The sequence below is a fragment of the Xenopus laevis genome, chromosome 3S (genome assembly GCF_017654675.1).
Source record: "Xenopus laevis strain J_2021 chromosome 3S, Xenopus_laevis_v10.1, whole genome shotgun sequence".
Taxonomy (NCBI): Eukaryota; Metazoa; Chordata; class Amphibia; order Anura; family Pipidae; genus Xenopus; species Xenopus laevis.
Window position 1 is genome coordinate 45,450,312 of NC_054376.1, and position 144,179 is coordinate 45,594,490.

At 39.6% G+C, this 144,179-nt stretch overlaps 4 protein-coding genes across 9 annotated transcripts; 2 read left to right on the forward strand and 2 right to left on the reverse strand.

The window, feature by feature from the left end:
• Positions 1–12,806: 12,806 nt before the first annotated feature.
• Positions 12,807–15,132, reverse strand: mespa.S (mesoderm posterior homolog A S homeolog). Its single transcript, NM_001085581.1, is given in 2 exon segments — positions 12,807–13,608; positions 14,262–15,132. Coding segments are annotated over 2 exon segments (927 nt in total). The 5' UTR covers positions 15,096–15,132; the 3' UTR covers positions 12,807–13,515.
• Positions 15,133–29,262: 14,130 nt separating this feature from the next.
• mesp2.S (mesoderm posterior bHLH transcription factor 2 S homeolog) lies at positions 29,263–31,836 on the reverse strand. The gene is made up of 2 exons (XM_018255329.2): positions 30,720–31,836; positions 29,263–30,204 (listed from the first exon to the last, which is right to left on the reverse strand). The coding sequence occupies exons 1-2, from the start codon at positions 31,428–31,430 to the stop codon at positions 30,094–30,096; spliced, it is 822 nt and encodes a 273-aa protein (XP_018110818.1). The 5' UTR covers positions 31,431–31,836; the 3' UTR covers positions 29,263–30,093.
• Positions 31,837–50,140: 18,304 nt separating this feature from the next.
• Positions 50,141–52,180, forward strand: mespb.S (mesoderm posterior homolog B S homeolog). The gene is given in 2 exon segments (NM_001097962.1): positions 50,141–50,933; positions 51,804–52,180. Coding segments are annotated over 2 exon segments (852 nt in total). The 5' UTR covers positions 50,141–50,162; the 3' UTR covers positions 51,885–52,180.
• A 6,851-nt stretch (positions 52,181–59,031) lies between these two features.
• On the forward strand, positions 59,032–99,653 carry LOC108712854 (aryl hydrocarbon receptor nuclear translocator 2). Of its 6 annotated transcripts, XM_041588240.1 has the most exons (21): positions 59,087–59,134; positions 59,212–59,270; positions 60,047–60,107; positions 63,506–63,617; positions 66,942–66,989; positions 72,342–72,555; positions 74,737–74,950; positions 79,116–79,218; positions 81,411–81,476; positions 81,578–81,663; positions 90,395–90,471; positions 90,927–91,061; positions 91,437–91,511; positions 92,523–92,674; positions 93,667–93,739; positions 93,830–93,956; positions 95,462–95,558; positions 95,632–95,767; positions 95,892–96,057; positions 96,632–96,771; positions 98,759–99,653. In XM_041588240.1, the coding sequence occupies exons 3-21, from the start codon at positions 60,077–60,079 to the stop codon at positions 98,855–98,857; spliced, it is 2,151 nt and encodes a 716-aa protein (XP_041444174.1). In that variant the 5' UTR covers positions 59,087–59,134; positions 59,212–59,270; positions 60,047–60,076; the 3' UTR covers positions 98,858–99,653. The 6 variants fall into 6 exon arrangements, with proteins under 6 accessions (XP_018110819.1, XP_041444177.1, XP_041444174.1 ...); XM_018255330.2 differs by lacking the exon at positions 59,212–59,270 and having other exon boundaries at positions 59,032–59,134; XM_041588243.1 differs by lacking the exons at positions 59,212–59,270; positions 60,047–60,107 and having other exon boundaries at positions 59,070–59,134.
• Positions 99,654–144,179: the final 44,526 nt, after the last annotated feature.

A 144,179-nucleotide genomic window follows, 5' to 3' on the forward strand; every position in this document is an offset into this window, starting at 1 on the left:
CACGGGCAGAAACAGGCGCTTTAACCATTACACCACAGCAAAGTAGACCTTCTGCTATTGGTTCTGGATGACTGTAATAACCCATTGTCCCCTTGTGCTTCTGCATTGACCGGCAGGGCTGGAAGTCAATCTTCTGCCTAATAAAGTCAATACCAACCTGAGGTCCATTCCTAAAAGAGCCTGCTTGAATAGCTCAGTTGGTAGAGCGCGCGGCTATGGTTGATAACCTGGTCCAAAAGGTTGTGGGTTCAATTCCCACCTCTGCCAGAAACACAGCTCCAGTCTGCTGTGCCTAAACCATCTCACGAGAGTGATGGAAGGGCAAGTGCCAGTAGTCCATCATCTGCCTTCCATTTGGCTGCCCCTTTTTCCAACTGGGGCTGTCCTTCTAAGCTACGCCGCTATGTACTTCTACTTCAGGCCAGGGCTTCCCCATCTAGCAGCTTGCCCTTTGCATCAACTTGGGTATTTTTTTCCCATACAGAACTCTTTTTGGGGTTTGCCTAGCATCAGCCTGAAGTTGACCTTGGCAAATTGATTAATGAGGACAGTGTTCTGTGCTAAGCTTAAAAAAAACAAGCATTTGAGAAGCTGACTAGCGAGTGCAGCTTTGGTGCGATTCTGCCGAAAAGAAAGTAGAGTACGCTCTTGATTGCAGATCTGCATAGAATAAAGGGTTCTGTACAGGCATAAAGAAACCTGAAAAGTCACCCACCCGGGATTTGAACTCAAGACCCCACGGGCAGAAACAGGCACTTTAACCATTACACCACAGCAAAGTAGACCTTCTGCTATTGGTTCTGGATGACTGTAATAACCCATTGTCCCCTTGTGCTTCTGCATTGACCGGCAGGGCTGGAAGTCAATCTTCTGCCTAATAAAGTCAATACCAACCTGAGGTCCATTCCTAAAAGAGCCTGCTTGAATAGCTCAGTTGGTAGAGCGCACGGCTATGGTTGATAACCTGGTCCAAAAGGTTGTGGGTTCAATTCCCACCTCTGCCAGAAACACAGCTCCAGTCTGCTGTGCCTAAACCATCTCACGAGAGTGATGGAAGGGCAAGTGCCAGTAGTCCATCATTTGGCTGCCCCTTTTTCCAACTGGGGCTGTCCTTCTAAGCTACGCCGCTATGTACTTCTACTTCAGGCCAGGGCTTCCCCATCTAGCAGCTTGCCCTTTGCATCAACTTGGGTATTTTTTTCCCATACAGAACTCTTTTTGGGGTTTGCCTAGCATCAGCCTGAAGTTGACCTTGGCAAATTGATTAATGAGGACAGTGTTCTGTGCTAAGCTTAAAAAAAACAAGCATTTGAGAAGCTGACTAGCGAGTGCAGCTTTGGTGCGATTCTGCCGAAAAGAAAGAAGAGTACGCTCTTGATTGCAGATCTGCATAGAATAAAGGGTTCTGTACAGGCATAAAGAAACCTGAAAAGTCACCCACCCGGGATTTGAACTCAAGACCCCACGGGCAGAAACAGGCGCTTTAACCATTACACCACAGCAAAGTAGACCTTCTGCTATTGGTTCTGGATGACTGTAATAACCCATTGTCCCCTTGTGCTTCTGCATTGACCGGCAGGGCTGGAAGTCAATCTTCTGCCTAATAAAGTCAATACCAACCTGAGGTCCATTCCTAAAAGAGCCTGCTTGAATAGCTCAGTTGGTAGAGCGCGCGGCTATGGTTGATAACCTGGTCCAAAAGGTTGTGGGTTCAATTCCCACCTCTGCCAGAAACACAGCTCCAGTCTGCTGTGCCTAAACCATCTCACGAGAGTGATGGAAGGGCAAGTGCCAGTAGTCCATCATCCACCTTCCATTTGGCTGCCCCTTTTTCCAACTGGGGCTGTCCTTCTAAGCTACGCCGCTATGTACTTCTACTTCAGGCCAGGGCTTCCCCATCTAGCAGCTTGCCCTTTGCATCAACTTGGGTATTTTTTTCCCATACAGAACTCTTTTTGGGGTTTGCCTAGCATCAGCCTGAAGTTGACCTTGGCAAATTGATTAATGAGGACAGTGTTCTGTGCCAAGCTTAAAAAAACAAGCATTTGAGAAGCTGACTAGCGAGTGCAGCTTTGGTGCGATTCTGCCGAAAAGAAAGTAGAGTACGCTCTTGATTGCAGATCTGCATAGAATAAAGGGTTCTGTACAGGCATAAAGAAACCTGAAAAGTCACCCACCCGGGATTTGAACTCAAGACCCCACGGGCAGAAACAGGCGCTTTAACCATTACACCACAGCAAAGTAGACCTTCTGCTATTGGTTCTGGATGACTGTAATAACCCATTGTCCCCTTGTGCTTCTGCATTGACCGGCAGGACTGGAAGTCAATCTTCTGCCTAATAAAGTCAATACCAACCTGAGGTCCATTCCTAAAAGAGCCTGCTTGAATAGCTCAGTTGGTAGAGTGCGCGGCTATGGTTGATAACCTGGTCCAAAAGGTTGTGGGTTCAATTCCCACCTCTGCCAGAAACACAGCTCCAGTCTGCTGTGCCTAAACCATCTCACAAGAGTGATGGAAGGGCAAGTGCCAGTAGTCCATCATCCACCTTCCATTTGGCTGCCCCTTTTCCAACTGGGGCTGTCCTAAGCTACGCCGCTATGTACTTCTACTTCAGGCCAGGGCTTCCCCATCTAGCAGCTTGCCCTTTGCATCAACTTGGGTATTTTTTTCCCATACAGAACTCTTTTTGGGGTTTGCCTAGCATCAGCCTGAAGTTGACCTTGGCAAATTGATTAATGAGGACAGTGTTCTGTGCCAAGGTTAAAAAAAACAAGCATTTGAGAAGCTGACTAGCGAGTGCAGCTTTGGTGCGATTCTGCCGAAAAGAAAGTAGAGTACGCTCTTGATTGCAGATTGCAGATCTGCATAGAATAAAGGGTTCTGTACAGGCATAAAGAAACCTGAAAAGTCACCCACCTGGGATTTGAACTCAAGACCCCACAGGCAGAAACAGGCACTTTAACCATTACACCACAGCAAAGTAAACCTTCTGCTATCGGTTCTGGATGACTGTAATAACCCATTGTCCCCTTGTGCCTCTTCATGCTTTCACGCAGACATAAAAAGCTGTATTATAAAAGTTCTTTTCAAATTAAATATGAAACCAAAAATTTTTTTTCATTACAACATCCATACTTGTTATAAATGCATTTAAAGATTTCAGCTGCCTTAGGCATAGAGTCGGGGCAGGCAATTACTTTCATTACTTTCCATTTTCCATTTCCTACATGTCACTGCTCTCCTCACATTTCCCCTCCCTGCTCACAGTCTATAATTGAGTAGCTAGGATGCATGAGCATCGAGTCTCCCATTCTGGCACATAAACAAGATTTTAAAGGTGTCACAAATCTAATTCAATGGTGTCCACAAATGGCTGCTGCCTGCTTGCTGTGGTTGTTAATTCCAATGCATGTGGCAACAAAGATTTAAATAATTTATATAATGTAAGATAAGTTTATTTTGCTTTACAAACAAGATAAGAATTTGGAATTATTTCTTAGTGTTTCTTAGGTCCCCTTTAAGGTTGTAGAACGTGAGATATTGGTTGGTTTACCAAGCAGGGTGAGAATTAGTTTAGTTTTGACTGAGCAGAACAGAAAACACAAAAATAAGTCACAGATTATGCTTAAAGGGCAAAATATATTATCCTCAACCAAAGGTGTGGGCTAATAGAGCCAACAGTTATCTCCAAATGCAGGAAGCCTGGAGCCTATATATACTGGAATATAACAATTCCTCCACTACTCCTAACACGCATGCAGACATTGAAACAGAAATACACTGGGAAAAGGAAATATTCTTTAACTTTTTTAAAAACTTTTATAAAAGCTTATTGAAGAAACGGATGTCGGGTAGAGGTTGACTGGAAGTGGAGCACTCAGGTTAATAAAAGAGATGCAAGATTTAGGGAGATAGGTCTGTTTTAGAGAGCCACCAGAACATTACATTACTTCATCTTGAGGGATGCTTGGGGTTGTAGCTCTAAACAACTTGGGTGACACAGGTTTCATTTACTTTTAGTTGAAAAAAAAAGTCATACATACTAGTCAATACTGACAACATACTGGCATTGTGGTATATGGTGGTTCAGTGAATGCATCACTGTTTGATGTTGCAAAGATTCTTTAAGGTGCCTTCCGTATGATATGATCAAATTGCATGGCCAAATCATTTTGTGAAGTTCTAAAGTATGCTGGGGCAATTCAAAAAAGAAAAACCTTGGAGTTTCTCAGTAGATATCTGGGCCTCCAATTGTTCACTTGTGTCTATGGAAAGCATATTAATTTCCATAAAGTCAAGGTGCCCATTAAACTCTTGTCAGACCCTAGATGGCAATAGTACCTGCAGAACCCCAGCAGCATAACTATAAATGATTTTAGCAATGGTCGCTAATGGCTGCTGATGGTATAATTCACAATGGCAATTAAACCGCACCTATTGTTTTGGTCAATTTGTACTTTTGGGTGCACGTCCTGTAGTCTGTTCACAAAGCCTCAACTGTAAGACATGAATTTCCTCCAACAGACAGCACTCCAACCGTCTTTATTATTTGCAGGACAGCAACATAATGCTGATGGTATAATTGCCATCGAATAGATTCCTATCCTGCTGAGATCTAAAGGTTTCCTCCTGGATTTGCAGCAGAAAGACTCCAGGATACTAATTATTTCATTCTTTAGAAAAATGTATTCACTTAAACTGAAACCTCTTCATTCCATTCAATTTGGCCTTAATTTACACTGAAATTATAGTTGTTCTTGTTCATACCACTCATAGACATTTATCTTCAATTTGCCATAATTGGGCAGAAACATGGAGGGCATGTGCCCAGAAAGGGTACTGAGATGCTGCTAGCAATGAGCGGCAATTAATTTAATTAATTTCTTTAACACCAAAAGTGTATGGTATGCAGTTTTTTTGTCTCTGTAGCCAGATGGGACCTGGTATTAACTTGAAACGATTACAAAAAAATAATGTGTTGGCATATGCTTACTCTGAGCTCTATTCAGTAAGAAAATCCATTAAATGACCATTGAAGACCTGTTGTGTTGTTCACAAAGATCTAACGTCACAGTCCTGAGATTGACAATTGCTTTATTATTTATTATATAATACATTTTGTGCAGGCGTAGCATACTTGATTTAAAATATGCTCAATTGGAGTTCCTTATCAGGTTCTAACTCATCAATAACAATCTGAACACATCTATTTACCAGTGACATAAGCTCCAATTGAAGGCTATAGGACAAATACTGAGTCATTTATCACAAGAGAAAATAGCAAATCTGTAAGCAAAATTAAATCATTTTAGTAAAAATTGTGTTCTTTCTACCCAGAGATAGATCTGTGTAGCTTGATGTGCACAAAGTTGACAACACTGTAAAGGGGAGCCATAAAGAGTCATCTTAAGGTCCCTAGTTCCTTTAAGACAAATAGCATTTGTCAAGCTTATGGTTTGTGCTGAGCCAATAATTATGGAGAGACATGGAGGCAACCATTAGGACACTCCAAAAATGTAACTGGGGCCCCTCCAGTTGTGCCGTGTTAACAAATCTGACTGAGGTTAACAAACTATCTATATGACTGTAGGAATTGATGTTGTTTGCATGCAGATTTGGGAGTAAAATCTCACTGATAAGAGCTAAGGACTGCACTTCATCAAAGGCAAGAACTGTGGGGGGTTGGCCTGAGCTTTTACATCGCATAATCAGATATATTGTCTCATTCCACCTTTCCTTATAAAGAGCTTATCAATGACTATCCACCCTGGCCAGACAACAAGTAAACACTGAGGAGCAAAAGTCCATTAGCAGCATACATTAGGCCCTAATGATTAGGTCACAGCTGCCCTTCCCATAGCCTGGTTCATGGAAATTGGAAAAGGTCTTAGCATGTTCCCACATTCCTTCTCTCTGCCACTATAATAAATTACATGAGCCCCAGGATGTTATTGTTATATTTCTCTCGTATTCAGTCAGTTTGCAGAATAGACCATACCCCCCAACATTTTGAAAATAGAAAGAGAAACCAATTTTTTTTACCACAGACCTTTTTATTGCCACACCCCCTAATTACTATGTTCATTTTACGAAATGTTGCAGGTTATGAAAGTTTGAGCACATTTCTGTGGTTTTTATGTGTCATTACAGTTTTGCTAATGAAAATGAATTGTCCTTTAAGGGTAAAGGCACACGCTAAGATTCGGGGAGATTTAGTCGCCCAGAGACAAATCGCATCTTCTTTGGGCGACTAATCTCCCTGAAAAGCCTTCCCGGCGGCTCGAATCTAAATCGCCGGCGGGATGGCAGTCAGAGTGCTTTGTTTTCCCGAAGTCGGCTAAATCTCCCAAATCTTAGCGTGTGCCCTTACCCTGAGCTGCAAGTCACAGTTTCCCCAAGAGACCTGCTTATCTTAAATTGTTACAATGGTTTCTTATCTTAAATTGTTTCAAGTGCACCTGCCACATATTCTGGGCTCTCTGCCAAAAACCAATTAAGTTTTAGAAACTTTGTTTCTTTTTCTGGCTGTTCAGTGCAGGAGATCAAAGAGAAATTTGGGACATATCAGTAACAATCCGGGATTGTTGAGCTGTCAAAATCGGGGATTGTCCAGAGGAAAATGGATACAGTTGGGAGGTATGGAGTAGACTGAAAGAGAAAGATTACTGAGTCAGGGAGGAACCATTCCTAGTAGCCTTAGAATAAGGCATAGGTTTATTCTGGCTGGGGAATGTACCTGGAACTCTACCCCAACCTGTGCCACCCAACACAACAGAGGGATATGCACCAAGCATACGGCATGCCCACTGCTTTCTCTTGCCTCATAGGAATGGCCATGCCAAAGGAAATCTTACAAATGGAGTATTTATATATGAGACTTCTTGATGATGTTGGGCTTATTATGACATAAACACTGCTGACACAGCATATACAGTGGTCAGCTACTAAGAGCAAACTTCATGCAATATAATATATTATAGTACAGGTATGGGACCTGTTATCCAGAATGCTCGGGGCCTGGGGTTTTCCGGATAACAGATCTTTCCGTAATTTGGGTCTTCATGCTTTAAGTCTACTAGAAATTCATTTAAACATTAAATAAACCCAATAGGCTGGTTTTGCTTCCAATAAGGATTAATTATATCTGAGTTGGGATCAAGTACAAGCTACTGTTTTATTATTACAGAGAAAAAGGAAATCATTTTTAAAAATTTGGATTATTTGGATAAAATGTCTGTAATTCAGAACTTTTTGGATAACAGATCCCATACCCTATGTTTAGGAGTATACAACATTAAAATTAAATAAAAAAAAACCCTATAAAGAGTAATTACAACCCCTCCTTTACCTGTGAATTAAGTTTAGAGGTAATTTAATAAAAATGAACAGGAGGTGAGCTGGGAGAATATTCTTGGCAGAACACCCCCTAAAGAAAACCACTGTGATGGGAGAATGAAAGTGACACAATCCCCAACTCCCCCAGAGTGATATCCACGCACAGATATTTTTCTTCCAACATAGTAATATAATGTTCTTGGGGTGGACAAGTTCTCCAAAATTTGAGCTATTAAAATATGACAGCAGAGCACAATTTATTTTCTTTTTAATATAAAACATGCAAAGTTTTCTGCAATTTTAGCAACCTGCTGACATCCAGTAGAAGCCATAAGTACTAATGGAGAGACAATTCAGCTCATAGCACTCAGAGAGGCGGCTGGATTTCAGTATGTGGCAGGATTCCTCTTTGTGCAGCAGCTGAAATTGCAGTTACTTTACATGTACCTTGGATATGGTTACTAAGGTCACAGTGCCTTCTAGTTTAGTCATTTCTTCTCTATCTATACAAAATCAAATTGGTCCTGTAGCATGCTTTTCAGTGGCTTTAAAATAAACGAGCGTGCTCTCTATCTTCAGCGGTTATACCTGACCCTGCAGAATGTATGTCTATAGTACAGAATACAAAGCTCTCTGTATGCCATGCTGTTTAGGGCACAAGTGCTAAAAGGCATACAAATGCACCCCCATTATATATATATATATATATATATATATATATATATATATATATATATATATATATATATATATATATATACTAAAGACTATAAACGCAGCTCTCTTCCCACTGCAAATTCAAACTATGCTCTACTCCTTAGGCCAAACAGCAGGTAAACGAAAACGAAATATACCTTTTCAACAATGTAAATGGCTTTAAAGTTCATATCTAAAATGTTTAAAAAGATAGTCACAAGGAGTTTCATGATCATATAAAGGAAGCGGGCCTTATAGTTCATCAAATTCTATATCTATATCAAAAACTATATCTAAAATCTTTTCTATAGTTCATCAAATTCCAATGTTACTTCTAACATTTTTGTAGTTTAACAGTAAAGCTGGCCATAGATGCAAAGATCCGATCGTACGAATCATCGTACAATCGGACTTTCCCATCTCCCGACCCGCCACTAACCATTCAGATCAAAGTCTTACCAGTCAGATTAGTTAAAGAACAGATCAGCAATGTTCTGCCCCTGACAGCAATCGTACGATATCTATGTCCAACCAAAGCTAGTGACAGTCTCCCACTGAAAATCGTACGATCGGCAATACACGAAGAGATATTATCGGCAGCCGACAGAAAATTTCTAACCTGTCCGATCGACCAAACAACCGATCTCCGCCGGACGAAAAATGTCAGGACTCTCCACACACGGTCCGAATATCGTACGAATCCTCGATTCGTACGATCAGATCTTTGCGTCTATGGCCAGCTTAAGTGATACAAACAAGGCCACCCTTAGTTGAGGAAGAAAGGAGGCTCCTTTCAGTAGGCCCATGGCATGGTTGGACTCCAAGAAAAACTAATTTACTACTTGCAGTCTGTATAGGGGTGCAGGCTTGAAGGGTAGTTAGTGGGTTTTAAACATATCTTGGGTGCAATATGCTAGGTTGCTTTCTGTCTTCAGCGTTTGTACCTGACCCTGCAGACGTACATCTATAGTTTGGGAGTTCAAAATATTGCACCTCTCTCTGCATGCCATATGTCCCTCCAGCACTTGTGCTTTTATGGCACAAGCAGGGGTGAATTAATGCACAGGGTAGCGCAGGCTATAGTCTAGAGGCGCAGTGTGATCAGGGGCTCATTTCTGTTTTCTTTTAATATTTATTTTTATTTGTGCTGCTAGGTCCAGTAGGGTTTACCTGCTAGCAGAAGAAGTCAGGCAAGGTGCATATGTGTGTGCTTCTGGATGCATGCAGATCCAGTGACATCACAAGTGCACACTAAATCCGACACAGAGTATAGAACTTGGGTGCATAAATGCCTGGTTCTGCGTGCATCGGGACCCAGCAGTAGCCTAGAAGAGAGCCCTGTGTGACTGTGGTTTAGGGGCCCCACATGTCATTAATCGACCACTGGACACAAGTGCTGGAAGTGCCTAAAATGCTGGCTGGTTTGTAGAGCAGTTGGGGGAGTTATATTATAACATGGGTGTAATGGAGTGTGAAAGTGTGGATTTTTTCACAGATTTCAATGAGTCATGTGACAGAAATGACATCAGAACTCACCGTTTATAACTGATGACATCAGAACTCACCGTTTGTAAGGATATAATTTACAAGATATTGATAGCTTTTGTGTATTATAAGGATATAACTTAAAGCATATTAATGTATTTTAAATACATTGGTGTATGTTTTTTCTAAGGTTCATTCAGTCTGCTTGTCATTGGTTTGGTATTTTTTCTAAAAATAAATGTTGCTACATATTTCTACTTATCATGTATGTGTTTGCTTCTTCACCTTCTCAATTTTGTAGTTTCGTCATGTCATTTTATTATTCCAGCACCTTAATTAGCTGTCTCCCTGTCTCCGATACCTATTTGCAGCCATCTTGTAGATTACTTTTTATTTCAACTTCCTTTCTGGCTTGACAGTTACATTTTTACAGAGTGTTGAGGTCACCACGGTGTGAATGTGCACCTTTATCAGTGATGTCTGCTTTCCTTAGTAATTATATTTTTAGCTGGAGGCATTTACATCAGATTTAACTCGACATTCAACTAATATATGTAAATGGATTTTGTCCTTGTTATTTGGGAATTGATGATAGAGGTGATTTGATCAGAAATGATGCTATGGTGTTGAATGCCTAATTAAAGGGTCTCATGCAAATTACTCTCTATCAGGTATTGCCATGCAAATACATATAATCTCAAATGGTGACTCACCAGAATATATTAGATAAATATAATACGAGGTAAAAAGTACTTGTAACCATATCAACCAATCAGCAGCTAAAATTAATCATCTTCTCTTTGGAATTAAGCATCTGGTTGCTATGGTTTCTAGGCCTTGGTCTGTAATTACATTAGCCTAATAGTTTATTAGTATCTGTTGGGTTCCCAGCCCATAAATATCCATGTTGTCTATGATGAATGGGAGTGGAAGTAATTAAAGATAGGGAGGGGCAACAGCATCCTGTTAGCTGCATTAGGCAGGGGCATATCTGCCAGTGTCGGACTGGCCCACCAGGATACCAGGAAAAATCCCAATGGGCCCTTGCACTGCAAAATATTTTTCCTATTTCATGGCCATTTCCTATTTCTTTTAGAACAAAGAGGCTAAATAGACGGAATAATAGATTATAGTATGTAAAAAATAGAGACTAGGAGAATAGAGGTTGAGTGAGGAGAGAAATAATAGTACTGAGAGTGGGTGCCTGGTCTATGGTTCTTTGGTGGGCCTCTGGTCTAAGGTTTTTGGGTGGGCCCTTGGTGTCCCAGTCCGACACTGATATCTGCCATAAGGGAAGTATGTATCACATGGCACAATTCTATGTGTAGGTCATTGTCTACCAGCAAAGGGAAAATTGTGATACCAGCCCTGGAGTTGTTGGCTTCCTGAGGGGCTCATGTGCAGCAATGAGCTCTTAGTAGGGCTTTAAGGGAATATGACAACCTCCAAATTTTGCCTAAGGTGGCGGAATTATTGGTTTGCATGCAGTTCAGATCTCTAGCAAAAAAAGATTTGTTTCTGGCTGGCTGCAGGTAGAATCTCATTCATTCAAGCAATGTTCAATAGATGCAGTGGGAGAGGAAGTAAGTCCAGGTGTGGATTCCTTACAGATGTTAAAGGGGTGGTTCACCTTTAAGTTAAATTTTATATATTATAGACTGGCCAATTCCAAGTAACTTTTCAATTGATCTTCATTATTTATTTTTTATAGTTTTTAAATTATTTGCCTTCTTTTAAATCTTTCCACCTTTCAAATGGGGGTCACTGACCCCATCTAACAAATGCTCTGTGAGGCTACAAATGTATTGTTATTGCTACTTTTTATTACTCACCATTCTATTCGGACCCTCACCTATTCATATTCCAGTCTCTCATTTATAGCAGTGCATGGTTGCTAGGGTAATTTGCACTCTAGCAACCAGATTGCTGAAATTGCAAACTGGAGAGCTTCTGAATAAAAAGTTAAACTAAAACTAAAAACTACAAATAATAAAAAAAGAAAACCAATTGCAAATTGTTTCAGACTAACACTATCTATGTTACTTTAATAAAGTCCGAACTCCGTGGCACTATCTACATCATAATAAAAGTTAACTCAAAGGTGAACAACCCCTTTAAGCTGTGTTCCTTGCTTTCAAGTTCATCACCAGCAGTGATCCACAACCAGAGACTCATGAGCAAAATGTTGTTCACCAACCTCTTGGATGTTGCTCCCAGTGGCCTCAAAGCAGTGGCTTGTATTTGAATTCCAGGCTTGGAGGCAAGTTTTGGTTGTATAAAAACCAGGTATACTGCCAAACAGAGCCTCCTGTAGGCTGCCAGTCCACAAAGGGGCTACCAAATGGCCAATCATAGCACTTATTTTGGCAAGTGTGAGCACTTGTAATTAAATATAGGGAGGGGCAACAGCATCCTGCATTAGATGCATTAGGCAGGGGCACACTTGCACCCAGATAGATAGATAGATAGATAGATAGATAGATAGATAGATAGATAGATGATAGATAGATAGATAGATAGATAGATAGATAGATAGATAGATAGATAGATAAAGATAGATGTCTATTATACATATTGGCACTATGCAGGCATATTATAGGATTTGGTGTGTGAGTATATTATGCAACCCAGTATATGGACATATTACAGACTTTGGCAGTATTTGACAAGTAGATAGATAGACAGATGATAGGTAGAAATATAGATAACTGATAGTTAGTTAGTCTTGATGGAGTTGGTTAGTTTAGATAGATAGATAGATAGATAGATAGATAGATAGATAGATAGATAGAAATACATGATTTAATTATTTAATTTTGGAGTTTAATATGTGGATTTCTAAATTTTTCCTGAAAATTCTAATTGAGCAGTACTGGTGATACAGTATACAAATCCCCTGGGCATGAAACACACAGGTTTCCTTATCCAAAACTTGATCCCCTGATATATCCAAACTATGAGTGATGACACTACCATCACACAAAGCAGCTATCTTTCCTCAATCACAGTTCTTGTTTCCCAGGTGTCTCATCAGCAGAGTGCATTTTATTTCACATAATGGAACACATTTTCCTAAAGTCTTTCGATTCTTAAAAGTCATTTTCTTTTTTTCTGCCTTTGTTTGCCTGTAACAGTGGCATGAATGAGAGCAATGACAATTTTCAGAATTAATCCCTTTTTTTCCATCACTTTGCTGAATATAACTTGCTGTTTGTTTTCAGATGAAAATACAAACTGGTACATAGCTGAGTATCATTGAAACCCAAATATCTTTTCAAAGTTGCCACAATTTGGGAGCTTTAATTTTGCAGCCATTACCTATTGTTTCACACAAAGTACTAGGAAGCCAAGGTTCTTTTAAATGACAGAATATTTAATGCCATAGACTTTCACAGATATACAGTATATTGTAACAATACATAGATAAGAGGATAGAAATAGATATATGAAAATATGTAAGCATTTGAATAGATTCAGAACAGAAAGAAACACTATGTAATAATGCAATTTAAACTGCTTTACAACGATAATGATGCTACTAATAGTGTTTATGAATCCAAGATGGCAGAAGGCTGCTCATATAAAGAGCAAGGGTAAATACTCCATTATACATGAGACAAACGTGGAGATTTGTAGTTGGTACTTGTTGTTTGAAAATGTAAAGCATAGGAGCATAATTCCACCATAAAAATCAATGAAACCTACTTCTGTAGAGGTATGGAATGCCGTTTTATATATCCAAGCATACACATACGGCAATGGCATAAATATGATATGAATCGATATAGCTCAACATACATTAATAGAACATTTTAAATAAATATGTTTGAACTTTTAAGTTCATATTTATATGTAATATTTTACAGATGCATAAATGTCTCTGTACAGTTAAATACTATAAACTTTATATATGTATATATTAATAAATAGATATTTTGCACAAGAAAAGATACAATATAATTAAATAAGTATATAAGTACAATATAAGTTGGACATGATTAATAAGCAAGATGCTGAAGTGTTTCAGGTGGTTGGAACGATGTCCACAGATCTTTCTCTTGCAGTTCATCCCACATGTCATCTATGAAGTTCTGGAAGAAAAAAATATATATATTCATTAAAATCAAGTTTACATTTAAAATTCACATTTTAACTTTAGTACCTATTTCACTGCCTGAGAGATCTGGTGCACATCAGGCCTTAAGGCTACAATATCAAAGATATATCAATAAGAAAAGCATTTAAAACTATACATATGCCCTGCCAAGAAGGATAAAACAGTAGTTAGGGAAAGTTTTTAAGGTTTAAGTACTAATTATGCTAATTTGCTTAACTACATGCTACTAGGGTTTTGATAAATCAAAATACATATTCAAGAGAAATATAACTAGCCAAGTAACTTCATTCTCCACTAAAACAGGTTTTTATAACTATATATAACTTCCATAAACTTTTGCCAACGTTTGCTGTCTGATGATTGATTCTGTTCTATATAAAGTTACCACGAGCTGTGAAATTTCTAACCTACCAGCTGTGGCTGGCTAAGGATGCTGGGAAACATAGTGGACAATAGGTGGACGATACTTGTTTATTGCATGCTGCCATAAAGACAAATTTTAGTGTACTTTCTAAAACTGACCCCATTAGTTTCATTTTCATAATATCACTATTATTTCAGGCTATTAGCAAAAAAATATATACGGTAGTTGATATTTAAGGAAAATGATAAAGAAATCTAACATACCTGACAAAATCCCTGGTCTGGAGAAATTGGCGAGATTATGGTCAAGTCATCTTTTGTCTCTATGCTGTGGATGGGTTGAGATGCCAGTGCACAAGAGGAGAAAGTTTTCATGTGATCACCCAGATCTGAAGCTTTGCCTTCAGTGGCCCATCTGGCTGGCTGTTGAAATTCTTGCTGTTGTGTTTCAGAGATGTTCTGCTCAGGAAACAATCTTGGAGAACTGGAGAAATAGGGTGAGTTTACAGTCTCTGAAGCGTGTGGCTTGGCTTCTGAGCAGTGCTGTCTGTCGTGGCAGTAGCACAGACCAATATGGCACATGTTGGACCTTCTCATTTCTTCCTCTCTTCTCTTGATCAAGGTCTCCTCATCAAGGCCAAGAACCTCAGACAGGTGGGATATATAACGGATGGTGAGACGCAGAATCTCAATTTTTGTTAAGGTTTTGCCAACTGGGGCTACGGCTGGAGGCAAGTATCTTCTCAGGTTCTGGAGAGCAGAGGACAAATTTCTCATTCTCATCTTCTCCCTCTCACTGGCACTGTGTCTCTCTCGATCATAAACTTTCCGATTCCTGTGGTCCTTCTTTGTAGAAATTTCTTGTGGCTTGCTTTTCAGCTTTTCCATCTGAGTGAAAGCTGTATGAATGCTGCTGTAAGCCTCATTAGCAAAGGCACAGGATTGATAGGGAGGAGAAAATCCAGAAGAATCAATGGAAGAGGCTGGAGACAAGCTACAGTAGCCTTCAGAATCAGGGTATCCCCATTGCTGTAGCGGGTTACACTCTTGAGGTGAAAGACTCTGGTTTAAGTGTAGTTTTGTTGGAGAGAAATCCATGTTGTCTGCAGGACTTTGTGCTCCTGTTGACTGTGACTGTTGAAATGCTGGAAGGAGCAGAGCAGCCCTGGTATTTATCTGGAATCTGGAGGTGTGAATTGACACCTTTGCTGGCACCATCAACACATCAAAGCCTCCTGCAGCTAAGCGGGGGGTCCTGGGAAAGAAGACTTCTAGGAGTATGAAGTGTGTATTTTCACCCTCAAGAAAATTAAGTAAAAAAGGAATGCTGAGGGCATTTCTAGATGTGGGAAATATACAGTAAAAACATTTCATTAGCTAACTAAACAGAGAAAGGGAGCACATCATTATCAGAATCACTGGTGATAAACTCATTTATCCCCTAATCAACAAATATGTATAGGTACATTAGACAATCTATGAGGACATGCCATTTAAGCCAAAATATAACTTTGTTATTTTTATTTCCCTTTCATGTAGGTCAGTTGTCTATAAAGTGATTGTTGTGGAGGATAACCCTATTGGGCAAATAGCTCAACTACTTGTACATATTAATGTGACAAGGTTATAAGGATGTGTGATATTTTGATTGATGAAATAGTAGTTCATATATTTTAATGGAAGGTGAATGTTCAGTTAAAAGTATACAGCATTTTGTCTTGCTACATCTAAACCAAACAGTCTATAACTGGTCTAGTGTCCATTTATAGTGGGAAATTAGGTTTATAGTGGGAAATTAGGTTTAACCCATGGTATTTGTCTTTATAATCAAATGTACAGATTAAGGGGCCGATTCACTAAGCTCGAGTGAAGGATTCGAATGAAAAAAATTCGAATTTCGAAGTATTTTTTGGGTACTTCGACCATCGAATTGGTTAAATTCGTTCGAATTCGAACGAAATCGAACGAATCGAACGAAAAATCGTTCGACTATTCGACCATTCGATAGTCGAAGTACTTTCCCTTTAAAAAAAACTTCGACCCCCTACTTCGGCAGGTAAAACCTACCGAAGTCAATGTTAGCCTATGGGGAAGGTCCCCATAGGTTTGCTAACCTTTTTTTGATCGAAGGATTTTCCTTCGATCGTTGGATTAAAATCGTTCGAATCGTTCGATTCGAAGGATTTAATCGTTCGATCGAACGAAAAATCCTTCGATCGATCGATCGCAGGATTAGCGCTAAATCCTTCGACTTCGATATTCGAAGTCGAAGGATTTCAATTCGAGGGTCGAATTTCGAAGTATTTTTAACTTCGAAATTCAAATACGTGTTGTGGTCACTACCACTATAAGAATTCCATTCCTCTGATGAAGCGCCCAATTGTGCGAAACGCATCAGGAGGGAATGGCTGACATGAGTTATGCAGACAGGGGGAGACACTGCCTTGTGGTGTGATATGGAGGAATGTTTTTATGTGAATTTATTAATGCCTCAATGCTATTCATATTGCTATTGGTGATTTTGCACAAATAAATGTTTGAAGGGAGATATTATGCATGTCTTTTAATTTTAAAAATATGTAACCTGGTATTGACCAAAACCAATTGGGACCGCTCCGAACTCACCATCCTTTGGCTGCTCCTCTAGGTATCCTGGGTGCTCAGTCGCAAGCGTCCCCACTGCCAACATATGCTAAACGAACAGGAGGACGGCACTCCGGGTTTTGCAAGGTTCTGCAGAGATACATGGCCTTACGCATTTCGGGAATACACTCCCTTAGTCATATGACTAAGGGAGTGTATTCCCGAAACGCGTAAGGCCATGCATCTCTGCAGAACCTTGCAATAAAAACCTGCTTTTACCCGGAGTGCCGTGACCAGTCCTCCTGTTCGTTTAACCTGGTATTGGACCCATATGCAGTGCTCACTGGTAGATAGCATATACCGTAATGGTTAATAGGAATATAGAGAGGGATGCAAGCTATAATTGAGATGCTAGGAGTTATAATTCAGTATATAATTAATATTACACAATGTAAAAATATATCGTTTTTACTTTTACTTAAGCAAGGACCACTCCTTTGCCTCCTCTGAAATGCCCTTAATCTGATCCTGCAGCTGTCCTCATTTTCCCATCTCATCTTGACCCGAGCACAAGCCAATTCCCTGAAGCTTGTAACATTTGGGTGCGAAGTGTGCCAAAAGGTGACAAACTTTGTCACCTAATGAGTAGGGGCTCTGTGAGACACGTGCTCTTTTCACTTTATTTGGTTTGTATGAGTTTTAGCTTAATGAGTTTCCCATGCTGAATCCTGTCCCTAACTAAATATAACTTTCACTCATAGTTTTTTTTTAGATATTTTAATAATTCTGATATGCTTTTTGAATTCCGTCTCAAGCAGAGAAATAATATAGGTGACTTATTAGTAGACAAAGCGGCATTTACCCCGTACAGTAGATGTATTTGTTAGATTGTCGGCGAATGCTTGGAGCAATTTAGAGTTCCCTAGTTGAAGTGGGTGACAATTTATAGGAATTGTTTAATAGCTCTATTTAATAGTTCAGGGCTGGCCAGTTTAATGGATGCGCCCCACAGAGGATTTTTATGGCCACCAGCTTATGGGATCCATAGACGTCTATGAAATCACAGTTTTTATATCTTATGCTTCTCCTCCAGATAAATGGATCACTGTATGCAAACTGAATGCTTTTGTAACTCTGTCTTTTAGTCCCCTCCTGCTATAGTATTTCTATGGTGCATAAAGTCACATTTATTTTGCTGTTTATCTCTATGGATTGGATCACACTGACCTCTTTGCACCTGGGACTTGTATATATGCAGTTTTCATATAATTATTTTAACATTTCACCGAATTAAAAGGATAGTTACATTTTCTTACATGTGGCAAAAACAGATATTGTCCCGCCCAGCCATCAAAAGGCATATTTATTTTACTAATGAGGATACGGCCATGTTTAAAAAACACACATGTTAAATTAACTCTGATCTTTTCCCTGTGTTATAGAGCAATTCCAGATTAACTGCCCCTTGTATGGAAAGTGTGACCACTTCACACCTTGCTGCAGAGTCAGTGTTTATGCAAGTGGCGAGGGCTATTCATAACATCTGCACCTTCTTAACTCAGGGCAAAGGTGTTAGCTTGGGAAACAGAATTTAGCCCCTATGTTGTAACCCCAATGCCCAGACCAATGTTTCTTCCAAGAAATGTCTTTAACTTATCAAGTATGCTAAGTAAAACACCAAGCTAAAAAACAAAAAATGTAAAACAATTGGGACTTTAATAAACATATAACCATTGAATTTTATTAAAAATAATTACATTTGATTTATCAGAGATCATGTTATAAATTACCTTTACCAATATATCTATAATTCTAAGAGTATGAAATTCTAAGAAGGTTTACAGCTCTTGTTGGCAAAATCACTGGAAGTCAAATTGGCTGAATTCATAATTTGTTCACTGCTAAACAATGTATACTAATGATTACCCTGGGTGTAATTTCCAGGGGTACTATGGCTAAATGAAGTGTGCCAGACTACATAATTAGTGTATTTAGAAAGGGTGAGAAAATCCCACCTGTCTCACTCTCTGCCGGAGGAGTTGGAATCAACACCTTCTCTGGGTTAAACAGGCTATGAACTCCCAGTCCCAGCCAGTCTGCCCTTTGTCTGTCCGTTTGAAAATATCAGGTCACTTTTATCCCTGGAAATTTAGTACCATGTGCAATAGTTATTGGGGTAGGTTAATATCTTTACAACAGACCTGAAGCAAACACCAATACCCTCTCAAATCTTCCTCCTAGTTCTTGGCTTTTTTGGAGTATCTTACATCTTAAAGTATGGCTCTTGCAAAGACCTCAGCCACCAAAAAATGTGCTAAATGTCTCTCAAAGTGTTACTCATTGCTTGTAGTATATGCTTTATTTTGCTTATCTTGTCGAAATAACACATAATAGCTCTAATTATTAAAAATTAAAATTCCCTTTGGGGGAGGGGGGATCAGTGTTCAAGGTGAGTTTGTCAGGCACCAATGTTTAAGAGTAAATATGAGCTACACATAAACATGCATAAACTACAACAGGGAAGGTTTTTCAGCTGGTAACCCATGGGCATTTGGGCAGGTATTTTCCTTGGTGCAGAAACACACTGTATATTAGTACTGTGTTGTGCACACATGACTGCCTGAAAAATGAATCAACATAGGCAAATTTGTTAGCCCATTGCAACTGATTCATCTGGTGTTTGGATTACTTTGGATAATACTTTGGATAATCATGTTATTTTTCATTCCTATAAATAAAATTATCATAAAGCCTTATATTTAAAAGAGGAGCCATCAACATACCAGACAGGTAGTAGCCCTTGAGATGAAAGGCAGTATAAGTCCTAAATATTTAATACTAGTACTGGACCTGTTATCAAGAAACACATTATCCCAAATTATGGGAAGGCCATCTCCCACATTTCAGCAAATAATTGGCTTTATTTAATGTTTAAATGATATGTAATAGACTTAAGGTGGCCATACATGCACAGATATTATTGTACAAAAAAAATTTCATAAAATATTCAGTGCGTGTATAGTGCCGACCGATATCGGCTTGTCGATCGGTCCAGAAATTTTTTTTTGACTGGGCACCTTTGAAGGCTCCTGAAAATTGGCCACTGTTTAATGCTGAATTTTCAGATAGAGGTAGAATTCTATTGTTTCTTCTTGTATATCTGTCGATTCAGCTCTACACGTGTTGAAATGAACGATCTTTCTTGGAAAGATCTTTTCCAGGAAAGATTGTAATTGTTACGTCTATGGCCACCTTTAGAATCCAAATTACAGAAAATTACCCAGAAAACCCCAAGTCCTAAGCATCCTTGATAACTGGTGCCATTCCTATATTGGGCATGAACCCAGAACAGGCTGGTAGAGTTATTAAATGAAACATATCTAGTAGACGTGATGTTGTTAATAAATGGACACAGGAGTACAGAATTCTAGTGTCCATTGCATGCAAAAGAGGGATATTAGAAGCTTTTGGAAGAGCTACAAAACTATGGTGGTCACACTTTGGGTTTAGTGTGAACTTTACACTTCACTGTTCTCTGGTGCTCTCTAGTGGGTCATTTGAACATTAATTATAACTATCTTGAAGTAATGTACATGGTGCAGAAACAGAGCAGATACATGTGGTTAGGTAGGTAGGTTAACTGTTAGTATAACCTAGAGAGTGATATTCTGAGACAATTTGCAGTTGGGTTTAATTTTTTATTATTTGTGTTTTTTGAGTTATTTAGCTTTTTATTCAGCAGCTTTTCAGTTTGCAATTTCAGCAATCTGGTTGCTAGGGTGCAAATTACCATTGATTTGAATAAGAGACTGGAAGCCTGAGTAGAAAGACGAATAATAAAAAGTAGCAATAACAATACATTTTTAGACTTACAGAGCATTTGTTTTTAGATAGAATTGGTGACCCCCATTTGAAAACGTATTTTCTGCTTGATGACTGCCTCCCAAGAAGTGTGACCATTTCACACCATATTCGTGACTGTGTTTGCACAAGTGCCGCAATCTCCCTCCCTCTGTGCTTCTCCTGGAACAAAGTGTCACCTTGGGAAGCTCTGCTTCTATCTGTGTAGATAACCCATCAGTGCCCTGCTTGTGAAATGATGGGGCTATGGATGGGTGTCTTGGGTGACTGCAAGCTGTGATGGACTTGTGCCAGCATTAGAGTAAATAAATAGTGGGGACAACTGCAACCTCACTGCAAAGAAACAAGTGTGTTATAAGAGATGCTAACCATATCTATAATGTTTGCTTTCACTGATTCTGTTGTACCATGGGATGCAAGTGAGTAGAATGATATAATGTAACAGTGGTCAGTGTGTTTATTGGGAACCATGCACATCAGAACAGATAACCAGACTGTCATCAAAAGATGGTTCATGCATTTTTAGACAATATACATTTATACATGCCAAAATTGTAATAAGGGAAAGGCCAACAAAAATGCAGGGCCCTCATACAGTATACTGTATTGATTTCAGATATATGTTTTATATAAATCTGTCACAAATACTTCAGTGGTATTTCGTCTTATCTGTTGTATCCCTGTGGACATGCATTGAGTTATGGTGGTGAAACCAACTGATTCATTAAAAGGGCAGCACACTCTGTGTGTCATTGGACTGACCATCTGGAATTATTTTTGAAACCCTGATCCGACCCAGACCAACCTGGACCCACAACCTGTATTTTTACCCACTTGGACCCGCTACCCAACCTGCAACCAGATTTGTTCGCCATTAAACTGGAAGTACATTTGCTGCAAACCGGAAATGATATCATCAGAAGTGGGCGGGCAGAAAAAGTTTTAAAAAATGTTTAAAGGAGTAAAATGTAGATAATATAAATAAAACAAGAAATATACTGTAGATAAGACCTGTAACCTGCAGCATAGCACATATGCCTGAAAACCCACAAACCTGCACCTATACCCACTCCTACTCGCAACCTGCAGGGTACTCGCTTTTTTTGAGAGTAATCCCCGTCTACCAGACTTTTTGAAGAACTCTGCACTAGAGTGATAAAAGGCAGGAGAGGCATTCAGTTCTCCCTTTTCCTGAGGCTGCAGACCAGATGTACCCTAATCTATGCTTACATCTCTAGCATTTGAGGTGAGGATATTCCTAGCATATGGACTGCAATTTCACTGTCTACACTAAAAGATCAAAAATAAAAATTCAGTGGAGCCACTAGGGGAGGCTAATGTTCTCTCCTTGGGATATTTTGCTGGGTAATGGTACAAATATTTTATAAATGGTTTATGGCCAAAGGAAGCCTTTTTTAAGAACACTATGCAAATTACCAGAATGCAGGATTTTCCCCAGAGTTCCAGAGTAATTGTGAGTGCGCATTAAATTGCATTCAATGCCACTTTTGTGTGATGCCCCCATACGGATGTCAAAAAGGATCTGTTTGCAAACAGCATCACCAGATTTTATGCTGGCATTACGTTCTTTCTGGTATGCAGCTTTAATAACTGTATTAGCATTAAATTTACTTGGCACAAGTCAATAAAGTACTGGAAGCATGAAATTAAGGCTAATTTCAGTTCCAATACTCCCTTGCGTCAAGTTTAAAAGAGCATATATATAAATGGGTACAAATACCTTTGTGAATAGTGTCAGTGCATCAGTTCAGCATCAGACTGTGCCCTTTGCACATTGCACTTGCAATTTTAAATGAGCCAGTAAGTAATGGTGAGAGATATGGAAAGAAAGAAAAGGGAAAATTGTACTTATTCTGCCCAGCTTTCATTTCACCTACAGGTATTGTGATTGGTTGGTACCAATGGCACTTTTTTTAGGTGTCTTACATCAAATTTATGATCCTTCTGGTCATCGCAAAGTTTTGAGTTTTTATGGAAAAGATGCATCTATTTTCTGTTTAAAGGCAGTTTCATAGTGCTAAAATGTATGTAAAGTATTGTGTCTTGCTTTGGATGCAGAGATTATTTATTATCTAATTTTAACATTCCCTAAATTCAATTTCCCTGCAGAACCCAAAAGGATCAGCATCAGCATTCAGGCCCCATTCTGTCCCCACAATAATCTATAGACACATCTGGATAACAGTAGGAGAACATCACTGCTCTACTGCCAGGCCCATCTCTGTTGACTTTCCTGGAATAATATATGGGACTGTCTCCTGCTATTCACAATAGGTGTTGTTGCTAATTGCTGAGCTTCCTCTGTCAGGCCCGAATTTGCGGCAAGGCCGCATAGGCCCGGGCCTAGGGCGGCAAAGAAATAGGGGCGGCATGCCGCCCAGCCGCCATTCAAATGCACCAGCTGCGCCGGCGTTTTTTCGCCGGCGCGCTGGAAAGGCAGGCGCTAGGACCGCGCGGCCTAGGGGCGCCCAAAAGTGGAATCCGGCGCTGTCCTCTGTGCTGGATGTTCTTAGCTGCAATACACATCACTATGCATGATTCCATGGGCCCCTGCAAATCCACCTTTTATACGGAAAGCCAGTCATCATTCTGACAGGGATATTAAAGATTTCATCAATAAACTCTGATAAAACAGTACCCACCTTTGGCTAAATGGTCTTGCTCAATGATAGAATCCTTGGGGTTTTCTAAATCACCTCTAAAACTGACTGCACACACGTTGACATTAGTTGTGAATTTGGCCACTGTAGACCAGAATTGGTAGCTTATTGGCCAATGTAGGATGCCAAAACAATGGCCTGCCTTATAAAAAAAAATTGCAAATTTGCAAAACGTAAAAAAAAAAAATTCATGTAAGAATTTTTTGCTCACTCCAAACGCATAAAACTGAACTCAATGGGTGGTTTTTCTTGTGGTGACTTTTTTGTCTTTGCGACTTTTTGTCCAAATGCATTAAAGTCAATGGGGAGGTTTTTTCACTCCAAATGCATTAAAGGGGTGGTTCAACTTCAAAAAATTAGTTGTTTTCAGATAGATCACCAGAAATAACGACTTTTTCCAATGACTTTCTATTGTCTATTTGTGACCTTTTTCTAATATTGAAGTGTAAATTGGCATCTGTCACCTTCTGAACCAGCTCTGGTAGGGGGGTCGCCGACCCTGTAAACTGTTTTCATTTGTTTTCAATATAATGACCCTTTAACCACAAAACTGTCATACATTTCCATTTTATGTATTTTGGACCCAGAAATCTAGTCCAAACCATGAGAGCTTTTTGGAGATGTTAAAAGTCCCTGCACAGTACAAAAACATCTGGCACGCATTGATATAATTGGTTTATTTTCTAGCACAAGTGGCATTTAAATATATTTAGGACTGTCTTGATCACGCAGTGATAGTTGAGAAATAGCTGATCTAATGGAAATGGATCTGTAAACAAGTCGGCTACCAGGGAGGATATATTGTAGTCCGGCAGCTGGGATGTTTATAGGGGGCAGAGACTGGATGTCTGGTCTGATAGATACAAAGGCACTAATACACACATGCACACTGAGTTTTAAATGATCCAGCAGTGAGCTTAAGATTTCCCTGCTAATGTTTTGTGATTGCATGTTAATTAAACCTTTAAAATGCAAATCCAGGAGTTCAGAGCCGACTGTCTGCCTTCCAGAGCCTTTGAAAGCAAACATACTCTTTCTTCTGTCTGCTGTTCAGACCAGAGTGTGGATTTTAGAAAGCTATGCACATGTCTGCAGCCACTAGGTGTTCCTGAGGGGGCGTGAGTTATTGGCCATATATTATTATTATGATTATTAAAGAGGTTAACAGTGGTTGATGTATCAGCCCCTTTAAATCATATTGCCAGCTAATTCTCCTGTTTCAAGGGTTCCTGACTGACATCTGATTGGGGATACATTTTTGATTCAACCTGGGCGGTTTAATTGGACAAAGATCAACAGTTCTGCACTTCTGACTTCCCCAAAAGAGCAGATCTTTCAGAGTATGGGAATCTTCAGGGGTCAGACTTAATTAACTGTAGTGAAAATGGCATACACAACATTGTGATTACTGCAATCACCTCACACTGTTTGCTTCTCATTACCTTGTAGGATTCTCATTGCCTACAACATATCAATTCCAGGGCTGACTTACTAAATGGGCATAATTATCTTTTAATAATAGTGTTGCAATACAGTATGCCTTTGCTAAAGTGTGTGTGTCAAAGTGAGGGGCATGGATGCCATATGAAATCTTGGGACACCATACAAATAAATTATCAGGACCAGGACCTACCCTGAAGTAGGAGGGTCTCAGGGTCCCCTGTTAAAATAAAAAAAACACTGCTGCCCTAGGCCCCCGGGCTGCCCAAGTGCCCTGGTTAGTCTGACATTTGAGATCTTCATCTATCCATTTCTTGATCTGTCCCTTTTTTGCCAGAGTCAGTGCACTTATTTAATCAGATCTGTATTTAGGAGGGTGCATGTTTGGGAATCTACCCTGGCTCTGTACTCGCTAAGCAGTGCAGAAGACCAGTTTGGCCCTGAAGAACAGGGGGATGGAGAGAACCTCAATTTTCTTTTATTCCTTTTAGGAAAGGGGCTGCAGCCTCCAGCTGTTTTACAACTTGACATCCAAAAGCTGTCAGGGAGTGTTGGAAGTTGATTGCCGCATGCAATATTTTGCCCCAAACTTTGATTGGGGACAGCACTATTTATCATGGGAAGAAGCTAACAGTAGTTCATGGTGTTTGAGTTGCTGTGGTATTTTTCTAATAAGATTTTGGGGATCAAAGTGCCCAGTGTGCTACTGCCCTGGTATGGAAATATATGCCAGTGTTATTTGGCATGAGAAAAAAAATGAATTTACAGCCAGTGTCAGAAAAATTATATTACAATGAGCGTCCATTAGGGTTGCCACATTTTCTGGAAAAAAATACCAGGTTTCCTATATTCTTATGGGTTTTCCCTATAAATAACATTGGCATCAAGCAAAATTTTTACCCACCAGGCCGGTAAAATACCAGCCAGATGGCAACCCTTGCATCCATATAAACACAGAAAGTGCTGCACAGCAAACCTTTATGTTTATTACTTGTTACAATGTCAGGTGGGATAACTATGATATAACATCCAATATAAAGATTCTAGTCCAGCAACACACTGAGGTAGTGAAAAAACTGTTTTTATTGAGACAAAAAAAAGCAACATTTAAGGCTTTACATCAGCCCTTTATCAAGGCATGATACATGGCTGATGTAAAGTGCAAAACATTGCCTTTTTGTGGCACAATAAAACACTGTTTTTCACTAACTAACTGTTTTTCACTAAGGCTGCTACTGGACTGGATATTACATCTGTATACCTAAAACAATGGCTGTTTGACAGGTCCGGACTGAGAATTAAAATAGGCCCTGGAATTTCAGGTAGAAAGAGGCCCAATCAGCCCACACAGAGGCCCAAAAAGCCACCACCAGCCCACTAAATACTGACTTTCTATGGGACTTTATAGCAGCCCCTCTGGCATTTGCCAAAACCCACAGATTGCCAGTCCGGGCCTACTGGTTGAGATTTAGCTCAGGACAAACAGGGACTGTGCATTGGATAAACAGGTATGGGGCCTGTTATCCAGAATGCTAGGAACCTGGGGTTTTCTGAATAAGAGATTGTACTGTAATTTGGAGCTTCATACCTTAAGCCTACTAGAAAATCATTTACATATTAAATAAACCCAATAGACTGATTTTGCTTCCAATAAGGATTAAAGGAGAACTAATCCCTTAAAATGAATATGGATAAAAATTCCATATTTTGTATTCTGAATTTATTGCACCAGCCTAAAGTCTCAGCCTCTCAATAGCAGCAATGATCCAGGACTTCAAACTTGTCACAGGGGGTCACCATCTTGGAAAGTGTCTGTGACAGTCACATGCTCAGTGGGCTCTGAGCAGCTGTTGAGAAGCTAAGCTTAGGGGTCGTCACAAATTAAAAAAGAAGAAAATGAGGTTTGTCTGTAATATAAGCTGATGCGAAAGGGATGGTTATTCAATTTTGATGCTAATTGCACTGGTTTCTGTGCTGCCATGTAGTAATTATCTGTATTAATTACTAATCAGTCTTATATTGTGACGTTTTTTTATTTTACGTGTACTGAGTATTTTGAGTTGGTCCCTAAGCTCAGTAAGTGACAGCATCAAAGAGCTTGTGCAGTGAATCAGCAGAAAAGAAGATGGGGAGCTACTGGGGCATCTTTGGAGACACAGATCTTTACTGCTAAAGGGCTATGGTTGCCTTGGGTTGGTACAGAAGCCCAAAACAAACTATACAACATTTCTAGCTACTTTAGTTAAGCTTTAGTTCTCCTTTAATTATATCTTATTTTGGATCAAGTACAAGGTACTGTTATATTATTACAGAGAAAAACTAAATTATTTTTAAAAATTTTAACTATTTGGATAAAATGGAGTCTATGGGAGATGGCCTTTCCACAAATTTGAGCTTTCTGGATAACGGGTTTCTGGAATGATGGATACCATACCTATTTCTATTTCATAATTAAATGTTATAACTACTCAGTTCCGTCCATTAATATGAATAGAATACAAAAATGTGTTTGGCAGGCCCAGAGGCACAAATACTGGGCCATCAGCATAGGGATTACAAAATACTGATGGGCTATGATCTTATAAACAATATATCATTCATATATACACAGTATATATAGATATAGATAAATTGCCCTTTTATGTTTTTGAGATATTTCCCTGTAGGATCACTATACAGGACTTCATTAGTATTATGATCTGTAGGGAAACATGGTCCTAAAATACAGAATACAGATCTTATTGAGTTTGTATCATCTCTCCTTCACTGTTATTAATATTGATATTGGGATTATTTTTCATTTATTTTTTTTATTTATATATTTATTTTTCTCCTCCCTCTTCATAAATTATCAATGAACCGATCAGCCACGTATAGTTTTCCTTATATTAGTTTCAATCATTTTTACAATTTGCAGAGTTAAATGTGGGTTTTCTTGTACTCTGGGCTGATGTGTGCCAATAACAACCAATCAGGTTTAGCTTTCATTTTTCAACTTGGAGCAGACTGCTATTAGCAACTGCACTTGTGCAATTCATCGTCTATGTTTATAATTCAGCCCCTGCATTCTTAGCCCTATTGAAAACAATTGCTTTAACTCAAAGATGTGAAATTGCATAAAGTGAGATGTATTTTTTATGAGAGTGACCTTTCAAGGTTCGATTGCTGCCATTTAGTAAAAAGTAGTAATCACTTAATTTCAATTGGCTGGAAATAGGAATCCCTCTGTGACAGGAGCTTGTCGATAGTAGATATATGTAGCACTCATATATCTACTAAGCCTGTGCTTAATTGGGATTTGTCTGCAGCTCTAAAGTGACAATATTATTAGTGCTATTTCTCTTCCCTCTTTAAAGATAGATATAGATGATCGTCAGATATTCTTGAAAAGTCCCTTATTTTTAGCAAATATTGTGAGGTTTATTACATTTCCAGTAGTGATGTGCTTTTACAATTTTAATTGACCTGCACCCGAGTCCAACCCTACACTGTAGAACCCACACCCGACCCTAACCTGGTGTGCTCTCCTATTTATATACCCATGCCCCGGCCCTGCCCACTGTGATGTCACAGAAGAGAGGGGTGGGGCAAGCGAGTGTAAGTATTTAAAAAAGCAAAGGTGGGGCACTAAACGGGGTGAACTCAGGTTAAGACCCCACTCAGAAGTCAGCGTGAACCCACCTGACCTATGGGTCCTGCAGGCTTTAGGTCGGTATGTACATCACTTATTTCCAGTGACACCAGACAGATCAAACTTTTAAATGGCAACTTAGATAGTAAAGCACAACCTCATGCCACACAGGGCTGACACAAAGAATCAGTCAATCCACAAAGTTGTGTGTGTGCGCCCAGAGCCAGGGTCGTATTTATAAAGCTGCTGCCCTAGGTACAGGCCCTTGGGTGCCTATATAATTAAAATTTATTTTCAAAATAAAATGTAAAAATCCCGCCATGGGAGTTGACACTTACATTCAGCGGCGGCCTTGAGTGGCACTGGACCTAAATGCAGCCCTGCCCATTGTGCCATTTTGGGTGCAGACAAATGTTGCAGATTTTGGCGCCAAAATGCATAATTGCAAGTTTTGGCACAGAAATCGACTTTGTCTGCCTGGGTCCAAAGAAGTGGCTCTCGGTGCAGACACAGAATGTAGAAGATATGAGCAGAGGGGCCCTGTGTAGCATTGACCTTAGGGCTAGTGCTTGGGTAGGCAAAATAGCTTTTGCCCTGGGCCCCCAGATTTATAAGTCCCTTTAGGGGAAAGGGAACATTAAAGAAATAAGCATTTTATATTAATCAGCAATTCCTATATAATTGTATTACTGGTGTTAATCTTGTATCATACCCCACAGTGGTTATAATTTAGAATTTTATAATGAACCCAAGAAGCACGGGGCTTAGCAGGAAGATACTCATGTCTGCAACCTAGAAGGAATGGGTGCATTTGGCTTGACCTGTATTATCCTGACATGATTGTCAAGGTAAGTTTAATGTCCTCTGTTAGTAAAGCTGAGATTCCAAACTCCCTACCTTCACCTCGAGCTGTTTATTGCATAACCCTGTTTCCTGCATTGCCAGTAGCCCACACATTCCCTAACTCCATAGATGCAATAAACATTGTAATAAAAAACAGAATTTCTTTACAGAATGTGTTTAAAAAGAAGCACACTGATTACAGTTGAGTTGATGAAATCAAGTCAGTACCTTGCATTTATTTGTACAAATAAATATATTACACTCTTATGACACAAGCATTTACATATTTATATATATAGAGAGAGAGAGACTTTCCCTTTTCATATATACTTTTCAAACTACAATATCACAGCCATCTCCGTTTTTAATAAAGCCATTCGCAAACACTGCATATTGCGGCATATAAAGCACCACAAGCAGATATTGGCAAAGTGTATGTACTTATAGGCAGCTGCAAAGCAGGAGCACTGTGTGACACTACAACAAAGTCTCACCACAACAACCAAACCAAATCTGACTTTTATATATGTGCAGATTCATGGCACAAGCATGCTACCTATACCTCTTAAAGTGACTTAATGTGCATTATAATATCAATATATGTACCTAAACCCAAAGTGGAAAAGAAGTTTTTTAAATACATCTTTACTTGGCTCATGTAAAAGGTGTAGTCATTTTTTTGTTCCTCCAGGGGGGGATAGTGTTCCCTAGTTCTCGTTTCTGTTCCTTGGTCTGACAAACAGACAGGCTATATGTAGGCAAGGTGTATATTCAGCATTTTTGCAGCCCAAACTACCATAAAGCTATTGAAGTTTGTGCAAACAATGAAATGATATTCTAATAAATTATGTGATGACAGCATCCCTTAAAGCTTGCCTCTGAGGGTAGGAAATAGAAATAGTCATTGAGCAAATGATTATTCAGTGATTAAAGCCAAATGATTAATTATCAGGGCACTAGTGAATTGGTGGTGCCTTCTTCAAATCCGTGTTTGATAAATGTTCTTTCCAAGTCTTTCCCCTCGGGGACTGATAACCGATCATCTATGCAAAGTCTGTTAGTTTATAACCCACTGATCAACGTCATTAAGCGCATCTGAGAATAACAGGCTGGAGTCGCTCTCTCTGGGTGTCTGAGCAGCAACTGAATTCAAATCTGCGGCTTCAAGCTGTAGAATAAATACATATGTCCATTAATATTTACAATTTAAAGAGAAACAAAGATGCTTTTTAAAATGATTTAATATTATTAGGCAGCCCCAGCTTTTTAGAGCCTTGTATTTGGATGGGGATGTTTTATTAGCAAAATTTCTAATTTTCATATTCCCCATTAGTAGTTTACTCAAGCCTTCCTTTTCATTACACTTTGCGAGAAGCCATTTTTACTTATAATAAGATGCTCTGACCTGCCCACTAAATCCCACTGCATATAGAAATGCACAATGAAGGAAATCATAGTACTAAATATCCTACACAATTTGCTAATGCTAATGCTTAAAAGGAAAGTTGGCCTCAATTTCATTTATTGCATTTCTATTTCTCTACATTAATTAGCCTTAACCTCACCATTCTAGGTCATTATAAAATACACAGATGCATTGTTGCCCAAATAGGTAAATGCGACACAATTTATGCTATTTGCTAAGTCTTAACCAATAGAAAACTGAAGGAAAAGGAGTATTACCTGATACAAATGTGTCAGTCTCGAGCAGTAGTGAGAGGAAAGGCTGAATTCGCTTAATGAGTTGGATTTTCTGTGATATTCATAAGATGGTACCCAAGCTTCTAGCTCTGGGTGTTTGTTTGCAGGTTGCATGGAAGGAAATGTGGCTTTGGAGCACTGATATGATGCATCATGGTAAAGAGTAGTCTGAGGCTGTTGTTGATAGACCCTGCATGTCATATCTTGGCAACTGTCTGTCATTTGTGGATATGAGTTTGGCTGCATATCAAGCTCTGGTTTTCTTCTGTTGGTCATTACCTCTTCATTTAGACCAAGTAGATTTGATAGGTGAGATATGTAGCGTATGGTAAGTCTTAGGGTTTCAATTTTCGTCAGTGTCCTGCCAGCCGGCACTACTGAGGGTGGCAAATATCTTCTGAGGTTTTGAAGTGCTTTAGAGAGGCTTCTCATCCGCATTTTCTCCCGCTCACTCGCACTTTGTCTCTGAGGACCTACCATTCTGCATCTTGTTCTTCTTGAGCCCTGTGGTGACTCCTGTGTTTGGTGAGGAGTCATGTTATATACCTGGGATTGGTAGTTGCAAAAAGTCTCCTTTGGTGCAGCTAAATGTGCATAGCCAGGAGACAGATTGTAAGAATCTGATGACACAGGAGATTCTGAGCATGAAGATGCATAGGTCCACTCACAGGTCTGAGAGCAGTCTTGTGGCATCCTATGGCTTGGTAGAACAAGTTCTGTCTGACTCTAGAGCAATGTACTTCTCTGTCACTGACTGTGTAGGCAATACAGGGAGATGGCCGTCCACTGGTTTTTATACCAAGTGTGGAGGTGTGAAGAGATTTCTTCCCAGGCCTACAGAAGTGTCAAAATCTTCAGCCCATTGAAAAGGTCAGATGCAGGGGGTCTCTGGGAAAGTGAGCCCCATTTGCAAATGTGTGAAATTTGTCTCCTTATGTCCCTAATTGATGCTGCAGTACACTCCTTATGTGTGCTGGGAACAATTATATGTGAGACAACTGCTAACTTTCTTACTCCAAGTGTCTTTCTCAGACTACTGTGAAATGCTCATACCCTTCCAATGGGTTCTCTTCTGCCTGATATCTCAGGGATATTTCACACAGCTATGGATGAATATGAGAATCATTATATAATGAAATATACTACACTTATACCACAATAAAAAATGTGTGAATAAATGCTCTGTCTAATTCAATGGGTTTCTAATAGAGCTGTGTGTACAATTAAAAATAGAAAACCCCAAAATGAGTCATATTAATTAATTAGAAAATACAAATATTTTTTATTTTTTTACACTTTGTTACCCAAACATTTAGTTTTGATTCACAGAAATCTGTAAGTAGAAATGGTTAGTTTGAATCATTATATGTTTGTAAGGGGTTGTAGTATTTACAGGTATAGAATTTATTATCATTAGTGATGAGCGAATCTGTTCCATTTTGCTTCGCCGACAAAATTTGCGAAACTCCGAAACTTGCGAAACACATTGAAGTTAATGGGCGTCAAAATTATTTTGACGCACAACAATTTTTACACAAGCGACAATTTTTACATGTGCGACTTGTTATTATTATTGTTATTATTGTGATGCGCACATACACAAGTGACTTTTTTATGGAGCGAATTTTTTCTGCCTGTGAATTTTCAATTCACAGGTGGCGAAATGTGGAAATTCACCACAAATCCATGCCTGGTGAATAAATTTGTCCATCAATCAGGAATACTCAAGACATGGGTTTTTCTGGATAATGCATCCTTCTGTAATTTGGATCACCAAGTCTGTTAAAACAAACATTTAAACTCCAGCCATTTTCATTCTAGCACTCTGGCACTCGGAGCACTTCCTTTTCCGAAGTCGCCCGAAGTTTCCATGGAGGAGTTCGAGGAGATTAGTCACCCCGAAGAAGAAGAGATTTGTCACCGGGCAACTAATCTCCCCGAATCGCAGCGTGTGTCTCTGCCCTAAGATCTCTTATCCGGAAAGCTGATATTGAGAAAGCTCTGAATTATCTCCACCATCCATAGAATCTATTTAAAGCAAATAATTAAATTTTATTATAGCCTTTGTCTTTGTAATAATAAAACAATAACTACGTTGGCATGAATCCATATTAAAGAAAAACAATCCTACTGTGTTTATTGTTTAATAGGTTTAATATTTAAATATTTTTGGTAGGCTTAATCTATGTTGATCGAAATCCTTGTCTGGAAATAGATTCCATACCTGTGTTCTGTCTGTATATTATATGCATATTTTAAGGCAGTATATAATAATTAATAATTGTTAATAATGATCAACTCTATGCTCATAAATCAGCCTTAATATGTTTATTGTTTATTGTACGTTGCTTTGTTTTTAATGAATAAACAGAACTGATACTTGTGCAACTATTGTAACTAATACAGCATTGGTACAGGTACTGCATGGGTTGTGGTGCCTACAATTATGAATATCCTATTGAGTTTTTAATGTTTTATTGCAGCCATAAAGTATGAAGATCCATATTACAGAAAGACCCCTGTCTGAAAAAACATGGGAGCCAAGCATTCTAAATAATAGAACTCATCTTTATTACATTGGAGTCCTGAGAACAATTACCGTATATACTTGAGTATAAGCCGAGTTTTTCAGCCCCCAAAATATGCTGAAAAACTCTACCTCGGCTTATACTCGGGTCAAGCGCAAAAACCAAGAATAGTCCAAGAATAGTCTCCAAGAATATTCGCCGGCGTCCAAGAATGGTCACCAGCATCCAAAACGAGACGCTGGCACCTCCAATGGGAGCAGAACCCCTCAATTTTTTGATTGAAACTTACCAGAAGCTGCTGCATTTCTCACCCTAGGCTTATACTCGAGTCAATAAGCTTTCCCAGTTTTTGGAGGTAAAATTAGGTACCTCGGCTTATACTCGGGACGGTTTATACTCGAGTATATACGGTATGTATTGTTTGTGAAAAAAGAACTATGTTTTTTTGTATGTGGTTTAGCACCTACCGCTCTGCACTTGCATTAGTAAACAATGTATGATGTATCTCCTAATTAAAGCTAGAACTTAACAGTAGCCATGCAGTAAAATTATCAAACTGCCTCCTTTGCATAATAACCCTAGTGGGCTACTCTGAAATACTAGAAGTTCGCCATGAAAGTCTTTATACAAGCATCTAATTGGGTCTGTATTTATTAGTATGGTGCACAATATGGAGCAGGTCAGGACGTTCTGCTATACATTGATCCCTTCTTGTTCCAGCATAATACTTTTTCATTCTTCAAGTCTGACTTATGAATCTGCAAATCAGATACGGTGAATGTGTAGATTAAAGAATATCATAGTGATTATGTTAAAGGGGCGGTTCACCTTTTTAAGTTGACCAATTCTAAGTAACTTCTCAACTGGTCTTCATTATTTATTTTTTATAGTTTTTTTAATTATTTGCCTTCTTCTTCTGAGTCTTTCTGGATTTCAAATGGGGGTCACTGACCCCATCTAAAGCAAATGCTCTATAACGCTACACATTTATTGTTATTGCTACTCTTTCCATTCAGGTCTCTCCTACTCATATTCCAGTAAATTATTCAAATCAATGCCTGGTTGCTTAGGAAATTTGGACTCTAGCAACCAGACTGCTTAACATTGCAAACTTGAGAGCTGCTGAATAAAAAGCCAAATAACTCAAAAAACACAAATAATAAAAATGAAAACCAATTGCAAATTGTCTCAGAATATCACTCTCTATGTCATACTAAAAGTTAACACAAAGGCGAATGTCCCCTTTAATGCTAAAAACATTCTCAATATTGTGTGTCATGGAAAGGAAGGACCTGGGGAGGAAGGGGGCATTTCCTTCCGTTAAGATATATGTACATCATATATTTAATGATAGAAAGATGAAAAGTTTGTCTCAGAAGTTTGTATAACATGCATAGGCCGGGCACATGTCCTTGCACACTGCACCTGTGCTTTCTAGATGAATAAAGTGCTAGGCTGTATGTGGGGCTGGCTGGGGGGCATAGACTTCCCTTATCCTGTTAGGGAGCAATGGGGGAGTGGGGTGCTGGGTGCACAGAAGCTGTATTGTTATTGTTTGCCCTGTGGCAGCTGGTAAAGTTTCTATCTTGCCTGAAACTGCAGATTTTAAATCCAGTGCAAAGTGCAGCTATACCGGCAAGTGCTTAGTAACTTAGCACTAATGGCAAATACTTTGTACCCCTTTATGCTCTTGCATCTGGCGCATTAGTAGCCCGACTTCCTGGATGGGGGGAGGGATCTGAAGTCATAGGGGGAAGGATGTGATGTCACACTGCAGGGTGATGATGTTGCAGGAAGGATGACATAGCGATTGGCTAATCACCGTATCAGTCTACGAGAACACTGCCAGGTTTTCCTAATTTGGAAAAGCAGGCAGGCAGTTTTGACCTGGGCAGCCCTTCTGAAAACCAGACTGTGTGTGTGTGTGTGTGTATGTATGTATATCAGCATTATTGAGGTGTAACAGAAAACAGTGCCATAGCACAGACTTGCATCTGCAATAGGACTTGTAACCAGTGCACCAGAACTTTTAACCCAAAATGACCCAAATGAATTCCTTGTGAAATAAGTTGGATAAAAAAATAGCATATTAGTTCTTTTTGCAATCCCAATGCTGCCAATTAGCTTTAATATTATTGAGTTCCCAAACGCTTACGTAGACCTATGACTGGATCTGTCTAGATTGTTCTTGTGTCAGTATAAGTCTTGTGTTCCTGTGTGGGTCTGCCTTAGCCCATAGGTTCCCAGGTTATCATTCAAAGAACTAACAAAGAACAAGAAATGTGCCAGATAGAATCATAAAGTGTGTGGAATCCTGCACTTGTCCAAACACACAGCCAGCAAAAGTGAGAATTCTTCACACCTCAGGCCTGGCCTGGAGAGGACAGAGGCTGATGGAGTACATGGGAAACTACAAAAAGAGAGGGACTATGTGAGACCTCAGTTCAGGCAGAGATCACTGAGTTCCCAAGGGCTAAAGTATTAATCTCTGACTTTTTGTATAGTGAAAGCTTCTGGCAGTCCTGATAAAATAAAACAATATTCATTCTTCTTTAATGTTTCTGCAAAGTCTGAATGCATTAAAAAAAAAAAAAAAAAATATATATATATATATATATATATATATATATTCCAATAAGTTCTTCAAACCTCTTCAGAACATAATAGATTTTGATCAATAAAAAAAGTTGTAATTTTTAATAAATAAGAAAAAATTAATAAATCCGTAACTGTAAACATTTTCAGCAACATTTAATTTGATCTATTTGAAGTGTGAAGAATCAAAACAATCTAACCAAATTATACCAATTGTCTAGCTTGGACTGTGGAGAAATAGCTTTCCTATATTAACTTGTACCTAGAACAAGGGGTCAGTTAAAACCTGCCCCAGTGTCCTGCCCAGCATGGTTACTGCATGAAATGTGGGCTCTGAAGTATCACACTTATACACAGTAGAGAGCAAGTACCTAGTCCCACCGTAACCCCCCACAAACAGCCAGGTCCGAGTTTGTGGAAAAGTCACACTAGGGCAGCACAGTTTTAGGGGAGGCATGCCACCCAGCCTCATCTACTCCCAACTGAGGACTGGAGACTTTGGCAGTAGTTTAAATCTCCCGCATTCAAAGTCCCAGTATCAGTGGGTAAAGTGTGCATGGATTTGCACTTGAGAGGGGGTGGGAGCGGAAAGACACTGGCTGGCCTAGGGGTGCCTGGAAATAAAAAGCCAGCCCTGCAAACGGCTTCACAAATATACAGCGAATCTGTAATTTTAGTTTCCCCTATTTTACACCATTTTGTTGTGGCCCCACCAATTTATAATGCATTTCAAAGAGTGCTTTGATTTTACATAATTTTCTTTCTGGATTTAACACCAAAAATGTTGTCCTGATGTTCCTAAGAATGGCTGTTAGTCCTCTGTACATATTATTAGTGAAATTAAGAGGTTTATAATACTAAAAGTTACATATTGTGCCATGGTTCTGTCTGTACATAGTCAGTTTAATTTAGTCTGCACTTCACACAGCAACCTACAACACAATGTCCTGGGAATGACAATTTGTTTTTGATGAAACTATATTTTTAGAGCTATAGCAGCCCAAAAACCTGGCCTCTTCATGCAATACATGTTGCTCCCCATGACTTAACACTTCCTAAGTACAGAAACATGCAGCAGTCTGAAAACATGCAATTAGTGAGTAAGTTGCTGCACCCCCTGCTGCTAGTAATGCAGAACAACATTTGAAACAGATCAAAATGCTCACTTTTCAAGACTGTGACTAAAAGACCACATTCAACAAAGCAGATAGAATCTATACTGTTAGCTCTAAATTTGCAGGTTGCCAAGTGACATTTATTCTCCATTTACAGGTAATATGGTCACTGGTCAGTAGGCAGCTATTCATTCAAGGGGGAGGGAGGAGACACAGGGAATTTCAGCCATCCAGCATAGTGCAGGGCAGGCAGTGCCGGGCCAGGCCAGCCGGGCGCTGTAGGCAACCGCAGCAGTGCGCAACCGTGCGTAATCGTGCGTAACCGGGGACGCGCGTGCGCAACTGTGCGCAACCGGGGGCGCACGTGCGCAAATGTGCGTAACCGGGGACGCGCGTGCGCGACCGTGCGCAACCGCGGTTGTGCGCAAAGCACTTTGACTTCAGAGAGCGCACCCACTTTTCACTGAGGTAAAACTTGATATAGAGTAAGTGTGGGAGAGAGGAGAAAGACAGAGAGAGAGTAAGTGTGAGAAAGAGCAAGAGAGAGATGGAGAGGAGAAAGACAGACAGAGTGAGAAGGGGAGACAGAGAGTCAGTGTGAGAGAGAGACCTAGCTAATATTGTGAGTGCTGAGGTATAAGACTGGGATGGTAAGACAAGCCTACTTTCATGCATGCCAGGCTGTAATCAGTCATTGTATGCCAGGCCTGCCAGTGGCCATTGTGTTGTGTCAGCTTGCAAAGCTTTTGCAAGCCTGGTGGGATCTTGATCCAGGCGAGAAACTGAAGGTGTGTGTGTGTGACACTGCCTGCGTTTGAGCAAATAGGGTCTCTGCGCATTGCACTTGTATTGTGTATAATGAGCTGCAGGGTGGATATGTCAGGAAACTGCAGCACCTCTTCTATCATTTCTATAGTCGATCGGTTGTCTATTAACTTGCCATTTATTTATAATAATTGCACATTTCTTTTCCACTTACCTTCTCTGTCCGCTCATATAATCATCGACATCTGTAAAATGTAATATCTACTGATATGGAGTTAAATCTATTTTAAAATATCTACATCTATCTGTAATTTGTATTATATATATATATATATATATATATATATATATATATGTACATCATATGACTTTTGTATTTGAAATTCTGTGGATTTCCAATGTATGCATCTCTCGTCTGTATGGAATTAAATGTATGGAATTAAATTCAAAGTGACATGATAAATAGGCTAACTAAATGTCAGTTTAAATGAAATTACTTAAGTACAAAGGTAAAAAATTACCAGAAAATCCATTTGGGAATGGTAAGTTGAGTTGCCTTTTAAGTCTCTCAAGGACTGCAGTAAGACAACCAGGATATAGAGCAAAAGTTGATGTTTTTAAAGAAAATAAGATATTTTTTACAAGAAGAATTATGAAGTTCATAAATGAATTAACAGGGACTCTGAATAATACAATAGAGAGGAGTTCCACTGAGTTACTAGTGACAAGGTGAAACAAGAAGTGTTATCCTGCAAAGGGTAAAGGTTACTGATTGTTTGGCTGGCAAAGTTAATGGGCACAGGAAATAGCAAACAATGGAAGCTGCTCAGAAGCAGTGCCGGACCAGGCCAGCCTGGACCAGGCCAGCCCAGGCTGCTACAAACTTTGATCTAACCCGCTCGGGTTTTTAACACTTATTTATTATTCCCGAAAATTACCTTTGCTGGAAAAGCTCAGATTTTCATTTTTTTAGTGAGTTTTCCCAGAAAACTCAGAATTTTTCGGAGTTTTCACCCGAAAGCTCCGAAAACATCGTGAAATTGCCCAAAACCCCCGACAACCAAAAAACAATTGGACTGTTCCCATTGACTTTTATGCAACCAAAACAGGTTTGAGATGCCGTGTTTTTATATTCGGGCTTTTTAGCCCTCAGGGTTTAATAAATTCAGAAAAATTCGTGATTTTTTTAAAGCCTATTATAACAAAAAAAATCAGAGCTTAGTAAATAACCTCCTTAAAGTACCCACATAAAGTTGATAGGATTCATATTGGATATGGTAACTGGTGTTAGTGCTGAAGAACAGAATACTCATAATACTATACTGCTCTGTTCCTATATTTAATTTGTTTAGTGTAGAATTAACAAATATGTACGTCTATTATAATATTCTGGTGCACAGGATCGGGGTCGGACTGGGCAGAGGGACACTGGGAAAAAAACGGTGGCCCTGGCCTTCATGGGCCCCGCTGACCCAGGCCCACTCCCCATGACACTGCAGATGCACACTGCTCCACTGACAAGCAAGATAAGGTAAGATAAGATAAGGTATGGAGAGCGGGTGTATGTCAGGAGGGGGTCCTTCATGTCACAAGGGGGGCCCTTGAGGTTTGGAGACCAGGTGGGCCACAGAACCCCAGTCAGATGTTGCATGGAGTACAGAGAATGTTTGTAAAATGAAGAATCTGATAGCTAAGTTTTTTTAGGGCAGAACTGGCAATTGCCCTGGGCCCCCAGCAATAGAGTCTTAGAGTGAACAATATTTTCAGTAAATACATTATAGATGTTTATATTTTTCCCCTTCAGCTGATGACCAGTAACTGACAGTATCCCATAGACAGCTGTAGACAGTTGGGGGTAATTGAGAGTTGTAGTTCTACAATAGCTGGAAAGCTACAAATTGTACATTCTTATGTAAAGCAGCTACTCCTGCATTGAAGAAACCATTCTTAGCTAACAGTGGTCTTGAGTGTATAGTGAGATGCATATACAGCAATGACAAGGAGTGCACTACATTTTCACAAATAGATTTTCCAACTGTTTTAGGGCAGTGGAACATGAGGGGATTTGTTGCCCGCTGCAAATTTTCTCTTCTGCGGCTACTAATCTCCTTCAAATGTTTTCCCAGCGGCGAGATGTAAGTTGCAGGTGGTAAAATATATGCGTTTTACTTCATTTTGCTGAAGTTGCAATGTTATTCCGAGACACTTTGCTATTGATCTTTATAGGAACTGCAGTTCAATTAGCGAAGTCCCAATCATAACTCTAAACCAACACTGAAGGTGAACTACAACTCCCCTCTTGGAAGTCGCATCATATAAATTGACTATGTACACCAAATCATAAGATGTAATACAGATTTTAATAATGCACTTCTCATTGTTCTCATTGAGAATTTGGACGCCATATTTAAAATACTCTGCGTATTTACGCGAAGTGTGGTTTCAAACGTGCAGATCCCATAGAGTCTATTGATCTGGTGGTTTCCTGACGTATTGGCGTTTCTGCTAAAAAACGCCAATACTGGCGTCCTGTGGCGGATTTCAGCTTGCAAACACCCTGTGTGAATTGCCATAGTGCGTTTTCCATTAGTTTCAGTGGTAGTGCAATTTACGCATATTTACGCCTGGCTGTTCTTATTTAAAAACACAATGTAAAAACGCAATGTAAAAACGCCGCAAAAAACGCCACGTCTGGCGTAACTATACAAATGCCTATAACAAAAAATACCTTACCGATTCAGAACACTATAAAGTGAAATTTTATTCCTGCAAAGAATACGGAGTAAGGTTTCCTTCTCCTTTAAGGGGCAGATTTATCAAAGGTCGAGGTGAATTTTCGAATTGAAAAAATTTGAATTTCGAGCTATTTTTGTGTACTTCGACTAGGGAATAGTCCAAATTTGATTTGAATTTGCAAAAATTTACAATATCGAAATTTATCATGTACTGTCTCTTTGACTTTGACCATTCGACATCGACCATTCGCCATCTAAAAATTCCTAGAACCTATTTGGAATCAAAGGGGTTTTTTTGGACAAACTTCAAATCAAATTCGATCGAATGCGCTATTCCTTTGATTATTCGGTTATTTTTTGTTATTGAGGCCAAAGGTGGCCATACATGGGCCGATCCATACAATACCGGCCCCTCACTGTCCAGCATGATATAGAAGAGCAGTGGCTCCATGTAGGACAGATAATACTTGATCCTCTAGCATTAAAATGGTCTCCCAACTTGTCATACATGCCAGGTAGCTGCTTAGTATGGTATACATTGGGCAGATGAAATGTGGGCCAGTATGGCTGGTTGAACTACTACTTCTGCACTGCCATTATTATGATTTTTCCATGCCCCGAGGTCAGAGAGTGCTTGAGAATGATGTGTTGTGGGTCATGTTGATACGGTGCTATTCTGTTTGAGTCTAGAGGTTCCCAAGTTAACACCTCAGTCTGGCAGGGGACAGGCTTTCAGGCACTTGTGCAAACATGAGGAATAGGTGTGAAATGGTCACACTTCTTGTCATTCAGTTACATCTAGCTAGGGAGATGTCTTTGGGAACACAGTGGGTCCCATTTATTATGGTGACCCTGCACTCTCTAAGACCTATGTCTCTGGGAGACAATATAACTCTGAACCCAGGTCAGCAGGGCAGAGCACTGGGCTGAATCTAAGGGAACTAAGATAGAGCATTGTTGATTATAACTAAAATATTCTATGGCACTGTACAACAGAAAGATGTTTCTAAAAACTCCCATAAACTTGAAATTCGAAAAAAAAACGACCAATCGAAATTCATTTAAAGAAAAAAAATCGAATTTTTTAACACCAGGTGACAATGATCGAGCTGCGAATTCAAATAAAATTCGATCAAATTCAATTCCAGTTTTTTAACCAAAAATGCGAGAAATGATTAAAATTGATTGTAGGAGGTCCCCCATAGCCTAAAACACCAATTTCACAGGTTTTAGATGGTGAATAGGCAAATTTGATTTCTTAAAGGGACAGTACATGATAAATTGCAAAATTCGAATTTGGACTATTCCCTAGTCCAATCACACTAAAATAAACTCGAAATTCTAATTTAAACTGAATTTTAGGGGCATATTTATCAAAGGTCAAATTCAGAGTTTATGGAAGTTTAGAAAAACTCCAATAAACTCGAAATTCTAAAAAAAAAGCCAACCAATCGAAATGTATTGAAAAAAAAAAATCGAATTTTTTAAATTTGGGTGAATAGGATCGACCCGCAAACTTGAATCTAAGTTGATTAATTCGATTTGAGTTTAGAAAAAAAAAAATTTTTTCAAAAGTTTTTCTAAAGTCCACCAAACAACTCCAAATTGATTCTAGGAGGTCCCCCATAGGCTAAAACACCAATTTGACAGGTTTTAGATGGCAAATAGCCGCATTCAAATACTTAAAGGGGCAGTACATGATAAATTTCAAAATTCGAATTTCACATTTTTTTCAACTCAAATTGAATTTGGACTATTCCCCAGTCTAATTACACTAAAATAAATTTGAATTTTCAATTCGACCCTTGATAAATCTGCTCCTTAATGTAATTTTGCAATGCCAATTAGCACCGTTTAAATTCTTGCCAATACCTTGCCACAAGGTGTTCTGCTTTTTGTGGCCTGGCCTAGCAACTAGAAAGGGTGACTACAAAATTCAAATCTTAATGTAAATATTTATATTTGCTCCAATTAACTAAATGGCACCATTCCTGAACAAAAATGCATGGGCTATGTTTGTGTAATGTTTTACATTCATATGGCATCAATGTCGGATTCCGCCGAATAGTAGAAATACAGCCATATCTGAATATTGAAGGTCAGTGATTTAGTAACAAGAAATTGCAGTATGTTGCAATATGTTCTCTCGCACCAGTCTACCCTTTGCAGAATAATGCATTTGCAAAATAATGTGATGCTACAGATATAGCTACAGTTTTCAGGTTAGTGGACAGAAAGTATACCTTTAGTGAAGTTTCTGCATGGGCACACTAGCTGTCAGGCCAAGCCTATTTATCCACATTACTGTGTAACGATGCCCCCTTGTGTTCTTAATCTGCTCCCTGCACTGCTTCTCAATGTCGAGTGTCAGCTCAACCAGCTTTCAGAAAAGACTCCACTTCGCACAGTTCCTTGCATACTCACAACGATTAACTGTGAAGACACGTACAACAACATAACATTTTAAAAATAGCTTTTAAACCATTTAAAATGATTCACCAGTGTATATTGCGTGGAATTACATATTCTTTGAAATGTTATTCTTAATCACTTGGGTGGAGTTCCTCTTTATTTTAATTACTTGTGCAATTTATTTGTACTACAAAACGAAAAAAATAGAGCAAGCTGTAGCGGGACATTTTGTAGAGATGGGTCATGGGGTACAACAACTACGGTTCCAGGTGATAGAAATGATACCCCGTCCTAGACGAGGAGGTGATAGGGTAAAAAAACTTTTAAAGAGAAAAGCATACTGGATCCGGCGTTTAGAAACTTTAGCCCCTAATGGCCTTAATAAAGAATACGATCTACAGGCAATTTTCTAAAATGTTGGTTTTAATCATGTTTTTAATATTTATCTTTTACAGAATAAATTATACACAATTATGCGAACAGTGTTGAAGACAGGACCAGATAAGTGCCAGTGGCAATATGTAATAATGTCCATATCTAGATTGTTACACTGTTCAAATTTGCTAAATTGTTTGCTATTTGTTTTAAATGTATTGTAACCATATCAGTTAATGAACACTAGAGGGTGCTTTATTGAGTGCCTTAAAAAGGAAGTTGTAAAAATGTATCGGCTAGTTTGATAAAGAGCCAGGATGTGGCTTGAAACGTAACTGTGTCTTTTGGTCGTAGCCAAGTTACAATAAAGGCTTTTTTATTCACAAAACGGTGCTGTCCATTTCCGAAATTCGATTGTATTTGGTGGATTGTGGCCACTACTGGAGCGTGCACCGGACAACTTGAAGGAGTGTGTGCTGACCCAAGTATTTCACTGCAATTTATTGTACTAGGCAACTATATTATTCCGCTAATGCAGCTCTGTATCCACAGAATAAACTATTGTGAACCACAGTTGCCACAATCCAAAATCAGCCTGCTTTTATCTTTTGCTTCAGTTGCAAGATATGTACAGTAAATGAAGATGGTTGATTTCTGAGAACTCCAGTTGGATGGATGACTAAAATGTGCTAATCAAAACTGCTGGGCCCTGAGACTGATCAGTTGTACAACTTTTTAAGGGACACTTCATTCTTCCACAGGCAGGGTACAGGTATGGGACCTGTTATCCAGAATGCTTGGGACCTGTGGTTTTCCGGATAACGGATATTTCCGTAATTTGGGTCTTCATGCCTTAAGTCTACTAGAAATTTATTTAAACATTAAATAAACCCAATAGGCTGGTTTTGCTTCCAATAAGGATTAATTATATCTTAGTTGGGATCAAGTACAAGCTACTGTTTTATTATTACAGAGAAAAAGGAAAACATTTTAAAAAATTTGGATTATTTGGATAAAATGGAGTCTATGGGAGACAGCCATTCTGTAATTCGGAGCTTTCTGGATATCGGGTTTCCGGATAAGGGATCCTATACCTGTATAACTAATGGGGGTCATCAGTCAAGCAGGTTTTCCATTTTTTGGCAGTCTATGGTAGAGACCATTCAAAAATGGTCTCACAAGGACCAATGCAAATTACCTAAATGTGTGCCAGTTTTGCTTACATTTCAGTTACATTTACTTTTGGGACCTGTTATCCAGAATAGCATTTAAACATAAATTAAATCAAATTGTTTTGCCTCCAGTAAGGATTATTCATATCTTCATTAGGATTAAGTATAAGGTAATGTTTTATTAGTCCAGAGAAAAAGGAAATCATTTAACAAACCCAAATTTGAATCGAATTTGGTCTATCCCCTAGTCACAGTACACTAGGGGGCATATTTATCATGGTTCGAATTTCAAATTCAAAAGGACCAACCGAAATTAAGTCAAAGGCTTTTTTTTGGTCGAATAGGTCAGTTTTCGATCGAATAGGCCTGTATTTGGCCAAATTCAAATCATTCCAATCGAAGGATTAGCGCATTCGATTGAATTTGATTCAAAGTTTTTCCCAAAAAAACCTTCGATTTTTCAAAGTCCACCAATTGACTCCAAATGGATTCTAGGAGGTCCCCCATAGGCAAAAAAAGCAATTTGGCAGGCTTTAGATGGCAAAATGGTCGAAGTCTAATTTTTAATGAGACAGTACATGATCAATTTCGATATTCGAATTTTTGGGTTTTTTTCAAATTCGAATCTAATTTGGACTATTCCCTAGTTGAAGTACACAAAAAAGAGCTCAAAATTCGAATTTTTTTCATTCGAAAATTCACCTCGACCTTTGATAAATCTGCCCCTAGAATTAGTGCGAAATTCGAATTTAAAAATTTGATTTTTCAATTTGACCCTTGATTAATCAGCCCCATCGTGTTTGGTACTATCCGTATAAGTACAGGTATGGGATCCGTTATCCAGAAAGCTTTGAATTATGAAAAGGCCATTGCCCATAGACTCCATTTTATCCAAATAATCAAGATGTTTTTTTAAAAAAAAAATATTTTTCTCTGTAATAATAAAACAGTAGCTTGTACTTGATCCCAACTAACATATAATTAATACTTATCTAAGCAAAACCAGTCTATTGGGTTTATGTAATGTTTACACGATTTTCTAGAAGGCTTAAGGTATGAAGATCCAAATTATGGAAAGATTCATTATCTGGAAAACCCCAGGTCCAGAGCATTCTGGATAACAGGTCCCATACATGTACTTTATGTGACACCACTGTGCTGTACAATAATTAAAACCAGTTGTTTTATTTTTTTATATATATATATATATATATATATATATATATATATATATATATATATATATATATACCCCCACCTAATGGTTTTTAAAAAATAGTGGTGAGCACAACTTTCCCTTGTTTTCATATATATATATCTATATATATATATCTATATATATATATATATATATATATATATATATATATATATATAGATATAGATATAGATATATATATATAGGTATGAAATTCATTATCTGGCAATCTGTTATCCAGAAAGCTCCAAATTATGTAAAGGCCTTCTCCCATAGACTCAATTTTATCCAAATAATCCAAATTGTGCAAAATGATTTCCTTTTTCTCTGTAATAATAAAACAGTACCTTGTACTTGATCCAAACTAAGATATAATTAATCCTTATTCGAAGTAAAACCAGCCTATTGGATTTATATTTACATGATTTTTTAGTAGACTTAAGTTATAAAGATCGAAATTGGTATATATGAATATATAAAATAAAAGGTAAGATCTATTGTCCAGAAAACCCCAGGAACCGAGCATTCTGAATAACAGGTCCCATACCTGTATATATACGTATATACCCACTGTATCCGTATCTGTTTGAATAATTGCGGGTTCAGGGTCAACAAACTTATATAAAATATAAACAAGGACCTGCACTCTGATGCCGTGAAAAAAAATGTATTTATTTATTTTTGGTAAGGTTTTCATTATCACTAACTAGACTGCAAGCTCCTGGGAGACAGAATTTGAAATTGAATATCCAAGTGCCTTTATCAGTGCCCTGTGGTGTGCAGTGTTTGCTCAAACCTGCAGCTCTGATCTACATTATGCATATGCACAGAACTGTATAAATAATGATAACATGAATAGACAGGAGCACAGTCTACTTGTGTGTATTGGCACATCCATACAAATGCAGCTGAATGCCACAAACTCAGTTTGCACAACACAAGCCATTAAGGCCACAGAAATAAACACAACCCCGAATAAAAAAAACCTTAGCTGACTCCAATGAATTAACCAGTCACAAAAGACCTATTGCTTGGGATATCCTTGAACTAAATTTTGGGGACTGGCACTACAAGGCTGTGTGTATTGGAGACTAGTCATAAGTGGCTGGGGCTCACCCTCTAAGACTTGGCATAAAAGATAAGGTGTCAATGGGAATTTGCACTAGGATGCCAATACACAATTAACTAGGTACTGTGTACTGTACAGGGGCCAAGGGAGGATATGGAAATAAACTAAGGGAAGCTAATGAGCAGCAGTTATCTGTGAAATAAGCTGCTAATAACTTTAATTCCTGTCACTTGGTGCCTTCCAATGTTTGAAATGCAAGCATCTCTGTGTGATCTTGTGTAACCTTGTATTTGATGTTCCAGCAGCCCTCTCTGATCTCCCTGGCCCCTGCTCATTTACAGACACCCAGATAAGTGGTTCCTGTCTAGCTAAAATCCTGTTATTGGGGTGGGCTGCTAGTGCTAGCTACATTAACCCCTTCTCCACTAAACCAGCAGAATGGAAGCCCCGTTATCAGTAACTTTGCTGAGTTCAACATTTTTTTCCCCAAGAAGCAAAAAGTGGCAAATGAAAATATAGAAGTCAGTTCTGACCTTGAGAAAATCGGTATTAGTGCTTGAGGTTTTACAGCTTTCCAAGGCATCTGTCACCAAAGGTGGCAAACTCTGTCACCTTTTGGTGCCTTGTGTGTGGGAATGTTCCAGTTCCCTTGAAAGCCAGATTACAGCAGCTGTAAATAAAAGAGATAGCCCTGAGAATAATTTCCCAGCCTGACATGGTCAGCACATATTGGGGAGACATTTACTGGGGATCCCAACATTTACCCTCTTTTTTAAATATGCAAATATAACCCACCACGGTTTTTTTTTAATGAAGCAATCTGATAAAGAAAGAGGAGGGTCAAACTTTTTGTTTGGTAAAGCTATCAATAAATGGACTATTTTTTATTTATTAAAGAACATTATAATAAATACAATAAATAATTATACATGCACAGAGATTAAGTGCCGTTTGGTATGAGACAGAGTAGGAAGGAAGTCCCTGTCCCATAGAGCTTATTATCTATGTGGGTGGACTATAGAGCAGTTAGTCACTTTTCGTGGATTTTTTCCTGCAATGTCTTGACGGTATCCTTTTTGATTCCAGTTCCCTATCCTCTTTCATGTAAAGCTTGGCATACACTGTAAGATGCTTGTTTGGCAAGGTCTCCAGATGAGAGAATCTTTACCACATTTGTCCACAATGCACTGGGTACAATTGGGGTGATCTGATTATTTGACCCATGCCAAAAGGCCTAAGCAGTGTTCATCCAATGGCATTTGTCTAACCTGCCTATTAGCTATGTGGCCAATATACATCCAGAAATCAGTTGGAAAAGTGGTAGGGAAGGCTCCATACAAAGGGCCAATAAGCTGCCATTCTGGTCTGGAGGAGCTAAATTAGCAGTATATATCAGCCTGTCTATATCCATCTTTAGCTATAAGGAGCACGGCCAGCTTTTGAAAAAACTTCGAAATTCGAATTCAAAGACCAGCCGAAATTAAGTGAAGGTTTTTTTCATTTTCGTTCGAATAGGTACCCGTATTCGGCCAAATTCTAATCATACGAATCGAAGGAATAGCGCTTTCGATTGAATTCGATTCAAAGTTTCCAAAAAAAACTTTGATTTTTCAAAGTCCACAAATTTACTCCAAATAGGTTCTAGGAGGCTAAAAGAACAATTCGGCAGGTTTTAGAAGGCAAATGGTCAAAGTCTAATACATAGTTTAGTACATAATAAATTTCAATATTCTAATTTTTGCATTTTTTTCAAATTCAAATCGAATTTGGACTATTCCCTAGTCGAAGTACACAAAAAATAGCTTGAAATTCAATTTTTTTTTTCATTTGAAAATTCACCTCGACCTTTGATAAATCAGTCCCTTAGTGTTGTTCAAAAGAATGAGTGGCATTTTCTAACAGAACACTCCAACAATTAATTGTATTTGTGCAGAAGAAAATGGCAATACAATATAGGCATAGGGAAGCATCTAAACACATCAGCTAATTGATTCCATTATATTTTGTATGATTGAACTCATGATTGGACTGTGTTATGTTTTATGGCATTTTGCATTTCAGTTGTTTCAGATGCAACGTCCAAAGGATAATATAGAGGGTTGCATCTGAAACTCACAAAAACACTCTTGGGTAATTTTTTTTGGTTAAAAAAAATACAAATAAAATATAGCAGTTGTTATGCTGTATGTGTATGTAACTGAAGGGAAAACAATGCCCATGTGTCAGAACCCATAACACAGCTCTGCACAAAGGTGAATCTGAAAACTCTGTATTATAAAGGGACTCTTTTAACATTCCATGGCCATGTGCCATACTTATGGGCTATTGATAGGCCATCCAGCAAAGGGGAAGACTTTGCATTTCTCTCAAGACTTGCCCACACAAAATGCACATACTATACAGTATACAATATAGATACACATACAAACAACTAAGATTGATTATAGTTTATCTGAAATGTTAAAACATTCTGTATTGGGGCATCCAGTGAACAGCTTCCAAATGAGAGCTGTCCTGGGTCCCATTATCCAGAAAGCTCCGAATTATGGGAAGACCATCTATCATAAACTCCTTTTATCCAATAATGCGATTTTGTATTTCTTTTTTCTCTGTAATAATAAAATAGAACCTTATATTTGGTCCAAACTAAGATATAATCAATCCTTTTTGGAAGCAGAACCAGCATATTGGGGTTTTTTAATGTTTACATAATTTTCTTGTAGACTTAATTCAGAAGATCCAAATTACAGAAAGATCCATTATCCAGAAAAGCCCAGGCCCTAAGCATTGTGGATAACAGGTCCCATACCTGTACTTTTGACCCAATAAGAATGCTGGAAGCTGCAGTTCTGAAATATGTAAGTAGCACAAATTCATAATGCCCCAACAACTAATACATCATTTGTATAATGTGTTGGGAATAAATAGATACGTGTGTGTATATATATATATATATTTATTTGTGGAAAAATATAAGCAGTGTAATTTCTTTACCAATATCATGCAAGAGAAAGGAAAAGTTTACTGAAGGCTTATCTATTCTCCAAATATTGTTGGTTCATCAGTAAAATGTACACCAGAAGGGTTGCTTCTCACAAGTTGTGGGCTGGGCACAGATGAAATAAAAACACAAAGGTGCATTTCCCATCACGTTCCTAAATTTTAGCTGGGAGGGAACGTTTCTGACTTTTCTCAGCAAAGTCCCCTGGCCTTTGGAAACATATTTCAAAATACTTGTGCAGGCTGAAATTCATTCCTGGAGGGGTGAATATGCTCACTTCTGTTCCTTTCCTGAACCTTCTTCCCAGAGACCCCCTGCTTTGTTTTGCTCTACCCCATGAAGCTTTGAAGTGTTGATGATGCTGGTGAAGGTGACAATTCACACCTCCAGAATCTGGATAAAGTCTGAGGCTTGTCAGCAGCTCTCAGCAGTCCCCAAGCAAACTAGGAATAAACAAGACATGGATGGTTTCTCAGTGGCTCATCACCATCAGGACTGTGCCACTCTGTACCCATGTGGCTACCCAAGTTCTGAAGGATACAGTAGCCTTTCTCCAGCTTCTTCATCTGACTCCAGTGGACAGTCTCCTCCATACATGCCATATATTGCTACTCAAGAAATATTTGGGAATATTCCTGCAGCTTATGCACAGACAACTTGCCAAAGAAGCGGTTTAAGACATGTTCAAGAAAAAAGGGGCAAGAAGAACACAGGCAAGCTGCCATATAGTCAGCGGCAAAGTGCAAGCGAGAGAGAGAAACTTAGAATGAGAAACCTCTCCAAAGCTCTCCAGAACCTCAGAAGATACCTGCCTCCTTCAGTGGCCCCTATAGACAAGACTTTAACAAAAATTGAAACTCTTCAGCTGACTATAAGCTACATTTCTCATTTGTCTGCACAGCTGGGGCTTACTGAGGAAATATTGACACAAAGAAGACTAGCTGAAATCCAGAGGACTAACATATGCCCCAGTGGCCTTAGCAACTGCATGGATTCAACTCATAGACTTTGCACAAGACCTGAGGAAGATCACTTCAACCCTAGTTCTGCTACAACTACAGTGTCATTCTCGGAAACAAGATGTTTTCCAGAACCTGGGTACCAGGGTAGAGAAGCAGTGTGCCATCAGTCCAGTGAGACACCCCAGCTATTAATGCAGGGAATGACCAACCCACATTATGCAGATCCCAGCACAATCAGTCAGCAGTATGTCACCGGACTCGAACACATGGTGAGTGATTAGCTTTCTTAAGAAGGAAAAATAATTTTCTTTTGACTTTTCTGTTTTTTACCTAGCGCTAATCCTTTCATGCAGGGCCTTTTATTACACTTGCTATGCAGCAGCAACACTAAAATGCAATAATCATTTTCAGCACTTGGGGGCAGCATTTTCTTCTGCTCACCTCACATCCCGCAGTATTTTATTCTAAGGGAAGGCTGCAAAAGATAGCACACCACTTCTAACATCCTTATTTCATTTGAAGCACAGTAATTGTTGCATGTATGTATATTTCAATTTATGAACTGCTGGCGCATGCAGTCATGTACAGCAGAACAATATTTTTATACAACAGACAGGGTCATTACAATTAAATATTGATAAACACAACATACATTTACATCCAAGATTAAGTGCTAAGTGTTAAAGAGACAAGAGAAAGGAGGCTCCTGCCTTTTAGACCTTACAGTCTAAGTTAATTGTACGAATATACAGTTGTGAAAACCACAGCTTTTAAATATTTTCATTGAAACATTTAATTTCCCACATTGATGTATGCCCATTGTTCTCTGGTTAATGTGGTCAATTTATGTGAGTGCTTAAGAACTTTCAGGCATAGACTTGCTATCCAGATATACATAGCAGGGCCCCAGCCTTATTGCACCACTGGAACCCCCATTAATAAGCCCTGCATATTATTAAAATAATTAAAAAAAATAATAATATCCTGAAGATGACTGATTGCCATACCAGATTTGCAGTATGCATGGAGATAATCACTTGCTGTTTTTTTATATGTCCTTGCTGCATGTTATTAAACATTTCCAAGTATCTTAATCCACTTATATTAATGTGTTTTTTTTTTTTGGTTCTCTTTGACAGATTCGCTGTGACAACTACTATAACCTGGCAGATATATGGAGAAGGGAACAGCTTCAGTCTCAGATGGACCAAACATTTTAATAACCCAGTAAATTTTATTCAGTACGTGCTCTATTGCCCCCAAGCCATACATTATTCACAGGACAGTTCTGGACTCTCATGGACTTAAAGGGGCAAAGTCTCTAAGAAAAGGGTGTGTTCTGGGCAGAATTGGAAAAAGTATGCATGTACTTATAATAGCAATTATGAATGCTTATTTATTTCTAAATATCTATTTTCCTGTCTCGTTGGTGCTCCATATTGTATGTTTCCAATTGTAAATATTGTATTATACTACTACTATATTTATTTATTAAAGATATGTATGTTTTTGTAAAGCCCAGTCTAATAGCGTATATTTATTTCCATTGACCCTTTTATCTGCAACCCCAAATATTTGTGTTCCAGTCTTGGTAACTTATTGGGAACAGGGCCAGAGGAAATAGGAGCCCTCTGTAATTCAGAAAAATGTGGGGCACCATACTAAAGGTTTTATAATTTCCAACTACAGCTCCCAGCATCCTTATCCAACTTCTGGGCTAAAAAGCATGATGGTTGGTGGTGACACACAGCAAAAGCTGAAGTGACAATAAGCAGTATGCAGAGATGATTTTGTTCCTGTGACAACAGTCCAGTTTTACCCAAAGAAATGCCATTTGGTACAGACTATCCATATAGCAATATCAGGAATCATCCTATCTGTCTATTTTCATTTCAGACATAGCAGATCTTGCAAGCAATTGCAGAGCCCACAGAGAGGTTTATATGCACCCATTGATATAAAAGAAAGATTGCCACATCAGACATAAAGTTAATACAGTGAGCACGGGTGGGTGGTTTGCCTTGTAGTCACAGCGCATAATTCAGTAATGCTTAGGTCCACCCAATGCGTAGTTCACTTGATGAATAGTTTTATATTTAAGATCTACATATGGGGATTACATTTTACTTTGACATGCGTATGGTGGCTTTGCAACTTTATATCATAAACAGGTGAAAATGTATGAATTTGTAAATAATAAATTATAAAAACAAAAGGGCAGGGAATGTGCATTGATCAGTCCCATATTTTGTATGCAGTTTCAGTTGCATACAATGCTGGTGAAAATACACTTTTCCAAATAAATACAACTATGAAGGGGGTTGCCAGCCAGTAGAAAATGGACCAATATATTTGTTTTATTATTTCCTCCTCTACCCTTTGAAGACATGAGCACAGTGTCAACTCTCCAATCTAAGGTCATTTTACAGATATATCACATACTACTTTCCCTTGAATACCCTCTTCCCCTTAAGTTATGTTGTCACACGGGAGTGAGATTTCTGGTGATCTTTGAATAGGTGAAAAAAGGCTTTCTTTCTAACCCACAATATGTCACTATACACCAAATCACACGAAACAAACCATATAATTAATTTTAGACGCCTGCCACTATCACCTGCAAAAACTGTTGGTAATGTTGCAGCAAACCAATTACTATGTTTCATTCATGGTGATGCTTTTCTGCTGCCCTACTGGCAGCCAGCTCTCACAGGGGTCATTTATCAACACCGGGCACATTTTGCCATGGGCAGTAACCCATGGCAACCAATCATATTGCTGCATTCATTGTTCTACTTGCAGCTGGCTTTAAAAAGCTATTCACTGATTGATTGTTATGGGTAACTGCCCATGGGCAAATTTGCCCAGTGTTGATAAATGAGCCCCACTGTTGGCAATTAAATAGCTCACTGGACTGCTGATTCCAAGTAACCTGAGCATCATAAAAAATCAATTTTCCATATCCACAGCCATTACTGCTGCATAACATATGAAATCATGCTAATGCAGTTACTGATGTTAATTGGTTGTTTGTGGCAAAATTTAATTGAATTAGCCTTAATCTGTTATGAAAATTCAATGTATATGCTACACTACCCTTCCCAACCCCTACTCCCCTGTCTTCCCAACCTATGTTTTACTAAGGGTATGTATGTCTGTATTTATTTATATAGCACCATAATTGTATGCATTGCTTTACATGGTACATACACAGATGGAGAATAGTTATATTAAGTTATACTGTAACAAAAGCTACATCTAGGCTTAAGAGTTTAGAGCTTTCAATACACAGTTTGGATGATACAGCACAGTTAAGACTTTTGCTCACACATGCACTTTTATACTAACACAGTTTAGGAAAGCAATGTCTTGCATTTGATATTCAGTGATTTTGTTTACTCGGCCTCAGTCAAACACCTTATCTGTTCTAATCTCCTTATTAAATCTTTAACAGACATCTAAAGCCAATAGTGCTGCAAATGGAAATTAGTATTTCAGATAAGCCGCAATTGATCCTGCTACAGAAATTTCCATATGCTTTAGTCAATTTTATTTTAAGTGCATATGTAAACTCCATGCTACCCAGTTTGGCCTTTCCTTCCCCTCCCCTTGCATCATCCCCATCCTCAAGCTGGCCATTGACGCAAAGATTCGTACGATCAGACTTTCCCATCTCTTGACCTGCCATTAACCATTCAGATCAAATAAAGTACAAAAGAACAGATCAGCCGATGTTCTGCCCCTGACAGCAATCCTATGAAAGTTATGTTCGACCAAAGCTAGTCTCCCACTGAAAATCGTACGGCAATACATGCAGAGATATTATCAGCAGCCGACAGAAACCTTTTAACCTGTCCAAACAACTGATCTCCGCCGGACGAAAAATTTCGGGACTCTCCACACACGTTCTGAAAAAATCGTATGAATCCTCGATTCGTACAATCAGATCTTTGCGTCTATGGTCAGCTTTATTACCTCCTTAACATTGCTTTTCTATATTACTACAAGCCAGAAAACCAAATGGAGGCTGGCCCTATTATATTCACACCCATGGCCCCACCACCACCACTAATTTAAGTGGACACTCCACAAAATATATTGCACAAATATACTGTATTGCATGTGACTAGGAGAAAGCTGCTACAATAAATTTTGCATCTGACTATAAATCATGCACTTGTAATTATGTTATGTATGGGTGTTCCCTTACCTACTGTATGTTTGTGTAAAAAAATACATTTATATTTGGCAGGCCGGATAGTATTTATGTACCTTTTTTACATGATCCCAACTGAATAAGCTCATGTCAGAAAGTGGCATGTATTTGTCCTTTAACCAGAGATCAAAGGTTAATACTGTATGTACAGGGCATCTTAGCACCCGGTGTTACACTTATCACCCTACTCACAATAGTTAACACTATGGCTTTAGGAGGCTATACAAGGGCCTCATAAAATGTGCTACTCAGCCCCTCCAGACTGAGTCATCAGCTTATTGTCAATGTATGGGGCCCTCTGCCTTGGTTTTGGTCTGTCCTATCAAATCTATATCAGCTAGCTATCTATTGGGCAGGTTTGAAAACTCAGTCCTTGCCTGAATAGTCTCCATAGAGTCAACAACCAGATCCAATTTGCTCCTGATAAAATTGACTCTACTGTATGTTCATGTGATAGGGACCTTAATGCTCTAATGGAGAACAAGGTCAGACTGGGTCGGCAGGACACCTGGAAAATTCCCGGTTGGAACAGGCCGTCATGGGTCCCCGCCCACCCAAACCCACTCCCCTGATAAGCCACCCCTGGAAAGAAAAATATGATGTGCGGCGGGCCAGCGTTTGTGCATGCCTATGGCGCGTTGAGGTTCATGCATGCGCATGGGTGGAGCGCAGAGGTTTGGAAGTCGATAGGGGGACTGCTTGGAGGGCCCTTAGTGTTGCAGCCCCAGTGGGCACCCAATGCTCCAGTCCGAACCTGATGGGAAAGGACTAATGTAGTGCCATAAAGGAAGCAGACCCTGCTGCTGTACGGGGGGAGTGGCTTCATTTCTACGGTTTGATTTCCCTATTGGGCCATCTGTTCTGTCATTTTGGTGCCTTTTGTGATATTGCAAGATCCTAATTTCAATATAATGTTGTTTGACTTATTGCAACCCTGCCACTGTAAAGTGTTGCCTCTGACTCTGTAATTGAAAATGTCATGACACCGGAGCCCATCAGGTCTAAATAACAAATTCTAGTTATGATCCAGCAAGTTTGGGTGTAGCATTGACACCATTGATAACCAGCCATTGCCAGTTAGACTACCTGTTTTAGGATGATGCGGTTTATGTCTATGTGAGCAGTTGTGTACCCAATTTGTCATGAGAGTGGTCCGTGCATTGAGTGACCTGTCATAGTAGCTGAACTAACCCCTAAATTACACTAGGTGACCGCGTTGGACTAACCATGGTTTACAGTGAGCATGAGACGGCTAGACAGGCCAGCCAAGGACCCTCCACCATGTTGTGAGTTATAGTTCAGCAAAAACCCTCCACAATAGACCTTTTATATGTGCTCTGCTACTCTGTGCGCACCATGTTGTGAGTTATGGTTCAGCAACTATTGTTGGGCACTGAAACAAATTAGGAGACAAGATTTTTTCTATGTATTTCGTTTATTGTGTCTAATGACCCGTATACATTGATATAATTCCTGTGAACCGCTTCTGGCCCAGAAGACAGAGCCCACTATATACAAAAGGGGTACCATGTAGAACAATAATAAGCTAATTCTGGGATGCTGGGCAACTGTGAGGCATATATAAATTTGGTCAATTTAAACCTTAATAACCTAATGCGCTCGACTGTCACTTGTTTTTAAGGTTGAAGAACACGAGGGAACTAACGGCACTTTGATCCTGATTTGATACATAGTTTATAAACAATGTTGCAAACAGTAGAAGCTTTCAGACACTTACTTTTGCTACTTTATTTGCAACTTTATTAAAGTTTTCAAGTTTTTTTCTGTTACACTGCTATCTTAACAATGTTCCACATGTTTGTATACAGTGGATGCCATGAAAACCAGTGTTTTTTTGGCGCCGTTCACTTCTTGGGGATGGTACAGAATTTAGCGGTTCGTGTTGGTCACAGTCTGGTTTGTTGTCCTTGAGAAAGAGCACAGTTGGTGTTCGAAACTTTGGATTTTTTTCAATAAATCTTCCATTTGAGTGTGGTACTATGTTACTGTATATATATATATATATATATATATATATATATATATATATATATAAATATATACAAGAGTCCTCTGCACTCAACCCATTATGAATATATTTAAGACAGAGACATTTTGTGCATACTGCTACTGAAAAATGCCTTACCCTTTAAACAAAAGCACAACTTTCCCTTGTTGGTTATATATATATATTATATATATATATATATATATATATATATATATATATATATATATATATACAGTATGCTATAGATAAAAAGTATATAAAGACACTTCCACTATGACCCTTAAGAATGAGCAACCTTATTCCCACTACAGCTCCCAACATCAGAAAATCTGAAATCATTGCATGCAGGATAATGTGCAGATGCGCAGAATGAATTGCCTGCGGGCGTTCAAAGAGTTCTGCACCAAATTATACCTAACAATAAATAAATTTTAAAATATAAAGTTTATATTTCACTTTGATTTTTTTTATTAAATTATTTTCCAAATTACAAGATGAGATATTAAAAACAACAGAGAACAAAAAGAAAACCAGATTGTGCAAAATTATGTTTAACATATGTAAGAGAGCAGCAATGGCTTAAAGAATGTGCCTTCCACAAGATATTTGGTTATATTTCCATACACCCCCATGGAAGCCAATGCTTTCTGATACTATAAAAAGCCCAGAGTGTTCAATGGGTGACAATACAAGTGAAAAGGTCAATGCTTGTGTGTATTACATCAGAGAGCTCCTCCAGATGTTACAACCATGCCAATGGGGGAATGGAACAAAAGTTGTTAAAGAGAAAAATATGTTATAATAACTCCTTTGCACTATGTATGCAGAGGATGAAAAATTGTTAGATGCACAATCGTTTGGAGCCCACTAACCTCATGATAATTTGATGGATTTGTCAGATGGCACTAAAATTGGTCATTAGAGAGAGAAAAATCTTACAGTCTATGGCCACCTTTAACATAGCTTTTGTGCCCACAAAAGTGTTCAGCAGCCTATCCACAAGTGGATAAAAATCATTTGTTTAATTGGGCTTCTAGTGCAGTAAGCTCATGTTTATGTTTATACAAAATACAGCATTATTCTGTTTAGACTTTAGTTCCCCTTTAAAGGAGTTGTTCACCTGCCAACACTTTTTTCGGTTCAGTTGATTGATTGTTCACCAGAAATAAGCACAATTGTCAATTACTCTTTATTTAATATCTGTGGCTGTTTCTGGAAGTTACGATTTTTCATCTTTCTGAAGCTGCTTGGGGGGGGGGGGTCATTGTAGAGTCCTGTGCGGGTCCATTTTTTTTTATATCTGTACCCGATCCATACCCGTTACCCACAACCTGCAACCCACAACTTCCCCCCCTGATCCGATACCCAGCCCACAGCAAAACCGTAAGTGACGTCTTTTTGGACTGGAATCACCATAGAAGATTGGGAATCACACACTAGGCAGATATTAACTGCTATTAAGCTTTTATTTTTGTCCACACAACGTGTTGTGGGCGTCAAAGCCCCTTGCCCAAAGATAGAAAAACAACTGCCACAACTACAGGGGAGGTTGGGAGGGCTCAAGTCTGCAGCCAGGGAGCTGTGACTTTTTGCCCGAAACCCGACCACTTTGTGGATATTCCGTGGGTATGGACCTGATGCAGGACATTATTTGATACATTTTGTTATCTTTGTCCCTGCTGAGCAGAATCCCCGAGTTTCATTAAAAGCAGCTGTTATAATGATACAATAGTTGCTAATATTCCAGATACTGCTGAGAAATGTATCAACAAATGGAGCAAATAACAGTTCAGAAAATGCACCTGGATCACTGAGCTGCCCATTAAAACACAAAAGACAGGAACATTCAACTTTAAACTTCAATTTTGGAAAACTATAAAAAAGTGTATGGAAGGTAAACAGCCCCTTTAATAGAGCCATACATCTTTCTAGGGTGGCATAGCATCAATCAGAATGCAGTCTCTCTGTGCAGGGCAGGTACATAATACATTGTGTCAGTGTTTATAAACGTTCTGTTCTGTCCTTCACTCACTTTACCAGAGTTACCATAGCAGCGCCCCTTCCTTTGTCAGCCTCTCACTTGTTGCTATGGTAACACTGCAGTTTCTTTCCCCCATTTAAACCCCCTCCTAAAGAGATTAGCAGCTCTCGCGGTATCTCCCCCTGTGAGTTCTGAACACCGGCTGCACAAAGAGACCGGACAGTGGGGAGGACAACAGCTCCAGTGAAAACAAGGTGGTAAGGTTAGTAGAATTGCCTCTCTTATACTGTACAGTACCCAGAACTACTTCCCACTCGCTCATTCATGCTCTTACTACAGTACAGGTACCTGTCAAACCAAGGTGCCCACATCATGCCAAGCCATTTTTAAAACTGCAGGTACCTGTCACCCCACATTAACATCTAATATATCATTGCATCCCCCTTACAAACCCACCTTTAGCATGCAACCCTGCTGCTGTAGCCTTGATCCTTTAACTCTTTCCATGCTAACAATGTAGAATGTACATATTTGGGTTAAGGTTATGCTATGGAAAAATCGCTTTGCCTAGCAAAGTGACCGTACACTGCGGAAATGCTGCCAATGAAAGGGTTAATGATTACCTTCTGACCAGCTTTACCCTCTGCCTGTCCACTTTTCTCATTTCTGATCAGTGATTTCCAGCCTTTGTGCCCCCACTTCTTGCTGCTGTTTCTTCCATCGTACTGTTAGGGTGATGGAACGTGGGGTGCTTTGCCACCTGGGGAAATCATGCTCCCCACAGGTAGTGCCCAAAGATACCTTTTGGTTGGAGCGGTTGAGAATGGCAGCAGGTAAAACAATTGAATTGGGCAATCACAGTAAGATTCTGTTTTGCGCAATTGCACAATTCACACAATAACCCTTAAGTGATAATATTACATAGAATTCATTGGTCAGTTTTACTGGTGAGCAAAGCAAGAGTGTTAAGCAGCACTTTACCATCACCCTCCCACCCCAACTTATATCATCCCATGTCTAGTACACCTTCCTCAGCAGACCCCTTAACTTTCACATCCACTTATAAATCATAGATCTAATTAGTTCCCAGGCGCCCATGGAGAACCACTTTACTGCTCTGTTGCTTTCCCTTTCCTTTTGATTACTAGTGTTTACATTTGTTAATTATTTCCAGGTCTAATCTCCATGCTGCTAATTTTAAATAATGGCAACTCCCACAGCAGTAAATCCCAGCGGTGAGTATGTAATTTCCTTCTCTTTGCCAAGGTGAAATGGTACAATCAGCAGGTTACCCATTCTGTGGGGCACTGCAATTTCCAGCCTATGTTAGTGGCCTATTATGGGTGATGTTACAGAACATTCATTTTTCTTTTTAGCCTTTCAGATAAACAACAAAACTCATTTTCTCTTCACGAAAGAGATATTCATTATAGAATTGCAAATTGTGCATTAATTCAAGATAAATTAAATACTCCTTTGCTGACTTTTCCTATGATCAGAAGGGGCATTTTCTCCATTACACTTTATTTTATCATGTAGCATTCTACCTGCCCCTGAATATATTTTGTGACATAACTATAGAAGAAGCAGGTAAACAACTCCCCCCCTCCCCCCGAGGGGGAACACAACGAGCGGAAGATGCCGATATTGGACTTGCCAGAAAATTACATGCACAATTTCTGGACAAAATACACCATGTGTTTAGTGATTAGTACTTGCCATTGAAGTCAATGACTACCTACACTCACTATATAGAAGGCTATTGGCATTTTCTCTGCCAGTGCAAAAAGTGTGCCAATTGACATTTGCTCAACTTAAAGGACTGTCATCAGTATGGCAGAAACAGAATTTAAGGGCAATGCAACGGTTCTCATTTCCCTCAATGGATGACAAATCATCATTCCTGTTATTATTTGTCTTAAGGGAAAATGAAATAGATTTCACTCTTTTAAGCATCATTGGACCTGTGTGGCACCCTAGGGATATTTGTTTCTGGATTGTGTGGGGGATATTATCAGTGGTGGTTAATGTAAAATAAATTGCTAGTTTAAATGGTTACTGAACCAGACCTGCCTTTTCCTTTTGGTGTGGTAGGTGGGAAACAAATGAAGTGCTAAGGAGCTCTGACAGGTAATTGATGGTGGCTGCATGATACAATATAGAAATGAAACATGACTTTCAATTTTGACTTATTCTTTGTTGAACTTTTGCAATGTACAGATTTCAGGCTGGAATTGATGGTAATTCAGAAAAGCTGGAGAGCAGCAGATTCCCTGCTGTATGTGTAGTTGTATGAACAGATGTAGTATAGATATTCATGGTATAGATATTATTTTATTTACACTTTCTTGGCACAGTGTTGCGGTGAGGGCTGAAGTGAGTACAGAATTGCGCCAATGCCTGTGCACCTACTGTATTACACCCATTTCTGTTAATATAAGTACAAGGTACATTTGTGTACTGCATATATAGGCACACATTGTGGTGTTGCCTGAACTGCCGGAAGCTGAAGGGCATGTAAATCTACACCCAAGTTTCTCAAACATGCTGCCTCTTTCCTTACTTGAGCCCATTTCTATGCAATTTACTATCCAGTGCAGAATCTGTGCAGCTGATCTAGGAAGGCAAAATTAAACAAGACTTCTGGGAAAGAATGTTGTATTTGGATAAAAACCTGTACATAATTTGCACGCTTTTAGTACACAGACCTATAGTTACATGTATGCACAAAAATGGGCCTTCGACTGTGCGGCTTGTTATCTAATAGGCTTTATAATGCAAAGTACCAAAATCTGGCATGTTTAACATACAGTATATTTTTCAGAATTCCAATGTTTGTATAAATACCCAGTGGCAGAACTACTAAGGGTGTGGTGGTGCCATTGCACAAGGACATACATCCCCTTAGAGCCTCGTTCTTGCAAATCCAGTGCAAACTTTGTGTTGGGGGGCAGGGGGCCCAGCCTCATATCCTGCACCCAAGCCTTGTCAGTGATATTACTGCAAAAAAAAAAGTTGAAAATGTTACACTTTGAAATATGGCAGTAAAAATTTTAACTTGTTAGTTACCAACAAAATGGCCAAGGTGATGTTGAGACCCTTCAAATGCATGTAGTTTTTGCAAAGTGCAAAGGCACTGGGCACATGGAACATTGGCTCTGCTGCTCTCAGAATGCATATTCTTTGTAGGCTGAGAAGCAGATCTGCTCCCTCATGCATCTCCCTGTAGCCGTACTGACAATGACATGTACATAAAAGGTAAAAGGTGCATAGCAATTGCAATATATATATATATATTTAATATCATTTACTGAGTGCCAATAACAGGTTTCCAGAATTAAACAGTACTGGAATTTCGGACCAGGGAAAATTTCCAAATGAAGGATGATTTCACCCCCCTCCTTGATGGACAAATAGTCGAGAGCCACAAGCATTTTGTTTTCTTCCTTCTTGTGCAACAATAATCAAAAAGGGGGTTTTGTGCAGAGTTGAACTTGGTCTCATTTCTTTTATGAGCCTAAATAACTATGTGACTATAGAGTAGTTTGGTGCTGGAAGTGCCCCCTTTACTGATACAATGAGCTGTTGGCACTTGGTGTACAGTTGTGTTATTTAATTAATTGAATTCATAAAATAAAACGATTCCTTTTTTTGATTTAATCTGATGTCCAAAGATGTCTGTGCAACCTGTTTGATTTGGAACAGTCCTTAATAGCTCATTTAGAAAGGAGGATCCTTTGCTGTGATTGTTCCCCATACAAGAGGCTGAATCACGCAGCCTCCTCAATAGAGGCATGTTGCCTTGTTCTGAGCTGAATACAAATGCTTGTCCCCTCCTCCATCTCAGCCATTCTGGCAGGTCTCTCGCATACTCATTATGCTTCTGCTTCAATAGATGCTTTTCTCTTAGAGAGGAACTCTAACATCCGTTTTGGATTCTTTTACCATTGGTAAAAGTGAAGATTTTTCATGTTGCTGGGGGCCCACATGAAGGATGTTCTTTAAATGTAGCTTTTATGCAAGTCTGTGTTTGGGGGCTGGGGGATTTTTATGATCATAATCTTTGTGTATGGGTGACTAAATGGATGAGTACGAGATCAGTCACAGAGAGATCTGCTTGGCATCATCAGATGGTCAGCGTATTTTATTTTAACAATTCTACATTAATTGCTACCAGATGCCAATTGCAACAACAACAAAAGGCCCATATCTTGAAAGCCATCTTCCTACTCTCGACACGCTTTTGGGCTTTCATCTTGAGGCAATTAGGAGCAGATTCACCAGTCAGCATGCCATGTACATGCTCGTGATAGATATTTCTTTGAGAGCCAAATGTGGGCAGTAAAGAAATGATCATACCTTGTTGGTTCCCCTCATCAGTTCTTCATGCAGATAGATGGAATTTTCACTGCTCCAGCCCTTTGAAAGAGGCCGTAGATGGGTTATTTTAGGGTACTCCGCTTCCTTTAATTAATCTCTGCTAGTTGTACGATACCCTGTGGTATAAGATTCCAGAGTTGGAAAATGCCCTTGTAGAAGAAACAGTTTATTGATCACATAGCTACTTATCATATGTATCTCTGATACACCCTATTCCAACTTTAATTTGTCACCTTTTTTCTCTTGCCCACAGAAATGGCAACAGATATCCCAGGATCAGTGAGTTTACCCGGGGCTGCAATGGCCGCAGGGCAGGTGAGAATGGCAGGACCTATGCCGGCACGTGGAGGAAAACGGCGGTCAGGGTAAGTAGAATATTCTCAGTACACATGAGTTTATCAATTGGTTTTCTATTATTTGTGTTTTTTTTAGTTATTTTGCTTTTTATTCAGCAGCTCTCAAGTTTTTCAATCTGGTTGCTATGGTCTAAATTACCCTAGCAAGGATGCATCGATTTGAATAAATGACTGGAATATGAATAGGAGAGGGTCTGAATAGAAAGATGAGTAATAAAAAGTAGCAATAAAAATACAGCTGTAGCCTTATAGAGCATTTGTTTTTTGCTGGGGCCCAAAATGGGCCCCCATTGGAAGTTAGAAGAAGGAGGCAAATAATTAAAATAATAAAAACATAAATAAAGATAATAAATAATAAAAATCTGGTAAAATAGATTAAGGCAGTGCCTGCTTCAGTTAAAGGACATGTAAACCCCCCCCCCCCACAAAAATGTAATCCCTTAAGAGCCTCTTTGAAATCTCTAAATACCTGCCACTCTGGTTGTTCAAAGGTCAACAGGCTGCAGCATCCCCTTAATCACCCAAGATTCCTTCTACTCCTCTAACCCACTTATCCCCCTCCCTCAGGAATTTCTTTTGGCTGTTGGCTCATGAGCATGCTCAGTTCTTCTCAACTCAGATTAATAAACACACCCTCCAGTCTAGCAGCCAATGAAGAGATGGCATTGCTGTTCCCATAGAAACTCTGCTCTAGTTGTCTGCTCCTATTTTTAAATCCTGACCCCCTCTCTTGAACTTGGCTTAACCATTGCAGTGCTCAATCCAAGCAGGACCTGTCATCATAGTAAATGATGTCTGTGTTAGACTGTCTTCTTCAATTGCATGCACTTTACATCACATATGTGCTGTTGGCAGATATAAATGCACTGATGATGTGTTAGAGGGAAAATGGCCCCCAGGTGAAAACTGCTATTTGTTTTAGAAAAATGTGTTGGCCATGGCAAATGGAGGGGATGTATGCAGTAAAAATAATGCCATTTTGGTAGGGGAGATGTGCCCAACTTATATACATGGTAGGAAAATGTAGGCTTTATGTGTCCTTTAAGCAAACTGGGGATTGCAAAAATGCAAAATGTTGTGGGAGCAAAGAGTGGTTCCTTGCCCCATCTTTGATAAATGAGCCCTTTTGTCTTTTTTAATTAAAAACAATTTGTAGGCAAATTAACCATTATCCCAGTTTTACCACTAGAGGATGCCAATGCACCATGCATAAATATTTCCCTGCTTAGCGTTGCTTCTCGTTAGTTTTAGATTTAGATTTGACTGAAGTATCTCTGTGTATATTAAATCATTAGCCATACGTTTGTAGAGCAGTACATTCCAATGATCTAATAAATTGCCTGTTACACTGCACCTTTGTGTCTGCTGTGTATATCTTATGGAATGCTCTACAATGCTCCTAACATGGAACATAATGTGTGGCTGTATATAGCTCTCAAGAGCTATATACAGTACAGCAGTGCTCCCCAACCTTTTGAAGCCATGAGCAACATTCAGGTAAAGGGAGTTGGGGAGCAAAACTAGCATGAAAAAGGGTCTTGGGGTGCCAAATAAGTGCTGTGATTGGCTATTTGGTAGCCCCTATGAGACTCTATTTGGGAGTACATCCGGTTTTTATACAGCCTGGAATTCAAAAAAAGCACCTGCATTGAGGCCACTGGGAGCCACATCCAAGGGGTTGGAGAGCAACATGTTGCTCACGAGCTACTGGTTGGGGATCACAAAAGTATATATATATATATATATATATATATATATATATATATATATATATATATATATAGATATAGATATATATAGATATAGATATATATATATATATATACACACACACACACACAAAGGCAATTTTGTTACTGCTGATTATTACATAAATGAAAATTTCCCACAAGTATTCTATAATATTGATATGTATATCCTATAGTTTACCAATTTTTTTAAAAGGGTAAGTATAACTGATAAGGTATGCAATCTTTTTACTCTTGCTGATTAAAATGACACTAGTGCTATTTTTGGGAGAGAATTCTAAACAACATGGGGCCTTGCCCTAAAGAGAGAGAGTGGCAGAGACAAAGCTATCAATAAAATATCTAATTAGCAGTGGTTAGAAATTCCGTATCTCACAGAGATTAAAGCCAGTGTCAAGAGATGCACAAAATCAGTGTTTTCAGGCAAAATATTTTCTAGGTGGGGTGGGTGTCAGGGAATTGGGGGGAAGACAGTTAATGAAAATTTATCCAACCTGGGACTGTAGCATTTGTTAAACTATAACTTACAGCATTTAGCCTAGGGGCGTAACTACAGAGGAAGCAGTCCCTGCAGTTGCAGAGGAGCCCAGGAGTGTAGCAGAGCCAGTAAAGCCCTAATTAATTGGAATTTTTAATATATCTTGGTAGAATAAGCCAATTTACAAATGTTTTGGGGCCCTAAATTGCATTTGCTGTGGGGCCCAGTAACATCTAGTTACTCCACCAATTCAGGCCCCAGTGAGTGCAAGGCAATGACTGCTGGGAGTTATATTTCAAAACTTCTGAGATGCTGTTTATTGACATTCACTGATCAATTATACATTCTGAAGGGCATTTCCATGCTATGGAGTCCACTCTGAGTTTAAGATCCAAGGAAAATGCCCTCTCTGACCTGCTTGCATGTCTTAGTGTGAGATAATAAAGGAGGGAAGCAGGTCCCCTCTGGAGTGTTCTGCAGATGAACAATGGAGTTTCTTTTCTGGTGGCGTTGAGTAGGATGTGAGCTGTCAAACACTTTCTACCTTGGAATGATACACAAGGGAAGGCAGAGGTTTCCACCCTTCCGTGTGAGTGGAGAATCGGCTGGTTATCAGCAATAATAGAGGCGTGCGTGTTTGTTTTAAGTGGGACCATGCTTCGCATCTCCTCTTTATTTCATGTTTCCTGAATCAGGATGGTGAAAAAACATAGGACTGTGGCACCTGAATTGGCCTTGTGTGTCCAATCAGAGGTGTGCAAGCCCCACGAGTGTCGCGCTGCAAGAAATATTTTCCCACATTAGACAGAAGAGCAAAGCCCCTTATACCAACATTGTGTTAGATTCAATTAACAGTGTTTTAGCGACTAGGGAAATATAAATATGAGAATACCAAAACCTGAATATTTCTTGATGTTCCAGTTTTGGAAACCCGGTGATGATCCACAAGCCGTACTCCATAGTTTAGTGAGAATCAGTAAAATATCAGTGATTGGCGGTCTGGGTGGACCCTTGAGTTTTGCTAAAAGTCATAAAGATTGGTAGTGGTAGAAGTAATGTTTTTTCATGATCAGGATATACTTCTTACTGTGCACTTGTTTCTCATAGAATTGATTTTGATGATGAAGATGCTGAGGGGCCAAGCAAATTTTCAAGGTCAGTGCTAGTAATTGTGTACACCTTGACTGCCCTTTTTGTGGCCTCTGTAGATGCAGCAGATCATAACCATCTTTTCTTCTCCTCCTCTGTAGGTATGGTGACATGTTCCAGACTACCAAATGTAAGGTAGGAACTAGTGCACACATCTCACCCAAACAGTAGCTTTTTGGGCCCCGCTAACAGTTCTAGCTGCCTGATACAAGTTTGGAATGTACCTGTGCCTGTTGGGGGCAAACCATCTGAACAGGTAGGACAAAATATTTTCTTCTTGGTTGGACAAATGAGGTCAGTCCACCAAACACAATAGAGCAGTATACCCCCTTTGTGTACAAACATTGGCTTTTTATCGTTTATAGCAGCTGATCAACTCCAGATTGTGGGTTAGACCAAGCACTGGTGATTTCTTTCTGTGTTCAGTACACCCCCTTGGTCAACATTTCTTGAATGAATAGGGCTTATGCTGATCATATATTTGCCTATTGAATTAATCATAAAAAAGTCTAAACAGTGCAAACAGAGAAAGTTACTCCATTTCTAAGTTCCTGGTTCTAGAGGCAGATCATCAAATTACTTGTACACAGATATATGCATGATGTACTGTACTTCTGCTTATCTATAAGTAGGGTTGTCACCTATATCGGTAAAACTTACCAGCAAGAGATGGAGAAAGGTGATTGGTGACATGACTGGGGTTGGGCAGACAGGCAGGGAATGGGCATATTGGGAGTGTAGGGAGAGCTGCAGCACAGTGGAACACTTCACGGAAGTAGTGGGGAATAAAACATTTACAGACTAAGAAATTGCTAGTAAAATTGTAATAATCGGGAGATTTGCTGCCAAAGCTGATAAAATACTGTCCGGCTGACAACCCTAACTGTAAGTTAAGACAACAATCGGATCAATGGCCGGTTTATTTATAAAGAGCTCAATATCACTGGTTACACTAACTCCACTAAATACAGGCAAAATCAAAAGCCTGAAATCAAAACAATGCACCTTTTCTGCTTCATAATAAAAAAAAAATAGGTTTCTTTTTTCATTAAAATAATTGGCAGAATATATTTTCAGTTCTATTTAATTTGTTCATGATGAAAGAATTTGTATACAGGTGTTTACTGCCCCTTTAAGACTCCCAAAGGTATGATTTGGAAACGTGAGATATTTAGAGTAGTAGTAGGAGGTATAGGTTCAATATGCTTTTATTTATGTCAGGGAATCGGCATGTGGAGGCATCACAGTAACTGTACTTATTTTGGTTCACAAACAACACAATGGGGAAGTACAGGACACATTTGTACATAATGTAAACCATCTGTCCATAAAATGCTTGGGGCTTATCTCAATCCCTTAGCCTTGGGCATGCCTGTCCTGTAGGATGTATTTTTTAAGTGTCCCTGATTAAAGAGGTGATGTGGTCAGTGTAGTCTTTCATCTGGTCATCATTCACTGCTCTGTAGATCTTTTAACCAGTTAACTGTTCATTTAGTGTGGTCCTGCATTCCACTGTCAGAACTTAACAGATTAATGTTCACAGGTCTACTCTGGTCTTCTCAGAATGGACATCCGAGAAAGGAATGCGCTGCAGAAAATTGGATGCATTAAGGCTAAATAAGATGTCAGCCTCCATTTAATAGCTCCATTTAATAAAGGCCTGGTAATGCTGAATGCTGTGCCCAAATGCTAGTTTGCAAATCTCCCTGAAATGCACTACACCTTCAGCACCTTAAAGGGGAAGGAAACCTAGTCGACGCAAACCCCCCACCCCCCCTCCCGTTTGTTTCCCACCCTCCCTCCTCCCCCCTGGCCTACCCGTCCCGCTGGGCAAATGCCCCTAACTTGTTACTTACCCTTCTGCGCCGGTCCAGTCCAGGGAGTTCACAGACGACATCTTCCACGCAATCTTCTTCCTGCTGTGAACGGCGTTTTGGCGCATGCGCAGTAGGATCATTTCGCCGGTACGATCTAGTGCGCATGCGCGTGACTTTTGGCGCATGCGCAGTAGATCCGTACCGGCGAAATGATCCTACTGCGCATGCGCCAAAACGCCATTCACAGCAGGAAGAAGATTGCGTGGAAGATGTCGTCTGTGAACTCCCTGGACTGGACCTGCGCAGAAGGGTAAGTAACAAGTTAGGGGCATTTGGCAGCGGGACGGGTAGGCCAGGGGGGAGGAGGGAGGGTGGGCAGCAAACAGGAGGGGGGTGGGGGGTTTGCGCCAACAAGGTTTCCTTCCCCTTTAACTCTGCAGAATGGTGGATTATTGTGTACTCAGCGTAGGACCTGGCTGGCAGGGCTGGAACTATGGGTAGGCAGAAGACAGAGGCACGTGCCTAGGGCGCAAAACGTGGGGGGGGGCTAGGCAAGTACCTCACATGCAGCCTACCCCTGGTCCGGCAATTCTTACCTCAGGAAAAAGTGGGTGCGCTCTCTGAAGTCAAAGGGGCTCATTTATCAACACTGGGCAAATTTGCCCATGGGCAGTAACCTATAGCAACCAATCAGTGATTAGCTTTTTAAAGCAAGCTGCAAGTAGAAAAATGAATGCAGCAATTTCATTGGTTGCCATGGGTTACTGCCCATGGGCAAATTTGCCCAGTGTTGATAAATGACCCCCACTGTGCTTTGCGCACGTGCGTCCTCGGTTGCGCGCGGTTGCGCACGCGCGTCACCAGTTACGCATGGTTACGCACGCGCGCCCCTGGTTGCACGCGGTTACGCACGCGCGTACTTGGCTGCGCACTGCTGCGTCGGGGGCCGAAGTTGCCTGGCCTGGACCGGCACTAGGATCTCCCATCCTGTCATGTAAGGATATATAGCGTTGCTGTAGAATGGACATCTGCCATTGCAGATTCACTCAATAACTTTCCTTTTTGGGTGAGGTTGGATCTGTCCATTTTAATTTAATGCTGTAGACTGGAATTTGCTGTGATCAATCAATCTACAAAGCACTAATTTGAATAAATGTTAGTAGAAGGTGATGGGGTTGCCCCTTTTGTTTTTTCATGGCAACTTTGATCCTCTTGCAACCAGATGGCCAGATTTCAGAGTATAGGTCCCTTGTATGAAATTTAAATCCTATCCTTTATAGTGGAAATGTAGGAGTATAACTAATTATGTACACATGGCGTCCATTCCCTATATATACACATATGCATATATATCTGTTTGCTTTAGAAAAGATTTCCCAAAATACTTCAAATAAATACACCCCCATGGTTACCAAATCACTTTTTTTCAGAACACTATGCTGGGTTGCATTGATTTCAAAATAAGTGTGTTTAAATGAAATGCGATCAGTGGAGCCCTTCTAGCTGGATTTCCTAGGAGTGACTTCAGTTTTTCACATGATCTGGTATCTCTATCATTCATAGGTGGTTCGATTAAAGTTACAGGACAACAATTTCATGCAGCATGGCACTACTATATACAAATGTAGTGAAGAGATAGGATATAAGTGTTATCCAAGCCAGTTCAGACACTTTACTCCTTACATGAGTGCAGCTTTTCCCCGGTGCACTCTGGTGCCTCTTAGCACTTGTGTCCCGGGGAACACATTTACGCTAAAGGAGTTGTTCACCTTTAAATAAACTTTTAGTGAGAGGTAGAGAGTGATATTCTGAGACACTTTGCAATTGGTTTTCATTTTTTTATTATTTGTGTTTTTTGAGTTATTTAGTGTTTTATTCAGCAGCTCTCCAGATTGCACTTTCAACAATATGGTATCTAAGGTCCAAATTACCCAAGCAACCATGCATTGATTTGAACAAGAGACTGGAATATGAATAGGAGAGGGCCTGCAGAGATAAATGACTAACGAAAAGTAACAATACATTTGTAGCCTTATAGAGCATTTGTTTTTAAGATGGGGTCAGTAACCCCCCGTTTGAAAGCTAGAAAGATAACTCAAAAACTATTAAAAAAGACAAAATGATGGTTAATTGAAAAGTTGCTCAGAATTAGCCATTCTATAACATACTAAAAGTTAACATAGCGGAGAACCACCCCTTTAAAGGGAAAATATAAACAGTTTTTTGTATATGTTCTCATTCAGTTGGGTATGTGTAGAAGGTACATAAACACTATCTGAACTTAGCAGATATGAACAGATATACCAGATTCCCCAGACAGGAACCCTTGATAGAGACACTTCAATTCCTTCTGCTTTACAGAAAAACGATGCACCTCCCAGTCTCCCACAATGGAATGCAGAGGGAATGTAAGTCCCAGAATCCATTACTTCAACACGGATCATGGTGAAGGAGGTGGCTAAATGGCAACCTAAGGAAGAGTGGGGAATTGGTGCCTTTAAGTCAGATTATTATGGTTTACTTTCAGTCTGTGGAATCAGGTATATCTGGGTGTAAAACACACATTTATTTCTGGAAGTTCAAATAGTATTTATACACCTTCTCTACACAAGTCCAACTAAATGAGCTCACATTAAATAGGGGTATATCTTCCCTTGTATTTTCAAAAACTCTTTGGGGGTTATTTATCAGAGTTTTCATTTTTTTTTAATTAAAAAAGTCCTAGAATCCACAATTTGACATTAATTATTATTAAAAAATCATGATTTAATTGAATTGGGGACAAACTCGATACAACTGAGCGAAAACCCAAATTGTGTGATTTTTTTTCTGAGTCTTTTCCTGAATCTTATGATTTTTTCTTGCTTTTTCCTGAAAAGCCTGAATTTTTCAGATTTTTGCCCGAAAATTCTGAAATTCCAGCACAGACCACAGGAACTTCTAAGTAGGATAGGGACCTCTCCCATTGACTTATATACAACATTGGTAGGTCAGATTTTCAGATTCAGACTTTTTCCATCCTCGGGGTATAATAAAGCTTGAAAAGGTTTTTTTTTCACTAAAATTTTTGGCATTCGGACTTTAATAAATTACCCCCTTTGCGTCATGTTTTTGTTTTTACTGACCCTCTGAGAGATTGATTATTTCATTGGTGTTTGCATTGCAGCTGGCTGTTGAGCGTTTGTGATGCAAAGCAGAGCAGTGTTGCCCGTCACTGAACCATTTCTACATGGTGACGGCACTGACTCTCCAGTGAAACAATCAATGAACCACTTTCTATAAATAAAATTAAAACCCTTTTGTGCCTTTTGACAAGAAAACTGAAAAGAAGTCCCGCTCAGACACTGGAGAGTAGTATGAGCAAGGAAAAGCAAATCATTAGACCTGAGATGAAGTAGAAATCACAGAGTATGGAAGCTACCTTCCTTGAGCCTCACACGTGTGTGCGTTGGGTAGCGGGGACCGTGTCTCTGGACGGCTCTGCTTGGTGCTGATCCTTATACTCTTCCGTTTTTTTCTCCTGCTCTGATTCTGCTTTCAGAGAGAATCACAGTGAAATTGAAAGACGTCGGAGGAATAAGATGACACAGTACATCACAGAGCTGTCCGACATGGTTCCCACCTGCAGTGCCCTCGCACGCAAACCTGACAAGCTCACCATCCTGCGCATGGCTGTGTCCCACATGAAGTCCATGAGGGGGACAGGAAATAAATCCACGGACGGAGCTTATAAGCCTTCCTTCTTAACAGAACAGGTGCTGCCACAATCTGAGCAATCAAACCCACACACACTTGCCAGTGAAAGGAAGGGGGATGTAAGAATGGAGACAGATATGATAAGGGAAAAATAGTCCACTGAATGTTAGTTGCATTGTGTACATATATTTGTATTAATTACATTACTTGTGTATGCAGCTCTGGACAGCTGAACAATTCATTTATACAGTAATACAAACAAGTGGGTAAGTTATAAACTGTTCTAGTAGATAACTGTAAATCTAGTAAATAAACAATAGGCATTCATATAAATGTAAGTGTCAAAGGAGTGGAGTTTTCTTAAAAAGGAACTGCAAAAATGAAAATTTAATATAAGCTTCCTCATACTGAAACTTTCTAAATACAATCAATTAAATATTCTGCACTGTTTCTGAAATAATCAAGTTCATATTCACTATCCCTCTCTCAGCATCTGTTTCTCTTCATTCTGTCTTCATGCAGCAGTTGGGTGTCAGATAGTCATTGACAGTTAGATCTTATGAATTAGAGCTCACTCAAATAACTGATTACAGTACAAACAAAATGTAACAAAATAACTGCCTTTGCACAAAATCTGCATGTAGAGAGACTCCCAATGTCTGGGGATTTTAATAGAGTGAGCTCTAATACATCTCTAGGCCAGTGATGGGCAAAGTGCGGCTCTCCAGCTGTTGCAGAACTACAAGTCCCTGCATGCAAAGACTGCCTACAGCGATCAGCCTACAGCAGGGCATGGTGGGAGTTGTAGTCTTGCAACAGCTGGAGAGCCACACTTTGCCCATCACTGTTTTAGGCAAAAGGAGCCCCCCAATAAGATATATTAGATCTAATTGTCAATGAATATCTGACACCCAACTCCTGAATGAAGACAGATTGAGGAGAAACAGATGCTGAGAGAGGAATAGTGAAGATAAACTTGATTATTTCAGAAACAGTACAGAATTTTTAATTGATTGTATTCAGAAAGTTTCTTATTACAGAATTCTGAATCTTATATTACATTTTCATTTTTGCCGTTAACAAAACGCTTACTATAATAAAAGGTGGCAAGTTTGCTGCTGTTCCAGTAACCACCCATAGCAATCAATCAGCAGGTAGCATTTACTGGTAGCAGTTTGAAAACAAAGACCTGGAGTTTATGGGTTACATGCGGTTGCTGTTTCTAACTAGACTTGTTACTCTATTGTAACAATATATTTAAAAAAAAACCATATGTAATAAACACACCACATTGAATACTACCTGCTTATTGCTTGTTATAGTTCATTAGACGTAGCAAAGTTTGCTTTTTTATTGCATAACCCCCAAAACGTTTCCACAGGTGCAGAAACCCATAGCAACCAATTAGATGTCTGCTTTTAAACAGTTGACCAGTAAATGCTACCTGCTAATTACATTATTATTAATAATAATAATAATAATTGGTTGCTATAGATTACTGCAGTTATGGCTGCAAATTGCCTGTGAAAAATACACATTATACTCCCTATAATGTAGGCCAAAAAAATTAATCTGCTATACCCAGTTTATCAGTAGGCCTTGTTTTACATTTACTTGTACAGGTATGAGGTCCCTTATCCAGAAACCCATTGTTCAGAGCTCAAATTACTGGAAGTCCATCTCCCATAGACAAAATGGTGTAAAACCTGGGACGATGTTAAATCAGGCTAATGCATTATATATTGGTGGAAAACACTTCATCCAGAAAAGCCAAGGTCCCAAGCAGTCTGGATAAAAGATCCCATACCTGCAGTAGAAGTAGTAGAAGAATCAACAGATTTTGAAGGCATAGCACAACGCTACTATGCATTTTTGCTTTTACGCAAATAGCAATTGCCATATTGCCTTCCTTGCATGAGGCATTACCAACAGCACCACTTTTGTATAATTACTAGTGTGCATTATTGAGGCAATATTGCAGATTCTGCAAACAAATATTTTTGAATGTTCTTTGTATTCACTAAACTATAATCATACACTAGTGTCTAGCTGCAGGAAGATAAATTGACGGCAAGTCCCTCTTTAAATAACGTATGTTTTCCTTTAAAGCAGCTTTCTTTATCTTAATGTTAGGCACATTTACTCAAAAAATGATAAATGGTTCACTTTTATTGTGATACACACAGATGTCTCTGTTTTATAAAACATGTACACACTTCCTTCTAATTATGTCTATTCAGGAGCTGAAGCATCTCATACTGGAGGCTGCAGATGGATTCCTGTTCGTGGTAGCATCCGAAACCGGCCGCGTCATCTATGTGTCCGATTCAGTCACCCCTGTATTGAACCAACCGCAGTCAGAGTGGTTTGGGAGTAATTTGTATGAACATACACACCCCGATGACATTGAGAAGCTCCGAGAGCAGCTCTGCACATCAGAAAGTTCCATGACAGGTTTGTGCAAGGAAATACCTCAACTCCCGTTGTCTGCATGTCAGAAATTTAATTAGGAGATAAATAAGGGTTTTCCTGCAATTATTGCTTGGAAACTTCAACTGCCAAGGTTTCAATGAATAGCCAACTCACAAGCAATCGGGCCTAGCTGGTTCACATGTTTGACATAGCACATCACAGCTAATTTCTGATTGGTTACCTACCTTGCTGAGGAACAATGGATTTTGGAATCAGAAGACTAATGAGAAAAGCTATCTCCCAAATGGCACGTGTTCATTTTTACCAATAGACAAAAAAATTGCGGAAATGCACAGAAACGTTTCGTAGTTTTATCATGCAGGCAAAAAAGTCACAACCCAAATGCTGCCTTGTGACATCGTCCTTGAAAAGTAGATATGGATCCTTTGTGTATTTTTGTGTTGTGCTGTTGGCCTATCACTGGGACAAAGGCCTTGTTATTAATAATGGGGGGGGGGGTTTAGCTGGGTGTGTTATACCAGCAGAGCACTCCCGCAACACAGCATGCTACCCTCATTCTCACTGTGCTCGGCAGGTCCCTGGCAATGGATAGTTCCTGACAGTTCCCAACAGCCCAGGTTTAATGTTTCCCAGTTTCTTCCAGCAGTTTGTTATGGCAGATGTTTTTCTGGATCTAGTTCTGCTTCTCCGCTCAGTAAAATATTTATTTGCCCTGCCTTATTTTGCTTCCCCATATTATGGTACTCAAAATTTTTAAAGTTCAGCAACTTTTCCCTGGCTTTGTTTTATTTTCCTTGTAATACTTCCGAGCTCTCCGATTAAAAATTAAAAACAATTTACCCTAAGTTTATTTTTCTTTTTTAACTTGTTCCAAAAAAATGTCAGAGTTTTAGTGGAACTGTATAAGGGCAGGACAGAATACCTTATCAACTGGATGTTCTGAAATAGAATAGTAGGACTTTTTGTGCTTTACATATCTGTACTCCACATATAAACCAAACACATCATGTACCCATGCTGTTAGGGTGCTAATGATCCAGTCCCGAAATTCCTCTGAATTCCAGATATCATGAAATCAGGTCTCAAAAAAGAATGATTATCATCCTCAAGACATGAAATTAGTTGACATTTCTCCAAGAAACCCCTTTAAGATGCATTTCCTTGGACTTTGTCATTTGTACTAAATGTTGGGAACAGCCCTTGTTGTCATTATTTAACCACTTTTCTCTTAATTCCTATTGCCCCCTGCTTTTCATTGATTCTGTCTGTCTCTTTAGCTGGAAAAATAGATTACATGTGCCTTGGCATCACTCAGTAATAACACTGCTCACTCATAGCTCTGAGCTCAGATTGCAGCAGGGAGTGGAGAAGGGAGAGGAGCAAACTGAGCATGCTCAAGCCCAGCCCTGGAGGTTTAAGCTGAAAAAAGGAAGTCTGATACAGAAGCACATGTGTACATAATAGAAGGAAAGAACTTCATTTGACTGAGGGTTTATTGGTGTATTTATAGAGACATTTCTGATAAAGCTTACTTACTTTTAACCTTTCCTTCTCCTTTAAGCTGTCTGTTTAGAAGTTAGTAATCTAATAAAAAGAGAAACTTGCATTTTTAATTGCCTTCTTTGATCTAATGAATAGCAGAGAATGCAATACAATATGTATCTTCATGGTGCATATATGCCCCACGCTCATAAATGGTTCAATTTGCTCATCATTAAAGTGACAACTCAATCTTGCATTAATAATGCATTAAAGCTGGACCTATTAAAACAACAACAAATGGACCTATTAAGAGTTTGCCAGCATTTGCAGAAGATCCATCTGTGAGTGTTACCTGCTCTTTTACTTTTAAGATACTGGCTAAAGAGCACTGTCCCTGCCACATAAAATGTAGCTTTTTAATGACTGTTCATTAAACTCCCCTAACACGGCACAGATGGTTCTTTCCATGCTATGCACTTTGCTTTCGCCAAACTAACGGGAATGAGCTGGCACTTGCTCCGACCAGCCATATGTCACCAGGCCTTGCTTTTATTATCCGCTGCTAATTAATTAAGAAAACAGGGACCTGAACTCTCATATGAACTATGCTACTAAAAAGATGAATGAAATCTGATGTGGCAGTTCACTTAGCAGCCAGAAAAGAAAGTGTCAGGAATGCATTGAGAGGAATCTGAGAAAGGTAATAGAGGACATCTGTAACCAGAGCAGCTGTGATTGGCACCACAGGACTGTAAAAGTTAACAAGTTATACTGAGCAGAATGCACTATGGCAATGCTGCAATTACTGGCACGTTGCTTGACTGGGCAATTTCTGACTTAGCACTGCTTGTCCTGCTTCATATTAAAATGTAATTATAACGTAGAATTCCACTTTAAGAGAGCAGGTACATCATATTTAGATTACTACTCCTAGCCAGCACCAAAGAAAATTATCTGCTGCTCTTATTGCAGTCCCTTCACTTCACAAAGGGTGGAACAGCACAGTGGTGTTTTTATTGCCACCCTTTTGCAGTTCTGAAGGCAGCGGGAGACAATGTGATTTATACAGGATGACTCAGTATTAATAAAAGAAGTGGGAATTATTCTTGCCAGATTATTTATTTTAAGGTCTGAGAAGGAATTAAGTTGCTAGAACACCTCCTAATAACCATACATTCCTTTTCGTCACATTGTCATGGCTACTAGTTTACAATTCAAAATATCTTTCCCAAAGTCTAGTCATTAGTTTAAGGCCTATGTTGTACACTGTGTGCTATTAGCATGATGGCTAGCATGAAAAGTTGGACGCTGCTTCTTGTCCCTATACCTAGATACTTCAACTATTGCCTTGTGCTGAAGTTGGATCCTATTTCTGAGTCAACACCGTAGCACATTCAGAATTCACATTTCAAAATGCCCAAGACATTCTGCCAAGGAGCAGTTTTTAATTCTCCACTCTTCTCTACTCTTGTCATTACATAGTCTCAAAACCAAGGAAGGACGGCACTCTGGTATAAAAGGCAGGTTTATTGCGGAATCCTGCAGGTATACATTGCCTTACGCGTTTCGGGAACAAGATCCCTTAATCATAGGCCATTGTCCATCTATCCAGTGTAAACAAAATTCTGATTAAACTCCTGAAGCCTTGAGACAAGTTATGCCCATTTTTATTGAAATTGGCTGATTATGTTTTAGCATTTGGGAACCTTGTCTGATTGTTGAGTAAGTTCAGCACCCAAGTTAGAGAATCAGAAATCCTATTGGCAAAAACTTCTACACATGCATGTCTAACACAAATATGGCATTTGCCAATGTGGGCATCTGTGTGTAAAACCATAAAGTATATACATTTGTATCTGTTTGTCCAGCAAATGGAACACATCTTGGCAATAGTTTTATTTTGTATAAAGGAAAGGTGATTATTCTCCAAAAGCTTTCCCATCAGCTAACTGCAAATCTTTGTAGGGCAAATATACATAGTGTGGCTACTTTAAAATTTAACCCAAAGTTACCTTGCATTGAAACAAATTTGTGCCCCGTATGTTTCCCCAGCACAGTGAGCTTACCCAACTGGTTGCACCACTTGCTACATAGTAGTTTATTAGCATTTCTCTCCTTGTATTTGTTTTGTCATTGGTAATCTACTCCCTCCTGATTGGAGTTTACTTTAAAATATTTGACTCGCCTTGTGAATCATCTATTGTTATCTCTTCTGCACCCCAATGTAGGTGCAAACATGAATAATAAGGGACCAATCACTAGAGCTGTATGCTGTATGATCACCTTATATAGCAATAAATAATCTAAATATTTTAAACTGGTTTAGAAACTACACTGGTCTACACTATTTTGTGTGGACATTGAATGGTGCATTTGTCAGGATCCTGAATAAACTTTTGATGCCACTAATTCATATCACCACCAAAGCACAGTCTCTAACCTATATCTCCCATTCCCTTCTCCACCCACCTGTCACCTGAAAGGTTCTTCATGTTCATTCCTTCCCTGCAGACTTTTAAACATTCACTTTTGCTTCATATACACTCACTTTTGCCTGATATACACTCGCTTTTGTCTATATAAAATGTGTTTTACTTGATATTCGACCACTCCCTACCTTATCTTTTTTGTGACTACCATACAGCACTGCTGAACACAGCTGAAATCGAAATGTATTATTATGTCATACTTTTCTGTATTTTAGGCCGTATCTTAGACCTCAAAACAGGTACAGTGAAGAAGGAAGGGCAGCAGTCTTCTATGCGTATGTGCATGGGCTCCAGGCGCTCATTCATCTGCAGATTGAGGTAACAATGACAATGTTGCTGATCACAGCAAGTCTTCCCCATTAACATGGGTACAGTTTCAGCCCGGCACATGTATGTAGGAATTTTTGCAAGGAACATAAAAGCAGACTACTTAAAGGAAAACTATACCCCCAAAATGAATACTTAAGCAACAGTTTACATTAAATTAAGGGGCATATTAAAGAATCTTACAAAACTGGTAAATATATTTAAGTAGATATTGTCCTTTTACATCTCTTAAAAAATGTAATAAACACGAGGGGTCTATATTGTCAGTCCTATAATAAGGCAGTTAAGTATAAAGGACCTACCCCAGTTTCAAGGCACCATTGAATCACTATTAAACAAAATGTCCAAATACTCGTGAAAAAATAAAGTTCAGTTTCAGTTCTATTATGATATTGAATAAACTTCTGAACTTCATTTTTTCACGAGTATTTGGAATTTTACATCTCTTGCCTTGAACCACCATTTCGTGATGGTCTGTGTGCTGCCTCAGAGATCACCTGACCAGAAATACTGTAACTGTAACTGTAACAGGAAGAAGTGTGGAAGCAAAAGGCAGAACTCTCTCTGTTAATTGGCTCATGTGACCTAACATGTATGGTTGGTTTGTGTGCACCATGGGGGCGGCCCTTATTTTATAAAATGGCAATTTTTTATTTAGGATTAGCCAAAGGCTAGAGTTGCCACCTTAAAAACGATGTTTGATCCCAATGTTATTAATAAGGGAAAAAGATAAATATATAGGAAGGGCGATATTTTTTCCAGAAAAGGTAGCAACACTAGCAATGGCATGTACTACTAAAAAAGTATATTATTATGAATATGGTTTATTTACATAAAGCAGGGTTTTACATATGAGCTGTTTTATGCAGTATATTTTTATAGAGGCTTCATTGTTAGGGGGTATAGTTTTCATTTAATTATCTGTTATTTGGCAGGTCAGTGTTTAGGAACATGCAGGTTAGAGCTGAGCAGCCAGCAGTCTTTCAGTTGCTGCTGAACCACAACTTACAGCACCCACAAGCATCACTTGGGTATGATATAAATACCAAAGGAAAGTAACAATTATTGTGATAAAATGGAATTTGTATCATATTCAGGGCATTTTTTCTCATTAGCCTCAAAGGTTGTGTGTCAAGGCAATTCCTTTTCTGCAGCCCTTAAATCTTTCCTAGTCAGTCATGTTGTGTGGTTTAAAAAACATCACATTACCCTGGTATGTACAATCATAAAAAAGGGAATTTTGTATAAAAGGCAAGAATGTGTGGATACCTTAACAACTGAAAGGGGTGTGTTACTGTATCAGCTAAAGTAGCTCAGATCTGGACATTTCCTCCAAGATATGGAACATCTAGGAGTTGAACTTAATTAGTTATATCCCCCCACACACTTCTATAGAGTTGCAAAGAATTTCTCTGTTGCTATCAGGAATTCCAGTCGTTGTGCTTTAGAAGCTTGTCATGAAAATGAGTATGTTTTGGCTGAGACCCAAGCTGGTTATGACTGTTTTGGAGTAATATATTAAACTTATAAATGTGCTGAGAAGGAATTGTGAAGACTTTCTGCTTTCAATAATGGGGGGGAGGAAGGAGATATGAAACACCAGGACTATCCTTTATTTTGACCTCTGGCAGCACTGGATAAGGTGGCACAAGCTTGATCTGCCAAATTGCGTATATATTTCAAATGTCAATATTTGTACCCTATAGACTCTAAGATAGCATAAAATGTGTGGATACAATTGGTAGTAGCTAGAAGCTGCTTACTTATACGAAAGTCCAGGGCCTACACCCACCATACTTATAAAGTCTGTACAATTGTATTGATACTAATATTGATAAGCTCTGGATTACCTATATTTGTTCTGAGAAAATGGTAGATCTTAAGGGGTATATTTATCAAAAAGTGAAGTTAATAGTGAGGTTCCGCCACTAGAGTGAAATGCTGCCACTCCCCATTCATTTCTATGGGATTTTTAAAGGCGTATTCATCAAAGGGTGAACTTTCACTTTCACCCATTGATAAATACGCCTTTCAAAATCCCATAGAAATTAATTGAGAGCTGCGGAATTTCACTCTAGTGGCGGAACTTTACTCAAATTTACCCCTATATCTCTTTCTACCTCATATATCACTTTCTCAAATCTCCCTCCTTACATGTGCTTAACTGATATGCTTTGCCATAGGTGCGGCAATGCTCCCCTGGATCACTTATCTCTGAACAGAATTAGCACAATGAGGAAGAGATACAGGTAAATAGTTCTGATAACCCTAGATGGTATATCATCCTGTGCTGTGAGGAACTTGTCTATGACTTTGCCAAATTAGATAGCCCTGTGATTTTATTTTTCAGGAACGGCCTAGGACCAGTGAAAGAGGGAGAAGCACAGTATTCTGTAGTTCACTGCACTGGCTACATTAAAGCTTGGCCTCCAGCAGGTAAGAAGTGTGTTTTTATATTATTGGACATTGCTTTCAGGGGAGACAGTTTCAGGAAGTAGTTTTTAAGAAGAGCACACAAGTCTAGACAACGTCCTCATTCTGATACAGGGAATTACTTTGAGTTATTAATCAGCACTGAAATTCAGCTTTAGATGCAATGCAGCTTTTTGAACAATTCCATTATTTACAAGGCACAAGCCATAAAATGGTTTATTTGCAACCCGTTATCTTATTTACTGGTAGGTGCTCTTATAGAATAGCATTCTCTTTGTTGGGAAATAGCTGAGGTGCCATATTGGTGGATAAATCCTTGAAAGGTAAATTGACCAGGTATAACATATAACAAGTAGGAACCTCATTGGTCTGTGTAACATACATTGAGCAGCATTTCATTGGTGACCTAATCAAACAGATAGATCTTTGCATGTATGGCCTCCTTTAGCTAGGAAGACCCCAGTTATGAAAGAGAGGTCAATCTGGCAACATACACTTAAAACCACTACAAGACACAGGGTGGGTATTTGGATGCTCCTAGATTCATCTCATCTGTCTAATGAATCCAAAGAGAAGAGCTGGAGCTGGTAGTTTTTTGTCTTTTCCCAGTTTGCATTGCCAGCACTACTACTACTTCTACTACTACTGCTACTAGTATGAAGTTATAGAATCAAAGCCCAGGAAGAAAATGCTTAATTCATTGGTCTCCTTTCAGGAATTCCAACAGCATTTATCACCAAAATATTGTTTATAAAAAGCTATATTTCATAAGGGCATTGCAGGTCATTTAAACAAAGTGGTTACCCAATAGGCAACTAAAATACTTTATAAGGCAGTAAAATCATGTTATATCACTAGATATAACAGGCTAAAGTTTGGGGTAAAATTAGATGGAATTAAGAACTTATTTTTTAATGATTTGATTATAGATATTGATTATTTAAATTCAATGATGTAATAGTCCAGTTAAAGGCAAAAAATACTCTGCTAATATACTAGTTTAACATTCCATTTATTTTCAATAAAAGTTCTGCCAGACATATTGGAATAGTTCACTCCTCTCCAGAAGTTCAGTTGGCGGCATTCTGCTATTAATTTATGTCAGTGAGAGCTGCCATACCATTTTTTTCTGTTTCCCCTAATTAGATGTCATCCTACTGTTCCAGTATAGCCATGCATGTAAGTTGCTGTTTCCTCATTAAATCAGTTAAATGCCATCTATGGATTCTAGAAAATTAAACTATGGCCTCTTGTAGCTATGCTGCCATGAATAATAACAGAAGCTTTCTTAGCATTGGCAAGTGACTGCTCCTGAGGCTGAACATCTTGGCCACCAATGTACCATTGTTTGACTTGGAAAGAAGCAAAATAGTATGTTTTTGGTTTTCAGGGCCACTTTTATTATCATTGTGTTTGTCTTTTTGAATTATTAGAAGTCTGTAATCAATCATTTGCCATAATCAGCCTAGTAAAAGCTCAATAGTGCAAAAATATCTCTAATTGGTTGTTATGGGTAACTGCACTAGACAATGTTCCCTCTAAGCTGTGAGCTTGTGGGCGCGCACACAAATTTTAAGGCCAGCGGGGACAACAAATTGTGCATTTATTCTGACCTGCGCACACAGTACAAATGTGTGCACTCAAGTTTAAAATGTGTACACAAAATATTTTTTTCTTGCACATAGCTGAGAAGAAATTAAAGGGAACATTGGCACTAGGGAAAGTTTGCCCAGAAGTATTAAGCACCACTATCTTCATGCTAGCTGGTGCTAAGTTTACTTATTGCCACCCTTCTATTGTGTTATATGTTCATGGGAAGGGCATGAACTAACGGGGGTGCGCATATCATCATCGGTTAGGGCCTGGTTTTGATTTTCTCATAAATTGTGCATACAAAACAAGACATCCCAACATAGGGAATCCCACCCACATATATAGCATACAGGGGATGAGAGTCCTAGTTTGAAGCACTGCAGCCCTGAGCTAAAATAACAAGGTAAGTCAGGCATTTTACAGCCTAGAAGGAAAACACACGTAGCCTTTATTTACATTAGGCTGTATTTCATTATACGCAGTGCACATGATTTTGGCAGCTTGCACTACTCTCTCTAATTTGAGAAGTGACTCTTTTCATTAAAAATGATTTGGCATTTGAGTTCTTTTAGAAATATAAAGCATGTGCCAAGTGCTGTGAGACTGGCATCCTGACTTTTCTTTCCAATGGCAGCCATTTATTATATGCTTTTTGGAATGGGAGCCTTCATGCCTCTGAGCACACTGTAACAAGTGACATTTTTCTACATTTTTTATTCTATATATGTTTATTGGAGGCCAGCAGGACATTTATAAGAACTGTACGGAAACAGCTCATTGCTGCATGGATTCTTTCATGAATTTGAATTCCCTACGTTTTATTGTATGTATGCCACAGATGTTACCACATGCAGTTTCTTTATAAAGTCCTATTTATTCGCACACACAAACTGTGCTCTCTTGCCATGCATATTCAGTGGCTGTGATGAAGGAAGTGATTCTGATTCCAAGCAGCTGTTGCAGTTATATCCTCTAGTAAATTACTGAGTGTATGTAGTATCTGATAAATCAAGAACCCCTACATGTTCTTATAACCTATACTAGTAAGCGGAAAACCATTAATGACATAGATGGATGGTATGTACGCCCCTTACATAGTAAAAATGTACCTCCTATTGTAAAATATATATCTACTGTATATATTATACACTAATCGTCCTTTCGCCTTGTGCTTTTATACAGGCCATTGAACTCCACTGGGACTTATCCTAATATTTTACAATATTTACAATATTTATCACAAGACACAAATTTCAGTGAGTAACTGGAAAATACACCACTTAGCACAAATAACTGATAATATCACTAAGCACCTTTTATATATTGGATAATATACCCCTACTGTTATTTATAAACATATTACAGGTATGGGACCTGTTATCCAGAATGCTCGGGACCTGGGGTTTTCCGGATAACGGATCTTTCCGTAATTTGGGTCTTCATGCCTTAAGTCTATTAGAAATTCATTTAAATATTAAATAAACCCAATAGTCTGGTTTCGCTTCCAATGAGGATTAATTATATCTTAGTTAGGATCAAGTACAAGCTACTGTTTTATTATTACAGAGAAAAAGGAAATCATTTTTAAAAATTTGGATTATTTGGATAAAATGGAGTCTATGGGAGACAGCCATTCCGTAATTCGGAGCTTTCTGGATATCGGGTTTCCGGATAAGGGATCCTATACCTGTATACATAATGGAGGAGTTACTTCACCATAAATGCATGAGGCCATAGGCCGAGTGTCATGTAATTCCGAGGTGACCTTTCATATCATTATACATTTTAGCAGGGGGTAGAGAATAATTTTCCAGCGCTCTTGTACAAAATAATAATTGCTTATGTGAGGCTTTTAGATAAGTAACAGGCAGTGTGCAAGGGATGAAAGTTCTAGAAGAGATCACCATAAGTTATAAATGGCATGTTTATAATGACATAGGAGCACACTATTTATAAGGATATCATTTACAGTTTGGTCCCAATGATAAATGACCAAACTGTAGATTACAAGAATATAATTTACTGGATATTTATGGCTCTTGTGGACATGAGGACATGAAGCATCACTAAGACATTCTCCCTCTGTATGAAAACCCATATACTTTTACACATAGAACTCTAAGGTAACTTCCAATATGCTGCAAGCACAAGATTGGGATGCTAAGATTAATGCAAGTTTATATGTGTATAAAATAGTTTTGCATCCAAAAATACAAAGGAGTTAAATTAGCTTGTGTTGAGGAGAAATGCACGTGCCCAGAGTTCTCTGAATAGGAATAGCTAATGCAGCTAATAGTTACATGCTATTACTATATTATTCATATGTTGCCACCATCTACAGCCCTCTTGGTGCATGGAGCCTTCAAGAACCATACCCAGCTTGTGCAATCATGATATGATTCTTCTAGCCAAGAGCTTTTAGCAGTCCTGTAAAGCCAGTTGGCCCTGATAATCATATCCCTAAACCTAATGGATCCAATGTCTTCATTATTCCCTTTCTGTATTTGTCCAAATCTACAGTTCTCATGTTCATCAGGCATTTCTATTTTAGGAATACATATGCATACTGCCTCAAACCCGTTGCTTATGTCTTTGATATTTTCTTTACATCTCTAGACCATAACATTTCCCTAGCCTGATAATCATATCCCTAAACCTAATGGATCCAATGTCTTGATTATTCCCTTTCTGTATTTGTCCAAATCTACAGTTCTCATGTTCATCAGGCATTTCTGTTCCAGGCATCCATATGCACACCTGTCCAATGTTGCCTCAAACACTAGCCTTGTTTATCTCAGCTTTGTATGTTCTCAAAATACCTTTTTGTGTCTTTAGTGATGGAAAATGTTGATGTTTTATAAATAAAATACCACAGCAGATGCTAAACACACACTATAATTGACCTACAGAAACTCTACGGTTATGCGCGTGAGCACATTTTTGCTGCCCCTCTCTAACCTGTGTAGACTCCAGAGTTGTTGCACACACTTCTTTATGTAGTGGGAATTGTGATTATGCTTGAAAAATCCTATAAATAGAATTGTTTAGCCTGCAGCAAGCAGCCCCTCCACTAATGTATGGCATGTGGGAATTGAACATCCCAGCGCATGCAAAGCATCAGCAATTCCTGATTGTTTATGTGTTCAGATTGGAAGGAGACCTCTGATGGGAGGTAATGAAGACCATGACCTCCAGACGTAGCAGCTCAACTTCATAATGAAAAAATTTAAAATGCAAACATTCCAGTGAATGTAAACGGATTAATTAAGAAATGGCAAGGGCGTCACATATCTGAGATAGCTTTAACCCTTTTCATAAGAAACAAGCTAACACATCAAGTGTCATGTGCAAGTGCAGGAGCCCTTTGTGCCCCAAATACAGAGCCCTTGCACAAAGCTTTTGTGCAGCATTATCTGCCTTGAACTATAAGCATGCATTGTCTATAGGGCTTCAGTGCGTTCACTGGCTTGCCTACCTTGCATCTCCTAAATGACATACAAACTAGGGGCATTTTTTAGGACCCTCGTGTTCAGCCACAGTCTCAGTGATGCCCTTCTGCTATGCTGCACAAGATGAAGGTAATACTGTATAGTGAGAGAAGTACAACTCTTGCTCTCCATCCTGGAAGCAAATTCAGGTGCAAAATATAAAAAAAAGCTGTCATTTGTACTTTGTCCATCACCCCCACTCATCCTTTGTAAGTGAGCCTGAAAGTCTTTGGCTAGTGATGAGTTTCAGCAATCTGTATTAGGCATGTATTGAATCAGGCAACTGTAGACAGGTCTGTTACCACCCTTTGGAAAAAATGCAGCTCAAAATATACAGAAACCTTAATTATATCCTCTATGATTTTCTTGATGTATTCGTGAACGATTTTTATTTATTTCAAACTTTATCTTATCCACATTAATCTCAGAAGACTTTGCAGGTTGGGAACAGTTCTGCTGAAAAAACTGATTATATGGCACATGCTATCAGAATATGGAAACCATTTGAAGAATATTTGAAAATCTTACAATATTGTTTTAATTTAAAGAGACATGGTTCTTGGCTTTCAGAAGGCTGCATGTGTACAATGGACAGGTTTGGGCTTTGGGATTTTAAGAACATATATAGTTTATACAGTGTATATATCATGCTGAACTATCGTAGCTTTATAGTAGTGATTGTGGAGAATGACCCTTCCACTCACTGAAAATTATAGGCTGTGAGGGCATTCAGTATATATTCATTATTTTAGTGGGCTTTCAACGATTGAGGGTCAAGATGAGGGTCAGCTACTTTTAGATTAACGCTATATGATAACAGGGTTGCAACAGCAACCAAATATGTGCGAGAGAGCCAATGGGGCAATGTAAAAACAGGCACATAATTTGTTGCAGGTCTGGAAACCCAAAGCAACCAATTATATGTTTCAACCACAGAAAAATTAGTGATTGGTTGCTACTGGTTTTTAGACCTGGTTCGAAATTTTTACCTGTTATTAAAAAGTTCTAATTGGTTGCTAGGGCACTAGGGACTAGAGCCGATTTGTACTTTAACTATATATATAGTTCATCAGAAGGACCCGCACTCTATATAACGTGAAACAAATTTGTTTATTATGAATGCATTTATAACAAGCACGTTTGTTTCACATTATATGGAGTGCGGGTCCTTCTGATGAACTGTATGCTATATTTAACCCTGCAACCACTGTCAAGTTTAGACCGGAGTGCAGATACCGTGTAAAAAGTACAGTATATATATATATAAATGTATGTATATATATATATATCCCTTTGAATTTATAGATACAATAAGAAAACTGTCCAGAACAATACGTGTTTTTTCTGAGAAATTGGTCATTACAAACATTTTCCTTTGACTGGAGGGGGTTAGGACCATATATACTTAGTATCAGTAACATTTGCCCACTATGCTTTTCATCTATTTGGAATGCATTATAATGTTGTATTTATATTCAAAAATATCATAATACTTTCTCAGAGAACTTTGCATTTTTATATCAATTAGGGCCAGACAAGGTCCAGCCCTGTAAGTAACATGGGAAATGTATGTGCAATGACAAGTGATGTACAGTGAGCATACAAAGCTTTAAGATCCTCTGTAAGCCCATAAGATAAAGCCTTTATTTTCCTTCCTGTGAACAAGATCAGTAAACCACTGGCCATGACTCCAAGCTCAGTTGGGTCATAAAGCAACCTCTCAGTAACTTTTACAAAGGCCCTTTCTTACATTCTTATCATCTTTGGACTACAATAACCGCAACTATCTGGCACCCATGCAGAGCAGTGTGCGCCAGGCAGTGAGCTGTAGATTTTCCATTGCCTGGTGTTAAATCCTAGATTCCTAGCAGGACTACTTCTGCCAAGTCCTTTGCATCAAATTGGCTTTTAAACGTTCTGGATCTATTCGGCAGTAGCCTGAAGAAAGCCCCATAAAAGGGAAGTGTAACTGAAGTCAAATCTGGCAGCGACAATGCAGAAGCGCAGCCTCTTTCCATTAACCCTATTTAATCACGCCATTGGATTGCTGCTTCGGGAAATAGCAAGTCTCACAAGTTTTGATTCTTCTTTATGTGAGAAAGTTCCAACCTTTGTATGGTTTTAGTTCTCATTAAATCTTATCGGCATCATTAGAAGTGAATTGACCCCACTGCAAAATATCTTATGGCCCCAAGGACACAAATTAAGAAGACAAACTCAAGTCAGGATCTCCACCAGGACCCAAATAATCCTGGATCCCCCTAGTATGTGATATATTACTTCACCCACTGTTAAAGGAACGGTAACGTCAAAAAATAAAAGTGTTTTAAAGTAATGAAAATATAATGCAGTGTTGCCCTGCACTGGTAAAACTGCTGTGTTTGCTTCAGAAACACTACTATTGTTTATATCAATAAGCTGCTGTGTAGCAATGGGGGCAGCCATTCAAAGGAGAAAAGGCACAGGTTACACAGCAGATAGCAAATAAGCTCTTTTTGTCTAATGGAGTTATCTGTTATCCATTAGTTAACCTGTGCCATATAGCCGTTTTTCAATTTACGCCATTGCTCCACAGCAGCTTGTTTATATGAACTATAGTAGTGTTTCTGAAGCAAACAGATCAGTTTTACCAGTGCAGGGCAACACTACATAATATTTTCATTACTTTAAAGCACTTTCATTTTTTGGTGTTACTTTTCCTTTAAATCCATTAATATTTGATATCACATTTTAACAGTCATTGACCCCATCTCCCTGACTCCAAAGCACAGTCATATTGCATTTGCAAACCCTCAAAATACCCAGCACAATTTTCTCAGGTTTTGCTATATCTCCCCCCTATTTCTGTAAAAGTGTAAGCTCATTGGCAGCAAACAATTCTATGTTTGTCTTAATCGTTTGGGAAAAGCAAGTCCTGAGCAGCTCTCTTAAAGATATGCCTTTTCTGACTCATCCCTTATGCCACATCCAACTTTGCCTTGGGAAAAAATCTAAAACCATCTCCATGCAAGATCGGCCACATTCTTTCCAAAATTCATAACAGGAAGTTGGATGACTTCAAACAGCGCTCAACTGCATGTGATAAAAATACCTTTAATGAGACACAAATGTGCTCCATGCCTCTGAATCGCTACCAGTAAACAACATTCTTGTGCCTCATGTCTGCAGAGCTGAGGGGAACCAGGGACATCAGCTATTCACATATCTACAGAGGTTGCATTAACCCACTGAGAAGCAAATGCTTTCCGTATGATATAACAGATCTGGGACTGAGTCAGCTTTATTGTCAGTAAGAAGCTAGCTTTAAAGTTGAAGTTTCAGCCATGATTACACCTTGTGGGCTTTCCAGAGTGAAGTAACCTTATAGCTGTCATTGACATTAGCAAAGCTACATTCATACTGTGTTAATTTTACCAGCATAGCTGGCCAGCTGTTTTGAGGGTACGTTATATACACATTAGAGGGATTATAGGAGGCTTAAAATAGTTTTGCAAATGTGTATGCTAAAGGAATGTTATAGTGAAGAATGTATATTTTTTTTATTTTATATTTAGGCACTAATATGGGAGCAATTAACTTTATTATATCAGCTGATAGCATTGTATAGTAATGGAATATATATACAGTGGAAAAAATAAAATAATATGTTGCAGGAATAACAATCCCTGAAGAAGATGCTGATGTGGGCCAAGGGAGCAAATATTGTTTGGTGGCGATCGGGAGACTACAGGTTTGGTTACAGATATGATTATTAAAGCTAATGAATTATAAAAAGTCAAACTTATGATGAGAGTGTTTCTAAAAAAGGAATAGTCATATAGTAACTTGCTCATTGTTCTGTTGGTCCCATCTTCTCTGTGTTCCATATACATATACATCCTCATGTTCTCCATGAAGACAAAAACTGTTATGTTCCTGAGAATCATTACAGGTGACACTTGCTTAGATCTTTCCCAAGAAGATGTTTATTTTCCAAGTATCATGTTTAACATAGTTTTATTTAAAGAGCCAATATTTTCTGCAAAGTTGGCCATGGGTGATTGATGGACACTATGCATTTGTAAATATGTTTAAACAAAAACCAGTGTCAGGGTTTTACTCCAGAAAGTATACCATTAATGTTGCCTCTGGTCTTATGTAAGCCTCTTTAAATATTGGGCTCCAGTATAATATTTTCTCTTTTAGGTAACAAGTTCTCCAGGTTGCCTAGATATGAATGGAATGTCTCTTCCCACTGAATTTCTATCTCGTCACAGTACTGAAGGAGTCATCACATTTGTTGACCCCCGGTGCATCAGCATAATTGGTTATCAACCACAGGTCAGTGTCATGGCTTTAAAGTCTGTCCATAAAATCCCCAAATAATGTATTTTCTGAAAATAATGTTATGATACACAAAAGCCATGAATATCCTGTAAATATATATCCTTATAAACGGCCTTCGGCCTTGTGCTTTTATATGGTCATGGAACTCCTCTGTGACTTATAATATCCTTATATTTTACAATGGGTTACTTTATTCACTATATAATGTTGAATGGATTCACCAATAAATTCGGTGCTGTTTGTTGGGATATACTAAAAACATGGCTTGCACAGCATGGAGGTGAATAATTCTTTTGGATACAATTTCCCTATGATTAGGAATAAGGATAGAATACTACATAACAATGGACAACATTTTGCATCTTTTAGGAACTTCTTGGAAAAGATATCATTGAATTCTGTCACCCAGAAGACCAGAGTCATCTCCGTGAAAGTTTCCAACAGGTACTATTTTTCCTGCAAGAAAAGAATGTTCCTTCTTATATGAAAGTTTGCCCATGGCCAAGGAAGGTACCTTGGTGTTTCCTAATTAAAACGCTTCTCTTAAAAAAAAATATTTCCTATCTTGATCGTCTGAGAATAAAAAACCCTTCCCAATGTTCATAGTTATTTTTCTCAACTTTCCTTGCTAGTAAGTGGGAGAAGCATAGGGATGGGCGAATTTGACCCATTTTGTTTCGACAAAAATTTGCCACTTGCGAAATGTCGCTGACGCCCATTAAAGTCTATGGGTGTCGATAAAAAATTTTTTGCCGCGTGGCTTTTTTTTCTTTTTTGACGCACGCCGCCATACAAGTCTATAGGCGTAATTGCGGCGAAGCAAAAAATTCGCCCATCCCACTGGCACCGTGTATACTAGAATAGTTACATTATGCCCAAAAAAGACAAATCCATCATGTCCAATCTCTAATTATACAATACACAATCCTATAGCTCAATTTTCATGCCCTTCTTTACATGTTTATGGCCCCTTTTATACTTTTTATAAACTGGTAAGCATTTTAATATCCCATTTGCAAGATATAGTCTAATTAATAATTAATAAGGAGGGCACATTGCTGAGCCAGTTCAAAGCCTTATGTTTTGTCCTATCAAATATTCCCCATTAATAGCTCAATGTAATGTATATTATAATCTTAATATATATCTTACAGTTCTCTTGAGTAAACCAGGTAACTTTGAAAACACTCAGGACCAATATATAAATAAAATGGCCCCAAAATTGAACATTGTACTTGTTTCTAAGATATAATTTAATCCTTATTGAAGACAGAACAATCCTTAATTAATTAACTTAAGGTAAGGAGATCGAAATAAATTACAGAAAGACCCCTTATCCAGATCATTCTTGAAAACAGATCCCATACTTGAACTATATACTGTACATAAATGATAGTGATGCTAGCTGTATTTCGAAACACTCTCACTAATGCTTCTGTGTTTGATTGTTACCAGGTGGTTAAATTAAAAGGCCAGGTGTTATCAGTGATGTATCGATTTCACACTAAGACTCGGGACTGGATGCTCCTTCGTACCAGCAGTTTCACCTTCCAGAACCCATATTCAGATGAGATTGAGTATATTATTTGTACCAACAGTAATGTAAAGTAAGCACATAACAATGGTTGTATGAGGAGATTCATGCATATATTATATTTGAGTCATAATATATAGATGCTGTGTTCTACGGCGCATGCACATTATTAGGTTCATAGGACTGCAAAGGGACACCTGTACATATAACTAAATAACAGCAGTAGATCACCTGGGCTAAGTTTCTGTTCTTTGCTGCCATAAATCCTACACTACAGCTCTGCAAGCTGCACTCACTGTCACCTACTCCCGAAATAGGTCCTATTAATATATGGGCCCACATATAGTTTAGAGAGTGTCACGTGATTACTTTTTACATAAAGAAAGTGTTCTTAAGTGATTAAATAGATCACACAAATATACACATATACATTAAGTGCAACTTTTAGTCCAAGCGATGAACTATGTTCATTTTTATATTAGCTTTTAGTACCTTATAGCTTTGTTTTCTCTTAGAATCTTTTAGATGATCTCCACTGGGTTCCTCTTCTACCTATTTCCAGTCTGCAAATGAGAAAGCTATCTGGTTGTTGGGGTCAGTGACCCCACCTGCCAGAAATTTGTTCTTATTTGTTTTTTTTAAATTTCTCATCTTTTCTCTGGTCCTCTCCTCTTTAATTCTGACTTCCACACTGTAGTGCTACCTGTTTGCCAAGGTAATTGGGCCCTACCAACCATACAGCAGGCCTAATACTTTCATATTAAAAATCAGTATAATTGGAACTACTCGTTTAATATGGGTCCAATGTGAAACAGCAAATAGCAGCTGATTCTTTTTTGCACCATCAGTGATAGAAAAGCTTGATTTGTGAGTATGTATGTAAATCCTGCTTGAACAAAATATGAGAAGGCTTTCTGGGTGCAGATGATTTTACTCCTATCTTTATTTGTATGTGATTAATTGGTTATATAAAGGCTATTGCACAGACAGGCTTGCTCTTTATGCCTCCAACAACACATAATCCTATGCCCTACAGTATTTCTGCAGCTGTCTCTGTGTTCCTAGGCAGGTTCAACAGCAGCAGGCTGAACTCGAAGTTCATCCAAGGGATAGTTTATCCTCCTATGACTTGTCACAGGTGGGTATTCCAGGCATATTCATATGTGGCATCTTGCTGTGTGTTGTTGCAGCTTATGTTTTTGTGTCTAATAACTACCTCTTTTGGCAGGTACCTGTTCCTAACCTTGCAGCAAATGTACATGAAGGAGGAAAATCTGTTGTTGATAAGCCAGATCCGATCTTTTCCCAGGATCGGGATCCTCGTTTTGCTGAGATGTTTGCTGGAATAACTGCCTGTAAGATTTCACTATTACTGTGGTGCAGCTGAAAACCATTATTACTGTATGTACCATAACCATGTTATTACATTATCATCTCAGGATCTTTACAGGCAAAGCATCTTTATTAATATCTGTCCCTGACCCCTTTATTGTCTTCATGAGGTATCTGGGTTCACTGGTACCAAGTCCTTAATTAGCTTGGTCCTACTTCCAACAAATGCATTAACATTCCAAGATGGAATTACGTGTTCTCTGATATCTACAGAGTTCAGATCAGGACAGGTCAGAGCCTTGAGCTGAGTTAATGAACCCCAGGGAGCCTCAGTATGTGCTTTCAATAACGCTTTAGGTATGTTTGTAAATGGAGCAAACGGTGGGGTCAAATGCAGATTCTTCCACTGAAAGGAATTTTATTCTAACAAATGAAAAGTATTTTCTAGTCTGACTGTCGCCACAAGGGTATAGTTATAGGGGTAAAAAGTGCCTGCACGTCATATATTAGACAGGACGTTTTCTGTGGCTCCAGTGTTGTAATCCAAGCAGGGTGTTTTTTTAATTCCTGTACCTTTGGAACTTTGAGAATGTGGATCATTGTCCTCCTAGGCAAGTAGCAAACTGAATGCATCATTGGGGGGGGGGCAGAGGGGGATCTTTATCAATCTATTAACCCACAAACACACCAATCAGACATATACTTATGTTGTTCTAACTGCAGCCATGGCTGATGGGTTGCTGTTAGCCTGATTAACATACAGTTCAGAATCAGCAGCTCCACCTACCACTGCAAATTTTGTACAATTTACTATATACACACTTTTTTTTTATCGTCCTACTCATATTACTTGTCAACGGTGCTAATAACAATTTTAGATAGATGCATCTAATTCACGTTTACAAATGATCACATGGCACAGCACTAGGCATAAAAATGAGCACCTTTCAAATCACCATTCACAAAGTGCTTGTACCTTCATGCACCCTTTAATGCTTGCATCATGTGCTGACATACTGATTGCAGCTTTTTGCAAGTTGCAATGATTTCTGGTACAAGCAATTCTGAATTATAAACCTAAAATTGAGCAGGCAGAATAGGTCTCCATGCATGGTGAGCTCTTACTCGAGCTCCAACTTGTACCAGCTGACTTAAGAGTAAAATATTGTAGTGGTAGAGCACCCTCCAGAATATATATATATATATATATATATATATATATATATATATATATATATATATATATATATATAATTGCATTTTGTAGCTAATTTATGAAACAAGTGCAACTCTTGTGACAGGATTGACAAATCAGGTACAAATTGTGTGGCGCTGGAAGATTTCATGGTGAGAGAACTATGCTTGGGTTTGGGGAAAGAATGTTGCATTTTAGGAAAACAAAATCATGAAGAATTGTGCCATTTAGAACTTTATATATTTAAATAAATATATTATATATGTGTTTGTTTCCCTAGATGGCAGTTCATGTCTCTAGGTATTTTATTGTCTCAATTTCATCTCATTTTAGCTGAGAAAAAGATGTTGTCAGCTTCAGGCAGTGGGACTCAGCAGCTTTATTCGACAGGAAGCCCCTTCCAGCCTGGACACACTGGAAAGTCATTCAGGTATTTGGATAAGATGGATGTTCTGGAATTTTCATATAGCAGTGTCATTTCTGAACTCTCTGTATCCTTGCAGCTCTTCTGTGGTGCATGTGACTGGTGTGAATGAGATCCAGTCTCCTTCAGCAACTGGGCAGAATCTAACTCAGATCTCTCGCCAGATGAATGCTGGGCAGGTTTGGACTGGGAGTCACCCACCCTTTCAAGGGCAGGTAATCTGAGAATCATCATAATATATATTTGTAGTGAAAGAGATGTGATTGCTGCAGGGCAAGAATTGCCCATATAACTGTTATTTTACCACTTGTGAAAATGTAATTTTTCTACATTTCTCAGCAAATCACTTCACAGACCAGCAAAGCTCAATCCTCCCCTTTTGGAATTGGAACAAGTCACACATATGCATCAGATCCATCCACATACAGCCCCCTATCCAGCCCAGCAACATCTTCCCCCAGCGGTAATGCCTATTCAAGTTTAGGAGGAAGAAGTACTGCATTTAGTAAGTGTAACATGCATGGGACACAGCAGATACTGGCTTCCACTCAGCCCAGTAAGCCATGGGAACTGCTCAAGGCCCATAATATTATGCCCTAATATTATGATTGTATTTTATCCTGCGATTTATTATATGTATTATTTGGCTCATTTACCAAGGCAAATACAAAGTGGTAGGCAATGGCAATGGTAGTACATTTCTCCAAAGTGTTTTTGTACTAGGATTACAGTGTAATAGTAATATGAAGGAATTTACTAAATAAATGGAAAATTTGCATCAACCTTTGCAAATCAAGTTTCAGTGCTTTTTATTTCCTATTCAATGCAAATGATATCACATCCACCATGCACATCTGCATAAGACGCATTATTGTGCAATTCAGTTGTGCATATAAGTGAAGCCTCCCTAAGGCAGTTGTGATTCCATTGCTCCCTTGTTTATGTGCCCTTGTACCTTGTATGTACTTCATCAAAGCAGACTAAACTAAGTTAGAAATAGGAAGCAGTTTCTGGTTCTCCTCTCGTTTGCCTCCTATTAATCCTGTCATGCTTCTTTTCTCTGTGTTTGAACCTCACAGCTGAGACAGGACAGAGCAGCAGCAGCCAGTTCCAGAGCCGTGCCTCTGAAGTGTGGTCCCAGTGGCAAAGCCAGCATCACAATCAACCCAGTAATGACCAGCATCCTCACCAGCAACCAGCACAGGCAGAGGTGTTCCAGGTACAGTGCACAGGAAAGACGAAAATATATGGATGTAGGGACTAGGATGGACAAGGGTATTTGGTGTATATTAAATAGCCACTTTCTATACATTTTTTTTATTTTTACACTTTGTCCCCTTTTTTCCTGAGCAGAATTCATATTGATGCCCATTGACTAAAATATGCGTACTGTCCAGAACTGGGCCTGTACATAGTGTGTAGCAGCTATTCACAATGAGCACTTGCACCCTAGGCCACCTGGCCGGTAAAAATGTTGCTTGATGCCAATGTTATTTATAGGAAAAAAAACATAGGAAGGCCGGTATTTTTTTCCAGACAAGGTGGCAACCCTAGCAAGGATGTCTGCCCAACACGCTCATCACAACCCCCCCTCACCTTCTTCATGCAGCTCACTTCACCCCCTCTAAGAGCCCTCACTCCACCTCCATGTTGTAGGTGAGCTTCGCCCCTGCTACTGTGCACCAGAATGCAATGGAAATAAGAGTTCCGCACACATAATATTCTTTAGGATGAGTATCAAAATTATTAAGTGCCAAACAGTGTTACTAAAACCCCCTCCAAAACTGCTTTGATGCAATGCATGGCAGCTAATAAATAGGTTAAGTCTCCAAATGAAAATTCTGTGTGCGTGGCTGCCATTTTTTAGATTTCCATTTAGAAAAAAACATTCTCAAGTTAAAATGAATGATGTAGTAAATAGTGGTATATTTCAACTTGGCAGGGACTGGTCGACAATTTGAAGGAAAGTTTGAAAAAAATAACAACTTCCCTGAGCAAATCCAGGCCTTGTAATATAAAGAAGCACACCAGAGACACATATATTTTGATTGTGTAATAGCAACATAGTTGAGTAGTGAAAGTAGTTTAAATGTAAAAACAGTGTAGAAAATGCATAGCTCATACCATATCACATCAATTACAACATTCCGCATGGCATCTTGTTTATTATGGCATACAGAATGCATTTCATTTTCATGTCCCTATGTCACAGGGGAAATCTGGGAGAACACACATACTTGAGGTCAAGCTATTCCTGAATACCACAACAGCATTTATACATACTGCCATTTATTTAGTGACTTCAAGGCCTATATTTGTTTAACAAATGTTTTGGGGCATCTCACCAGCATTACTGTGAGGTATACATGGCAAGGGGTGCTAAACTTCATTTTTGATCTTTTTTACCACCTTGATAAATGTGAGTGACAATGGCATTTCATTGTAATGAAATCTATTCTAAAGGAGCTTCCATGAGCAAAGATAGCCCCCAGTCATATTCAGTTTACGGCTTTTTACTTGTGAAACGGTGAGGCCCAACTGCAAATCTGGTGAGGTCTAAGTGGACTCCTTGTTTGTCATACATGATAATTACTGCTGTTATTCCTCAAAGTAAAAAAATACCAAACACTGTATTCCAGCTGTCCTTGTTTTGACTTTTCTGTGCAGGTAAGTAAAGATTTATAAAGCAATAATATTTGCAGGCATCTGTAACACTGAATAAAATAATGGGCTTCGCCATGTTGTTGACTATAAGTATGTGAGGCAACTTGTTTAGACCACTCTGTAATCTGCTGTCATCACATAAGGCTAAAAGGAATATTAAGATACTATATGCCTCCCCAAAGTGACATACATAATTAGTTTTAGGGAAAATACTAGGTGATGTGTCTGAAAGCTGGTCATTGGAAGAATGGTTCTAAGGGGGCTTTTTGTCTGATGAGACCCAGCAGACTGAAGATAGGTAATGAATGAATATGTTAAAGGAGAACTAAACCCCCAGTGTTCTTGAACCAATGAGGGTTTGGTTGGGCAGCATGCCGCCCCCCTAAAATCCTGCCGCCCTAGGCCCAGGCCTAGGTGGCCTTTCCACAAATCCGGGCCTGAAGACAATGCTTTGTGGCCAAGTTGTGTACTTGGCAAGTCATTGCAAATGGGCCCTATTTAGTATTATATAACTAACTGCTTCTTTTCCCTCTACTACACAGGACATGCTCCCAATGTCTGGTGATCCCACCCAAGGAACTGGCAATTATAACATTGAAGACTTCGCTGACCTTGGGATGTTCCCCCCTTTTTCTGAGTAGAAAAAGTCTGCGGATGAGCTTCATTTTTTCTGTCGCTTTCCTTCCTGCAGCTTTGTAATTGTACAACAGTGCAGAAAAAACATTACAAAAAGCTGTGTCCTGCACTCTGCACTCTTCAGTGGGGAATTATATGCACTATTTATCTGGACTCTTACCACCTGTTCAACAAAAGGCATTTGAGAACTCCACAAAAGATTTCAGCACCAAAGTTACACTCATCAAGATCATTATACTACTCTAATTAATGGACAAATCTCTACCCCCAGCGGGTTCAATGAATGAGATAACAGCTAATAAACAGATGTATCATTGCTACAGAAAAAATCAGGATGCTTGACCGATGACTGTTTCATATAACAAAATGTATAAATGAAGTTAATATTCAGCCGAGAGCTTCAGTGTCTTAAAATCCCACACATACTGGTTCCTACAGTACAAGATGGCCTTACTGAATCTGACACGGTTCATTAAACTAAACTTATGATCCAAAGCCAGTCTGATGTTGATGATGATGATGATGAAGTTGCCTCTCTCATTGAATCTCATTAACAGAAAGATGAGGTGTAGGCAAAGTTTTGGAGAGAGAACAAAACCCTATGTGCAGTGGAATTGAAAGCCTTTCAATATTAATGAAGTGATCATTCTCGGGTTGCTCTTTACATTGGTGTGACCCATACTGTAAAAACTGTGTATTTTGTACTAGGGATGAACCGAATCCACTATTTTGGATTCGGCCGAACCCCCGAATCCTTCGTGGAAGATTCGGCTGAATACTGAAGCCAATCCGAATTCTAATTTGCATATGCAAATTAGGGGTGGTAAGGTGAAATAATTTTTTACTTCCTTGTTTTGTGACAAAATGTCACGTAATTTCACACATGCAAATTAGTATTTGGTTCCGCCGGGCAGAAGGATTCGTCCGAATCTTGCTGAAAAAGGCTGAATCCTGGCCGAATCCCGAACCGAATCCTGGATTCGTTGCATCCCTATTTTGTACTAATGGATGTTCTGTATTAATCCATGCAGTATGTATAGTAAAAACTGTGCTACATTCTACTAATGCCATTTCAATAAAGAGTGACTGTGGTCTCAATGTGTATGGTTTTATTTCTATGTGTTTGTGTGTGCACAATCCCAATGTTCAGGCTGGCTCACAAGTCAATGGGTGATGCCAACACTTTTGTTTTGTCCAGAAGAAATAAGATGTTCTAAATGAGCTGTGTTAATTGGTGCAATGAGGTAGCAGCTGTAATTCCTGAAATGGGATTCAGCCCATCAGTCCAGTGGCTCAGCCATACAGGAACATTATTACATAGCTTCTAATGTTTGACACTCATTTTCTACTAGGACATTTACTATTTTAGGGGATATCATTTGACAAAAATTAACAATGTACCCACTAAGCAAAATCATCAGTATTTATTGGGCTTTATAAATTTTACGAAAGGGAAACTAATCCCTCATTTGACCAGAGACACATTTTTTAACCAGAATCCCGCACATCAGGTCACCACCTAAAACAAGGTATGGCCCAGATAGGCCTGCTATTGCCTGTTGTTTTAATTAAGAAATATGTACTTTTTTTTTTGCTTCCTGGTTCTTCAAAGTGATGATAGTAGTGGGTTGAAGTATGCTGATATCATCCTTATCAGTAAGCCAGAGACACCAGCTACATAACTTGCTTTCTCTGCTTACACAACATTTACTGATTATAAGGGGGCATATAAGGAGGTAGTTAAGGGTGAAACATTTTTTCAATCAAAAGTATTTTGCAGAAAACATCAGATTTTTATTTTGCTCAAGTTTACAAAAGGTGTATATAGGTACAGAGTGCTCCCTTTACATGTAACACATATTTAGGAAGGGAACTGATAAACTCATAAGTAACTCAAGACCAGCATTCAGTGTTTAAAGGGTTAACAACCAAAAACCATCATTCTTATGTAAAGTCCCCACGTTGCTCTGCTGTGGTTATACTGAGGCTGACTAAGCAGTATTTAGCTATATACACTATTTCATCAGCGTAATATGTGTAGGCCTTGCACATTAATATGGCTGAAATGTAAAATAAATAAATGTGTTATAGCGTTCATCTTTGCAAAGGCCAAAGCTACAAAGGAAAGTTCTTGAAGGTCATGGAAGGTTTGGTTCAGGGAAAACAATCATCATAAGGCCAGAACACGAGGATGGGATTCTTACTGGCGCTTAGCATAGAGCTGACCAGTAGCTACAATGCTTCATAGCAGCTGTATAAATATAGGAGTTAATCATTCCATGGATGCAAACACAGCGAATGCCTCTAAGCTTAGTCCTTATTCCTACCCACAGTCCGGATTGTTTTTCTGCTTCTTGAACTCTCCAAAAGAGCATTTGGAACATCCACAGATGAAAAAACAGCTTGTTTTCCTTTGGCCATTTTTATGGGGTTTTTTTTCTCAGTGGAGAAGGTCATGTCAACCTGATGGAAATCATTTATAAAACCGCAGGAAGATAAAAGAAATAAAATAGGCCAAAATATCATTATATCACCTAAAATGTCATCTCACTCAATCCCATACAACTGCACTGCTGGAATGTATATATATATATTACCATGCTCACTGTTCCTCCTGGTGGGGTGACTATGGTGCTTTTTTTCATACACTCCAAAGCCTGTCTTCCATTGGCTTTAAAAGGACAGTGGTTTGGGTCATGGCTGTTCTTGTTGATTAATACAAGGCTATCCCCGGGATATGAGTGCTCAGTTCAAAAGTTATTGCTCAAGTATTCCAAGCAACCATTCAGATGGTAGACGGTAAGGATTCATAAGAACCCATGGGGAAGTATTGCATTGCAATTTTTTATATACAAGAATATGCAGGGCTTTATAATTTATGAACAGAATGGCAACACTTACTCATATGATTGAAAGCATAAAGAACCTCTACAGAAGAGCACACCATGTTTTACTGAGAAAAGTAACTTCTTTAGTCATGATATAAAGCAGCGGTCCCCAAGAAGTGGCTTGTGAGTAACATGCTGCTCACCAACCCCTTGGATGTTGTTCCTGGTGGCGTCAACACAGAGGCTTATTTTAGAATTTCAGGCCTGGAGGCACATTTTGGTTGGATAAAACCATATGTACTGCCAAAGGGAGTGTAAGAAATGTACCTGGGTCGCGGCGGCGTGGACGGCCGCCACGCCGCCGCGCTCCTTCTCCGTCGGCTTCCGGGTCCTAGTGCGCGCGCGACGCGCATGCGCATTATTTAAAGGCGCAGGCGCGCTGGTGTAATTACATCAGCGCGCAATGGCGCGAATTTCAAACTGTATTTAAGCCCATTCATTGGTACTGCTGGTTGCCCGTGATAGGATTTATCCTGTGGTTTTGCCTGAAGCCTTGTGCTGTTTGTCCGTGTTTATTCTGCTAGTTATCCGGTTTTTGACCTCAGCCTGTTTCCTGACGACGCTCCCATCTGAATCCTGACCTGTGCCTGTTACCCGACTACTCTATTGTCTGTACCCCTTCTGCTTGATACCCGGTTTTGACCCTTGCCTGCCTGACGATCCTTGCTATCTGCCTGCCTCGACCCAGCCTGTCTGACTATCCTCTCTGCCTCATCCTTGCCTGTAACCGTGATCCTCGGCCCAAAAGACTCTAGATACTTGCCGTGCCCCATTGCCTGAACTCTAGCCTTGCCCACTCATAAGTCCAGGTGGCACCCCAATAGGCGGAGGGCCTTCCCGAAGCCCAAAAGTGGTCACACATACTGGTGAAGAGAGCTCTGACCACGGTGTTTGGCTCTAGTTCTGGTATTGGGTGCCGGCCATGACAGGGAGCTTCCTGTAGGCTACCAGTCCACATAGGGGCTACCAAATAGACAACCATAGCCCTTATTTGCCCCACCTCTGAACTTTCTGCATGCTTGTGTTGCTCTCAAACCCTTTTTAAATTTGAATGTGGCTAATGGGTAATAAGGTTGAGGGGCCCTGATATAATGGCTAAATAAAGGCTCTGTGTGAAGTCATTTCCACTATATATATATATATATATATATATATATATATATATATATATATATATATATATATATATATATATATATATATATATATATATATATATATATATATATAATATTATAATATATATTTTTGCACCTCACCGCCCTCTCCTGCTCCTGTTATGTTTCCACCTCACTGTTTCTTTTTGGATGACTCTTACCCTTCTGCCACTCTGGGAACAAAGCAGTTTTCCACTAGATTGAAATATAATGTATAAACATAGATTCTATGCTAGTGACATTTTGTTGTGCACAGCCTCTTCCTGCTGTTGTTACTCTACTATATGTACAGTAAAAAATGGTGTAAAGTCAGGGAAATGTATTACACACCTCCCAACTTCCCATTTTTAGAGGTACAACAGCTCAACCCGCAGTCCCTCGTTTGTCGTGAAAGTCCCGTTTTTCTCTGCACGGAACAGCCAGAAAAAGAAACAATGTTTCTAACTTAATTCGCTTTTGGCAGAGAGCCCAGAACAGCCACAGCGGCCGATAAGATACTTTTGTAACTATTTTGAGATAAGCAAATAAGTAATTGTAACAATATAAGATAACAGGTCCCTTGGGAAAAGTTAGACTCGCAGCTTAAAGGGCAATTTACCTTCATTAACAAAACTGTAATAACTGTGAAAAAAACACAGAAATGTGTTCAAACTTTCATAACCTGGCAAATTTTGTAAAATGAACATGATAATTAGGGGATGTGGCCACAAAAATAGGCGTGGCCAAAAAAATTGCCGCACTACACGTGCCGATTTTTTGTCCCTCTTTTTATTTACAAAATGTTGGGAGGTATGGATGCTTTATATATATATATATATATATATATATTGGTGGGACCACAACAAATGGAAAAACATATGGAAAACCTTAAAATTAAGGTAAGTAAAATGGAGGCTTCACTGTATGTATCCAGCTATACCTAGAACTCTAGAGGGAATAACATTCTACAAACCATTGGCTAGTAATTGTGCTAAGAAAGTAGAAAAGACCAAGTGTTGGCCTGGCAAACAAGGAGTTTGTGTCATTAATAGAATGGCAGTGCAACAATTACTACTTCATATATTTATATATTTATAGAAAACCTGTTGTTAGGTTTGTCTGGAAACAAAGATATGAGTACAATTAATTTGTACAATATGCTTTCTTCCTTGCCCCCCCCCCTGGAAAAATGTCTGCGGACGCCCATGGTCTCATCCCCTATTGGTCACTATGCTGCTGTTGCTGAACTCAAGACCTCAACATGTTGGACGCCCTTATTCTTTTTCTGTACATATTTGTCTTTCTTTTATCCACTTTGTTATTATTTTTGACAGTTTCCCTTTGTTCAGTGTATTTTGTTTCCTGAATTCCTTTTCTAAAACAATTTTGGTTTTCCATTGTTTGTTGCACATTTCATATATTAACTCGAATACGTTCACAGCCAACTATCAACAGTGTTCAGATGTGGCAGCTGTCGGCCATATTGTCTGGTAGGAGGAAACAGCCCATTGGGCAGTCATGTTAGTACACACTGTACTCAACTCTGTTGTTTATTAGCAGAGTGATGGGTTCTGGCTTGCATAAACTTGGAGATTTACTTTAAGAATGTTAAACAAGAATGTTGTTATATTTAGACACTCATCTGTGTAAAATGTATGGGTAATTTAACAAATTCATAGCTGGAAGGGTGCCAGCCCACTCCTCTGAGATAGACATGCAGAACAAAATATTGCATTCATAAAGAAGTGAGGAGCATGTTTCAGTAATAAAGAACTACTGTGCAGAAGCAGTGAGTTTGCTGTGCATTAACCTGTATCGAGGGTGTAAGGGCAAAGCCAGACGTGGCGTTTTTGCCGCGTTTTTACGTTGCGTTTTTAAAAAAGAACAGCCAGGCGTAAATACGCATAAACGACACTACCACTATGGGATCTGCACGCTTGAAACCACCCTTTGCGTAAATACGCAGCATATTTTAAATATGGCGTCCAAATTCTCAATGAGAAGTGCATGTTGGGAAAAGAATCCTACGTGCTGAAAAATGCATGAAAAATGCATGTTGACGGTCGCATGTGGTTTCAGAAAATGGTCCGATTGCATCTTGGAGTCAAGAAAAAAAATTTAAAGCAAATTGTAGAAGCTTTAGAAGGGGTTGTTCTCTTTCCTTTGTATCAGCTAGAAGTTAGACAGGTTTTACTTAGGCCAAAAGGCTAGACGTGTCTTTTTTCAACCTAAATTACTATGTTTATATATAATTATTATGCTGATGCAGTGGGTTTGAAGAATGTGTACAAATGCCCCATTATAACATTGCTTTCTAACTAGCAGAAAATATATCCATGTAGTGAGAGATATTTGAGTTTTTCACATTACTAATGCAGTCACTGCAAGGATTTCCCTACTACAGGTCACACAATGCTCCAGGCCTACAGCTCCTGAGGAGGTACTAGAACTTATAATAGGCTGGGAGTGCTTGTGTTCACTGATTATTATACTGACTTTATAATGCATTCTTGTACCCACTTACACCCACTTTGTTTTATTGTATATTGTGCTTGGCCTGCCAGTATTCTCTATATCTTACTGCTCATGATTCCATTGTCCATTGCTCTCTATGTATGTATTTGGTGTGTCAGTGCCCTCTGCTTCCTACTATAAAATATACTTAATGTTCTTTATAGTGCTTGTGGTGCCTTCTTTAAATTATGTTCTTGGGAGTTCAGTATCTACTGCTTCTTTGTATGTCTTTGTCTTTTGAGTACCTCACAGTGTCTGCATGTAATGCACTTTAGGTTACAGAATCCTTTTCCCCCTTTCCCACATAATGTGCTTGTAATGCAGCATTCATAACTCTCAGTTAAAATTGTATATGTGATGTTAATACCCCCTGCAGTGCAAGATGTTAAGCAAATTTTGACCCCCAATGCTATGGTTTGATTTTCCTGTTAATTCAGTGGAAGCACATGGGAAAGTGGGTGGAGTCCAAAGGGAGTGGCCAAAAGCTGGCGTGGTCAACATTTTGTTGCCGCCTGTTTTCTTCTTCTTGGGCCCCCCCTGCCATAACCATCTTCTGCTGCCTATGTAAAGTTACATTTTATACCTTCGAGCCTTTGGCCTTAAATTTGAACTACGGTGAGTTTGCTGGTCTGGGTACAGTCAAACTGCATGTAATGTATTAACATGAGACTGATTTGAAATTGGTTTTCATTTTTTATTATTTGTGTTTTTTGAGTTATTTAGCTTTTTATTTGGCAGCTCTCCAGGATTGCAATTTCAGCAATCTGGTTGGTAGGGTCCAAATTACCCAGAAACAATGCCCTGATTTGAATAATAGAATGGTATATGAATGGGAGAGGGCCTGAATAGAAAGATATATTAAAAGTTAACTTAAAGATGAACCATCCCTTTAATTTATTTCCCATACATTTGGCAGTCACTGCCTTCTGGAAAGGAAGAGGTAGGGGGGGATGCACTAATTAATTATCCATTATTGGTATCATGGCAGAGCCTAAAGGTGGCCATAGACTTAAAGATCCGCTCGTTTGGCGACATCGCCAAACGAGCGGATCTTTCCCCGATATGCCACTAAACTGCGTGGGGTAATTCGGGGGTAATTCGAGCGTTCGGCCGTATGGCCGAACGATCGAATTACGATGCGCCAAGCGGCTCCGACGGGTCGGTCGGGTAAAAATCCGACCTTCCCGATCGATATCGTGGCCAGATATCGATCGGTATGACCCGTCGGAAGCCCCCATACACGGGCAGATAAGCTGTCAAATCGGTCCAAACGACCAATATCGGCAGCTTTATCTGCCCGTGTATGGACACCTTTACTGATCTATTTATACAGTGTCGGAATGGCCCGGCGGGAAACCGGGAAAAAACACGGCTGGCCCCGACCCTCAGGGGCCGGGCCAGACCCCCTCTCCCCATTGTGATTCCACAATGTGAAGCACAGTGATGTGTGCCGGGTGGCGCTGTTTGCGCATGCGCATTGCCCGAAGCGCTCCTTGATGCGTGCGCGCATTCGTGTATCGGGGAATGCTTTTTCAGGGAGGACCATGCTTTCTTTTGAGTCCCAGATCACCGACTTGTCTTAGTGAAAACACTGATAAAGGTTTTGTGGATTTTCTTTCAACTACCCTGTTATCTTTTATTGTTATTTTATTCATGGCTGTAGGTGGAACATTTAGCTTGATGTGCTCCGTCCATAGCTCTAAGGGCTCTTACAGATGAGCATTTCTGCCTGTGTTCCCCTGCACTGGATTAGAAAGAAAAAACCCTTTTAGTGCTGTCCAACTTCTTTGGCACTGAGGACCAGATTTTTTTCTGGCCTACATGGTGGAGGCCTGATAATGGGTGCCAGTGTTAACTATTCCCTGTTTTAAACCACACCCATGTTACCCCATAACCATGTCCACATTAATGGTGGTAGCACACAGGGCCAGAACTAGGGGTAGGCAGAGTAGGCACGTGCCTAGGGTGCAAAGCTGGGAGGGCGCCAGGCACGTACCTTCTCTGCCGCCTACCCAAAGTCCAGTTCTCTTCTCTTGCCGACTCTATGTGTTTGTGCGCTTCTGCGCATGCGCAAATTTGCGCATGCGCACACTAAACAGGCGCCGGGCCAGCCTAGGGCGGCTGCCCAGCGTGGCCCGGCACTGGTAGCACACCAAAAAACCAAATGGTTGGTGCTCACTGCAGGGATATCACTTATCACTCATATGTAGGGTTTCCACCTGGCCAGTATTTTACCGGCCTGGCCGGTAAAAATGATGGTTGATCCCAATGTTATTAATAGGTAAAAAGATAAAAATATTGGAAGGCTAGTATTTTTTTTCCAGAAAAGGTGGAAACCCTACTCAAATGTGAAAAAAGTTAAGTCATATTAAGACATACCCTTAAATCCATATACCTCTTCCTCTACTGGGGATAACACAAAAACCCCAGCACATGATTAAACACCTTAGGGGTCTAATAGCAATTTTTAAATGCAAACAAACCTGTACCAGGCTCATCTCCCACAGGCAGGCAATGCTTGACTTTCTGTGTATGCAATGTAATTTAGAGAAGCTAATGTCAGGCTACTCCAGTTCCATTTAAACTTAGGGTGGATTGTAATTGCTGGCAATTTGTGTGGATCCTCAGAGCTATTTCTGTCATTCTTAGGTGGATTTTCCCTTTAACCTTTTTTTTCTCTCTGCTGCCACCAAGTGGCCACCATCTCCTATATATATCTGCTCAGAAGATCTACCTGTCCTTTATGAAATGGCTGCTCTGAAAGCTCCAGGTAAGAACACAATTAGAACTTGGAATAATTTATTTTATCAGTTTCAATCCATGTTGCACATGTGCAAACAACTGCGACACAGGCTTCAAGCAGTGACTAGGTCTCAGTTTGTATTAATTGACTCACTGTAGGGAAGTTCATTTAGCCTTACACTATACATACTCAATGGAGATATACACATCGTTTTTATTATTTCATTATTTGTTTTTAATCAGGTTTCTGCCAATTGAAGTTGTATAACCATACAGTAATAAAAAGAAAAACTACTATAATGGATATAAAGAGAGAAGTTTGCTTCATGCCTGGCTAATGTGGTTTTTGCATTTATTAAAGTATTACAAGTAGGACTATACAGGGAGCCTAGTGTATCTTGGGAACCATTGGTCCTGGGGAGGACACTTCTCCGTAAGGGAATCCATGTTGCAAGCGATTGTGGCTGTTAAAGGTGTGGGCTGCTTCATTGGTGGGATATGATCTGTAGGCCGGCTGCAGATTATGTTTCGCTGAAGTTGTGGCTCTAACTTTAAAACAGCTGAAGGTAACCCCGATTGGATTTTCTGAAAGGTTGTGTCTTATTTAGAACCCCCCAGGGAACATTGGGAACTCTGCAGCTCTGCGAGTTTTGCTTTAATATCTCAGGCCTATGTGTATAACTACATTTTTTCTAGCGGTGTCGGCGAATAGTGAGCTCCAGGTATTGGTTCATATGCGTAAACATTTTTTTTTTTCTAGTGGTGCCAGCGAATTGTGAGCTCCAGTTATTGGTTCATATGATGTGTGTGTATATAATCATTCATTTTTTTCTAGCAGTGTCAGTGACTTATGAGCTACAGGTGTTTCCTGATTACCTCTCCTTTTAAAATGTAATTTCCAGCCTGGCTAATGCAGATTTTGCATTAAAGGGGACCTGTCACCCAAAAAAAAAAATAACCAAAATCCTATTATCACATTAGTCAAGCAAAATGAACTTTAATTACACTATATAAATTATTTGAATCTTGTTTCCTTCAGTCTGGGATTTCAAAAGTATAGCTAGCAGGCAGCAGCCATTTTGTGCACACTGTTAAGGCAAACCTTGTATCATCTCAGAATCTTGTTTGTGCACCAGAATTGGGGACCCAATGTCCATCCCCATGCACTGACTACACAATTAAATGGTTAAGAGAACTGGGGAATGTGGGGAGAGCAGTGACATCTAGGAAGTGCTAAATGGAAAGTGAAAGTAATTGTCTGCTCCGCCTCTATGCCCAGGACATAGAGGAGGGGCAGACAATATTTGATTGACAGCTGAGATTTTTAAATTAGCTTAACAGCTATGAATGCTTTAATAAAAAATAGAAATTGGATTTTATGTTTAATTTGAAAAGGACTTTTATTATACAGATTTTTGTGTCTGGGTGACAGGTCCACTAAGAGGTCTGTACAGGGAGTTCTAGTGTATCCTGGGAACCAGAGGTTCTGGGGAGGACACTTCTCTGTAAGAGAATCCAAGTTGGGAGCGGTGCAGCTGCTAGAGGTGTAGGTTGCCGCACCTGTGATGTGGCGCCTGCAGATTTATCACTCACCAAATTGTGGGTGGCTCTAGCTTCAAAATGGTTGTACTCATTTCAACGAAATAGGATTTTCTGAAAGGTTGTTGCGGTTTGTTTTTTAGAACCCACACTTGAAACTCTTTGTGCAGCTCTGAGTTTTGCTTTAATATCTCAGGCCTATGTGTATAACCATACATTTCTTCTAGCGGTATCTAGCTCAAATCATGAGCTCCAGGTATTGGTTCATAGGAGTATAACCATTCATTTTTTTTTTTTCTAGAAATGTTGGCTAATCTTGATCTCCAGATAATGATTTATATGATGTGTATAACTTTTTTTTTTCTAGCGGTGTCGGCGAATTGTGCGTTTAGTATTTCCTCATTATCTCTACTTTTAAAATGTAATTTCCAGCCTGGCTAATGCAGTTTTTGCATTAAAGTGTTCTAAGCAGGTCTGTACAGGGAGTTCTAGTATATCCTGGGAACCAGAGGTTCTGGGGAGGAGCCTTCACCGTAAGAGAATAAAAGTTGGGAGCGGTGAGGGTCGCTGCACCTGTGACTGATGATCTGTGTGCCGGCTGCAGATAATCGCTCACCAAATTGTGGGTGCCGTGGCTCTATCTTCAAAACAGTTGTATTAATTCCAACAAAAGGATACCCCCTTTGGATTTTCTGAAAGGTTGCGTTTTTTTTTTTTGTTTTTGGTTTTTTTTAGAACCCCCAGGGCACACTTGGAACTCTTTGTGCAGCTCTTGTAAGTTTTGCTTTAATATATCAGGCCTATGCGTATAACCACCCATTTCTTCTAGCTGTGTCGGCGAATTGTGAGCTCCAGCTATTGGTTCATTTGATTGTATAACCATAAATTTCTTGTAGCGGTGTCGGCAAATCATGGGCTCCAGCCATAGAAAATGTTTTTTGTCCTCTATTTATACCTAATTTTTTTGGTTTTCAGACACATCAAACAATGAAAAATTAACTAAAGAAACTGTCAAAGGTCTGAAAGGAAGACTGCTCACTGGAACAGGTTAGTCTCTGTACAAATGTTCAGGTTTTTTTGTTTGTTTGTTTTTCCCCACCCCTCCCAGGGGTCTACCTATAGTAATAGACCTAGAGGTACACATACACCGTATAATAATCAGACTGCGCTGTGCCTGCTCGGATCTATGCTAGCTTTTTGCTCCATTTATGGTTTTATAACAGATTATGGCTTGTAAAACTGATCTGTATGTGTAACATTTGCTTAACAATGTATTTATTATCCCTTGATGAAATCTGTCAAATGCTGAGTTCTAATATTAAGAAATGGTAACTGAAACATGGTGTGGGCCATTGCATTAACCAACAGTGCTTCTCCCCAACTGATATCCCTTGTTGTGTATAGTGTATTTGCAAACTCAAGCTGGTTCACTAATCTAGTAACACATTATTGGAACTGTAGGCAACTTGCAAATTCGTGAAATTCGCGAAACGGCTAAAAATTCGCCAAACGGCGCTGGTACCCGTTCTTGACACCGGCGCCCAATTTTTGACGCCGGTGCCCGTTTTTTATGGCAGCTTCCGTTTTTTTGAAAAAAAAAAATTTGACGCCGGCGAATTTTTGCCGTGGGCGTTTCGCAAATTTATTCACTGGCGGCAAATCGCGCAAATTCTCTGTGAATTCGCGCCTGGCGAATAAATTCGCCCATCACTACAAGTAACTGGTCAATTCAAATCACAATATATAATATAATACAGATGGGGGGCATCCGTAACCGTTTTAACTAGAGTTTCAGTTAACTTATTTTGTTATGGGGCACTTGTATAATTTTATTATAGCCATGGTAAATGTATTGCCACAGCCTTTAGTATCTGTAGATCTTTCCAGCCAAAACATTTTCAGTCTATTGCTAGAAGCATGGCTTTCAGATCTATTGTATTTACCAGGCATACTATTTGTATCACTTGAAAAAGGGATATATTCCCGAAAACATTCAGCACCAATAAAGGGTGATCGCAGACAAAAGTAGTGCCTATGTTCCAGTCTGTTTCAACTTTCTAAATTTGTAAATACTAATACACGTTGGATGGTGTGTATATGAAACTGCAGGAAAGGATGTATCTCCTCTGAAAAACAAGTATCTTAAACACGCTATTTGTAAGATTCTTATGTTGTCTGTTACAAACCAGTCAAACATTTGAGACCTATTCGCTAAACACTGGAGATTAATATCATCATGTGATGTTGCCCATGGCAACTAACCAGATCTTGGATTTGTTTACTAACATTCAGGTGACTGATCCAATCTAACTGCAGATTGGTTGCTATGTTACTGGTTTTATTTATATCAAATGTTAGTAAATACTCCCCTCAATGGCATAACTTGAGTGTGCTGGGCTGCCCTGCAAAAAAAAATCTACAGAGGGCCCTGGCGCACTCAGACTCCCACTCACATGTTTTATGTGCCATGATACCCCTAACAGTATGGAGACCCCTAGAAAACCATATATTTTCCAAAAGAACACATTCTGATGAATCTAAAACTGGTAAATGCATCTTTCTACTGCAAACTAGCAAACTGCAAAGCTATGCTAAACATAACGCTTTTTTTGAAATTTCAGAAAATAGTCACAAAGCTTGCATTTTACCCCATTATAGAACCCACATTTTGTAGCGTACCAGCAAAGGGCATCCTAAATATGAATGCCAGGGGTCTACTGAACAGCTTGATGCCCCATATGCATATATAAACCAAACTATGTCATGCACAGAGACCCCCAAATGGATATAAAGCAGACCACATTTTTATGGGCAAAACGAAGTAACAAAGAACGGAGCAAAATGCAATAAAATCACTAAAATCCAAGAAAACCACAAAAATCAATGCTTTTTTTATATTCACCTAGTGTAATCAGCAGTCAGAATCACAGTTTTACAGACAGAAATAAGCAGCAACACCTATGCAATGCTATAAAATGGCTAAACATACAATAAAAATTCACCAAAATCACCGAAATTGCAATATAATCAATGTAGTGACAACTCTATCATAGCAGGCAGCTCATGGTGACAACAACATCCTTTCAGGCAGCTCATATGAATACCATCCTATAGTAACAACATCATTCTACCAGGCATCTCATAAGAAAACCAACCTACCAGGCAGGTCACTGAGACAACACTACACTGAGACAACACTATCCTGCCAGGCAGCTCATATGAAAACCATCCTACCAGGCAGCTCATAGAGACAACACCATACTACCAGGCAGATCATCCTGGGAGGCAGAGAGCACATGGTTATTACTTACTATTTCAGAGAAACACAACACAATACAATCACTTGTACAGCACATTTATTGCACAAATATACAAAAAGGATTGTTGGGAAGCAAGTATGTTTTGAGCTAGAAAGACAACATGCAGCTCTCTGCCCTCAGAGCCTCCATTTAAGATGTCAGTGTAATTCACTAAAAAAACACAGCCTACACACACCCACAGATTCCTTGCCTGCACCCATATTACCACCTGTATGTGACTTTTTCTAGAGTTCTGTGCAGTTTCCTTTAAAAAAACTTCTCTATTATATTCTGCTTCTCTGCAGGAATCCTCTCTGTTTTCAAATAACTTCGCTCCAGACTTCAGCAGCCATGATACAGGAGGAGCAGATGACATCACACAGAAAATCATCACACACTCCATATCTGACAACTTTATTGAAGGCAATGCTAGAGTGTACTGACCAATGAGCTGGGGGAGGTGTGTTTAGCCTAGGAGGAGGGTGTGGCTGGTTTGTTAGCTGCCTGGTAGATAGAGCTGCCTGGAAGGCATCCTTTGTTCCCTATTTCTCCCTACTTCGATTAATTGTCTTCTCATGAATCTGACCTTTGTGTGAGTGGGTGTAAATAGCTTGTAACATTCACTTTAGCAGGGGATGATGTAAATAAACAAAGCATGGTGCAATATGTTGTCAGTATGAAGGGGGTGCAGAATGGAGCCTGACTGAGTGCCCAGTCAACATTTCCATTCAAGCATGGAAGGATGAGACAGCAAGCGACAGGATGCAGATATCTAGTACTAAATAAATAATACAAAATAATCTTACTTTCCAGGAGTGGTTTAGGCTAATGACACACAGGGTTTTTTGACTGCCGCCTGCTGGGAAAACAGCAGCAGCCTCTGATGTCTGTACAAAGTCTAGTATAAAAGAGGGAGCAACAACCATTCCAATTTATTTAATCCTGTGCTACACGTGTATGCCTTGCTCCCAACAGACTAGTACAAACATTGGATAACAGAACACCAGGGAAGAACTTTTATATGTTTAAAAACTCACCTTTGTCCACATTAAAATCCATAACGTACAACAGCATCTTATACCCTGCACCATATGCTTAACGCGTTTCATGTATCTCGTTACTTCCTCCGAAGTGATCCCCTGGTCCTATATAATATATAAGTAGTTATATATGCCTGTGAGACAGTAGGACCAGGGGATCACTTCTGAGGAAGTTGCGAGATACCACGAAAAACATTAAACATATCGTCCAGGACATAAGATGCTGTTGTACATCATGGATTTTAATAAGGATAATTGAAGGTGAATTTTTAAACATATAATAGTTTTTCCCTGGTGCTCTGTCTTTTCCAATGTTTGTCTGTCTGTTTGTCTATGACGGTTGTAAAGTAATTGAACCGAAAGTGACCTTTCTGACACACATGTAACAGTGACAGGTGGACCTCAGTTCTAAAATGTTTTAGAAGGTCATGAAGGATTGGTCTCCGCCCTTTTAGGTTGTTCTGGCAGCAACAGATTGTTACAGGTCAACCCTTCTGCTCTGAGAAATGACATGGATTGTTATATGAGGAGTTGTTTACTATCTTTAGAGCAGGGTGCAATGTCTAATAAAGTGTGTAATGCATGTATTTTGCACTTTAAGCCCTGCCCTGCAGGTAGAACACTGCCACAGGTCTCTGTGCTCCAAAAACATGTTCATTTAGCAACGCTGTCTTCATGAGGGGCGGATTGGGGGTAGCACATAACTGCCTCGCATTCTTCCCCTACCGGTTCATTCATTTGTGCATCATTCAGATACTTACCATCTGCCCTAGACATAGGGTTGCCACCTTTTCTGTAAAAAAAATACCGGCCTTCCTATATATGTATCTTTTTTTTTTCTATTAATAACATTGGGAACAGCCATAATTGTTACCGGCCAGGCTGGTAAAATACTGGCCAGGTGGCAACCCTACCTAGACATGAAGTGCAAAGAGCAGCCAGACCCTAGACGAAGTGCTATCAATTCTTTTACTCTTGCACTTGAGTCTGGTCTCAATAAATGATCTCCATAGTCAGAAGCCAAGTCTAAGTTCACATCCATTATAGTCCACTATTTGGTAACATTTATGGCTCGTTTATGATCACAGGTTCAGTGTGTAAAGTGCATTTGAAGATACAAGTCACCAAACTGTTTTACCCACAATGCAGTATTTCCCCCAAAACCCCTGATTAATGCAACGTATTATCACTAAAAATCGTCAGTGTGAGAATTCCATCATTTATATGTGTTGCCATAATCATAGCAGGACTCCTGTGCCCTGATTCCACCCTTTACTCTAGATCAGGGGTCCCCAACCTATTTTACCCATGAGCCACATTCAAATGTAAAAATTATTGGGGAGCAGCACAAGCATCCAAAACTTGGATGGGGTGCCAAATAAGGGTTGTGATTGGCTATTAGGTAGACCCTATGTGGACTGGTAGAATATTGGAGGCTCTCTTTGGAAGTACATCTGAATTTATGTACCTTAAACTTGCCTGGAAGTGAAAAATAAGCACCTGCTTTGAGGCCACTGGGAGCAACATCGAAAGGTTGGTGAGCAACATGTTGCTCATGAGCCACTGGTTGGGGATCACTATTCTAGATTGTCATGCTGGGAGTACATTTAGTATACCTGTAGCCATGTCATGAAAAGATAAAACTATGCACAACCTATATATATAACTGTATATACAGTATAGTAATTGCAGATGTTGCAAAAATCTTTTTTAATGATAATGTGGTTTATCTATGTACTCTCACTAGGATAAGGCGCTGGAGTAACTGTTAGCGTTAGGGCCTGTATATCATGGCAATGACTGATGGAAGAGATATTCTTTACTGGAATATGAACAGCTGCTGTAAGTCAGGAAAGATTACCATTTACTACTGCCAGGATATGGAGCAAATAACATTTTATTAGCAGCAGATTTAAAGTTGCTCAACCTCCTGGGAAACATCACTCATTTTCCTGGTTTAATTACATGTCATAGTTCCACTGAATCCTAAGGTAAGAGTTCCATTGTCTTCCCTGTCTTTTGTAATGTTCCCAAGGCAAAGGGGAAGCAGAAATGCCACTTTCATGCAAAGAAATTGGGTTAATGGCACACACACTCATGACATTTAAAGAAATAAAAATCTGGCTAATGTGTGCAACGTCATCATTACAGCAAACAGGATGCCCCCTTACTGTTTATTTGCTCTGTGACGTGAATCTCTGACTAATCATCTGCTCTGGAAGCTGTGATTAATGCTGCTTTGAAATAAGACAGCCAAATGATTTGTATGTTCCGTAGGCAAACAAGTACCAAAGTACTAAATAAAGATCTGTAGCGGCAACCAACAATTCACTCCGATGAGTTATAATATCCTAATCCTAAACAAAAAACACACACACAGCTGTGTAGCATGAAAGAGGTTTGTTTGGTGTTTTTGTATAATCAGAAGCAGGCTGACATTTATTTTTAAATGCACCTTTGTGTGAAGAATTGGTCTGTGGCCTCCCAAAAACTTCAATGTATTAAAGGTAGCTTACAGAAAGGCTAGGGACCTGCACAGCCGGCAAGAGTAGCCAGTTTAGGAGAATATACCAAAATATACTAAACTACTATACTAGACTGTTGCATGTACATCTGTTTATATCTGTCACTAATGGTAACATTTTCATGTTAGGACTCACCAGTCTAGTTGGATAGACAGGTAAAACTATCCCTTGTAGTACTGCTGTTACTCTCTCTAGATTAATATTAATTAGGACCTGCTTATATTTTGCTTTCCATATGTCCATGCTAGGGTAGTGCAGGATGCATCAGTTAAATCAGGACTCATTTATTGCCACAATTGCAGTTTTGTAGAAATTGGCACAGTCTTTTTGTGCAGGTTTACGTAAAACCTACAAATCACAGTCGCCCAAAGTTCCCTTAGGAGGAAACTTTGGGCATTTTTGGAAAACAAAGCGATGCATTGGTTTAACCGCTGGCAATTTCAGTTATTTTCATTGGAGACCCATTTGTTACCCACAGTCATGCATTTTTATTGTGGTTGACAAATCTCCCCATCAGCCACTGCTGCCCTAAATGTACAAAGGTTATGGTCCATAGTGGATAACACTGTAGCTCAAGGTAAATGACTTAACTCCTTGTACAAGGGGTCAATAACCAAAATGCAAATGGATAACCAGAATATTTTTAAGCTGCCTTAATGACTTGCTCTTAAAAAAAGTCTCTTTTTAAAAACTTTTATGAGCAAAGATGGGCTGGATTTGTGAAACAGTAAGTAGTATACTGAGAGACACATATGAAGAGAACCAGAATGCAGCCTGATTATGGAAACCAGGGGTACTAGAAGGTAGTAGTCGACAAAGACAATGCAGTTGGCAGGTCTAGGAGAACTACAATAGAGATGTAACCTTTGGCTTTATAGGAATACTGTCATGGGAAAAAAAATTTTTCAAAATGAATCAGTTAATAGTGCTGCTCCAGCCGAATTTTGCACTGAATCCATTTCTCAAAAGAGCAAACAGATTCAGTTTTGAAATCTGACATGGGGCTAGACATATTGTCAATTTTCCAGCTGCCTCAAGTCATGTGACTTGTGCTCTGATAACTTCAATCACTCTTTACTGCTGTACTGCAAGTTGGAGTGATATCACCCCCTCCCTTTTCCCCCCAGCAGCCAAACAAAAGAACAATGGGAAGGTAACCAGATAGCAGCTCCCTAACACAAGATAACAGCTGCCTGGTAGATCTAAGAACAACACTCAATAGTAAAAACCCATGTCCCACTGAGACACATTCAGTTACATTGAGAAGGAAAAACAGCAGCCTGCCAGAAAGCATTTCTCTCCTAAAGTGCAGGCACAAGTCACATGACTGGGGGCAGTTGGGAAATTGACAATATGTCTAGCCCCATGTCAGATTTTAAAACTGAATATAAAAAAATCTGTTTGCTCTTTTGAGAAATGGATTTCAGTGCAGAATTCTGCTGGAGTAGCACTATTAACTGATGCATTTTGAAAAAAACATGTTTTCCGATGACAGGATCCCTTTAAGCAACTTGGAGACCATTAGTAATCCTACACGACTCTACTTGTAACTGTATAAAACTGTACACACTTCAACTCATAACTCATTAGAAGTCATTATCAGAGAACTGGAAGGAACCATTGTGTTCTGAAGTAAATGCTGATTACCCCCTATTGTGTATTTTTGATAAGATTAGAAAGTATTTAGTTTCTGCCACATTTATTTGTCAAACTCAACTCAAGAGATAATCAAATATTATATATAATTTCACACAAGCTGTGAAATGACTAGTAAGAGAGCTAGCATACGAGCAGATTTGGGGAGATTTAGTCGCCTGGCTACTAATCGCCTCTTCTGCGGGGCGACAATCTCCCCGAACTACATTCCGCTTGCTCTAATGCAAAAACGGCAGCGCCAATGCACTCCGCTTCGATTCCAAAGTCGCCTCAGAAATCGAAGCGCCTCATATTCACAAGCTGCTGTGTTACAAAGGACATATAAAAACTTGCAAGAGATCCCATCTCGGTTATCTGGAGCAAATTCCTTAGGTTTATGTTTCCTTAGGTTTATGTTTACACTTTGTGGAAATATAACTGCTGTATATCGAGTATAGGTAAATTTAAAAACAACTGGACTTGCTGAGTAATCATTGAAGACGTTTCACTACTCATCTGAGCAGCTTCCTCATTCAACTGAACTGTGGGAAGTTCTCGGCATATAAACTCTTCCACTAATCCAATCACAATGGCACATTGTAACTCTTCAAAGAGGTGCCATCTGAAAACTCACAGAGGTATTGATTCTGTGTAGTTACTGTGATAGCAACACACTCAGACAAAGACTGGTACACCCAAAGGATCCAACACCAAAAGAAAAACAAAGCAATGTGGTATACGGAGTCCAGTGTAGCGAGGAGTGCACAGATCTATACATTGGGGAGACAAAACAACTGCTCACCAAGCGAATCCCGGACAAGCGTTGGAGGAGATCCTGGAAAAGCTATCCATTCTTATGCCAGCAACACCAATGCCAGTTCCAGTCACTGCAGTCGGTGCTTCACATTCTCCCACCGTTGAACCACGTATTCCGGCACCTCCTCTCTACAGTGGAGATCCCCATGCATGTCGTGGTTTCGTGGGGACGAATGGAAGACGGCAATCAATACTGGGATGGGCATTATGAAAACCTTGTGAGTGGCGCCACCTTTTAGAGGGAACTTCGATCCCAGTCACTAGCTATACTGACCATAAGAACTTAGAATTCATACAAACTCTCCCTACCGTCCTGGTTCCAAAAATCAGAGAGCGTATGCACTATCCTGAAGTTTCACTCCGGTGGATCGTCTCCCTGAAAGGCAAGATCCTATTATTCCCCCCACAAGAATTATTGCTTCTCTTTTTCCTCAATTTGCCGAACAAATCCTGTCTTCTGCTCCTACTGATACACCAATTAGGATGTCATTTGTTCTGTTGAAGCTTCGCCTGCCCATCCTGGAACAGACCCATTGCTCTAAGCAGGCTGGACATCCCGGTTCAGAAAAGTCTCTAGAGCTTCTACGACGTCTAGTCTGGTGGCAGACTATCCGCAAAGACCTCAAAGACTTTGTCGCTGCCTGTACGGTTTGTGCCATCTCTAAGTCTAGTCATTCTCGCCCCAGTGGTCTATTACAACCTCTACCCACTCTCTCTCATCCTTGGACTCACCTAGCAATGGATTTCATTGTAGAGCTACCACCCTCAAGAGGGAACACTGTCATTTGGGTAGTTATAGATCGCTTCAATAAGATGGCACACTTCATCCCTCTGAGAAAACTTCCCTCTGCGGTGTAACTCTCCCAATTGTTCATCCAATTTATCTTTCGTCTGCATGGCTTCCTGGTGGAGATAGTCTCTGGGAGAGGTTCGCAATTCACAGCTAGATTTAGGTGTTCTTTATGTAAGGACCTGGGTATCACTCTCCAATTCTCTTCTGCCTACCATCCCCAAACCAATGGAGCAGCAGAGCGGGTGAATCAAGCGCTGGAACACTTCTTGAGAAACCATATTTCCCTCTGTCAAGATGATTGGTCTGATCTCCTCCCTTGGGCGGAATTCGCTCATAATAATGCTTGTCATACTTCCACTGGGAGGTCTCCTTTTATGTCTGTATATGGACAACATCCTCAAGCCTTCCCTCAAGACTTCTGCTTGTCGGATGTCCCAGCCATAGATGATCACGCAGCCCATATGTCTGCTATTTGGGCTGCGACCAAGGCAAACTTGGAGAAGAGTGCTCTGGTGCATAAGACTTTCGCTGATCGCAGACAGAGTTCCACTCCTCCATACAAAGTTGGAGACAAAGTGTGGTTGTCCACAGTATTTATATAACATAGGACTGTCTGCATTGATCTCTTGGTATACGATATAGCTCAACATCTCTGACACATAAAAGGGTTATTTATCAAAATCACAGTTGAGATCCCACAAATTCTCCTCCAGTTGCACATTAACCCCATTCTTTAAAGGCACTTCTATAAAATGTTCTCTTTGTACTTCAGATCAGTTCTCTGCTAACAGGCACCACAACGCTGTTGTACCTACACAACCCAGATGAACCCTGGAGATACAATCAGTACCTTCAGTTTTTGTTTCATTCTCTGCTTCAATAGGTACAATGCTCTTGTACCTAAAGGATTCTGTTCACCTCATCATCAAACACTGGAAATTATGCATATCAGATTGGTTAAACTTTTAGTGCAATTGAGTCACACTTGGTGCACAAACATATGTTCATTAATGTTGACACAATACCTGCTGCTGACCACCAGCTCTCAATACAAACAGGTCTTTCATCCATTCAAAAAAGCCTTTGAAAGAATGAGTGCAGCAGAATTTCTGTACATGTAATAATTCACATTTTATTTCATCAAGAACTATTAGCATCTATATTTATTGCTTCATATGGAATTCCTTTATTGCTTTTTTCATGTACAGATGCATATTTCATGGATGCTTTAGCTATTTGTGTTGCTAATATAAGATGGAGTTCAGGGTCTTTAAAGCTGGGCTCAGATTTGTGCAACCCCAAAATAAGTTGGGGAGAATGCAAGAGCTAAAGCTGCTGACGAGAAATGAGAGCAATTCTTTCTTGATAAAGAGCATCCCAGCACAGGTGCTAATCCATCATTAACCTGAGCATTGTTGCTTCGTGCTGCTCTTTATTAGAGAGGGACCTGAGGGGGGATGCCAGTACTTGATGCCATTCATTAAGCTGCCCCCAACTACAACGATTGATGTCTAACACATATCCATTTACAGGAAAATATATGTTGCTCATGTTGCAACTTTATGGTAACAGTCAGTGAAAAAGTATATAGAACTGATTAGCATGACACTAATGATGGCATCTGCATTAATTAACCATGGGCGTGTATCTTTTATCCTCTTTGCCTTATACAGTAAGGTATTAAAGGTGTGCACTGTGAATTAACCAAAGTCTCCTTTAAACTTACAGTATGTGGTTCCCTGTTCTAGTCAACTCATGCCGTATAGTTATATCATAGGTAGGGTTGGGAAGATTTAAAATTACATGTTTCCTTACTAATGTTCTCAGCATTGAAAATAAGGAAATAAGAGTGAGTGCTGCTCAGGGAGACAGGCTTATCATGTACTCTGCACAATCAACTCTCCTAACCTGGTAGGGATGCCTGACGGGGCTCAGTGTGGATAAATAAAAAGCTGTGCACTTCAGGCCACAATAACAAACACACTAATTATAGATGCACCATATCAGTTTAGCAACACATGAGGATGGAAGAGGATTTAGAAATAATACTAGATAACAACCAGTTTACGGCACTCTGTGCCAAACAGCTGCTGCTTGGGTTAACAACATGATAGCATATACAAAAAGGAAAGCTGATCCTTCAAATGCAAAAATAATTATACCTGTATATAAAGCATTAGTTAGACCACACACCGTGAGAACATTTTTGGGCAAAGAAGATGTAGAAGAAATGAGAAAGAAGGGTGGCCATATTCATTTGGAAACGATTTTGTGTGTGATGCCTGATAAACTGGAATTTTTTTGCTTATAAAATATGAGCGTTAGCTATACTGTATATGTGTTGTATGAGGTTGATACAAACATTTGTCAAAGTTTCCTGTTATAAAGTGTGAAGATGACAAGGTCATATTCACACCTACTACTACTATATCTAAAGTTGTTTCCAGCGGCATACCTAGACTGCACCAGCCCCCCCCCCCTAAAAGAAATCTTCAGAGGGGCCCAGTAACAGATTTACTAAAATCTGAATTTATTTCATTATTTAAATAAAAAAACCACAACCAAACTCCCATACCTGATTTTACCTTAGTTATTAATAAAAAAGTTTGATTTAATTGGTTCGGGTAAAAACTCGATAAAACCGAGTGAAAACCCAAATCGTCCAATTTTTTGGGTTTTTTTCCCGAGTCGCTTGACTTTTTTGGACTTTTTCCCGAAAAGCCTGAATTTTTCTGATTTGTGCCCAAAAAGCCTGAAATGGTCGGATTTGGGGCGAATTCCAGTGCAGACCACAGAAACTTCCAAATAGGATAGGGAACTCTGCCATTGACTTATACACAACCTTGGCAGATCTGAGATGGCGGGATTTTGGATTCAGGCTTTAATAAATCTTGGAAATTTTGAGTTTTTTTTACAAAACCCGAAAAATTCGAGTTTTGTTAAATCTATAAAGGAAGCAGACCCCACAGTCCTATAACCCCAGCAGAATTTTAGAGGGTGGCATGCTGTGCCCGCATTGGTTCGGAAGCACTGGGGATTCACAGGAGATACAATAGTTTTTAAAATTTTCTGTGCATCAATCCCCTGTACTCCAGACCTGATGCTAAATTTTTGCATGTACGCAAAGGAAGGGAAGGGGAGGGGACAGGGGCGATGAACGGCAGCAGGCCATGGGGCGCCTGCTATGTAAATCCGGTCCGGTATACCCCAGACCTCCCCCCCAGCGACCGTGGGCCCTGTTTTCTCTATGGTTACTTACACCACTGGTTGCCACCACTAGTATCCAATCAGGTGTATGGTTCGAAACAGCTGACCAGTAAATTCCACCTGCTGGTTCATTGCTGTTGATCAGCAGACCTGGTGCAAGCATTGCAACTTGATGGGTATTTAGGTTGCTGATCTTAAATAAGAGAAGTGAGACAGCAACTACAATCGAGTGAGAAATAGGGTTGCCACCTTTTAATGAAATTTCCACCTGCCGGTGGTGGGGGGCGGGAACAAGAGGGAGCGGGCCGTGATGTCAAAGGGGGCGTGAGCAAAGTTGTGCTAGCGTTGAAAATTCACATTGTGTTAGAGTGCAAATGATCACTAGCGTGTGTCTCTTTCGCGAAGTTACACCTGTGCCCGTTAGGGAATTGGCGAAGTACCGAAATGACGTCCCGCTGGCAAATTAGCGATAGCGTTAGCCACTTCACCCTTTAGGAAATCTGCCCCTAAGTGTTTGTTAAGTTCAACTAAACTTGATGGATTGTGTTTTATGTTTTCACATTATCTAAGAACTTTCAGTTCTTTCCCACTCTACACACACAAACCTACAAAAACAAATACATAGACAGACCTTCAAGTAACAATACATTCTCTAAAAATAGACAGGATTAGGCAAGAAAACTGCATGAAACCAGCTACATGGGATTTTTATTTTTTGAGAAAGCACATGTGTATTGCAAACAGCAGAACAAATAAGCAATATTACCAATACCTTGGCCATTAGCACACACAGGCTTAGTAATGAAGAACAGCGTCCAAATATAATAGTTGGAACACATAGTCATAAAGGGTAATGTTACATCTGCTTTGCAATTGCTCCAGGAAATCAGATGCTCTTCAGAATATACACAGAGAACAATGTGCTTATTTCAGGTATTAGGAAAAACAGAATGCTAAGGCTTTCGGCAAATGAAATGATGGCACGATTAATTTGGCAAAGAAGTGCTGCAGATTGCCCCCTGTGGCTTTCATTCAGTTGAATGCAAAACAACCAAAATCTCAGTAAACAGGTGTTTTGCAGTCACAAAAATACTGTCATACGCATTTTGGAATGTACCTGTACTGGCATTTTTTTTAGGAATTTACAATCTCATGAATGAGAGCCACAGTGGGCAATTTGTGCACTAATTTTAAGGCTATTTTTATTCTTGTAGAGTTTAATAAGCAGAAGCAGAAACCTAGAAGCAGGTTCCCTATCTACCTTGTACTCAGGTGGCTTAGAAATCAGACAAAGTGTAAGGCCTGAACTATACATGAAATGTAGTTGCAGATCTGTATTGTGGGGAAGAGTCCAGACCCTGAGTTAACATAACACTTTAAGTACCTCATTAAAAATGACCTGTTTTAACTGCATAAGTGATATAGGAAACCGAATTAATGTTCGTTTTTAACATTATTTTGTTTTTTAGAGAATGGTTGGCTAGATAAAAATAAGTTTTTCTCCAGGAACAAGTTTATGAAGTCCAAAGATATACTATGCAGCAGATAATGCACCAGATGCACCAGACTAAGGAGCTAGAGGCTTAGATAACATAAATATAATATATATAATATATATATATAATATACATAGTATACAAGAATAGACAGCACTCACGATTGTATGCAAAAAGGTTATATTATAGTGAAAAAAATGATATACATCACCATACGTGTACACATTTTGTAGCAACGTTTCGAGCCGGTTTAGGCTCTTTCTCAAGCCATGTGAACAAACCATTGTTCACATGGCTTGAGAAAGAGCCTAAACCGGTGCTGTCCATTCTTGTATACTAAATAACGAGGGAAAATGTAGCGAGTGCTGTTACTGACGAATACAAAAAAATATATTATATATATATATATATATATATATAGTCAAATACAAGAGTCCTCTGCACTCAACCCATTATCAATATATTTAAGACAGCGACATTTTATGCATACTGCTACTAAAAATGCCTTACCCTTTAAACAAAACAGGGATTGTTTGTCCATATATTGCAATATATTTAAGCTGGCCAACTACGTCAAAGTCATCCCATATCTGGCCAGTCCTATGCTCAATTTCATCTGATTCATTAAGAATTCTATTGCTTCATTATACATTTTACAAAGGGACTTGGTTTTACCTGCAACTTAACTTGCTGCTTTCAAAGTAAACCTCCATACTTGGCTGCCCTTTTATTAGACACCAGTGGGATCACCTGACTATAGCTGGGAAGGGTGGGAGCTACAACATGGAGCTGGTCACTGCTCCTGTATAAACTATAACAAACAAGGGAAAGTTGTGCTCACCACTATTTTTTAAAACCATTAGGCGGGGGTGCAATGAGGCTGTGACCACAAAATACATATAGTCAAATACAAGAGTCCTCTGCACTCAACCCATTATCAATATATTTAAGACAGCGACATTTTGTGCATACTGCTACTAAAAAATGCCTTACCCTTTAAACAAAACAGGGATTGTTTGTCCATATATTGCAATATATTTAAGATGGCCAACTACGTCAAAGTCATCCCATATCTGGCCCAGTCCTATGCTCAATTTCATCTGATTCATTAAGAATTCTATTGCTTCATTATACATTTTACAAAGGGACTTGGTTTTACCTGCAACTTAACTTGCTGCTTTCAAAGTAAACCTCCATACTTGGCTGCCCTTTTATTAGACACCAGTGGGATCACCTGACTATAGCTGGGAAGGGTGGGAGCTACAACATGGAGCTGGTCACTGCTCCTGTATAAACTATAACAAACAAGGGAAAGTTGTGCTCACCACTATTTTTTAAAACCATTAGGCGGGGGTGCAATGAGGCTGTGACCACAAAATACATATAGTCAAATACAAGAGTCCTCTGCACTCAACCCATTATCAATATATTTAAGACAGCGACATTTTGTGCATACTGCTACTAAAAAATGCCTTACCCTTTAAACAAAACAGGGATTGTTTGTCCATATATTGCAATATATTTAAGCTGGCCAACTACGTCAAAGTCATCCCATATCTGGCCAGTCCTATGCTCAATTTCATCTGATTCATTAAGAATTCTATTGCTTCATTATACATTTTACAAAGGGACTTGGTTTTACCTGCAACTTAACTTGCTGCTTTCAAAGTGTCTTAAATATATTGATAATGGGTTGAGTGCAGAGGACTCTTGTATTTGACTATATGTATTTTGTGGTCACAGCCTCATTGCACCCCCGCCTAATGGTTTTAAAAAATAGTGGTGAGCACAACTTTCCCTTGTTTGTTATAGTTTATACAGGAGCAGTGACCAGCTCCATGTTGTAGCTCCCACCCTTCCCAGCTATAGTCAGGTGATCCCACTGGTGTCTAATAAAAGGGCAGCCAAGTATGGAGGTTTACTTTGAAAGCAGCAAGTTAAGTTGCAGATAAAACCAAGTCCCTTTGTAAAATGTATAATGAAGCAATAGAATTCTTAATGAATCAGATAAAATTGAGCATAGGACTGGCCAGATATGGGATGACTTTGACGTAGTTGGCCAGCTTAAATATATTGCAATATATGGACAAACAATCCCTGTTTTGTTTAAAGGGTAAGGCATTTTTTAGTAGCAGTATGCACAAAATGTCGCTGTCTTAAATATATTGATAATGGGTTGAGTGCAGAGGACTCTTGTATTTGACTATATGTATTTTGTGGTCACAGCCTCATTGCACCCCCGCCTAATGGTTTTAAAAAATAGTGGTGAGCACAACTTTCCCTTGTTTGTTATAGTTTATACAGGAGCAGTGACCAGCTCCATGTTGTAGCTCCCACCCTTCCCAGCTATAGTCAGGTGATCCCACTGGTGTCTAATAAAAGGGCAGCCAAGTATGGAGGTTTACTTTGAAAGCAGCAAGTTAAGTTGCAGGTAAAACCAAGTCCCTTTGTAAAATGTATAATGAAGCAATAGAATTCTTAATGAATCAGATGAAATTGAGCATAGGACTGGCCAGATATGGGATGACTTTGACGTAGTTGGCCAGCTTAAATATATTGCAATATATGGACAAACAATCCCTGTTTTGTTTAAAGGGTAAGGCATTTTTTAGTAGCAGTATGCACAAAATGTCGCTGTCTTAAATATATTGATAATGGGTTGAGTGCAGAGGACTCTTGTATTTGACTATATGTATTTTGTGGTCACAGCCTCATTGCACCCCCGCCTAATGGTTTTAAAAAATAGTGGTGAGCACAACTTTCCCTTGTTTGTTATAGTTTATACAGGAGCAGTGACCAGCTCCATGTTGTAGCTCCCACCCTTCCCAGCTATAGTCAGGTGATCCCACTGGTGTCTAATAAAAGGGCAGCCAAGTATGGAGGTTTACTTTGAAAGCAGCAAGTTAAGTTGCAGGTAAAACCAAGTCCCTTTGTAAAATGTATAATGAAGCAATAGAATTCTTAATGAATCAGATGAAATTGAGCATAGGACTGGCCAGATATGGGATGACTTTGACGTAGTTGGCCAGCTTAAATATATTGCAATATATGGACAAACAATCCCTGTTTTGTTTAAAGGGTAAGGCATTTTTTTAGTAGCAGTATGCACAAAATGTCGCTGTCTTAAATATATTGATAATGGGTTGAGTGGCAGAGGAATCTTGTATTTGACTATATGTATTTTGTGGTCACAGCCTCATTGCACCCCCGCCTAATGGTTTTAAAAAATAGTGGTGAGCACAACTTTCCCTTGTTTGTTATAGTTTATACAGGAGCAGTGACCAGCTCCATGTTGTAGCTCCCACCCTTCCCAGCTATAGTCAGGTGATCCCACTGGTGTCTAATAAAAGGGCAGCCAAGTATGGAGGTTTACTTTGAAAGCAGCAAGTTAAGTTGCAGGTAAAACCAAGTCCCTTTGTAAAATGTATAATGAAGCAATAGAATTCTTAATGAATCAGATGAAATTGAGCATAGGACTGGCCAGATATGGGATGACTTTGACGTAGTTGGCCAGCTTAAATATATTGCAATATATGGACAAACAATCCCTGTTTTGTTTAAAGGGTAAGGCATTTTTTAGTAGCAGTATGCACAAAATGTCGCTGTCTTAAATATATTGATAATGGGTTGAGTGCAGAGGACTCTTGTATTTGACTATATGTATTTTGTGGTCACAGCCTCATTGCACCCCCGCCTAATGGTTTTAAAAAATAGTGGTGAGCACAACTTTCCCTTGTTTGTTATAGTATATATATATATATATATATATATATATATATATATATATATATATATATATAGTCCATAGACGGTAATAAAATGCACGGTAATAAAACATGCAACATTCAAAATGACCAGCAACACCAGGATTTAGTGCATGAAATAAAGTATTGTATTTAAGAGTGCATTACAGCCAACGTCCTGTAATTCGGTTCTCTCCGGGACTTTCCTCACGGACTGTTGGGTCTGTGATCATAAATCTCACACCTGTGTATTGTGTCATAGACATACTAGCGATGCAGCTGTGGAGATGTGCACCTGGCAGATGTGAGAATGTACAAAACGACATTTTGTTCGCATTCCTAAAACACTCCATTGGACCCAATCACAACAATAATATTAATAATAAGTGATGGGCGAATTTGGCCAAATGCATTAAAGTCAATGGATGTCCGAATAGTTTTGACTTGCGACAATGTTTATGCGTGCGACTATTCTGTCGCAGAGGCAAATTTTTCAGATGCAGCAGATTTATTCACCCATAACTATTAATAATACTTAATAGTAGTAGGGGGCTTAGAGAGGCCTTATGTAAAGCAACAATTTATTGTTACCAGTTGATTGTAAAGGTAAAATGAAGGCAGAGTACCTCTTCTATCATCATCTCTTTGTCGCTATCCTTTGCTTACATTTTTCCTTTGTCCCTTTGTTTTATCCTAATAAATCCCCACCATCATTGCAATCTGTAGAATTCCAAAACTTCCCGGAACATTGCGCTCTACCTAATACTATAACAAGCATAATGGAAAAGGGCCAAGAGAACATAAAAAGGTCTACAAATAAATAGTAGACTACACTGTGCAATGTTCGGGAACAAATTGGTACCAAGGGTAGAACAGAAGAAGTCATACAAACATGGCTTGGGACTGGCTGAAAGCATGAATTATCATTCTAGTCATTGTTGAAAGGAATACCCAGACTCATTGTAAGCACATCAGTAGTTCTAGAAACAATCTGCAATATACTCTAAACTAGCAAGCTTTCCCACCACTGACTATAGTGTACCTGCCATAGTTACTAGGTTTGTTTTCTGTGCTTAAACGTGAATCTTTGTGCTTGTTTTTCCATCTCTTTGTCTGTTTGTGTGTGTTTCTATTTGTATTTGCAGGATTGTGTGTTTGTAGCAGAAATAATGTAAGGAAAACAAACCAGTGCTATAAGATATGAGCACATTAGCATGTAATGTGTATTTACTCAGATGGCCCTTATTGCTTTGAGATTATTATTTTTCTTTTCACACTGGTCACAGTTGTACTTAACCATATTAAAACCACAAGGCCTAAAACTGCAAATGCAGCACCGAAATGAGACGCCCTGTGCTAGGGTTTTATATGACATACACATGTGGGGGTCATTTATCAACACTGGGCAAATTTGCCCATGGGCAGTAACCCATGGCAACCAATCAAATCGCTGCAATCAGTGTTCTACTTGCAGCTGGCTTCAAAAAGCTAATCACTGATTGGTTGCTATAGGTAACTGCCCAAGGGCAAATTTGCCCAGTGTTGATAAATGAGCCCCAACTGACTTTTATTCTGAACACAATTTACTTTCCATGTCTATACGTTAAAATAAAAGTTTAGGCGTTAGATGACAATGGTGTGATGTTTGGGGGGGGTAAAAGTATAAAAAGACTGTGTTTATTAGTCCTAATACAAATGTGCAAACCTCAAAGAAAAAAGCTCTGCTGGAGGAAGGATATTCTGTTCTAATAAAATATTTTGTTTTGATGTATAAAACGAGTGCATTGCAATATTTTCTGGAATTATTGTGCAATTATCAACCAGTTTTGTCCAGAAAGTTCCAACCAAAAGTAGTTCTGTCCATTGCTCTGTCTAATCATAAAGGTTTCCTTGCTCCCAGCACATTCCATAGATTCTGCTCTGCATTCCTTTCTTCTTTCCAGGGAGAAGATACATCCAGGCAATGCCAAAGCACAGCTGTTGGTCTTCAGAGTGCCTGATAAGCAGGTCAGAGAACATCAGGAAAGTCAAGATCTTCACTGGAAAATGTACGGACTGTTCTAAAGATGTTTTTTATTCAGGTAATCAGCTTGAAAACCTTACCTGCAATTATTCAGGAAAGAGTCATCAAAGCACCAAAAGGCTGAAAGGCACATGGGGATGTAAGCTCCGCAGGATGTTGGAGAAGCAGTTATGTCTTTGTAGCCTTACATTTACATGGACCTTATAGTTAGATGCAGTTATCAAAGAGAACACATATTTTTTATATCTAGGCAATAATGATGCCTCTGTGCACTAAGCAGCACAAATCCTTCACAAGAAGGGATTTGCAGTCCTTCCTGACATATTGTTGCCATGTTTTTCTCTTTAGGTAAAAAAAACAGCAACAAAGCAGGCAACGTAGCATGATGCTTAAAATAAGTCTACCCATGTCTAACATTCCTGTGTTTTACATGACTAATTAACAAAGAAGAATAAGCTGAATGTCATATAGATCCCTTCTAGCGATAACATCCAACGTCTGAAACTGCTCATGTTTATCCCTGGAGAAAACATCTCCATATATGTATGTGTGTATATTTTTATAACGGTATGTATGCCCAGATATATGTCTGTACAACATATATGAGGCAATCGTTTATCTATCTCTGGAGATTATTCCCCTATCCCTGGCAGTAACCACAGAGCTGCATTTTTGTGGTGTAGAACAGGGGTGTAACCTGGGCTCCAATACAAAATATAGACATTGTTTGCTAACAGTAGGCATAGTGCAAGAATTGGTAAAGTCTCCATTATTTTTACTCACTAGTTATATTCTAGAAATATGCTACAATACTAAATAGGCATCCTGCATGCTATCAAAAGCACTGTGGAGGGGCATTAAAGGTATATTGTCATGATTTTATGGTGTCGTTTTAATTTCTAAATTACATTGTTTACACTGTAAATAATTCATTCTACCATGTAAAAATGTATTCCTAACCCAACAAGTGTAATTTTTATTAGTTGTTATATTGGTGTGTAGGCAGCCACCTCAGGTCATCTTGCCTGGTCATGTCTTTTCCGAAAGAGCCAGTACTTTAGGATGGAACTGCTTTCAGGCAGGCTGTTGTTTCTCCCACTAAATGTAACTAAAGGAGAGAAGTTCCAGTGAGACATGGATTTTTATTATTGAGTGTTGTTCTTATATCTACCAGGCAGCTGTTATCTGGTTACCTTCCCAGGGAGTTGTTATCTGGTTACCTTCCCATTGTTCTGGACTGCTGGGGGGGGGGGGCAAAGGGAGGGGTGTGATATCACTCCAACATGCAGTGCAGCAGTAAAGAGTGACTGAAGTTTATCAGAGCACAAGTCACATGACTGAGGGCACCTGGGAAACTGACAATATGTCTAGCCCCATGTCACATTTCAAAATTAAATTGGTTTGCTCTTTTTCAGTGCAGAAGTCTGCTGAAGCACTATTAACTGATGCACTTTGAAAAAAAAAACATTTTCCCTTGACAGTATCCCTCTAATGTCGCCCTCACATAAGAGTTGACTGGGTGCTCTTTTACTTGCCTTCATGTTATTTAGATGCTTCAACATTTTTTTTTCTTTCACAAGAGGAACTCTTACTAGAAAACGCAGAAATTATGCTATTTCATGTAAATTTGGCTCGAGCCGACACGTTGACATGCGATGAAACGGAATTTCTAAAGATACAGGAAGAGGAGAAATCGCAGGTACATATACATTTATCCGACTGTTCGATAAAAACACAGCGTGCTGTGCGTGTACTTTTAGAGAACCAACTTATTCCACAATGCTGTACAATAAATTGGTTTATACAAAGAACATACAGAATAACATACTTGGCAACCAATAACTGATACAAAAGATGAAGATAGCCCTATCCAAAAGAGCTTACAATCTTTATTGCCAATGTTTGCCTGCTACCGGCAGGAGTTTGTTTGCTTGTCTTCTGCTATTAGAAGAGTAAATGCTAACATTTGGGTACATTTTGCTTTCCTTTGCACAATTTTCTGTAATAGCAAAGGGCTTTCACTTTCAGTGTGTGCCCTACTTCTCTGTGCGCCTTTTATGTTCAATGGAATTCATGTACTAAAGCAGGCAGTATACATTCCATTGAGACTAGATGATGTCTGATGAGATCTTGCAATCGATCACAACACCATGCTAACAACATGGTTCAACCTTCCACAATAGAGAAGAAGACAGAGATGTACAAGAGAAGAGACTGGAGATGTACAAGAGTCACCCTATACAGGCATAGTTATAGTTATAGAGTTCCAAGGAATGTGTAATGAAGAGTGATGTATTGAAATCACCTGCACCAAACAAACTACAGCAAAGGTCAAACAGCATATGTTATAAATAACCTTGGGAACTGTGGTGTTTGTGCAGATGGCCTGTAGATGTCACTGTGCTTAGACTTATACTGTGCATGAAAGTGAAAGTTACTGTTGTGTAATGGCTGTCTGACTCTGCTAGTAAAGCACTCTTATACTCTACTCATCCTCGGCTACCTAAAACATAACAGGAACGATAATCAGAAGGATTAGCACAGAAAGAAGAACCTTGTCGCTGAATTGCCAGCACATGTTTAACAATCCTGCTGCCTCAGGCCAACCATTCAGAGATGGGAAAGATGATCTCCCAGCAGCAGGCACGGGAGAAGATAAGAGGCCGGGAAGATAAAGATCCGAGACTGGATAAACACAGTGATACTGACTTTGGAGAAATGCTGGCTAACATTTAAATAACCAATTATTGTGTCATTTGGCAACATTAGGCAAGAGTATTTATCACTTGCTAAAAGAACATGTAAGACATGTTTGCAAAACAAACACCTCAAAAAAGAAACATAACAAGCACATTTTGTTCAAAAAGAAGATTTAACAGGAGCTGTTTGTATAATGGAAATATGAAAAAAAAACATTTTAGCTATGGATTGCTTCAGCCTGCACTGATACCTGCCATGAGCTGGTGCTGCAGCTGCACTCTGGCTGCCCCATAGTATTGCTCACATGGTGGAACATATTTTAGGAACAAAGATATCTATATAAGATATGGAGGCTTCTCATTTAGTCACACCCCTAGACCGGGAGGGCGTCATGGTGGTGGGGTTGGATTTCTCTCCCCCAAATGCAGGTTTCAAACTCTAACCACACCAACTTTTCTCTCCTTCATTTTAAGTCTACAGCTTACATTTTTTTTTCTCCAATCTCTCTGCATGTTGCTGTCATATATCTCCCCCCTGTTCCCTACTCTACTTTCTTGGATCACTTTACTGCTTGGCTTCCATACTTTCACCGATCCTGACTTCATCCACTTCAAATCCATGCTTCCCTGCTACAATCGAGCTCTATAAATAGCTAAAGAACAATACTTCTCTTCTTTAATCTGCACTCTGTCCTCTAAACCGCAGTGACTGCCACATTTAACTCACTCCTATGCCCCCCTCCACCACCTCCACCCATTAATATAACTGCCCAAGATCTTGCTCATTTCTTTAATGAAAAAATCAATCTCATTAGACTGAGCATCCTATATGACAACAATCTCAGACTAACATGCAGTCCACTCACATCCACTTTGCACTCCTTTGCCTGCTCAAAACCCACAACCTGCTACCTTGACCTCATACCCTCTCGCCTCCTTTATCCAATCTCTAATAAACTCTTTCCTGCACTTACCCACTTATTTAACCTTTCAATCTCTACTGGCACTTTTCCATTCTTATACAAACAAGCAGTAATCACTCCTATGCTCAAAAAACCTTCCCTTGATCCCAGCTCTCCCGCTAACTATCGGTCAGTTTCCCTTTTTCCATTTGTATCCAAGTTACTGGAAAAGGCTTGTTTACAAATGCCTGATCCAGCATCTCAATCACAACTCCCTTCTCGACCCCCTGCAATCTGGCTTCCGCTCAACACACTCAACTGAAACTGCACTCACCAAAGTAACCAATGATCTTCTACTCGCAAAGTCTAAAGGTCCCCATAGACTCAAAGTTTCTTCTTCGGTTAACGACCAATTTCAGTGCAGTCCGACCAATCCGTCAAATTATCGTGTGGTTAGTGGGAATCGAACGATCGTACATATTATGATTTTTCGCCCGACATCTGTCACAAAATTGATCGGCCAGGTTAAAAAAAAATGTATCGGTCCCAGTGCAATCTATCTATGTTTGCAGCGCCACACAGGCAGCTACTCTTCAGTTTTACTGGCAATATCTCCTGAAATGGTCTTTTTAGGCTCTTAATCCTGCTTGCTGCAGCTAGGTCTTGCAGCTTTGCCTGCCATGTCGTCTATGCAGCCCTCGCACCTGCTGGCGGCTTCTTGATTGTGAGACCGTAGTTAGCTTACCGTGGTCGCACATTCAGGAAGCCGCCAGCAGGTGTGAGGGCTGTATAGAAGTCCCAGGAGTGACGGGCAAGACTGAGCCACAGCAAGATGATTCATCATGGTCCTTACTGCTGTCACACACTCAAGACAAGAGAGGGAAGATCAGTAGAGATGTCGCGAACTGTTCGCCGGCGAACTTGTTCGCGCGAACATCGGGTGTTCGCGCTCGCCGGAAGTTCGCGAACGTCGCGCGACGTTCGCCATTTTGGGTTCGCCATTGTTGGCGCTTTTTTTTGCCCTCTCACCCCAGACCAGCAGGTACATGGCAGCCAATCAGGAAGCTCTCCCCTGGACCACTCCCCTTCCCTATAAAAACCGAAGCCCTGCAGCGTTTTTTCACTCTGCCTGTGTGTGCTGAAGAGATAGTGTAGGGAGAGAGCTGCTGCCTGTTAGTGATTTCAGGGACAGTTGAAAGTTTGCTGGCTAGTAATCGTTTTGATACTGCTCTGTTATTGGAGGGACAGAAGTCTGCAGGGGTTTGAGGGACATTTTAGCTTAGGTAGCTTTGCTGGCTAGTAATCTACCTTCTACTGCAGTGCTCTGTATGTAGCTGCAGTGGGCAGCTGTCCTGCTTCTGATCTCATCTGCTGACTGCTGCAATAACAGTAGTCCTTGTTAGGACTGCTTTTATTTATTTTTTTGTTGTTTTACTACTACTACTACTACTACTATAAGAGCCCAGTGCTATTAGTCTAGCAGTGTTGGGGAGTGGGACTGGTGTGCTAATCTGCTGCTCCTAGTAGTTCAGCAGCACCAACTTTAATTTTTTTTTTTAATATTCATTTTTTTTTTATTTTACTTTTTTTTATTTTACTACCGCTGTAGTAGTGTATAAGTTGACCTTTTAGGCATTATTTGCCCTGTAGGCATTATTTGCACAGTGTTTTCTTCAACCCGCCATCTAGCTGTGTGACCTTGTTCACATTCTGTCTAAATATCCATAATATTACCGTCTCCAGAAAAAACACCGGAGTGACTTTTTTCAAGCAGCCATAATATATTTTACGTAATCCGTATCCACCGCTGTAGTAGTGTATACGTTGACCTTGTAGGCATTATTTGCACAGTGTTTTCTTCAACCCGCCATCTAGCTGTGTGACCTTGTTCACATTCTGTCTAAATATCCATAATATTACCGTCTCCAGAAAAAACACCGGAGTGACTTTTTTCAAGCAGCCATAATATATTTTACGTAATCCGTATCCACCGCTGTAGTAGTGTATACGTTGACCTTGTAGGCATTATTTGCACAGTGTTTTCTTCAACCCGCCATCTAGCTGTGTGACCTTGTTCACATTCTGTCTAAATATCCATAATATTACCGTCTCCAGAAAAAACACCGGAGTGACTTTTTTCAAGCAGCCATAATATATTTTACGTAATCCGTATCCACCGCTGTAGTAGTGTATACGTTGACCTTGTAGGCATTATTTGCACAGTGTTTTCTTCAACCCGCCATCTAGCTGTGTGACCTTGTTCACATTCTGTCTAAATATCCATAATATTACCGTCTCCAGAAAAAACACCGGAGTGACTTTTTTCAAGCAGCCATAATATATTTTACGTAATCCGTATCCACCGCTGTAGTAGTGTATACCTTGACCTTGTAGGCATTATTTGCACAGTGTTTTCTTCAACCCGCCATCTAGCTGTGTGACCTTGTTCACATTCTGTCTAAATATCCATAATATTACCGTCTCCAGAAAAAACACCGGAGTGACTTTTTTCAAGCAGCCATAATATATTTTACGTAATCCGTATCCACCGCTGTAGTAGTGTATACGTTGACCTTGTAGGCATTATTTGCACACTGTTTTCTTCAACCCGCCATCTAGCTGTGTGACCTTGTTCACATTCTGTCTAAATATCCATAATATTACCGTCTCCAGAAAAAACACCGGAGTGACTTTTTTCAAGCAGCCATAATATATTTTACGTAATCCGTATCCACCGCTGTAGTAGTGTATACGTTGACCTTGTAGGCATTATTTGCACACTGTTTTCTTCAACCCGCCATCTAGCTGTGTGTATTATCGTTTCCAGAAAAACCAACTGAGTTTTTGTTGTTGTTGTTGTTTTTTAAAAAATAATGCCAGGCAAAGGCAGGCCGCCACGCAGAGGCCGTGCTAGGGGCCGTGCTGCTATGCAATCCTGTGGCCCTAGCAAATTGCCCAGTTTTAAAAAGCCAATGACCCTGAACTCCCAAAATGCTGAAGAGGTAGTTGACTGGCTTACACAGCACACCCCATCCTCTACCGTTTCTAACTTTACCACAACATCCTCCTCATCCTCCACTGCTATGGCCACCCCACGTAACACTTCCTCCACCACCGGTGCCCCTTCTTCACTGGGGTCAGAGGAGTTATTTTCCCATGAGTTTCTTGAACTGAGTAATGCGCAACCATTATTGCCAGAAGAAGATGAAGGAGATGAGGACCTTACACCAGATTTAATTCTGGCAGAGAACACGACAGAGATGGACATAATGAGTGATGAGGAGGAGGTCCCCGCTGCTGCTTCCTTCTGTGATGTGTCAGAAGAAATTGATGCATCTGAGGAGAATGATGATGAGGAGATTGATGTTTTGTGGGTGCCTAGTAGAAGAGAGCAAGAGGAGGGTAGTTCAGATGGAGAGACGGAGAGTCAGAGAGGCAGTAGGAGAATAAGACTTAGAAGAAGCAGGGAGGACAGCCCGCAGGGATCAGTAGGGCAACAACATGTATCGGCACCTGTGTTCAGCCGGCCAACGCACCCGCCATTGCCGCCAATGCCGCCAACTTCTACTGTTACCGCCAGATCGCACACTTCCAAAAAGTCAGCAGTGTGGGATTTTTTTAATGTGTGTGCCTCTGACAAAAGCATTGTAATTTGCAATGAGTGCAGTCAGAAACTGAGCCTTGGTAAGCCCAACAGCCACATAGGTACAACTTCTATGCGAAGGCACATGAGCGGCAAGCACAAAGCACTTTGGGAGCAACACCTCAAAGGCAACAGGCAAACTAAAAGCCACACTCCTTCTGGTCCAGCATCTTACTGCTCTACCTCTGCTCTCCTTGACCCGTCTGAACCACCCTCCACTCCGCCTTCCACCTTGACCACCTGTTCCCATTCCCAGTCATCTGCCACCAGCCAAGTTTCTGTGAAGGCCATGTTTGAGCGTAAGAAGCCAATGTCTGACTGTCACCCCCTTGCCCGGCGTCTGACAGCTGGCTTGTCTGCACTCTTAGCCCGCCAGCTTTTACCATACCAGCTGGTGGACTCTGAGGCCTTCCGCAAATTTGTAGCAATTGGGACACCGCAGTGGAAGGTACCCAGCCGCAATTTTTTTTCTAAAAAGGGAATACCACACCTGTACCAACATGTGCAGAGCCAAGTTACCGCATCTCTGTCACTTAGTGTTGGGCCAAAGGTCCATATGACTACTGACGCATGGTCCTCCAAGCATGGTCAGGGCAGGTATGTCACCTACACTGCCCACTGGGTGAACTTGGTAATGGCTGGGAAGCAGGGAATGGGTAGCTCAACAACAACAGTGGAGTTGGTGTCACCGCCACGGATTGCACGCGGTTCTGCCACCACCTCTACTCCTCCATCGCTCTCTACCTCGTCTTCTTCTTCTTCTTACTCTGCTGCTGGGTCCTCCTTCTCCTCCTCCACACCTGTGCACCCCCAGCTCCCCCTAGGCTATTCGACGTGCCAGGTACGCCGTTGTCACGCTGTCTTGGGGATGACGTGCCTGGAAAGCAAAAACCATACCGGATCTGTACTCCTGTCATCTCTGCAGTCACAGGCCGATCGGTGGCTGACCCCACACCAACTGCAGATCGGAAAAGTGGTGTGTGACAATGGAAGCAATCTGTTGGCAGCGTTGAGACTAGGCAATTTAACACATGTGCCCTGCATGGCACATGTGTTAAATTTAATAGTCCAACGTTTTGTCTCCAAGTACCCAGGATTCCAGGACGTTCTCACCCAGTCCAGAAAGGTGTCGGCCCATTTCAGACGTTCCTACACAGCCATGGCACGCCTTGCTGACATTCAGCAGCGCTACAACATGCCAGTCAGGCGTTTGATTTCTGACAGCCAGACTCGCTGGAATTCAACGCTCCTTATGTTGGAACGTCTGCTGCAACAACAAAGGGCCGTCAACGAGTACCTTTTTGAACTGGGTGGTAGGACTGGATCTGCACAGCTGGGGATTTTTTTCCCCCGTTACTGGGTGCTTATGCGCGATGCCTGCAGGCTCATGCGACCTTTTGAAGAGGTGACAAATATGGTCAGTCGCACCGAAGGCACCATCAGCGACCTAATACCCTTCGCTTTATTCCTGGAGCGTGCCGTGCGACGAGTGACAGATGAGGCTGTAGACCAGCGTGACGAGGAGCTGGAAGCGCACGATTTCTGGTCGGAATCACCAGAACGAACCCAGGCACCTGCTGCAACGCAGGGAGAGGTGCCAGAAGTGGAGTCAGAGGAGGAAGGTGGCTTTGTGGAGGAGGAGGAGGAGGACCAACAGGAGCAGGCTTCCCAGGGGGCTAGTGGTGACCTTTTGGGGACCCCTGGTCTTGTACGTGGCTGGGGGGAGGAGACCGTGGATGATGCAGTCCTTGATAATGAGGAAGCGGAGATGGATAGCTCTGCATCCAACCTTGTGAGAATGGGGTCTTTCATGCTGTCATGCCTGTTGAAGGACCCCCGTATCAAGAGGCTTAAGGAGAAGGACCTGTACTGGGTCGCAACGCTACTAGACCCTCGGTACAAGCATAAAGTGTCAGAAATGTTACCAACATACCACAAGTCCGAAAAGATGCGGCATTTACAAACCAGCCTGCAAAACATGTTGTACAATGCTTTTAAGGGTGATGTCACTTCAGGAACTCATCAACATTCCAGGGGCAGAGGTGCCAGTAATCCTGCCACGAGCACACCTGCAAGGACAAAGCCCTTTGGCCAGTCTGTAACGTCAGACATGCAAATGTTTTTCTGTCCAAGGCAGCGCCACAACCCTTCTGGATCCACCCTCAAAGAACGCCTCGACCGGCAGGTAGCGGACTACCTGGCATTAACTGCAGATATCGACACTCTGAGGAGCGATGAACCCCTGGACTACTGGGTGCGCAGGCTTGATCTGTGGCCAGAGCTGTCACAATTTGCCATGAACCTCTTGTCTTGCCCAGCCTCAAGTGTGCTCTCAGAAAGGACCTTCAGTGCAGCAGGAGGGATTGTAACTGAGAAGAGAACTCGCCTAGGTCACAAAAGTGTCGATTACCTGACCTTTATTAAAATGAATGAGGGGTGGATCTCGGAGGGTTACTGCACGCCGGAAGACTTGTTCTGACTTCTATGCAGCTGTCCTTCTCTTCAAGCCTCATGACTCCACACACAGCTGTCCTTTAGCGTCCTCCTCCTCCCTCCGCCACCGTTACAAACTAGGGTGCAAACCCTACTGGTTTAATTTTTTCTGGCCTCTGTGCTTCAGTGGCTGCAACCAAAAAAACTGGGCAAACAATGTCTACAAGGTCAACGTATGGCAAAAAATGACTATTTTCAGCATTTATATGGCATATTTTTTCTGGCAACTGTGCTTCAGTGGCTGCGTCCAAAAAAATGCATATTTTCTGCATTTATATGGCATAATTTTTCTGGCCTCTGTGCTTCAGTGGCTGCAACCAAAAAAATGCATATTTTCAGCATTTATATGGCATAATTTTTCTGGCCTCTGTGCTTCAGTGGCTGCAACCAAAAAAATTTATATTTTCAGCATTTATATGGCATAATTTTTCTGGCCTCTGTGCTTCAGTGGCTGCAACCAAAAAAATGCATATTTTCAGCATTTATATGGCATAATTTTTCTGGCCTCTGTGCTTCAGTGGCTGCAACCAAAAAAATGCATATTTTCAGCATTTATATGGCATAATTTTTCTGGCAACTGTGCTTCAGTGGCTGCGACCAAAAAAATGACTATTTTCAGCATTTATATGGCATATTTTTTCTGGCCTCTGTGCTTCAGTGGCTGCGGCCAAAAAAACTGGGCAAACAATGCCTACAAGGTCAACGACGTTGACCTTGTAGGCATTGTTTGCCCAGTTTTTTGGGCCGCAGCCACTGAAGCACAGAGGCCAGAAAAAATATGCCATATAAATGCTGAAAATAGTCATTTTTTGCCACACGTTGACTCAACGTATATGGCAAAAAATGACTATTTTCAGCATTTATATGGCATATTTTTTCTGGCAACTGTGCTTCAGTGGCTGCGACCAAAAAAACTGGGCAAACAATGCCTACAAGGTCAACGTATGGCAAAAAATGACTATTTTCAGCATTTATATGGCATATTTTTTCTGGCAACTGTGCTTCAGTGGCTGCAACCAAAAAAACTGGGCAAACAATGTCTACAAGGTCAACGTATGGCGATAAATGACTATTTTCAGCATTTATATGGCATATTTTTTCTGGCAACTGTGCTTCAGTGGCTGCAACCAAAAAAACTGGGCAAACAATGTCTACAAGGTCAACGTATGGCGAAAAATGACTATTTTCAGCATTTATATGGCATATTTTTTCTGGCAACTGTGCTTCAGTGGCTGCGTCCAAAAAAACTGGGCAAACAATGCCTACAAGGTCAACGTATGGCAGTTGTTTAAAGAGAACAGTAGATTACTAGCCAGCAAAGCTACCTAAGCTAAAATGTCCCTCAAATCCCTGCAGACTTCTGTCCCTCCAATACAGAGCAGTATCAAGCAGATTACTAGCCAGCAAACTTACTATCATCTGTCCCTGAAATCACTAACAGCTCTCCCCCTACACTATCTCTTCCAAGCACACACAGGCAGATTTTTCAGATACATTTTTGCCCTTGATCCCCCTCTGGCATGCCACTGTCCAGGTCGTTGCACCCTTTAAACAACTTTAAAATCATTTTTCTGGCCAGAAATTTTTTTTTTAGATGTTAAAGTTCGCCTTCCCATTGAAGTCTATGGGGTTCGCGAACCGTTCGCGAACCGCTCGCGTTTTTGCGCAAGTTCGCGAATATGTTCGCGAACTTTTTTTCCGACGTTCGCTACATCCCTAAAGATCAGCATGGAGCTTCAGAAACAGAAGTCACATTAAACAGATGAGAACACTAGCATTTAATACGGCTATTCAGTGTTTAATTTATTTCAAAGTAGGCCTACACATACACACTGCACTTCTGTTTGTTGTATTCTGTTGTTGTAACAGTTACAATTAAAAAAAGTTAAAACTTTTAAATGTTTATAAGCTGTGTTATGTTTTGCGGCTCCAGACTATTTTTTTTTTAGTGGACGAGGGGTGCAAAATGGCTCTTTTGATAGTAATGGTTGCTGACCTCTGACTCATTGCTCAACATCAGTTACTCTCCTATACATATCTCTTCACTGGCTCCCAATCTCCTCTAGAATCAAATTCAATCGACTCACACTGACATTCAAGGCCCTTAACAATGAAGCCTCCCTTTATATAACTTCTGATCTCCAAATACTCTCCTTCACGTATCCTTCACTCTGTTTCTGATCTTCGCCTCACTTCTCCTCTCATCACTTTTGCCCATTCTGGTCTACAAGACTTCTCTCTGGCTTCTGCTATTCTCTGGAACTGCCTGCCTCAAGCTGTCAGACTGTCTCATTCTTTCCAAACGTTCAAATGTTCCCTAAAGACCCACTTATTCAATGTGCCTTAAAGGGGTGATTCACCTTTAAACAACTAGTTATTTTCAGATAGATTACCAGAAATAATGACTTTTCCAATGACTTTCTATTTTTATATGTGTGACTATTTTTCTAATATTAAAGTGTCAAGTGTCTTTTTTCACCTTCTGAAGCAGCCCTAGGAGGGGGGTCGCCGACCCTGTAAACTGTTATAAATGGATACATTTAGTTGATACATTTCTTATCTTTGTCCCTGCTGAGCAGAATACCTGAGTTTCATTACAGGCAGCTGTTAGACTTGATACAATAGTTGCTAATATTCCCCATAGATCATACTGAGAAATGTATCAACTAAATGTTGCAAAATTGTAACAGTTCAGAATCTGCACCTGAATTACTGAGCTGCCCGACTCAAACACCAGAGACACAAACATTCAACTTTAAACTTAGATTTTGGAAAAACAGTAAACAATAAATAATGGAAAGTAATTGAAAAAAAGTCTTTATTTCTAGGGAACAATCTAAACACAACTGGAACAAGTGTTTGGAAGGTGAACAACCCCTCATTCATTGCTGTATCATAAATTACAAATTTGTTCCTGAAATCCTTATGTCTCAATTGTACCCTAACTTTTAGTTTGTAAACTTTTACTAGTAGGCCCCTATATTCCTATTGTACTCTGTAAACCCTTGTTTGTTATTCACCAATTGTTCTCTGTTCATCATAAAGCACTGCGTAACTTGTTGGTGCAATATATAGTGAATAAAGTACCCCCTCTTGTAAAATATAAGGATATTATTAGTTACCGAGGAGTTTCATGACCATATAAAAACACGAGGCCGAAGGCCGAGTGTTTTTATACAGGTCATGGAACTCCGAGGTAACTTCTAATATCCTCATATTTTACAACTGGGGGTACTTTATTTATTATAATACACAAATTTTAGTGAGTCATCTGACAGAAATGACATCACTTCTCACCGTTTATAACTAATGACATCACTACTCACCGTTTATAAGGTTATAATTTACAGGATATTCATGGCTTTTGTGTATTATAAATAAATAAATGATGATGATATTATCTGCCCTAATCAAAAGCCAAGCATAGGAAACGAGCATCCACCCTCTGTATAAAGTGATTGTAAAAGATGCCAGGGCACCATCTGCAAGCAGTGTATATGTTATATCTGTGCTTGTGTTGGTTTCCTCTGAATACTATAGTTTCCTTTTATACTCCACATACAGGCAGGTTGAATGATTGCTGTTTGAACTGACCTTACTTTTTGCAGGAATGTGCTAGGTGATAGGGACAATAGATTGAATAGATGGAGCAGGGACTGATGTGAATGACATATAATCTTAATAAAGCACTGTGGATTAGGTTGATGCTATATGGATAAAGGACAGTAATAATTACTCAAGTAGTTGGTGTATTAATATGAATCTTATAGACAGACAATGAGAACAATGGAAAATTACCAAATAACTATTGCATGGGGTTTATTTTAGAGTAGATTTTTTTTCTATTCTCATAAAATATGTTTTTTATGTACAGTACATATATTGGGCACCCTCCACCTGTTGATTAGGGGCTATATATGTCTATTGCTGAAAAGGTAACCATCTTTAGTACAGCAGCCCCCTAAACCGGAGTGTAATTTTGCCTTCAGTCACCTCATTAAATTTCATATCTAGCAGCTGTAGCTCAGACAGAAACTTAATTGGTGATTAGCCAAAAGTGTGCAATTTGGAAATCTACACTGCACAGGGGCGCTCCACCAATGAGGCGAGTTGAGACACTCGCCTCAGGCGGCAGCGCCCCCCTGGTAACTAAGAGCCGAATTTCCGGTTTTCAACCCGGAAATTCGGCTCTTC

Excerpts from the sequence above, each read along its gene's own strand:
- LOC108712854 (XM_041588238.1), top strand. The coding sequence starts at position 62,954 with ATGGATGAGTACGAGATCAGTCACAGAGAGATCTGCTTGGCATCATCA. Across the intron at positions 79,219-81,410 it reads TCATTCATCTGCAGATTGAG|GTGCGGCAATGCTCCCCTGG; the intron begins GTAACAATGACA and ends GCTTTGCCATAG. Across the intron at positions 93,740-93,829 it reads CCTCCTATGACTTGTCACAG|GTACCTGTTCCTAACCTTGC; the intron begins GTGGGTATTCCA and ends CTCTTTTGGCAG.
- mesp2.S (XM_018255329.2), bottom strand. The coding sequence starts at position 31,430 with ATGCCACAAGACTGCTCTCAGACCTGTGAGTGGACCTATGCATCTTCA. Across the intron at positions 30,205-30,719 it reads GACTGACACATTTGTATCAG|CTTGAAGCCGCAGATTTGAA; the intron begins GTAATACTCCTT and ends TTTATTCTACAG.